Source organism: Hemicordylus capensis, chromosome 1 (assembly GCF_027244095.1).
Source record: "Hemicordylus capensis ecotype Gifberg chromosome 1, rHemCap1.1.pri, whole genome shotgun sequence".
Classification (NCBI taxonomy): Eukaryota; Metazoa; Chordata; class Lepidosauria; order Squamata; family Cordylidae; genus Hemicordylus; species Hemicordylus capensis.
Window position 1 is genome coordinate 452,382,324 of NC_069657.1, and position 143,151 is coordinate 452,525,474.

Sequence of the window (143,151 nt, forward strand, 5' to 3'; positions counted from 1 at the left end):
CTCCGCGGCAGCACACGAGCAAAACGCCGAGGTTAACAGAGCACTCGCTTCGTTAACCTCGGCTAAGGGGAGGGGGAATTAGCGAGGTTTGCTACCGGGAGCCTCATGGCTCTCGTTGAAGCACACAACCTCCAGAAAGTGAGCATTAATCACATCCATGTTTGTGTTCTTTCATTTTCTGTTGTGTGAGGGAAGCTTCTCCGGTCTGCCTGGCAGTAGAATACATCTTGGTAGCTATCTCCAGGTGGATGGCAACCACGCCCACCACCCCCAGAATGTGCAGAGGTTGTCCTGTACCTGGACATTTGAAGTAGGAAAAGTCTCGATCCAGGTCCCTCACTAGTTCCCTGTAACAGGGTATTTTCCGGCTGTGGCTAACTACAACACCCATCATCCCCAGCTGCAAATGGCCTTTGCTGAGGATGATAGGAGATGTAGTCAACAACTGGGAATCCCTGCTGCAGGGAACACTGGCCCTTACCTTCTGTGCAACCCTTTGCCCAGCCGTTTAGCGAGCCAGACAAGTAAATAACTTGGAGACAGGCTGACAAGAATCAAGTATATGCTGATGGGAACTGAGCTGTCGGTGACTGACCAGGAGAAGGATCTTGGGGTTGTGGTTGACAGCTTGTTGAAAGTGTTGACTCAATGTGTGGCAGCTGTGAAAAAAGGCCAGTTCCATGCTAGGGATCATTAGGAAGGGGGTTGAAAATAAAACTGCTCATATTATAATGCCCTTATACAAAACTAGGGTGCGGCCACACCTGGAGTACTGCGTACAATTCTGGTCACCACATCTAAAAAAGGATATTGTAGAGCTGGAAAAGGTGCAGAAGAGGGCAACCAAGATGATCATGGGCCTGGAGCACCTTTTTATGAGGCAAGGCTACAACACCTGGGGCTTTTTAGTTTAGAAAAAAGACGACTGCGGGGAGACATGATAGAGGTCTATAAAATCATGCATGGAGTGGAGAAAGTGGAGAGAGAGAAATTCTTCTCCCTCTCACATAATACTAGAACCAGGGGTCATCCCATGAAATGGATTGCCAGGAAATTTAGGACCAGCAAACAGAAGTACTTTTTCAAACAACGCATAATCCACTTGTGGAATTCTCTTCCACAAGATGTGGTGACAGCCAACAACCTGGATGGCTTTAAGAGGGGCTTGGATGACTTCATGGAGGAGAGGTCTATCAATGGCTACTGGTCAGAGGGCTATAGGCCACCACCAGCCTCCAAGGCAGGATGCCTCTGAGTACCAGTTGCAGGGGAGTAACAGCAGGAGGGAGGGCATGCCCTCAACTCCTGCCTGTGGCTTCCAGCAGCATCTGGTGGGCCACTATGTGAAACAGGATGCTGGACTAGATGGGCCTTCTTGGGCCTGATCCGGCAGGGCTGCTCTTGTGTTCTAAGACAGGCAGTGACCTGCCAATGCAGTCAAAGCGGCCTCAGGGCAGGGAGTGTTCAAAGTAGTGGCTGTGCAGGCTTGATGGGGAGGGAGGATGGGGAGGAATTTCTCCTCCCCTCCCTGCAGTGCAGCCCTCACAGACATATTTCTGGCAGAGAGCCGTGCTTTTGCAGGGAGGGGAGAAAAGCAAAAATTGGCCCCCAAGCTCCCTCCCTGAGGGAGAGGTTGCCGACTCTGATGGATCCTGTTCTTGGAAATTTGTTTCCCACATAATTCCAACCACCACCACCCCACAAAATTCCCCCCCCCCAGTATCAAACCGTTTGAATCTCCAAGTTCGCTTTCAGTCATCACCTGAACATAGGAACATAGGAAGCTGCGTTCTACTGAGCCCTTGGTCCTTCTAGCTCAGTATTGTCTACATAGACTGGCAGCGGCTTCTCCAAGGTTGCAGGCAGGAGTCTCTCTCAGCCCTATCATGGAGATGCTGCCAGGGAGGGAACTTGGAACCTTCTGCATGCAAGCATGCAGATGCTCTTCCCAGAGTGGCCCCATCCCTTGAGGGGAATATTTTAAATGCTAACATATGTAGTCTCCCATTCAAATACAAACCAGGGTGGACCCTGCTTAGCAAAGGGGACAATTCATGCTTGCTACCAAAAGACCAGTCACCTTAAGTAGTGCAGTGGGGAAATGCTTGACTAACATGCAGAAAGTTCCTGGTCCAAATCCCTGATGGTATGTTCCCAGACTATGGGAACACCTCTATTGGTCAGCAGTGATATAGGAAGATGCTGAAAGGCATCATCTCATACTGCACAGGAGGAGGCAATGGGAAACCCCTCCTGTATTCTACCAAAGACAACCACAGGGCTCTGTGGGCGCCAAGAGTTGACACCGACTCAACAGCAAACTTTACATTTAGGACCTAGTCTAAGCCCCCTTTCGTCAGGAGAACTCAAGATACACCTCTGCCTTACACTGGCGCAACTGTGCCCTATGCTAGTGCAATGCTACACCTGTATACAGACAGGCTGTCATGGGCGGGTTTCTGTGTGGACACATTTGTGCAGGGGAAATGCTTGACTAACAAGCAGAAGGTTCCTGGCTCAAATCCCTGCTGCTACTATACGGGACAGCAGCGCTATAGGAAGATGCTGAAAGGCATCATCTCATACTGTGTGGGAGGAGGCAATGGGAAACCCCTCCTCTATTCTACCAAAGAAAACCACAGGGCTCTGTCTGTGGTCGCCAGGAGTCAAAATTGACTTGATGGCACAATTTATCTTTTACCTCCAGGCCAGACTCACAGTCTGAGCAACTTGGAGTGGAATAGCCCCTTGCCTGGACTCACCCTCATAAGAGCATAAGAACAGCCCTGCTGGATCAGGCCCAAGGAAGCCCATCTAGTGCAGGATCCTGTTTCACACAGTGACCCACCAGATGGACCACTGGAAGCCACAGGCAGGAGTTGAGGTCATGCCCTCCCTCCTGCTGTTACTCCCCTGCAACTGGGACTCAGAGGCATCCTGCCTTTGAGACTGGAGGTGGCCCACAGCCCTCCGACTAGTAGCCATCAATAGACTTCTCCTCCATGAAATGATCCAAACCCCTCTTAAAGCCATCCAGGTTGTTGGCTGTCACCACATCTCGTGGCAGAGAGTTCCACAAGTGGATCACGCATTGTGTGAAATAGTACTTCCGTTTCTTGGTCCTAGACCTCCTGGCAATCAATTTCATGGAGTGGCCCCTGGTTCTGGTGTTGTGTGAGAGGGAAAAGAATTTCTCTCTCTCCACTCTCTCCACTCCATGCATGATTTTATAGACCTCTGTCATGTCTCCCCGCAGTCGTCTTTTTTCTAAACTAAAAAGCCCCAGTTGTTGTAGTCTTGCCTCATAAGAAAGGTGCCCCAGGCCCCTGATCATCTTGGTTGCCCTCTTCTACACCTTCTCCAGTTCAACAATTTCATTTTTCCATCTGCTTTGTTGTTGCACCTCACCATTCCCGGGGCAGTTGACTCCAGCCCCACCCTGAGTACACCTCCTGCCACTGGCCCTTACCCAGTACACAACCCTGGTTACTCTACCTGGCTCTGTCCCTTTCCTCTTTGGCAATTCCTCTGCAGCCTGCCCTGTTCATATCCAAAGCATGACAAAGAGATGAAGAAAGGAGGCTGCCATCTTCCCTCCAGTGCCATTTCAGTGCCTTGGAATGAAATAACATTCTGAGCAAAAATTAATGCCTGGGGGTGGGGATTCTGGGTTTTAAAAATGACGGGCATTGGGAAGCAGCTGCTGAAACGGGCTCTTTCCCTGGTGGCAGCAAAAATAGTGTTCTAAAAAAGCACAAGATGAAAGAAACAGCATGGTGAAATGAATGTGATTTTAATGAATGAATAATGTAATGAATGAAGTAAAGATGGAAATGAAGGGGGGGAAGAAAATCAACAAAATTTCTTGCACACCCCGATAATTAATAGCTGGGTTAAAAAACAAAATGTAGGCAATGCAACCCATTGAAACAAATCCCTCCCTTTATTCAAGCCACTCAGTCTTATTAGGTTTGATGACTGTTTTCCAGTATCTCACATAATCATCAGTATGTATAAAAAACCATTTTGGAAGTTCATGGATTCATGACACAATGCACAGGCTAAGATGATGACAGGTTGTGCTGGATAACTGCTGGAGAGCCAGAAGGTGGCCCCATCACTTTTAAAAACCAGGGGCTGTGCCAGTACTGTTACCACATTTCTCCCCATTCACAACCATTAATTCAGGGGTTCTCAAATATGGGTCCTCAGATGCTGGATTACAACTCCCAGCATCATCCCCACTCCAGTGTGGCTGGTGGGGATGATGAGGACAGTCGCCCAGCAACATCTGGAGATCCCCTGCACTAGACCCTTCCAACAGAGTGTGCACAAAGCAGTCAGGGCTAAATGAACTCCTTGGTGAAAAGCTAGAACTACACCCGTCAGCTCCTTGGTGTGGAAGAGGAAGTGGATGGAGGGCGGGACAGGATCCAGTTCCCTCGCATCCCCTGCTGACGGGTAGGATTTAAGCTTCAAACAAACAATGCAGGGCTGCCAGTCTGCAGCTCCCACTGCTAAACTAGGGAGAGGAGCTGATTGCCTAGCACCAGCTTGAGTGTGCAAGACCCTGTCCAGCCAGGGATAGCCTCCAGCTGGATGGGGCCAAATGTGGTTCCAGATCTGAGCTCCCTCCTTCTGATATCCCCAAAGGGATTACCACCACCCTCTTTCTCCCTGGCATGCTCATCACCCTTTCGTGCTTCTCGCATGGCTGCTGCACTAATCCTGATCCTTCCTAACACGATTTCCCCTTGAATTTCTCTTGCTCCTTCAAATCATCGTCCGGAATCATGCCTGTCTTTTCATTTTAAAGTCTCAGGGCAACCTGGTTCTCCGTCTTGCTCCTTTCTGCTTGCTTTTGCTTCCTTTTCTGTTCTCCCATCTGAGCTTTGGGAGCTGGCTCTGCTATTTTTACATATATAATCATGAGCTAGGAAATGTCCTGTTGGATTTTGGATTCACTTTCAACATCATTACTAATCATTACCGTTGTGGTGGTGGTGGTTGTTTCAGATGTAAAGACCACCCTGTCCCCACAAGCCCAGGGCAGATAAGAAACAGTGCTATGTGATAATAAGTTTTATTATTTATTATTTTATTATTTAGAAGTTTGTCCCCATGGAGATCCTGTAAAGAGTGTGTGCAGCGGGAAAGGAGAAGGAAAGGGAAGGAATGAAATTGTGTTGTTTCTTAATAAAGTTATCAGCGAAATATAGGAAGGACATAGGAAGGTGCCTTCTACCAAGTTAGACCATTGGTCCACCGAGCTCAGTATTGTCTGTGTAGACAATACTACAGACTGGCAGCAGCTTCTGAATATCTTTACAGTGCTCCCACGTAGTCTCCCATTCAAATGCAACCAGGGCAAACCCTGCTTAGCAAAGGGAACAATTCATGCTTGCTACCACAAGACCAGCTCTCCTTATGGACCTTATGGACCTTTTGTATCTACTTCTATTGTGCAAATGTTTTGTACCTGCTTCTCTTGTAAACATGTAAAAACTGAGCTGGTCTTGTGGTAGCAAGCATGACTTGTCCCCTTAGCTAAGCAGGGTCCACCCTGGTCGCATATGAAAGGGAGACTAGAAGTGTGAGCACTGTCAGATATTCCCCTCAGGGGATGGAGCCGCTCTGGGAAGAGCAGAAGGTTCCAAGTTCCCTCCCTGGCAGCATCTCCAAGATGGGGCTGAGAGAGAGACTCCTGCCTGCAACCTTGGAGAAGCCACTGCCAGTCTGTGAAGACAATACTTAGCTAGATGGACCAATGGTCTGACTCAGTATATGGCAGCTTCCTATGTTCCTATGTACAGGAGAAGCAGATACAAAACAAACAGCTTCCACTGGGAGTGGTCCTAAGAATGGAAGAGCATATACTTGCATGCAGAAGGTCCCAGGTTCAATCTCCAAGTAAAACACGCATATTCCACAGTCCAAAGAGTTCATGGGATGAGCTGCAGTGGTTGTGCTAGATCAGGTCTGGCCGGGAGGCCTAGCTTCCAACCTCCATTCCGCTACAACGCTTACAAGGCGATCTTGGGCCAGTCACTCTCATCATCTGAACTGACCTCAACATTGTTCTTGTGCGGGTAGAATGGGGGAAGAGAACTAGGCAGGACTGGGAGCAAAAGTTCACTAGAGATGATCTTAGTGTTCAGGCAGATTCAAATGGGAGGAGGCTATCCTAAAGGTACCCTGGCCCCAAACTGTTGCAGGGGTCTCAAACTTATGTCCCCCTCCTCCTCGCCAGCCATAGAGGCCATTGTGGCTGTTGATGATGGGAGTTCTAGTTCAAGAACATCTGGGGATCCAAGTCTGAGAACCACGGTCCTCATGCTTTCAGAGTAGGCTGCCTTTAGGACTGCCTCCTCCCATTTAAACCTTTCCTGGACACTAACGTTTTCTAGTGGGTATTTGCTCACCTTAAGTGGCATAGTGGGGAAATGCTTGACTAACAAGCAGAAGGTTGCTGGTTCAAATCCCCACTGGTATGTTTCCCAGACTATATCAGGCAGCAGCGATATAGGAAGATGCTGAAAGGCATCATCTCACACTGCGCGTGAGGAGGCAATGGGAAACCCCTTCTGTACTCTACCAAAGACAACCACAGGGCTCTGTGGGCGCCCGAAGTTGAAATCCACTTGAGGGCACACTTTACCTTTATTTGTTCCCAACAGAGATGTGTTTGCTGGTGATCCAGGACTGGGCATTCTCAGTGTTAGAGATTAGATTGTGGAACACCCTGTTTTTGATCAGGTGAAAGCCTTTCTTTTTAAAATTTCTTTTATTATTATTATTATTTATTTATTTATTTATTCAATTTTTATACTGGCCTTCCAAAAACGACTCAGGGCAGTTTACACAGAGAAATAATACATAAATAAGATGGATCCCTTTACCCAAAGGGCTCACAATCTAAAAAGAAACATAAGACAGACACCAGCAACAGTCACTGGAGGTCCTGTGCTAGGGGTGGATAGGGCTAGTTACTCTCCCCCTGCTCAATAAAGAGAATCACCACGTTAAAAGGTGCCTCTTTGCCAAGTTAGCAGGGCCTTTGGCAACAAGCTTTTTCGCTTGTTCATTTTGCTGCTGTTTAACTATATTGGGTGATGCACTTTATTACTGTTTTAAATAATTTTTTGTCTTATTCTATTTTATGCCTTGCTTTTACCTTGCACGCCACTTCGGGAAAAGTTAAAGCAATTTAACAGGTCAAGATAAAGCAGGGACAAAAGCAACAGGTAAGACTAAGGCCCACAGTGGGAATGCAATGATGGGAGGAAAGTGTTTCTTTCACATACAGCACATGATTAATCTATGGAACTGGCTGTTGTTCTGGCCCAGGCCACACATATTGGACCAGAACTCGTAGCCCAGCAGGCCAGGCTGAGGCCTGTGTGTCTTTGCCAGCAATTCCATTCAGAGAAACACTGATACAAGGCCTCACTCAACTCCGAGTGAAATGATTAACTCCTAGGAGACAAGCTGGAAGCTAATCCCTTACTTCCTCTGACAGAAGGCTTATCAGGTTGATGTCACCTATATTGTTCTGCCTTAGTCAAACGTGTTGATTAACTAGCCTCAAACATGTACCCCTTGGCTGTTATCTTAAACATTCTCCTTTTAGTATCACACACTAAGTAGATGTACACAAGAAGATATTTAATTGTTGTCTCGCACATAGCTTAGCTTCTTCCTTCTTAAAGAACTCCTTTTGACCTTCTAACACTCTTTGGAGCAAGAGACTCCAGGAGCCTGCCTCTTAGGCAAAGACAGACCAACAACTTAAGAAATGCAGGTATTTGGAGAACATAAGAACGTAAGAACAGCCCTGCTGGATCAGGCCCAAGGAAGCCCATCTAGTCCAGCATCCTGTTTTGCACAGTGGCCCACCAGATGCCGTTGGAAGCCACAGGCAGGAGTTGAGGGCATACCCTCTCTCCTGCTGTTACTCCTCTGCAACTGGTACTCAGAGGCATCCTGCCTTGGAGGCTGGAGGTGGCGCACAGCCCTCCGAGGAGCAAACTGCTTCCTAACAACAAAAAGATAGTATGTAGAGGAGGATGCTCTGAACTGGTCTAACAAAGAAACAGTTTGGTCATGAGAGGGAAGTTTTATAAGAGTGACTGACACTTTGGAGATCCAGGACTGAGATTGCTATCTTAGAAGAACTCCTAGTGCAGGTCTATAGGAGCCAACTGCTATAGAAAGGGGTCTCTGGACATGGCAAGTTAGCAAGCTTTGCCAACCAGCATATCTGTGCTCAAGAGCGATCCCAGAGTTTGCTGTTCAAGCCGTGGGGCTAGAGCAGGAATTCTTTCCATGGACAGGGACCGTCTGTGACCTCTGGTGTGAATGAGAAATCAAGACTACCCAGCCATGGTGCTCGCTTTCTCTCTCTCTCTCTGCCTTGCTCTGAGCATCCACCACCAGCCTGCCTGACTGCTTGAAGCCTGCATTGCTCCCAAGCCCCAACAACGAACAAGTCCTTGGAAGCCTTCTTCGTGAACCTGGCGAGATGCTTATTCGATGCACGGCTCAGCCTGTTCCTCCATTCATTCCTCCCTACTAATCACTAGGGATGTGCACAAACCTGTTCAGATGCCCTTTTATGGACTTCCAAACAGGTTCATACCCTGGGGCTGGTTCAAAGTTCTAAGCCGCTGCTGGTGTGACTTTAAGGGTGTGGGGGGGTGCACTCACCCCTCCTGCCCCTTCCCCACCCACCCCCCACCCCACCGGTGCTCCTTCTTGGTAAAAACCTTCTGGGCGGCAGCATACATCCCTACCACCCCTTCCCCACCCTCGACCAGAAGTGGCCAGAAGTACCGGGTGTGCGTGCGCATACTTCCGGCCAACGACGGGGAAGGAGCAGCTGGGAAGTATGCTGCCACCCCAAAGGTTTTTACCAAGAAGGAGTGCTGGTGGGGAGAAAGCGGTGGGAGGGGTGAGTGCACCCTCCCCTTTAAAATCGCACCCCCGCCAGCTTCGAACCACAAATCCACAGTTCCATGCACATCCCTACTAATAACTGCCATCCCTATCCTAAGCCCTCCCTTCTTTCTTCTCTCTCTATTTCTCTCTAAATGTTTTATTAGGATTAGGATGTTTTTATTAGGATTTATTAGGCAGCTGTAATTATTAATTGCACACACATGTGATCACTACATCTTGAATCGGAAACATGTTTCATTTGGATGACCTGTTTGAATTTTATCCTGATGAGCAACTTTCTATAATAAAGCCCGTTGAACTTTCTGAGTGTGTCTTCCTCGATCTCTGCTTGCATGTCCAGATCCTACATGGTCACCATCTCCAAGAACCAATTCAGTTTGGGTATGATGTGACTTTGCCTGTTTCCCTCTGAGCATATACAGAGTGCGAAACCAGGTGTAGCTCACAACACTGTCACTGGATGCGTTGATGGCAACTAGCTGATATGTATATTTATTTATTGTTACATCTCTACACTGTCTTTCATTAAAACAGTCTCGAGGCGGTTCACACAAAAGTTATAAGACTACAAAAATTACATAATTAAAATATCAGCCAAAATATAAAAATACAGATCGGATTAAAAAATTAAAGCAAGCGCAACATAACCATAAAGATACAAAGAAGCAGCAATATGAACATTTTATATGGCTTTAAAGGAGTTGAAATATTTAAATGTAAAGGAAATTGGTGGAGGTGAGGTCTATTAATAGTTATAGTCACGATGGCTATGTAAAACTGCCATGCTCAGAGAGATGAATACCACTGAATACAGGTTGCAGATGAAGATGAATATTGAACAGCTGGAGATAAATACTGGCTACCTGAATATTACCCCTGCTAACTGGGCAAAGAGGCACCTTTTTAACATGGTGATTCTCTTTATTAAGCAGGGGGAGAGTAACTGGCCCTATCCATCCCCAGCACAGCACCCCTCCAGTGACTGTTGCTGGTGTCTATCTTGTGTTTCTTTTTAGATTGTGAGCCCTTTGAGGACAGGGATCCATCTTATTTATTTTCTGGAGGAGAGTCATTTCATCCCTCCCTTGTGTACCATCTCCCCAATATAAATCCTTAACTGCTGCTTGCCCCGTTGAGGAAAACATACAGACGTACACGGAGTTGTCCTCATGCTCACCGGGAACCTATTATAGGGCTGGCTAGCTGCTGAATCATAAGCCCTGTCCATGGGTCATGCTCCTTATGGGGGGCATGGCCCCTGCTAACTGAGCAGAGAAACACCTTTTAAAAGTGGTGATTCTCTTATATTTAGCAGGGGGAGAGTAACTGGCCCTATCCACCCCCAGCACAGGACCTCCAGTGACTGTTGCTGGTGTCTATCATACATTCCTTTTAGACTGTGAGCCCTTTGGGGACAGGGAGCCCATCTTATTTATTTATTGTTTCTCTATGTAAACGGCTTTGGAAACTTTTGTTGAAAAGCAGTATATAAATAAATAAATAAATAAATAAATATTTTTTGTTGTTGTTGCTTCTTGATTGGCAACTATGAGCATCAGGATGCTTGACGGGATGGACCTTCTGATCCAGCAGGGTTCTTCTTGTTCTAATTTCAGTTGTACAGCATGATGTGTTTAGAAAACCAAAGAAACTCCATGTTTGCCCAGAATACCTCATTTTAACTTTAACCCCAGCCCAACTCAGGGACATCACTGCCTCTCATGATCAACGTCATTATCTCTCTCCACTAAATTGTATCTATGAAACTTGGTTCTCACAAGGTTCTCACTGTTTTTCGCTGACACTTAAGAAAACAGGATTTAACCAAATAAGGAGTAATCACCAGATGAACAATGAATCATTCGCATGCGTACTAGATACTTAGACCACCATTTTATTGTCACGTATACTGTGTCTAGGGTGTCATCATTATTCAGATTGTTTGTATAAATGTAAGATGCACCTATAACCAAACTGTAATTGGTTTGAGAGCATAAGCCCATTGATTACCTATTGCTAAACTGCAGTAGCAATAAAGCCTCTAAATGATTCCCACTGAGTCTGTTTGATTGACCCAGGGACGAACCATGTTCACATCAGCAGGGTCAACAGGTAAAGCTAACGCCTGGCATGGAGATGTGGTGGCAGTATTCTCTCCAAGGCGTGTGCATGTGTGCCCACACACAAGTTTTTAAATGTCTGCTCAGCTGATTTTAGATCACACTCAGGATGAATCAGGAAAGGGCCCAATTTGAATGTGTGCACGCTGCCTTGATACTGCTGCTGCCCAGAACAAAACTCATTCCGCACACAGAGGTTAAAAAACAAAAAACAAATAGTGGGAACACTGGTGCTGGTGGGTTTGTCCTGTTGAATTTGAGCCCATTCTGCAGTTATTTCAAAACACGAGGCCAAAACCAAACAAGTTGGCAAGTCCAAAAACATAAGAAGTCAAGCTGAAGGGAAGATAGCCAGCGGCTCCCAAGCCCCCAAACCCCTCCAAAGGGGGGGGGGGGCTTTCCTTTTTCAAAGGAAAGGCCTTCATGGAGGCTTGGCAGCTGGTGCTGGACTACAACTCCCATCATTCACTGCCAACCTCCATTGCGTATAGGGATGATGGAAGTTGTACTCCAAGGAGAGCCTCAGGTTGCCCGCCCCTGATCTAGCCCAAATGCTGCGGCCGTCTTCGCTACTGCCTGCTTGATTCTGAGAGGGGAATCCCCCCGCACAGTCTCTTCCCCTTCGCCCACCCCCACATGTGCGCCTTCCCCCTCACTCATTGGCATGAACGCCGGGCCTCCCTGAGCGCTTCCTCGCCTTAATTATTAATCAGGCTCCCTTTTGGACACCTACGAACGGCGCCGTGCTTCAAGTAGGGCCCCCCAGAATGGCAGCGCCAAACGTCATCGCGAGGTCAGTCGGAGAGGAAAGCCCCCGTCTCCAAGATGGCGATGTTGGCGGAACGTGAGTGTGTGAAGCCGGGTGGGGCTGAGCGGGGAGGCAGCCCCGCGAGGCCCCGGTGGGGATGAGGGTGGGCGGTGCCACCAGGGAGCCGCACGGCGCCCGCCCAGCCACCACCAGGCCCTCCAGGTTGAAGTAGGGGCGCTCCTCTATCGCCCCTCCCTGACCTGAGTCTGGGATAGGCTTGGCAAGAGTAGCTCCCCCTCTCACAGGGATTTCTAGCTGTTGTGGACTACAACTCCCAGCATGCATCCCCAGCTGCAATGGCCTATGGCTGGGGGTGATGGGAGTTGTAGTCGGCGTCATCTGGGAATCTCTGTTAGAGATGCAACCCCCTGCTAACTGGGCAAAGAGGCGCCTTTTTAACGTGGTGATTCCCTTTATTGAGCAGGGGGAGAGCAGTTGGCCCTCTCCATCCCTAGCACAGCATCCCTCCAGTGACTGTTGCTGGTGTCTGTCTTATGTTTCTTTTTAGATTGTTAGCCCTTTGAGGACAGGGCAGCATCTTATTTATTTATGTATTTATTATTTCTGTCTGTAAACCACTTTAGAAGCTTTTGTTGAAAAGCAGTATATCAATATTTGTTGTTGCTCCTGACTCACCAGCAAGGTAGGAATGCCACGGCCCTCTCCCCACAGCCGCTCGCTGCTGCCACCCCACCACCAGCCCTGTATATCACCCTTGTGGGAAAGGCAGGACACAAGAGTGGAGAGTCAATGGTTGATTGATTAATGATGATAATGATAATAATAATAGTGATGATGATTGATTAATGAAGAGTCCTACTTGAAACTGGAATTTGCCAAGTGGTGTAGAGCTTCGCTGGACCAAGGGTCTGGCTCAGTATAAGGCAGATTCACATGTTGTTGGGCCCCAGTAAGAAGGAAAGCACTTCCTTTGTGGGTGATGCAGGAGAAGAACGTCTTCACCCAAATAACATGAAGGAAAATCCCATACTGTGTTCCTGCTAAACAATGGGTATGATTAGTTTGAGTGTTTGGAATGGGTGAGGTTAGCAATATGCTTTTCCCTCTGTTCTGAGGAGCAGGTTCCATACTTTGCCTCCATATTCCCAGATTGTCAGGAGATTGTAAGAGATGAAAGGGGAGACAGAGCTGCTGAGAAGGTGCTTTGCTGTGCTGCTGTTGGACTGTTCAACACTTATAATTATCTAATAATTATTAGTTCAACACTAATAATCATCAAGGGATTATTGCAGTTTTTTCTTAGTGTTTACTGTGATGTATTGATGTAAAATGCTTTTTAAGAAAAGTGGAACAAAACTACTGGCAAATCAGAATAGGGCAGGGGAGCAGAGAAAGCATGAGAATGAATGGCACCATTGATGCTCAAGGAGACATGATGATCACTCGTTCTCACCTAGGAGAGGAGAGCTGGTCTTGTGGTAGCAAGCTAAGTAGGGTCTGCCCTGGTTGCATATGAAAGGGAGACTAGAAGTGTGTGCACTGTCAGATATTTCCCTCAGGGGATGGGGCCGCTCTGGGAAGAGCAGAAGGTTTCAGGTGCCCTCCCTGGCAACATCTCCAAGATAGGGCTGAGAGAGATTCCTGCCTGTAACCTTGGAGAAGCCGTTGCCAGTCTGTGAAGACAATACTGAGCTAGATGGACCGTTGGTCTGACTCAGTATATGACAGCTTCCTATGTTCCCTCACTCCCCACATACACATGCAGAGTTCAGACTATAGGACTGAAGGGGCACTAGAAACTATTGTGAGAGAGAGAAGTGATATTCTGCTAGGCATTCTCTTCCTCTCCCCCCCACCCCACCAACACTCTGATACTGCTAAAACTCTGGGTCGCCTGAAAAAGGCGATTGGCATCAGAACTGCCGTGCTGCATCAGGCCCAAGGAGGCCCATCCAGTCCAGCATCCTGTTCCACACAGTGGCCCACCAGATGCCTCTGAGAAGTCCCCAGGCAAGAGGGATGTGCATGTCCTCTCTCCTGCTGTTGCTCCCCTGCAACTGGTATTGAGAGGCATCTTGCCTCTGAGGCTGGAGATGGCCCACAGCCATCAGACTAGCAGCCATTAATAATATAAGAACAGCCCTGCTGGATCAGGCCTCTGCACGCACGCACGCGCACACACATATGCATGCAGACTTCAGATTATGGGACTGCAGGGCACTAGAAACCATCATGAGAGGGAGAAGTGGTATGCTAGGTAGACCAAGACTTGCATATTCACTTCAGTGTATAAAGCTGCCTTGGAGTCAGACCGCTGTTCAGTCTGGATCAGTATAGCCTGATGAGTGGTGGCTCTGCAGGCCCTCAGGTGGGGCCAACTCTTTCCCAGCTCTACTGCAGCCTGAACTCCTTTGAGCAGAGGCTCCACCACTGATTGGTGGTGGTGGTGGTGGTGGTCCTGTGCCTCTGGCTTCTTCAAACCACTTTGCTTTTCCACTTGTGGAGTTGGGAGCAAAGTTATTCCCAGTCAAGTTCTCCAGTTCCTATCCCAGTGCCTTTGTTTAAGCAATCCTCAGGAGGAGGATATTCTGTAGATGTCCTTAGAGAAACAAGTGATGGTTTCTGGGGAAACTTTACTTTCCAACGATGTAAACTTAAATCAGGCTTCGCTCCCTCTTGTAGCACGTCGCAAGCAGAAATGGTCTGTGGATCCCCGGAACAGTGCTTGGAGTAAGGATGAATCAAAATTTGGGCAGAAGATGCTGGAAAAGATGGGATGGTCAAAAGGCAAGGTAATCTGCATAGCATAAAGTTCACTTCCCAGAACGGGAGCGTGTGCAAGGAAAAGGGAGCTGTTGTATCATAGGGAGAGGATGTTGCCATCTTTCCTGACAGAACTGTCGCTGTCTGCTGCAAAGGGTTGATTTAAATCACTTCACAGAAGGACTCAATTTTAATTATTCAAATCACTAGTCAGGAAGATTGTAGTTAATCATTTTCTAGTAAAAGTACATTATTGTCTAATAGAACCTTAACACATATTCAGGGATAGATGTGGGTGTCGGGGTTTCCTCCCCTCCTCCCTGAGACAGGGAGGTGTGCCCGGCAAGCTGGTAGAGTGCCGAGAGAAACCGGGGGCTCCAGACTCCAGGACAGCCCCCGCGGCTATTACCTCTCAGAAGCCAAAGAGGATTCAGGGAGATGTGCAACAGCTGCTAGGGGATGGGCAGGTGTCGCCCAAGAGGCTGCAGATTGGTGAAGAGGGACTAGCCAGGATAGCAGCTCCACAGCTGCAAGCAGCTGGAGGCATGATAAGGCAGGGGTTGGAGTTGGGGAATGAGCCCCCTTTGGAGGCCAGGGGCTGGGTGTCCAGGACATGTGCCTGGCCAGGGAAGACGGAGCCAGCCGAAAGCGGGGAGGAGTGTCCGGGATGCAAGGCTTTATTTAAGGCAGAGACTGCCAAGGATGGGCAGATCAGTCAGGAAGGGGTTTGTGGGCCTGACAGTCTCCTGGAGAGGAGCTCGGGCTTTTGGCTCCCACTGATAGGGGAAGGAGGGGTGTGAATCAACTTCCTCCCTTCCCCAACTCTGAGGCAACGCTTGTGCCTATAATTCACTGCGAGAGAGCAGAAAGGGCACTTGGGAGAATTCCTCTTCCCAAAAGCCAGACAGTGGTTTTCATTTTTAGAAGGTAGGTACACGCTATAATAGGTGCACACATCTTATAACGCTGATTCTTTCTTCAATGGAAAAATATCTTAATACAGAAATACAACTATAAGGCATAATGCTGTTTCACTTGGGCAACCAGGCCTTGCATTTCTTTGTTGCACTGTTTGCATTTCACGCACATGCCTGTCTTAGCCACAGGTACAGGAACTTTATTAAAATATTCCCAAATGGTGTCTCTTTTACAGCCTGCTGATAGGCGTAAAAGGCCATGATAAGCGTTTCCCTTCTATAATGGAGAATACACTTGGAAAGGGTTAGCTCTGGACTGTATTAATATGTTCTGTTCACTTCTATTTTTACTTTCTATTTCCCTCCCCTATCCCTTGTATTTATTTCCAGACTCCTCCTTTCTCAGATCTGCTGCATCCCCCAAATCCTCTATTCATTCATTGGCCTTCTTTATCCCCATTCAAATGTACATTTGTACATGTGTTTGTGTGAATGACTACACTTGTGTTTATTTTAAAAGTGAACATGGATACAGGCCCTTCAAATTAGGGATGTGCCTGGAACTGTTCCAGAGGCGGCGGCAGTGTTCCCCTAAGGGCGGGGGAGGGTGCACTCACCCCTCCCGCTGCATTTCCCCCACCGGCACTCTGTTGTTTTAAAGCCCCTTGGGGTGGCAGCATTCTTCCCTACCGCCCTGTTGCCCTCATCGGCCGGAAGTGGCTGGAAGTATCGGGTGCGCAGTTTTTGCTGAGATGATAGAGAAGAGAGACTATATTTCTGCAGTGTTGTAAAGTGAAAAGTGAATTATCTGGAAATGGACTGAATGTGGTGAGCAAAGGAAAGAGGGAGAAGTTGAGAGAGAGAGAGAGCCAGGGTCTTGTGCCTGTTCAACAGGATGGCTGGTGGTGATGTCAGTGGAGACAGATCATGTTCAAGGAGAGGGAGGCTCGGGAGGAAAGCTGAGAAGTTTAGCATAAGGAAATAGCAGAGAGGCACTTGAGGGTGCAGGGCTGACTGGCTGGAGAAAGTTTTGATGTAGAATTGCTGACTCTTCCAGTTCTGGTTCATTCTTTCGATGTGTAAATAAAATCGGAGGCTGTGGCTAGAATACCCATAAATTACTACTTCATGCAAGCAGGAAACTGTTTTGGGGGAGTTAAAACTCCTGCTAGAAGAGCCTGAGAGAGCAGCCCCTGGATCTTCTTTCTTAAAGGTGGGCTATGATGTCGTTTTGGCTGCAACAGTATTGGGTCAAGATGAATTCTGCAACTTGCGGCAGCTGCCCAGTAGTTTCTCCTGCCACTTGACAGCTCGCTTTCTGTTTCTGCCAGGGGCTTGGGGCTCAAGAACAAGGGAACACTGAGCACATCAAAGTCCACGTGAAGACCAACACCCTGGGCTTAGGAGCCGCTGTCAACCAGGAGGTAAGTGGGACAGGTGGAAGTGAGAGCCAGAGCCGACTGTTCAGGCTTGCAGGTCAAACTGTTAAATTCCAAATGTTGAAAGCAGCAGCAGCAGTAGTAATTCAGTAGTGGAAAGCGAATCGCAGCAGCCTCAGGCCAACATGAAGCCTCTTCCAAAACCTGGGTTTGGGCTGTGTGCCTGACAGCATACAGTACTGTGTGGGGATGTGATGGGACTCTTGGAACTGGAGGCTACACACATCAGGTGCTGCTGCTGCTGCAAATGCCCTGCTCTTTGTGGGATTCATTTGCATCAGTCTGGGTTTGAAATCTCTCTCTTGCTCGCCATTGAATTGCTTCTGATTTTAGCAGTGAAGCACCAATTCTATTCAGAGGTCCCACCAGCTGAGGTGGAGGAAGCTGGACATTGGTGCCAGGTAAGGGGGAACTGGATGGTGTCAGCACCAGGTTCGGAGGCAACGTCCATCGGAGCCAACTGCTGATGCCACCCCGTTTCCTCCTTGTCTTCCAGGTGGCCATGTGCTGTCTCATGGGGTTGGTGTGGCTGCTGCTTGCTGCCATAAGCAGACAGCCTGTGTTTATTACCCCTGCTTAAGTTAGCAGTTACCCCTGCTAAGTTAGCAAAGAGGCACATTTTAACTAGGGGTGTGCACAGAACCGCGGAGCTGCCGCCCCGACTACTAAAGAGAATACGCGCACCGGAGGGGGGAAAGTGGCGGGAGGGGTAAGTGAACCCTGAACCGCCCATGTCCGGACTGGTCCGGAGGCCTGTAGAATGGCCTCCGAACCGGTCTGGGCACATCACTACTTTTAACGTGGTGATTCTCTTTATTTAGCAGGGGGAGAGTAACTGGCTCTATTCACCCCCAGCACAGTATCTCCAGTGACTCTTGCTGGTGTCTATCTTATGTTTCTTTTTAGATTGTGAGTCCTTTGGGGACAGGGATCCATTTTATTTATTTATTATTTCTGTGTAAACTGCCCTGAGCCATTTTTGGAAGGGCGGTATAGAAATTGAATTAATAATAATAATAATATATGGATACGAATATGACAGATATTTATATACTGCTTTTCAACAAAAGTTGCCAAAGTGGTTTAGATAGATAAATAAAAATGGCTCCCTGTCCCCAAAGGGCTCACAATCTAAAAAAGAAACATAAGATAAACACCAGCAACAGCCATGCCGTGCTGGGGTTTGATGGGGCCAGTTGCTCTCCCCCTGCTCAAGAAAAAGAATCACCAGTTTTAAAAGGTGCCTCTTTTGTTCAGTTAGCAGGGCCCCGAGTCTCCCTTCCAGCACTGGGAGCTGGAAGAAACAGACAGAGGCCGATGAATCGGGATAAATGTGCTCTGCCTGCCTAAGACAGGAAGCAATGGTCTGGAGAGGACAGCTGGTCTGGTGGTAGCAAGCATGACTTGTCCCCTTAGCTAAGCAGGGTCTGCCCTGGTTGCATATGAATGGGAGACTAGAAGTGTCAGCACTGCAAGATATTCCCCTCAGGGGATGGAGCCGCTCTGGGAAGAGCAGAAGGTTCCAAGTTCCCTCCCTGGCAGCATCTCCAAGAGAGGGCTGAGAGAGACTCCTGCCTGCAACCTTGGAGAAGCCACTGCCAGTCTATGTGTAGACAATACTGAGCTAGATAGACCAATGGTCTGACTCAGTATAGGGCAGTTTCCTGTGTTCCTGAGCCCACGCAATGTCCAGAAGGTCAGTGAGCAGATGGGCAGCTTCTGAGCCATCATCCGATGACCCTGCCGCCCTTCTTCTCCCACACCTTCTGGGTGTCATGTGCTCTCTCCTGAGGCCGGTGTGAGCAGGAACACACCGCTTGTACCCAACAAAATTGGGAGTGATAAGGCTGGTAGATGATGTGCAGGGTGCCCACTGTTGCTGCCGTGGGACCCTTACTGCCTGAGGCCATTGCCTCACCTTGCTTTATGGGAGAGCCACTCCAAGCTACTGACACACTACCCAGGGTAGCATGTCGGAAGCAGTGTTCCCTCTAACAGGGATTCCCAGATGTTGACTGCAACTCCCAGAATCCCCAGCTGCAATGGCTTTGGCTTGGGGATTCTGGGAGTTGTAGTCCACAACATCTGGGAATCCCTGTTAGAGGGAACACTGGTCAGGAGGAGGAGCAGAATGCAAAATGGCGTGAGGCAGTCTTAACGCCCTTTTCCCGTCATACTACCCCGTAGCCTGGAAACACTAGCAGAATGTGGCAGCTCAGTTCTCAAATGGGATGTCCAAATAACTTCATCGGCTCCCAGTGTGATTCCAGACAAAATGAAGGTGCTGGTTTTAACCTTTAAAGCCCCTAAGCAGCTGGGGACCTGGGTCTTTGCCCTCTCCTCTATGAACCTGCCTCGAATTTAAGGTTTGTAGGAGAGGGCCTACCTACTTCGGCAGCTGGAGAGTGAGCCGTCTCCGTGGTGGCTTGCTGCTCATGTGAGGCTTTCCCCAGGCAGGCTTGACTGGCACCGTCACCTTTACGATCCAAATGGCAGCTGGAGATTTATTTATTTTTGCTCTCCAAGGCTTTTGGCGAGTGCCTGGTGGCTGCTGTGATTGGCAAAGCATGGCACATTGATCATGACATAAGCCCAGGGTTCTTGAACGTGGATGCCCAGATGTTGTTGGACTAAAGCGCACCCCCTCCCAGCCACAGTGGCCAAAAGAACAACTGGGGGCCCAAGGATAGGAACCCTGGGGTAAGCTGAGGCTGCTGTAGAACAAGCCTGCACAGCCTAAGGCCCAGGGGGCCGGATCCAGCCAGCGTGGGCTTTTTTGCTGGCCCCCAGGAAGGAATATCCTGGAGCAACAACATCAGGAGCCCTGTAGAGCTCTTGGGCTGTCCTGTTGGCCAGCAGGAGCAGCTCAGTGTAGTTGGCCACTTGGGTCCAAATGGGTCTGGTCCCTGGCCAGAGCCTGCTGACACCGTCTGTCTTGCCCCTGGTCTCCCCCCCGCCCCAACTCCAGCTCTCTGCCCCCTCACTTCCGTTAATATTTTTAATAATTAATTTTAATGTCGTGATTAATGTGCTGAAAATTGACCTTGGCCCCCGCACGCCAGGACAAGGTTGTTTCTGGGCCCGCAGGGGCATTTGAGTTGTGCACCCTTGCTGTCGAATAACACACTAAAGAGAATAGTGTGCTTTATGGGGTGGGGGCTGCCTTTGAAGATGGATCAGAAGCCTGCTAGTGCAGAATGCAGGGCCCTGCCTCTTGACAGATGTGGACCGATTCTTTCAATATATTGCCTGTTTTGAAGCATCGGCACTTTTCGGCAGTTCCTTTCCAAGCTCAGTTCTGAATGCTGGCATTTGTCTTTAATGCCCTAAATGACTTGGGTCTTGGTTATTGCAATAAGTGTTTCCTCCCCTATCTGTCTTCCCCACTGTCAGCTGCAAAGTTTTTCTGCTGGGACTCTGCTCTGGCTTCCATCTGATGGGAAGATTAGCCTCCACCAAGAGCACAGCCTTTTCTGTGGTGGCCCCTGTGCTCTGTACTCCTTTCTGAGAGACCTTCCTGCTAGCCTTCTGAAGGCAGATTTTTTTTAATTTCAGTTGCCTTCTTCTATTTTTTGTTCTGCTGTATGGCTGCTTTTGGTCATTGTTGGTGTTTAATTATGTAACTTGTGTTTTTATATGTTCTAATGCTGTGAAATGGCTTTGAAAACTTCAAATTGTGGTGTGGAAATGCTCATAGTAAATAAAAATGCATGCTGTTGCAGGACAACTGGATTGCCCATCAGGATGACTTTAACCAGCTTCTGGCAGAACTGAATGATTGCCATGGACAAGACACCCCAGGTACTGGATTAAGGCTGGAAAGGGGGCTGGCAGTAATTTGTGTCTGGTGAATCCACCACTGAAAGCACTTGGCCATGGTGTGAATTTCTATCTCTTGGCCACATGAGGGCACCAATGCCACGTGAGAGGCAAGTGTGTGATTCTAAGATCTAAACCAGGGATTCTCAACATTAGGTCCCCAGATGTTATTGGACTTCAACTCCCATAATCCCCAGCCCCAGTGGCCTTTGGTTGGGGATTATGGGAGTTGAAGTCCCATAATAACATCTGCGGACCCAATGTTGAGAATTCCCTGATCTAAACAACAGCGAGCATAGAGACAAATGTAATAAGGCAGAGGAGAACTCTGATTCAGTCGTCCAACTGCTAGGCTGTTTGAAAGGAATGGTATATCCAATACACAGAAATCTGGTTTGGAACTTACAATCGACTGCCAAAATACTGACTACTAATTACTGGTGGAAGAACAAAGTACCGAGTCTCCATGAGTGATTTTGGGGGACATGGAACATGTCAATCGTGGCAAAACTGACTGAGTGTGTCAGGTTACACTTAATATGGACGCTAAAACTTATAAAGCTTTTGCATTGAAGTCAATGTTAGGTTTTGCTTTTTGTGATTGAATTTTTAAATTTATTTTTACATTTATGTCTCGCTTTTCCTTTGAGGGTTTCAGAGTGGTATACATGGTTATCTTTATCCTCACAACAACCCTGTGAGGTAGGTTAGGCTGAGAGAGACTTGACTGACCCAGAGTCACCCAGTGAGTTTCATGGTTGAATGGGGATTTGAACTCAGGTCTTCCTGGTCCTAGTCCAACGCTCTAGCCACTACACTATGCTGGCAAACTTCTGGAGACCCAAAGTTGGGAACGCCTATTCTAAATAATTAAACTAAACAATTGGCGTGAATGCACTAAAATTTTAATAAATGTTAGCAGATTTTATTTGATTCTTATGTATATATTTTTATGGCACCATCTTTGTCCATAGTCCCTTACACAATACCAGAGAATGGGTCTTTGCCCCAAGGGGCTTACAGTCTAGAAAATTGACACAAGGGGGAACTGCAGAGGAAAGGGAGGTAAATAGAGGCAGGGAGAAACTGGGCAAGAAGGAGCAATGACTGCAGGCACATGGCTTAGGTTTCAATCCTACTCATCTTTACAAGAGAGTAAGTCCCATTGAGCTCAGTGTTAGGGATGTGTGAGCCATATTGAATCAAAGTTGTCCGAACTGGTTCAGGGATATATTTGTAAAGGGGAATCGCGCAAGGATTCCCCTTTACAAGTATATCCCTGTACACAAACCAGCTTGGCCCAGTTTGATGGCCGGACCCGATCCAACCCAGTTTGACGGGATACGGGGCTGGGCCAGTTCAAGTTCGGTCCGGATTTGAACCGAACCAGCCAAACCAGTTCCGTGCATATCCTTACTCAGTGGAACATCACAGTGATGCTGCATAGGTTTGGGCAATTGATTACAGTAGGATATCAGGGTTGTGCCAAAGGATCAGAAACCAGCCTAGCCTTATGGAACTGAGAGGAACAACTCCAGCATTTCTCTCAGACCACATGTTGTGCTCATGTTTCAGAGGCTCCATCCGGGGAGGGGGAAAGAAAGTTTAGCCTTGAGGAGAAATCGAAGACTTCTCGGAAACGGGTTCACTATGTGAAATTTGCCAAAGGTAAGTTGGGAGGCTGCTGAATCAAAGCCAAAACAAGTTGTTCTGTTAAGAACTAATCTGCCTAGTTTTGTTTCACTTTCCCTACAACTGGACTAAATTTGGTTCAGATTGGTTAGGCAGTTCACAAGTTAGCCCACTTGCACCTCAAACCTTCATGCATCTGCCATCTTGGATTGGGGTGGATGACATCATTACAAACTACGCCGTTGAGGTGTCCCTATGTGTCCTTACAACCGTACCAATTTGGTTCATATTGGTCCACGCGTTGTGAAGTTGATAGGGGAGGATAGAGACACACGGCATGCCGGGTGATCTCATAAGCCTACTGGAAAGTAGGCTAACTAGATCTGCAGAGTAGCTTCTCGGGTGCTGCAGTTCCCATCATCACCTAGGTGGGAAGCAGCAGCCACGTTTACTGTTCACAATGGTGTATAACTCCAGTAGCATGCTGGGTGTCCTACAGGGCATAGGAGTGGCAACCTCCCTGCCCAGAGAGATTACAGTCTATGTTAAATGGGGTGGAGGGACTAGTGAGCGGGAGAGGGGGAGGTTAAAGTGGAAACTGAGGTGCTCTATGCTTCACAACTCTGCAAGTACTACCATGCTGAGCACAAGAAGAGTCTGGACAGATTAGGCCCAAGGAGGCCCATCTAGTCCAACATCCTGTTTCTCCCACTAGCTGGCCAGGTACCTCTGGGAAGCCCACAGGCATGAGGGGAAGGCGTGCCCCCTCTCCTGCCATTGCTCCCCTGCAGCTGGGATTCAGAGGCATCCCAGGTAGCATGAAGGTCTTCATTCTGCAGGTAGCATGAAGCCATCGAGACTAGTAGCAGTTGGTAGACTTGCCCTCCATCTGTCTAACCTCCTTTTAAAGTCATCCAAGCTGGAGGCCATCCTGTGACAGTGAATTCTGTAGACTAATAATGGGCTATATGAAGAAGTACTTCCTTCTGTCATCCTGAATTTCCTGCCAGGCAGTTTCATTGCATGACCCCTCGTTCTAGTGTTGTTTGTGTGAGAGAAGAAAGCTTCTCTTTATCCATTCTCTCTGCAGTTCTGTAAACCTCTATCATGTCTCCCCTCACTCTCCTATTTTCTAAATGAAGAAGCCCCAGATGATGTAGCCTTGCCTCACAAGCAAGGTGCTCTAGACCCCTCATCATTTTGGTTTCCCTCTTCCGCACCTTTTGCAGTTCTATAAAGTCCTTTTTTGTAAAAGAGTGTTTTGTAAAGAAGACTAAACTAATGACAATGTGTACAGCAACCAGCCTCAGAGCTGATAATGAAGACGTTGAAGTGGTCTGCCATTTAGGATTGGCCATCAACAGTAAAGGATCCAGCAATCAAGAAACACGCTGCAGACAAGCTCTTGGTAGGGTTGCAATGAAAGCCTAGGAGAGGATATTTAGATGCCATGACGTGTCTATATCTACAAAGATGAGAATTGTTTGGACAATGGTTTCCCCTGTGACACTCTATGGACTTTGAGGAAGCAAGATAGAAAAAGCATTGATGCTTTTGAACTTGGGTGCTGGAGAAGACTTTTAGGGAGACCATGGATAGCCAGGAAAACAAACAAATGGATCATAGAACAAATCAATCCAGAATTTTCACTCAAGGCACAAATGACCAGGCTCAAACTATCCTACTTTGGACACGTGATGCAAAGACCCAGCTCCATTGAGAAGTCCATAATGCTGGGGAAAGTCGAAGGAAAAAGAAGAGGACGACCAGCAGCAAGGTGGATGGACTCAATGACGACAACAATGAATGCACCACTGAGAGACCTGAAAGGCCAAGATGAAGACCGATCACCCTGGAGAGAATCTATGTGGTCGCTAAGACTCAACACTGACTTGGCGGCACTTAATCAGTCAAAGTCTTTTTTGAGATATGGTGACCAGAACTGTAAAGAGTATTCCAGAAGCGGCCACACCATAGATTTGCTCAGGGGCATTATAACATTAGCAGTTTCATTATCAGTTCTCTGTCCCTAGCATAGAACATGCCCTTTTCAACGCTGCCACACACTGAGTCGATGTTCTGATTGAGCTATCCACCACAACCCCAAGTTCCCTTTCCTGGTCAGTCACCAGCTTCTCAGCTCTCCCTTCAGAAAATGAGTTTCTAGCCCTCAACCCTGAGAAGACAGACTTGCAAGTTGATTGTGGCCTGTCCTTCCTCCATGTATTGCCCAGGATTTCCAGTTGTTGTGGAGGGAAATATGAGGTGCTAGGCAGAAGCCCTGCTCACTCCTGGCCCCTTTTTATGGCTAACAGAAACAGAATAAATGAGGTAAAAGAAGAGTGTATGTGTTCAGAAGTGCTTAATTCCACGGTGTGGTTGCTGCTGTTTTCCTGGTGTAAGCACCAAGCAAGCACTGCCCTAGTCACTTTTGGCACAAGCACAACTGCTTGTTTCTTTCTCTAGGAAAAGACCTCTCTTCCCGCAGCGAAGATGACCTGTCCTGCATTTTTGGGAAACGCCAGAAGACCCAGAAAACTCAGGTGTGTAATTCTTTTGATGTTTTCCTCTCTGGGAGGATTGCGGCGAGGGGCCCGAGCTGTGCTGGTTCCTGCCAAGAACGGTCTTAAGTGGCATTTGTGTATAAAATCTGCCTTGGGGCTCCCACACGTAATCTGTTTGCAGTTGCACTGGAGAGAAGACTGGGATTTGTGCTTCACGGACCTTAGAAGTGCAGTGCAACTGCATGGACAGCCCCCGACCTCTCCCAGTGTCAAGCTTAAAGCTGTAGAGGGGAGCAGGGGAATAGGGATGTGCATGGAACTGGTCCATGCACTCCTGGGAAGGCGCAGGGGTGGTGAACATGCACGCGCATCAGCCATGTGTGTGGCGACACTGAATGGGGCTGCGAACAGGAATGCTCAGTCATGCTGTTTAGGAGAGCACCAGTGTGAGGAAAACAGCAGGGCAGGGATGGGCAGGTCGGAAACACCTTCCCTGTCCCTTAATGCCCCCCCCCCCGTCCTGATTGGATCCTGCAGAGCTCTTCTGTGTGAACGAAGCCCTCTGATAGGGATGCATCTGGAATCATTCACGTGGAATCATTCACTTGGGACAGCTGTAGAGTGGCAAATGTATTGGTGAGGAGGGGCAAGGCATATACTTCCTTACTAAAGTCGATGTTAGGCAGTGCAAAAGAGAGAGGCTTTTGTTATTTAACTCCCACCCAACCCAGACTGTAAAACATTTTTAACCCAGCCTCAAATGTTAACTTGACTATACTTCTTCTCTGATGGGTGGGTTAGCAGAAGGGGTGGTGGGAGGTGTTTCTGGAGGCATGCTTGCTGCCCCTTGGAGCCATCCGTGTCCTGTCAGTGGCTGCTTGTGGATCGTTCAGAGTCTGATGGGGCTGCCTCAGGTCTGTCAGGTAGGATAGGACCATAGGAAGCTGTCTTCTACCGCGTCAGGCATCAATACCATCTAGCTCAGTATTGTCTACCCAGACTGGCAGCGGCTCCTCCAAGGCTGCAGGCAGGAATCTCTCCCAGCCCTATCTTGGAGATGCTGCCAGGGAGGGAACTTGAAACCTGAGATGCTCTTCCCAGAGCGGCCCCATCATCCCCTGAGGGGAGTGTGCTCATATGTAGACTCGCGTTCAAATGCAAACCAGGGTAGACACTGCTTTGCGAAGGGGACAGCTCATGCTTGCTATCAGAAGACCAGCTCGCTTCCCCAAGTTGCTAGGTCATCAGGAGCAGTCAGCCTCTCTGTTCGGGAGCCTTGAAGGCCAGGTGCTTGCCATTCCTGATGGCCGGACATCTCCAGCAGCTTCAGTTCTTTGGAAGCTTGGCATTAAGCAAAGTGCCTGGTTTTGAAATCCTGGAGTGTGTCACTGTCTGTCATGCTGGAGAGAGCACGGAAATGCTGGACGAGAGCTGGCTGGTATCTCTTCCTGTCCAGATAGGAAGAGTCCTGGTGTCCATCAGGTCCTGGGCTTCTGCTATCAGTCACAGGGCCTGCTTTCTGCTGGAACCACAGCCATATGTGCCCAGGTGCATCAGGCGAGGAACAGCTTGTGCCTCTGTCTCCTTGCCCAGTTCCATGGCTGTCTGGCAAGTGTCTCTCCTCCTGAGCATTGTTCCCATCCCAGCTCCGTGTCAAGAGTCGGCCGTGCCTGGGGATTGTTTCTCCCCTTCTCCTTTCCTTCTCCAGCAGCTGCTTGGCTGGCTATATAATACCCCAAACTCCCGGAATCTCTTTCCAGCTCCAGTGAGACGCTTGTCACAATTTACCCGAAGCAGCGATGCTTTCTTTAGAAAGTTGGGCAGAGAGGCCTGCAGACCCAGAAGGCAGGGGAAGGCCAGCTCTCCCTCCTGCCCGAAGCAGACATCTACCCCATGGACCGCCTGCTATGCTGTTAGTCACGAGGCTGTTGCTCTCCTGTCCGCTGATGGAGAAGAGCCTTACGCAGCAGCAGCAAATGCTTCCTGGGTAGAGAGCTCACCGGCTCAGTGGGCGTGAGGGGCGGTGGAGAGATGTGCCTCCTGAAAGGTCCCCTTGAGAGGTGGCCTTGGTGCTGGTCCCTTGGCCTTTCCGGCTCTGAGAGGGTGGATTTGGGATGGGGCTGTTCAAAAGGGGTAGCCCAAACCGGGGTCAGGACAAATGACAGGCCACGTGAGCTGGACCAGAGAAGCTGTCTCCCACTCAGTCGGAGCAGTGGTCCACATCAGCCTGGATGGTCTGTCCTAACTGGCAGTGACTGCTTTCCAGAGTTGGATGGGGTCTTTCCCTGCCATTTCTAAGGGTGCCAGGGATTGAATCGGGGGCCTTGTGTATACCAAGCAGGTACTCTGCCTCTGAGCTGTGGCCCCCAAATTTAAAACTGGTTGCATACTACAAAATAAAAGAAGATGTCTTAAACACATATGTGTTGCACAGGCCACTGGGACCTCTTCCATCCTTATCAAAGGGAGTGCTTAAACACTCCCCCCCCCATTTTATGTAATGGCATTGGTGTTAGAATTGGGATGGGTCCATAACTCGGTGCTAGAGCACCTGCTCTGCACACAGAGCATCTCAGGTTTAATCCCTGGTGGCATCTCCAGATAGGCCTGGGAAAGATTCCTGCCTGAAACCTCAGAGAGTCTCTGCCAGCCATTCAAATGGGAGACAACATGTGTGAGCACTGTAAGAAATGCCCCTCAGGTGATGGGGCCACTCTGGAAAGAGCACTTGCATGCAGAAGGTTCCCGGTTCCCTCCCTGGCAGAATCTCCAGATGCCAGGGCAAGACTCCTGCCTGGAACCTTGGCGAGCCTCTGCCAGTCAGTGTAGGCAGTATTTAGCTAGGTAGACCCATGCCCTGACTCAGTATGTGGCAGCTTCCTATGTAATGAGCCAAACTGGTGACTTTCTGGTCTGGGTGCTAGTTTCCTTTAGTGGTAAGATTTGTAGCATGGTGGAAGAGTTTTGTCCCAGCGTTCTTTGCTCTCATCAGCCCATGTCTGGTCATTCTATCATATGCCTATGTGTGAGTGATCACACTCACTCACTGTCCTAGCCGTTTTGATAAGCCTTGCAGAAGACATCCATAGAACCAAAAGCGTGCGTGTGTGTGTGTGTGTGTGTGTGTACTTTGGATGTTTTGATAAAAACATTTGACAGACAGAAGTTGTTTTTTTACCCTGCCTTTCCGTCTCTCAATAAGATTCCCAGGACAGTTTCCGAATTAAAACAGAATGCAAAACATCATAAAACATTAATCCAAATTACTCACAATAAAACAGGACAAGAAATAACATTAAATTAAGAGAAACAATTCCAATCTCATCCTGGAACACTGCCTCCTGAGATTCGTAATGCCCCCTTCTTTCTGTCCTTTAAGAAGCTCCTTTGCCAGGCTTTTAGTTTTTAACGTGTCTGTGTGTGTGTCTGTGTGTGTCTGTGTGTAGGTGTAGGGTGGGGCTGGGCTGGGCAGGTTCTTGTTCTCCCCCCCCCCCCCCGCTCTTCTCTTGTTGTCTTTGTTGTTGTTTTAACTTATGTAAACCACCTTGAGTCTAAGGAAGTCAGGCGGTCAATACATTTGCTAAATAAATAAAATAAATAAATCCTAGTGCTGATTCCCTGGAACACTGACCCTAAGAGCTCCTCCTTCAAACACCCTTTAGGGCTATCGAACCTGCGCTCTGGATCTCCACAGCCCTGTCAGTCTTCTGTTCCTGCATCCCAGGAGTGCAGAGTTAAAACCAGCCAAGCCACGTGGGCTCTCCAGATGCATTGCAAACGCCCCCCCCCCCTCCACACACACAGACACTCCTTGCAGCACAGCTACCAGCAAAGGTTGGGCTCTTCCTGGCTGCTGGTAATAAGCTCCAAACAAGCCTTTGTGTGCCTTGATTTCTAAAAGATATATAGTTTTTAAAAATCAAAACAATGGCCGTCTGTCTGAACCTGCTTAAATTGGAATCGGCGGCATTTTTCTCGAGGAGACAATGAAGCGATTGAAAATATTGATTGGGCATTAGACCACTCTCCAGAGACCTCTGGCAAGGAGGTCTCTGCTTCAGGGACCAGAATCTTCTTGGGTTCAGGATGGGGAATTAGTTATGGGGCTCCCTCTGCCCCCTGTCTCTCCTTTAAATCTTAGGAGGCGGAAAAACAAATTCCATTAGTTCCTATCTGGCTGAACTTCCTTGAACCTCCGTTCGTTCTCTGTCGTGCGCGCGCACGCTCTTGCTCCCTGTATATATAAATATATAAATTTCTACTTGGTGTTTCCTTCCTCCACCCAGCTGTATTTCCTGACAAGGCCTTATCACTGGCAAAAGTGTTCCTGAAGGAGACCTAGGATTTGGGAATGGACTATAGCTTAGGAGCTGACTCACGCAGTTCTGGGATCACCTCGCCGGCGAGGGAGGCACACATCCACAGGAACACTTTAAAATATGAAGTCACCATTCTGACACATTAGCAAACTTGTGTGTGTTGTTTTTTTTTTAAGTGCCTTCTTACTTACTATAGGACGGCTTTATTTACTACTTTTCGAGCAGCTGGTTGATGGCAGGCATCTCTCTCCTAGAAAAGTAACATCTTTGCAGCCTGCATTCTCAGGCAGTCACTTCCTTTGTTTAGTCACGCTGGGTGACCATCTTTCTGGCTGCTCTTCTCATCATAAAGCAACTTCCTGGTTACGAACACATTTTTCTTCCTCAAGTTTCCTTTCCTGACTCTCATTCCCTGGTGATTATTGGAGGGGTTGAGCAGGGCCAGTTTGCCACTGAGAACTGTGTGTTCAGTTTCTGCCGTCACTTACTCACCCTTGGGCGTGAGCACTAGAAAGTCGCTACTGCTACCCGCCCCACCCTCCCACCCGTTCTTCTAGTGCGGGAGATCCCAAGAACTGTGATCCCGTTCTTTGCTCAGAGGCAAAATGTCAGGACTTGGCCAAATGCAGCAATGAGCTGTGGGTGCCAGGGCTGGCTGGAGGTCTGATTTCTGCCCAAGTAGAGCCAAGGGCCAGATGATGTGGTTGATGCCAATCCAGTGCTCAGGCTCCTGACCAGGCCGATGCGTTCGTCAGCGTCTAGGGCTGAGGAGCTAGCTTAGAGGTCAGGGCCTGATGGCCCTGGATTGGCCAAGGGACATCAGTGGACTGTTCCTGACAGGCTGGATCCGAGCTTGGTCTGCTAAGATTGCTGAGTGACCAGAGTGCTGATCGCAGCAGAGCCAGCTTGTAGAGGCCCTGGTTTTAGACAGACAAGATGTGATTTTAAAAAACAACTCCTCTGCAATCCACTCCATTCTTATTAAGTTGGTTGTTCTGGAAGGTTAACATGGCTGGGGATGATGGGAGTTGTAGTCTGACATCATCTGGAGACCCAAGGTTGTGAATCCTGCATTAGAGGGCCTGACCCAGAGGAACTGAATATGCTGAAGTTGGCGAAGAGGGTGACCCCAGATGTCTGGTGCAGGGGAGAGACGAAGGGAAAGGGTTTCCATCCAAGGCTAGGAGTGAGAGCGGGCAGCAAGAAACCTGGAAGAGATTGTGTGAGAACCTTGCTAAAATTAGCTCTGCCGATTTGTTGCGCTTCCAAACCTGAACGAAAGCCTTTTGTTTGCATGTCACCCAGTACGTGGATTTGGGTTTATTAACGCAGTGAGAGTATGCTGCAGTCACAGGAAGAAAGTAAGCGCCTAATGAATATGTTTGTATATTCTTTTAGCTGTTCACACCACAATGAAATGTTTGACTATATATAGGATGGCTGGGTGGGGGGCGGGTATTGCTAGGCATAGTAGAAGTCCCCCATCCTGCAGTTTGCAACAGCTAATGGAATGGAGCTGTAGTTGCAGAATATAATTGCGTTCGATTTTGCCTGGTACAAACACATTTGTTCCATTTCATTTCTACGATGGCTATGAAGTGCAACAGATTGCAGGGCATCTAGCGGATGGGAGTGGGACTTCCTTTATGCCCAGCAAGACAGTTTTCTCCTCCTCTCTGCCTTTTCAAAAATTATAGGTTACAGGGGGGCGGGGGGGTTGACAGAGGTGTATAAAACTATACACGACATGGATCAGGTGCATAGAGGAGCTTTTCTCTCCATCTCATAATATTAGGCCATCTTGTAATATTAGCTTAGGCCCTGGGTATTTAAGAGAATGTCTTCTTCGCAATGAGCCCCACCACCTGTTAAGATCATCTGGAGGGGTTTGCCTGCGGGCCTTCTCCGTTGCTGCCCCTGGATTTTGGAATGCGCTCCCTGTTGAAATAAGAGCCTCCTCATTTCTGGCCACTTATAAAAAGGCACTGAAGACACATTTATTCAGCCAGGCTTTTAATTAGATTTATATTACTATTTCTTGTGTTGCTGACTGGTTTGTTTTATCCAGACATCGAGTCCTTCCCCAAGGACCTGGGATGGCTGAATTTTATTATTGGATGGCTGTTGTTATAGATATCGTCGCAGAATATAGGCTGTTCCCAGTAAAGTTGCTTTTTGTAATTGGCTGATGGTGATTTCTGTGGCCCCTATGGTGTTGAGGTGCTCTTCAAGGTCTTTTGGAATTGGACCCAGGGTGCCAATTACCACTGGGATTATTTTGGTCTTTTTCTGCCACAGCCTTTCCATTTCAATTTGTAGGTCTTTGTATTTTGTTGTTTTTTCTATTTCTTTTTCTTCTATTCTGCTATCCCCTCGTATTGCTATGTCGATTATTTTAACTTGTTTTTCTTTCTTCTTGACTACAGTTATATCTGGTGTATTGTGTGGCAGATGTTTGTCTGTTTGTAGTCGGAAGTCCCATAATATTTTTGCATCTTTATTTTCTACAACATTTTCAGTTTTATGGTCCCACCAATCTTTGGCTACAGGTAGCTTGTATTTTTTGCAGATGTTCCAGTGTATCATCCCTGATATCTTCTTGTTGTTGTTGTTATTATTTAACATATTTTTATACCGCCCAAAACCTACATCTCTGCGCGGTTTACAACCAGATAAAAACAAAGATAAAGCGTTAGTTAAAAACAAAATTTAAAACAAAGCAATTTAAAAACCATTTTTAAAACGATATTCTAAAAACAACATTAAAACAATTAAACAATATCAGTTAAAAGCCTGGTTGAACAGATGTGTCTTTAAAGACTTTTTAAAAATTGTCAGAGATGGGGAGGCTCTTTATTTCACTAGGAAGCGCATTCCAAAGCCTCGGGGCAGCAACGGAGAAGGCCCGTCCCTGAGTAGCCGCCAGACGAGCCAGTGGCAAAAGCAGGCGGTGGGGTTCATGACGAAGACGTTCTCTTCAATCCCCAGGGCCCAAGCTGTTTAGGGTCCTAAAATATTAAAATATTATATTTTTTAATATTTTTAATATTGGGTTTTCCATGTTTTCCATTATTTTAATTGTAAACCGCCCAGAGATGCAAGTTTTGGGCGGTATAGAAATATTTTAAATAAATAAAATAAATAAAATATAATTGGAACCTGGGATCATCCATTGAAGCTCAATGCTGGGAGATTCAGGACAGGCAGAAGGAAGTACTTCTTGACACAACATGTAACTAAACTATGGAACTTGCTGCCACTGGATGTGGTGGCAGCAAATTCACGGAAGCTATCAGTGGCTACTAGCCATTGTACAGGGTAGGCGGGATGCCCCTGAACACCAGGTGTCAGGAAACACCAGAAGGATGGGCCAACCTGCTTGCACACTTCCCAGACACACCTGGCGGGCCACTGTGTGAGGCAGGATGCTGGACTAAATGGACCTTTGGCCTGATCCAGCAGGGCTGTTCTTATCCCACTTGGAAAAGTTCTGTTGGGACTCAAAAGCTTGCCTACTCCTTCATGGCTTTTATTGGTTTATGATCCTATCAAAGCTATTGCTTTTTAGTATCCCTCCTGGGGAGTTTGACCATTGTAATTCCTTGTGAACTTCACTGTTGGTCTAAAAGAGTTCTACCCTGCTCTTCTCTGAAGTTTCAGGGTGGCTGACATCAGTAAGTAAAACAATTATATCTGTTTAATATTGTACCTAAAGTACTAGAATTGTGTCTAATAGGGCTGAGTCCCATTGAATCCTGGCTCCGATTAAGCTCTGATATTCCTTTAGATGAGGGAGGAGAAACCGTTGTAAGAGCAATAATGTAGTTAGGATGAGGTGATCAGAGCACCTACTCTAGGCCCAACTTGTGTCAGAGTGCAGTGAGCATCAAAGAGAATAAAAATGCCAGTGTTTTCTTTCTACATTGAATAATTAAGGGTGTTTTGCACCATGGAAGAACCATGTATAAGCTTGCTTCAGAGGCTTAGTGAGGGCAGCAGGCCAGACAGAAAGTGTTCATTGGGTATCAGTCATGAAGGCTCTATGGCGCTTCCATCTTCAGAGGTAACCCTCTAACTTGGCAATGAGGCACCTTTGAACATGGTGATTCTCTTTATTTAGCAGGGGGAGTAAGTGGCCCTCTCCACCCCCAGCACAGTACCTCCAGTGACTGTTGCTGGTGTCTTTCTTACGTTTCTTTTTAGATTGTGAGCCCTTTGGGGACAGGGATCCATCTTTCTTATTTATTTATTCATTTATTTATTTATTTATTTATTTTCTCTGTGTAAACCGCCCTGAAACATTTTTGGAAGGGCGGTATAGAAATTGAATGAATGAATATAAATAAATAACAGTAAATAAATACATGGGTCACTGAATCCCAGCTGCACCCTCTTGCCTACTTGGCCTGCTTAATGGCTCCCCAGAAGCATTGGTCGGCCACCGTGGGACGTAGGATGCTGGACTAGAATTACAGAACATTAGCACCGGAAGGGACCATGAAGTTTTCTAATCTGACCTCCTGCTCCATGCAGGGATCTTCAGTACCAGGGGTTCCCAACCTGTGGTCATCCAGATGCTCCTGAACTGCTTTGGGCAGTCGGCTTTTCTGCCTAAGACTTCTTGAGCAGGAGCAGTCTATCTGAGCCGTGGTGCATGGAATTTCAGTAGCACTGCCCTTCAGTGTGGTAGTTCAGCAACATCTGGAAGACCACAGGTTGGGAACTCCCTGCGCTATAGCATCCCTGACTGTTGGCTGTCCGACTATTTGAAAGCCTACCGCTGAAGGACAGCCTACTGCTTCATGAGGCGGGCTGTTCCAGTGTCAAGCAGCTCATGATACAAAGTTCTCCCTAATGCTTAGCCTAAATCCACTTCCTTCCAGTATCAACCCATTGGTTCTAAATCCTGCCCTCAGGAGCGGCAGACAATTCTGCTCCTTCTTCTGTGGATCTTTGGACTGATCCCGCAGGGCTCCTCTCACCTCCTCACGTTTCAGCCTCTTATTGGCTCCTTGCCTGCACTGCCGCACATTCCACTGATGTGGGAGAAGAAAATGCAAGACGCTTGGCTTTGGAGCGCCTCCGCCTGTGAGCTTTTCTGCCCAGGGCTTCCTGAGCAGGAGCAGTCTATCTGCCCTGTGGAGCTTGGAATTTCAGCAGCAGCCGTGCCCTTCAGAATCCACCACTAGGCTTACTTCTTCCTAGCATTGATTTTGGGGGCAGAATTGGGACCCTACCCAGGGCGCATGGCTCTGCTTTAAGGGATTCCTGATTAAAGGAAGGCCTGCCAGCTGTTATCACTTCTCTCTGGTAATCAAGGGAGGATAAATGCATTAGTTTGCAGAAACAAGTCCAGGGCCATCTTAAGCGGCTGAGGGTTTTTTCCCTCCCGCCCCGCCCGCCTTCATCAGTGAAGAATCTTCCCTCTAAGCCCTGCATTCCTTGGGGGTTTTGTTAGGGACCAACTCCAAACCGAAAGAGGGGGAAGTTTGGGTTTGATTTATCATCTCGCCTCCCGGTTTGGTCACTTCGATGGGCTAAAAGAGCCGAGTTGGCTTTAATGTGTCGCCATTAGAGACCAAACATTAGCTGGGATAACCCATCATGCCTCACAGTGAAAAATGTCCCCTGATTGGCTAATTAATCAGTCAAAGGGGAATGACACGGCTCTTCGGCTTGAGGGACTCCGCCACGGAGGTAAACAGCCGCCGTGATAAATGGTTTCCCCACCAATTCATATATCAAGCAAACTTAGTCATTTTTTTTAACCGTACTTGGGCTGAAAGCTGGATAACTGGGTTTTTCACTGTTTCTCTTTCCCTCACCAGCTTCCATTCGTCTCTTACTCTTTTTTCAGCGTTGCCATCTCTGCTTTTTTTAATGGTGTGGAAAACCACAAAGGGAAGCAGTCGGAGGCGGCCATCGGCTTGTCACAGGAGGCGATGGCCCTTGGCCGTTGTGGCTAGGGATGATGGGAGTTGTAGTCCAAGAAACATCTGGGGACCCGAGCTTGAGAACCCCTGCCATAATGGACCTCCAGGGCTGGGTTTGGGTCTCAGAACTTGCTTCCAGTGCATTGCTCAGTCCTAGTTGCACTAGAGCACGGTCTCTGAGCATGGGCAGAGTGCATCCTTTTACCACCAAGTAACGACAAGCAACCCACAGGGGAAAGCAGCAGGGCTCCCAAGCTTGTGTAGGAGACGCTCTTACTGGCCTGGGCGGTTAGGCAAGTTGATTGAAAAGAGGGCTATAGAATCACGGTTGCTAAATGGAGCTTCCCTATCCAGAGGCAGTGCCAGCTTCTGGAGACAACCACAGGGGAAAGACTGCTGCTTCCCATGCCTGGCTTGTGGGCTTCTCGGAAGCGCCAGACTGGCTGCTGGGACCCAGCATGCAGATATACACTGAGCCATATATCAGCTGGAGCCGTCGGTCAGGGGTGAAGTGCATCCTTGGTCCCTACTCTCTTGGGAAAGACCCCACTCCGCGTGCGACCCTGAAAAGCCACTGGCAATCAGAGCAGAACAGTGCTAGGCTGGATGGAGCAAAGGTCTGACTCTTCCTCCTTCCTTTTGCTGCTGCTACTACTACTACTTAGTAATAGTAATAATTAGTACTTGGTAGAAAGCAGCTTCATGGTTCCAAATGTGCAGCTGGAGGGGAGTGACTAGAGGTAGCAAGCAGGACTTGTCCCCTTAGCTAAGCAGGGTCCTCCCTGGTTGCATAAGAATGGGAGACTAGAAGTGTCAGCACTGCAAGATATTCCCTTCAGGGGATGGAGCCGCTCTGGGAAGAGCAGAAGGTTCCAAGTTCCCTCCCTGGCAGCATCTCCAAGAGAGGGCTGAGAGAGATTCCTGCCTGCAACCTTGGAGAAGCCGCTGCCAGTCTGTGAAGACAATACTGAGCTTGATGGACCAATGGTCTGACTCAGTATAGGGCAGCTTCCTATGTTCCTGTGGTTCCAGGGTGCCCTCTGGTTTCTTGGAGGGTGACAGAGGAGGAGAGCTGGTCTGGTGGTAGCGAGCATGAATTGTCCCCTTGGCTAAGCAGGGTCCATCCTGGTTTGTATTTGGATGGGAGTCTGCATGTGGGAGCACGGTAAGATATTCCCCTCAGGGCAGGGGTGCACAATTCAAATGCCCCAGTGGGCCGGAGCCAGACATCACATGGTGTGCAGGGGCGGAGATCAGTTTTCAGCACGCTAAGCATTACGTTAAAATTGATTGTCAACGCTGTTAATGAAAGTGAGGGGGCAGAGGGATGGGGTCAGTGGGGGACATCTGCTCTCAAGCAGCCAGCTGCCTTGAGCTGCTGTTGCTAGTCAGAGGGACAGGCCGACAGGCTCTTCATAGCTCCTGCTGTTGCTGCAGGATAGACCTGTGGGCCAGCAAAAAGGTCCCCCTGGGCCTTCTGTTGTGCAGACCTGCCTTAGGGGGGAATCCGCTCTGGGAAGAGCGCCTGCCTGCTTGCATGCGGAAGGTTCCAAGTCCCCTCCCTGGCACCATCTCCAGAAAGGGCTGAGAGAGACTCCTGCCAGCAACCTTGGAGAAGCCACTGCCAGTCTGTGTAGACAATACTGAGCTAGATGGGCCAGTGGTCTGACTCAGTAGAAGGCAGCTTCATATGTTAGAACATAAGAACAGCCCTGCTGGATCAGGCCCAAGGAGGCCCATCTAGTCCAGCATCCTGTTTCACACAGTGACCCACCATGTTCCTAGGAGAGGCCCCACTGGCTTCGCAGCTGATTGCAAGAATGATGTGTATGCCCTGCAACTTGCCCCAGAATGCTTTGCCCATACAGGGACCTCATGGTGCAGACTCTGGAGTTCCAGGCAGAAAATGTTATGGGAAGGCCAGGCATTGGGTTCTGGGGGGCTAGACCCTGTTCTAGAAAGTTATCACTTGATGGGAGCAAATTCCATTCCAGTAGGCCAGATTGTTTGTGCTGGTGCATGTGCTTGGGGAAGGAAGGGATTTCTCATTGGATCTTTTCGTCTCCACTGGCTCAGGGCAGACAGCAAGCGCAGGAGTCAAGTGCTTGTGTAAATCGGCTGCTTATGAAGTGAAGTAGCAGCTCCACTTTTGACAGTTTGTACCTCATGCATCACTGGAGCCGTTGACTCCCTGACATGTATTTATTACAGCTAGGCTCCCCTGGCCAGTTCTCGTAGGCGGCAGGGTAATTTCCCCTCCTCCCTTCTGTTTTATTTTATTTTTATTTCTTGAAAGCCAGCCTGGCATGTTACACCAAACAAAAGTCAAAGGAATGTTGCACTGCTGAAAACTGCGGCGGCCTTTTCTCCGAGGGTGCAGAACGTGGCCTTCTGCTTATCGGTTGTTTTAATTAAATTGACATCTCCCGATTAAAGTCTGCAGCCCGTGGAGAATGGCGGGGATTTTTCTGATCTGGTGGGCTGTTGGCAGCTTTGGTACTTTGATCGTATGGCAGCCTTCAAGGAACGGTTGATACTGAAAATAGCTCCCATGCGGAGATAAAGGTCCAGTGGGGTGTAGTGGATGGATTTGGCCCTGGGTTGAAACCCCTGCTCAGCCATGGATATTGCTGGTGGCCCTGGTTCCTCGCTTCCTTTTCCCTCCCACACAGGGTTATTTGTGTGGTGTGTTTTTCCCCCCTATCCTGCTTCTTTTCTTAACATTGTGTACCAAAGCAGCTAATAGCAATCTCAATAAAGCAGCAAACAAAAACACCAGTAAGTAATTTGCCCTTAAATGCAAAAGCAGCCGGATCCAGCAATTAAAATATGCATATAGCACACTGTAAAATCAGCAGAGTTCAAATATCTTGTAAAGCTAGGTCTTCACCTGTTGCATGGCAGCACACAGCATAAGAGCTGGACCTTCCTTGCCGAGGGCATTCCACAGTGTTGGCCCCATGACGGAGAAAGCTTTGCTCCCAGTGGATGCCCACTGAGCCTCAGCCCCCCCTGTACACCTTCTTGGAGGAAGGCGGTGGGGGGGGCAGTACAAATGTGATAGTAAAGATGTGGTTGAGTAAGAAATACCTGACTGCAGCAGAGCTTGGTGACAAAATGGACTTTAAAAGTCCAGTAAAGTAGTCCTGACCAGGCACCTAAAGCTGAGCAGAGTTGTTTGCCGGGTGATCAGACATATGGAGTTGGAAGTCTTCCCCTGGAAATTTCCCCCATACTTTTATTTTCCCATCACAGTTTCAGTTCCTTAAAAATGCATAAAATACACAAGTATTTTCATTAAAATGCATAAAATACAATGTCTTCAATGCAATGTAAGGCAAGCTTGGCAATTCCAAAGTTGTAATTAATGTTTCTCAGGTGATTATTCCAAGGAAGTGGGTGAGAGAGTACATATGTTTCATTAATTTGTAAACACAAAGATAACAAAAATAAAAGGCTGACCTTTTATTTTACTTTTTTAATGAAATAACATGCCAGATCAGATCACAGTCTATTTAGGTAGGGCATCTGGAAAAATTGCATAGTAACGTTTTTCTGACAATTTTATGCAAATGATTTTTTAAAATGGATTTGTTTCCCAGAAAATCTTCCCATTCAAAAATTTCCAAGAACCCCACGTCCTGTCTGAGGAGAGGGTTCACTCATTGGAGCCCCATCACAAGGAAGGTCCCTCTCCCTTTTGCAAAGAATTGCAAAGGCAGGGGCACTTGGAACAAGGACAGCCCTTTCATGAGGCATTCATGTTTTGGGAAATTATTGGCCCACCCGTGAGGCAGCAAGATGCACCCCCACTCCCCATTTTTTTTAATTTGGGGGAGGAAAATGTGCACAAGAGACGCCTGCATGTGTCGCCCTGCCTCAAGTGCACACAGTTAGGAACATAGGAAGCTGCCATATACGGAGTCAGACCATTGGTCTGTCTAGCTCAGTATTGTCTTCACAGACTGGCAGCGGCTTCTCCAAGGTTGCAGGCAGGAATCTCTCTCAGCCCTATCTTGGAGCTGCTGCCAGGGAGGGAACTTGGAACCTTCTGCTCCTCCCAGAGCGGCTCCATCATGCCCTAAGGGGAAGATCTTCCAGTGCTCACACTTCTAGTCTCCCCATTCATATGCAACCAGGGCGGGCCCTGCTTAGCTAAGGGGACCAGTCCTGCTTGCTACCACCAGACCAGCTCTCCTCCTCTTGAACCATCACTGGCCTGGAGAAGGGCCTCTTAAAAAGATCACCCAGGCAGCTTGACACAGGAGCAGGTAGCCCTTCTGATCTGGAGCAGGCAGATTTCAGGCTTGCAGGATTGGCCTTTTTCCTCAAACCCCAAGTTCCGCAGCCATGTGTTAAATAGTGGCTCAGGGCAGTGGACATGCACTTCGATTTAAGGCGTTGGGTGCCCATGCACAGCCCAGGAGATTGTCCGCAGTACCAGAGCTGAGCTCACAGTCCTTTTGTTTGTGTTTGTGTGCACATACACCCCCCCCCCCCGCCTTATGTTTTACTCCTGTTGTTTAATTGTTGGAGGTTGGAAACTCCTTGCCAATCTATGAGCCCCACTGCTTATTGAGATCACCTGGGGAGTTCCGTCTGCAGTTGCTATCAGCTACTCAGGGGTGGGCCTCCTCCATTGCCACCCTGAGGCTTTGGAACATAGGAAGCTGCCATATACTGAGTCAGACCTCTGGTCTCTCTAGCTCAGTATCGTCTTCACAGACTGGCAGCGGCTTCTCCAAGGTTGCAGGCAGAGATCTCTCTCAGCCCTATCTTGGAGATGCTGCCGGGGAGGGGACTTGGAACCTTCTGCTCTTCCCAGAGCGGCTCCATCCGCTGGGGGGGGGATATCTTGCTGTGCTCACACATCAAGTCTCTCTTTCATATGCAACCAGGGTGGACCCTGCTTAGCTAAGAGGACAAGTCATGCTTGCTACCACAAGACCAGCTCTCCTCCCCTGAAAGCGCTCCCTGCTGAAATAAGAGCCTCCCCATTTCTTTAAGAGGGCTGTTAAGATGCATTTATTCATCCAAACTTTTAGACTTGCAGAATTGATCATTATTTAATGTTTCCTATAGAACCTATTTATAGATAGGGTTGATTATTTCATATTGAATTGGCCGTTCTTAATGTTTTAACAAAATTAAAACTATTTTAAGTTGTCATCTGTGTTTTATTGTACAACGCCCAGATACGTGGGTTTGGGGCCATACATCCATCTTTTGCAGATCACCCAAAGATCCAACAGTGGGTCCCTGTCTTCTGGAAGCTGCTATGTTTATTGACCACTTTGGAGCAGAGGTTCTCCAGCTCAGGTCCCCAGATATTGCTGGACTACAGGTCCCATCATCCCCATCCACAGTGGCCCAATGTGATGTTGGGACCCCATCTGGAGGGCCCAAGGTGAAGAAGTTCTGCTTTAGCATATGCTCAGAGCTATGCCGACCCTGCTTGGTTAGCATGAGTGTTGCCACATTGGAGATGGGAAGCGGGAGGGAGAGAAAGACTCTGATTTCCCTAAGGCCATGCAGGGATCCTCAACGTTGGGCCCCCAGATGTTCTTGGACTTCAACTCCCATAATCCCCAGCCAAAGGCCACTGGGCCTGGGGATTATGGGAGTTGAAGTCCAAGGACATCTGGGGGCCCAACGTTGAGGATCCCTGATCTAGTGATTTCATTGCAGAGGCAAGATCCAAATCCAGGACTTCCCAACACATGTCTCACCCTCCCAGTCGCCATGCTACGCCACAGCTCTTGACCCTCTGCCCACAGCCTGTTGATTTCGAGTAAGTTGTCGGCACAAGCGAGGCGTTGCGCAAGTTCTGTGAGCGTCAAGTGGATCAATGCCTTTCTGTGCGTCAGGAGATCCGGGTGGCAGTGCAGCGTGAATGCCCCATAATTTATGGGCCCAGTCAAGCCTTTTTTCTTTTCCGCTCTCAAAATTGTTGCCCGGTATTACTTAAGGGGAGGGCACATTACTCTGTCTCTTGTCTAAATATTTGGAATGTGCAAAACATGCATCAGTCATTTGAGACACACACACACACACACCCAGCTCTTTCTTTTTTCTGCAGTCATTTTCGGGAGAGTTGCGTTCACCTTATCGCCCTGCACACACGCACACTCCCCTCGCCTTGGCACCAAGGAGCAGGCCTGCCCCGGATAAATGGGCTTTCTGTCCCATCAGAAGAACTCTGGGCCACTTTCCTCCTGGGCTGGGGCGGGGGCATGGCAGCCGGGGCAGTGGCACCCAGCCGGGCATTCTCTGCTGCCTACCTGCCTTGTCAGCCTGGATTTATGTTGTCATAGTTCGCTAGGGAGAGATAATAGGCACGGCTTTGATCTCGCAAACTGCTGGCTCGGGTTTGCATTGGCTAGCCTGTTTGGGAGCAAATACTTCTGGAAGGTGGAAGAGATAAATGGGTGCTGCAGCAGGCTGGACAGGTGATCAGGGTCAAGGGAGCCCCAGCTGGTGCCCTCGTAGCGGATCCAGAAAGCCTCTGCCCCAAGGTGATGTTGGACTACAACTCCCATTGTTCCCCGCCACAGTAGTCCAGCGTCATCTGCGGGCTCAAGCTGGAGAAACCTTGGCTCAAGCCAAAGACTCTGTGGAAGAGCAGGGCTGTGGCTAGAATATTGATGCTGTGTTTTTGAGAGCTTCTTGTTCGATAGGTCTATCCATGGTTAGTAGCTCTGTTGTGAGCTGCCCAGAGAACACTTTGTTATGGGGTGGCTAACAATAAAGTTTGTTATCTTCTGTGTGTGTGTTGGTGTGTACTGGTGTTGTTTCCCTCTTAGGCGTCCCCGTCGCTAATCCCGTGTGTGGCAGCTCATTCATCGTGAGAGTTTACAAGCAGCTGCCAGATCGCGATGAGAACGGGCGGGTGGGGGGACAGAAACTGCTGGCCAGGAGAAAAGCTAAGCAGGCAGCGGAGAAGGTGAGACAGCCTCCCTCTCCGGCCCACTTGTCCGGCCAAATACAAGGATGGCAGCAGCAGGCAGGAGAGAAAACGGCGGAGACAGGTGGGCGAAACTAGAGGCGCAGGTGTTCTGTGCCCAGCCCAGCTGCTTCTTGTTGTTAGCTGTGATGGCTAGAGGAATCCTCCCTGTTCAGAAGCAGTCTACCTCAGGATAGCTGCTGGGTAGCAGAGCAATGGGGAGGGCTGTAGCATTCGCGCCCTACTTTGGGCTCTCGGGAGGTGTCTTGCTGTCCACTGTTAGAAGCAGGATGCTGGAGCAGATGAAACTTTGATTCGGTTCAACAGGGGTCTTCCTGTGTTCTTCAGTCCTCTCTCTGGACCACTGTGTATCAGGCTGGCTTGCTGCTTTACTCCCTAAGAACTACCCAGCTGAATTAGAGCACAGTTCCATCTAATCCGGCTTTCTGTATCAAAAGCAACCAGCCAGTTGCTTTGGAAGCTCCCAAGCAAGGAATGAAAAAGAAGGAACCACCACCACCCCCGCCCCGCTGTTGCAGCATCTGGTTATCAGCGGTATACTGCCACTAAACATTGATTGATTAAGTGACATCAAGTCGGTGTCGACTCTTAGCGACCACATAGAGAGATTCTCTCCAGGATGATCTGTCTTCAACTTGGCCTTTAAGGTCTCTCAGTGGTGCATTCATTGCTGTCGTCATTGAGTCCATCCACCTTGCTGCTGGTTGTCCTCTCCTTCTCTTTCCTTCCACTTTCCCCAGCATTATGGAATTCTCAAGGGAGCTGGGTCTTCGCATAATGTGTCCAAAGTATGATAGTTTGAGCCTGGCCATTTGTGCCTTGAGTGAAAATTCTGGGTTGATTTGTTCTATGATGCATTTATTTGTTTTCCTGGCTGTCCATGGTCTCCTCAAAAGTCTTCTCCAACACCAAAGTGCAAAAGCATCAATACTTTTTCTATCTTGCTTCTTCAAAGTCCAACTTTTGCATCCAGCCACTGAACATGGAGGCTCCATTTTTAGTCACCACCGATCTATCTAGTACAGCCATGAATTCATCTCAAAAAAATTAAAGCCACCTGAGCAAGTAACCATGGGGGAAGTGGGCAGTGTGTGCATTATGATGGCAACACTAGCAGAAGACATGAGTCAAGTCCTCGGGCACCCAGAGCTAGAACCCAGGCCTCTCTCATGCACCCTTTCAGCTGCTGTTCTTTTCTTTAGGTAGCACCATCAGTGTGCATGGTACTTGACAGACTACAAGAGGACAGATTCCTCTCTCAAGAAGTTTACAGTCTCTGATTCATTACACAAGAGGAAAGGGGAGAAATGGGCGCAGGGCAAACTTGAAACAAAATGCATTTGTTTCCATTGCACTTACTGCTCTGCGATGAAGCCTTAGGAGGGGATTACAAAGCTGTGTTCATGGAAAAGGTGAGAACTGAAGGTACTTGAAGAGGTGACATCCCAGAGGGGTTCTGGGAGGTATTCTGTCATGAAGGGGCATCAAGGGAGGGAAGGGTGGAGTGGTCTGAGGGGCAGGAGACCAGCTGCAGGTGATGGAGTGGCGTGAGTGAAGGTTGTGGACAGGGACATGTTGGGATAGGAGAAATGGGGTAGAAAGAAAGCCATATAGGAACCACAAGCTTGTGCAAGACACAGGAACCCAGAGGACCGGTTTGAGGAAGGGCATCATATAGTCAAAGCAAAGGAAGAGAGAATTTTTTCAGCAGAGAGCTGGATAAGGTGAGAAGCAGTGGAAGACCAGAGAGGAGAAGGCAAGAGATGACCAGGGCACAAACCAGAGTTTTTGCCAAGGGAGCAGAGAAGAAGGCTGTACTACTACCGTGAACGTTTATCTACCACTTTTCAACCAAAGTTCTCAAATCAGTTTGCATTAGGAACATAGGAAGCTGCCTTACACCAAGTCAGTATACAGGTCTATCTAGCTCACTATGGTTTGCACAGACGGGCAGCGGCTTCTCCAAGGTTGCAGGCAGGAGTCTGCCTGCAAGGGGAATATCTCACAGTACTCACACATGTCGTCTCCCATTCAAATGCAAACCAGGGTGGACTGTGCTTAGCAAAGGGGACAATTGATGCTTGCTACCTCAAGACCAGCTCTGCTCCCACTGAAGAATAAATAATAAATGAATCAGGTGATTTCCTGTCCCCAAGGGGCTCACAATCTAAAATGAAATATAAGGTAAACACCAGCAACAACCACCGGAGAGATGGTGTGCTGGGGTTGGATAGGGCCAGTTGCTCTCCCCTTGCTAAAGGTAAGAGAACCACCATTATAAAGAGTGGCTCTTTGCTTTTTTGGAAGGGATTTTTTTTTTGTTATACTGTACAGGGAGAAGCGATAAGGGTGAATATGGAGGCAAACAAGAGAAAATAGCCCCAGACAGGCCCGCAGAACCGTGGTGATGCTGGCTGGGCAGCATCCAGATTAAGTCTGTCGTGACCACGGTCTGTTGATGTTCACGGGACTTAAGTTATCTGTATGACTAACTTGCCCCATTCCTTTAGTCATCTGACAAACTGATTGGGGTGTTGCCCACTGTCAGTGACTCAAAGAAAGAGTGAGGAGAGGAGGAGAGGTACCACTTGTAGCGCTTGCTAGTCCCAGGGGGCTGATCATACCTCTAGCAGGAGGCTGTTTTTAAATGTGCTGCTGTGTGCACTGTGTTTCGCACACAGCCGCACGGGCTTAGTCCAAGCATCAAGTTTGGAAAGAAAAACCAGATTCATGGAGAAGACCAAATGTGTGTGTTCCAGTACAGAAAGAAGACCAGGTGATCCAGGTGATTGCAAGAGGAATTTGGATGGAAATTTTTGAAAACTTGCTTTGTAATAAAAGTGTTGTAGAATTTTCACGGGCTGATGTGAGGTGATGGGTTTGCCATGGAAGCTGTTCTGCCCCTGGATTTTTAATTAACAGAGCTGGTCCACCCACTTCTTGTGCCAAGAGACAAGGATTGTTTATTGCCCTTCTCAAAGTACTACTTCAGAAGTCTTATTTCTCTGAGCTTTATTTTATTCTTGCATTTTCAACCCAATCAGTCTCTTAAATCTCAGAACGGGTCACACACATGTTTATATACGTTTAAAGCATATTCCATATTTTGGGAATAAAGCATATTCTGGAAATATTAAAGCATATTTTAAATATTTAAAGCAGACGAAAGTTTGGGCGGTATATAAATGTGATGAATGAACGAATGAATATAAACATAAATATTCTTTATAGAAAATGCAGGTCTGCAACGACGTTTGTCCATGTTCCTCTCCCATCCTGGTAAAAGCCGGCTTCAGTTCTGTTTTTCCCTCAGACAGTTGCCCAAGTTCTGGCTTTGGATCTCCTGAGGGTTGTGGGATTTCCGGCATTGAGGGGGAACCAGCCTTTTCTCTTGTTTCCCTTTTTGACCAAAGAGGTAAAGCATTTTGGGGTATGCCTTTTTGTTCTTACAGCTTTCATTTCAAAGCATTTTATCAGCAATTGACACAGTCACATATCGAAGTCAACTCAGAGTTCGATTAAATCAGAAATTTATTCCCCAAAGCCCAGTGAAGTTCCTAAACAGAGACCAACCAAATCTCTTGCTTGATACTGTTGATGTCAAAAACGTTGTGGCCATTCAGCCAAAAGAGCAGCGGTAAGAGGCACGTACTGCCCCCTCCCTGCTAGTTTCTCCCCCTGCAGCCATTCTCAGTCTACCTTGCAGCTCTTCGGAGATCATTGCTTGACTAGGCTCCAGCTGCTTCTGCATATGGAGAATGTCTCAGAATTTGGCTGGCTTCTCTTCGGAGCACTTTTCTTGGCGAGGGCTCCAAACCTTTCCTGTCCTGGTCTCTCTATCTAGAAGTAAACATACATGCACCAAACTGGTTGCAGATACTTGAATGCACAATGGATTCTGCATTCCTTCTCTTTTATAACTAACACAAGAATATTTTAATCTTAATTTTGAAGAGGCAGTATTTAGTATTGAAGAGGCTTTCATGTTTCCATGAAAGATTTGCTTGCCTTAATGCTTCAGCACTGAATAGAAAAACAGCTTCTGTTCATCTTTTGCTATTTATTTATTTATGCATTTGTATACCACATCAACTCATGTCTCCTGGCAGTTCACATAGTAAAACACAACATAGTTGACTTGTTCTCATGACCATATATCTCCTTATCATATGCAAGTACATAGGAAAAGCCCTGCTGGATCAGGCCCAAGAAGGCCCATCTAGTCCAACATCCTGTTTCACACAGTGGCCCACCAGATGCCTCTGGAAAGCCCACAAGCAAGAGGTGAGGGCATGCCCTCTCTCCTGCAGTTGCTCCCCTGCAACTGGTATTGAGAGGCATCTTGTCTGTGAGGCTGGAGGTGGCCTATAGCCCTCAGACTAGTAGCCATTGATAGACCTGTCCTCCATGAATTTATCTAAACCCCTCTTAAAGCCATCCATCCTGTTGGCTGTCACCACATCTTGTGGCAGAGATTTCCATAGGTTGATTATGCGGTGTGTGAAAAAGTTCTTTTTGTCAGTCCTAAATTTCTCGGCAATCAGATTCATGGGATGGCCCCTGGTTCTTATGTTAAGAGAGAAATTTTTCTCCCCATCACATAACTTTCTCCACACCATGCATGATTTTATAGACCTCTATCATGTCTCCCCGCAGTCGTCTTTTTTCTAAACTAAATAACTCCAGGTGTTGTAGCCTTGCCTTGTAAGGATGGTGTTCCAGGCCCCTGGTCGTCTTGGTTGTCCTCATCTGCACCATTTCCACTCCTACAATATCCTTTTTAAGACATGGTGACCAGAACTGTACACAGTACTACAAATGTGGCCGCACCAGAGTTTTGTATAAGGGCATTATAATATTAGCAGTTTTATTTTCATACCCCTTCCTAATGATTCCAAGCAAGGAATTGGCTTTTTTCACAGCTGCCACACACTGAGTCGACACTCTCAACAAGCTGTCCACCACGACCCCAAGATCTCTCTCTTGGTCAGTCACTGATAGCAAAGACTCCATCGGCGTATATGTGGAGTTGGGGTTATTGGCATCAATATGCATGACTTTACACTTGCTAATATTGAATCGAATTTGCCATTTTGTCGCCCCCTCCCACCGTTTGGAGAGATCTTTTTGGAGCTCCTCACAATCTGTTTTGGATTTCACTACCCTGAATAGTTTGGTGCCATCTCAAATTTGGCCACCTCGCGGCATACCCCTGCTTCTAGATCATTTATGAATACATTAAAGAGCATCAGTCCCAGTACAGATCCCTGAGGGACTCCACTTCTTACTTACTTACATCTAGAGAACTGTCCATTTATCCCTGTCCTCTGTTTCCAGTTTCCTGTCCTTCGGCCAGTTACCAATCCAGACATGAAGGTGTCCATTATCCTATGACTGCTAAGTTTACTCAAGAGTCTTTGATGAGATAGGAGGAGTTAGGAAACCTAGGCATGCCCTCAGCTCCTTCCTGTAGGCTTCCATGTCCACTGTGTGAAACAGGATGCTGGACTAGATGGGTCTTGGACCTGATCCAGCAGGACTATTCTTATGTCCTTAGGTAGAAAACCTTGGTAGGAGGAGGGGAAGTGGTCAGGTAGGAGCTTCATGCTGGGTAAGAGGAGAAGCCATTCTACCCAGCAGAAAACTCCCACATGATCACTCCCTCCCCGCTTTGTCCTGCCTAGGTTTTTGCTCACACACGATTAAAAATCAGGAACGCACACAGTTCCCAAAGCTGAGTAGGACGCTTTTCCTATCCAGTTAACCCTCGTAAGAATCAGCCTAGTGTATTTAAATTTGTATATTTCGGGGGTGGGGGTTTCAAACTTGCGTCTCCAAACGAGGACAAACAGCCTTTGTCTTTTGTTGGACAAAGGCCATTGTGGTGGGGTTCACTGTTCCCTCTAAGACGTGCATGCACTCTCTTTTTGGATGTCCGCTCAGTTCAGTTTAGATCCCGCTCAGGTTGAATCAGGAAGGCCCCATTCTGAATGCAGGTGCACGCACACTGCCTTGATACTGCCGCCCAGAACAAAACTCATTCCGCACAGAGATGAAAAAATATTAGAGGGACCACTGCTGGGGATGATGGGAGTTGTAGTCCCACACACTTGGCGTACAAGGATCTGAAGCATCAAACTACAAATTTGCTCACATTGAAGATACTGCCTATTTTTACAAGAAATAGTTTGAGATTTGCACTTGGATACTTGATAACCATTTTTTGAAACAGTATTCACCAGGTTTCTGTTGTGTTATAATGTTATGTGTTATAATGATGCATAGATATCATGAATTGTATCATAAAATGTTGTACTTGGTCAGATACTATTTATCATACTACTTGTTCTTCATTGGTGTTCTCATATATGATTATCTGTTATCCTGTATATGTGATTTATTGATCCAAGTACAGTTCTCTTACATTTTATTTCTCATATGTATTTTTGTTCTTAAGATCGTTGGTGTTTTTGTGTGTGTGTGATTTGGTTTGGGAGTTGTAGTCCAACTTCTGGGGACCCAAGTTTGAGAACCCCAGATATACACACATCTAAATACACTAGGATGACTCTCACATATGTTAATTGGGTATATATGGTCTGTGGACATTCTGTGACATCATGCTGTGCAGCCAGCGCTTAGTTGGGCTAGCAGGCAGACATTTATAAGACAGGCTGCTGCCTGCCTTATACATATACAGACTGATATGGATATTATGTGGTATAACTGCTATGCAGCTTGTGAACAAGCAATTTTACATACAGAAGGCCACCAACTTCAGCCTGCTTATTTGTAAGATGGGCAGCTGGTCAGTGTGCCAGCCAGCCTACCTAGCCATTGGTTGTGCTGCAGTAATGTCACAGAATGTCTTCAGATGGCTGTCTATCGAGCGATCGAGCACTCGTTCGTATTTTTATACCACCTGATATGTACATCTCTGTTCTGTCTTTTTGAGGGGAATATGGCAAACAGGTCTTGCAGCACCTTACAGGCATAGAAACAATGGAAAGAGGATGTGAGAAGAAATGGTAAAGGTGGGTGAAGGGGCTTGAGGCTGGAAGGAGGGTACAGTCAATGACCATTGCTAGGCTGAACCAGACTTTTGGTCCATCTTAGCAAGAACCCTAACAGGCGCTGATGCTCTCATATCTCAAGCTTAGGTATTCCCTAGTCCTACCAGCAGAGGTCCTTTTTGCTGAAGATGTTAAGGATTTCATCTGCAGCCTTCTTCATCCAAAGCATTTGCACTGCCGCTTGAGCTTTGGCTCTTACCAATTCATTTTTTAAGAAATCAGTGCAGAAAAGTGGAAATTTGGTTTGGCAGGGAGGAAAACCTCACATGTGATCTAGGTAGAGGAGAGGTTTTTTGGTTGCCAGGGGGCTTGTGAGATGGGTGGCCCTGGAAGCAAGAAAGCCGGAAGAGAGGAGGAGAAACAGGAAGGCCACCTCACATAAGGCTGAGGGTTAAAGGGGGATTTATGCAGCTGGGATGATCAGAGGCCTGGCGCTCCTTCCTTCCTTCCTTCCTTCCTTCCTTCCTTCCTTCCTTCCTTCCTTCCTTCCTTCCTTCCTAAAAAATCCTACTCTGGCTCTGCTCAGGGTGCCTCCCAACAAAGTTAAACAAGTTATGACCAGGCTAAAACTGTCCACAGCGGGGGAAAGACTTGACTAGCAAGCCAGAGGTTGCCAGTTCAAATCCCTGCTGGTATGTTCCCCAGACTATGGGAAACACCTCTATCGGGCAGCAGCGATATAGGAAGGTGCTGAAAGGCATCATCTCACACTGTGCAGGAAGAGGCAATGTAAAAACTCCTCCTGTATTCTACCAAAGACAACCACAGGGCTCTGTGGTTGCCAGAAATGGACACCCACTCGACAGCACAACTTTACCATTACCCATTGAAGACCATTAGCCAAAGGTCAGGGTGATTCTTTTAAACGGACATGTGAAAGCTGCACCATTTCTCACCAACAGCAAAAGAACATCTTCCTATATCGCTGCTGCCCAATATAGGTGGTTCCCGTAGTCTGGGAAACATACCAGACTCCAATACCTCCCCATAGCCATTGGGACCAGTGTGGATTTCACATCTTTGATGTACAAAATGACACATCTTGGGAAGGATGAGACACCTTTCCTCCTTTTTATTACAATAAGATTACAACAGTGTGTATAACATAATCAACTATAGCAATTATATACAGTATGTAAGTATAACTGAAAAGGAAAAGAGAAGAAAGGAAAAAGAAGAAATAAAAGAAAAGATCCCTTAAACATAACTTTAACATAAGATCCAACTTAACCTAAGAAAAAAGAAAGTGGTGAGACACCTTCTAACAAGGATATGTATTTTTGTTTGACAGAGATTTCTTTTTCTGCATGGCACTGATGTCTTAGTTGCTTTCGGCCATTTTAATGCTGTGAATTGTTTTCTTATGGATTTATTTTCTTTTGATCTATAATTGTTTGTAATCTTAATTTGTTTTGTTTTGTTTTTCTTAATGTTTGCTACTTTTATTGCGTATGTACAAAAGTAAGATAAAAGTAAAGGTGTTGTGAGCCCAAATGGTTTGCATTTGGGATTTTGTATATCATGAAAACAAAGTTGAATAAAATAAAAATGTTTCATCATCGAGAGCTAGCACGGAACTATTCCAAGAATGTTATTTATATGTCTTTTAAGGAAAAAAAATTAATTCAAAGTGGGATATACTTTTTTTTCTTTAAAAGACATATAACATTGAATTATTTAATTCAAAGTGGCTAGGGAACACAATAGAACTATTTTTATGTTGCATGGTGAAAGGTTAGTCAGTGGAGGTGTACAAAGTGGGAGCTTGAAAAATGAACAGAGGAGAGAAATAGGAGGTCTTGAGTCAGGGATCTTGGCTAAGAAGCTGTCCAAGATCTTTTAATTATTTTATTTAAAATATTTATACCTGCCTTTCAGTTCCAAAAGGGACCCCCGAGGGGATTTACAACAATCGGGTTAAAATAAAAGAACAGCAACCAACTCCTGCAGAATGCAGCAAAATAAAATAGATTTTGCAGTCCAACAAAAAATGCTAGCAAAGGCTTTACAGGGTCAGGAGTGTCACAAACTGGGTGCCACAGCTGAAGAGACCTGACCCCATTTCCTTACCAACTGCACTTCTGAGATAGAGGGATGTGAAGCAGAGCCTCTGTTGGTTACCTCGGTTCACAGGTAGATTCATGCAGGAGATGGCAGTCCCTTAAATGTTCTGGTCCAAAACTGTTCAGGGCTTTAACCATAAATGATCACTGGGGGCATTATTTGTTTGTTTGTTTGATTGATTGATTGATTGATATACCACCTTCCCAGAAATGCTCAGGAGTCAAGTGTGGGGCCTTGCCAGGGCGGAGGAGCAGGGCCTTCACCGCTCCCCCCCCACGCCGAATTTGGCAGTGTCCCTTCTTTTTTGCCTTCTTAAGGCTGCTCCAAGTGGGGTTCACCATTGAGGCTTGGTGTCTGCTTCCTGAAACTGTTTATTCTCTTTGTGAAATTAGATTTGGTGATGTTGTGGTTTCACTCTGTGGGATTTGTTAATTTAATAGGGTTTTATTGTTGTACCTTTATTGGCTGCCTTGAGCAAAGGAAGGGCTGAGGTTGATTTTTTATTTTTTTTTTAAGCAGCGCATGGAGAAATACTTTTGTTGCCAAGCTGGAAGAGATTCAGAGGAGAGATTTCAAGAATTGTTTTCCGTCTAAGTGGGATGCATAGAGAACAACTGGGGGCTGTATGCTTACAGTTTTCAAATATTGTAAGCTATCTCACAATTTTTGCAATTGCAAAAATCTCGGGAGGGGGAGAGATTTTTATTGGACAGCCTGTTTCCAGCCCTTTATTGGGGCGGGGGGTGTTCATTCGTTCGCGTGTGTTCCTTCCATGCTCTCTAGCTTCCCACTCATCCTGTACAGTCTTGTTACAATACTAGAACTTGGTACAGGGATTCCCAAACTTGGGACCCCAAATGTTGTTGGACTACAACTCCCATCTTCTCCAGAGAGCCAGCCACAGTGACTGGAAGCCTTTGGCCATTGTGGAACAAAGGACGCGGCCTCTTATGGAGTCGGACCATAGGTTCATCAAGCTCAGTATTGTCTACACCGGAGCTTCTCAGCGCCGGCGCTCCTGCAGATGGCCTACAACTCCCACAATCCCTGGCTATTGACCACCATGGCTGGGGATTATGGGAGTTGTGGTACAAAAACAGCTGGGTGTCCTAAGGTGAGCAGGCCTGGTCTATACTGACTGGCACCCACACGCCAAGGTTTCAGGCAGGAGTTTTTCGCAGCCCTGCCTGCAGGTGTCCAGGATTGACCTTGGGGGGCTTCTGCATACAATGCAGGAGCTCTGCCACTGAGCTGTGGCCCCATCCCCTAAGGGGAATACCTTGCAGCAGACTGTGTTGACATGTAGTCACCCATCCAAGTGCAAACCAGGCAAAATAGACCATTCATATTTGCTCCTGTAAAACCAGCTCTCCTTCCCTGTGTCAGGGGATGATGGGAGTTGTAGCCCAGCAACATCTGGGCTACAGATGTTTGAGAACCCCTGGAGTAGCAGGAGATTCAAGCCACTGGAGAAAGGGCTTCTTCACCTAACATAATGCACAGAATTCACTGCTGCAGGATATGGGGATGCTCGCTAGCTTAGGTGGCTTTAAGAGGGGGTTAGACACACTAATGGAGGAAGAGGAGGAGAGGTCTACCAAGAGCTGTAAGCCATGATAATTAAATGGGATATCCAGTTCAGCGACAACATTCCTCTGATTAAGTTTGCAGGGGGTGCAATTGCCGTTGTACCTTTCTGGTCAGCTTCCTGGAAGCCTGTGGTTGCTTCCACTGTGGGAAGTGGGATCCTGGCCTTTCTTGGCCTTCAGTCTGATCTCCTGCTTCACACCATGCCAGGCAAGGAAACATGGAATGAGAAAATGTGAGAATGTGTGTTAACTGAATTGTCATTGCTTGATTTGAATTGAGGAAAGTTGCCAGTGTGGGGGTGGAGGCTCTTATTTTTACAGCATGGACTTGTACATACTGTGCAGACGAAAGCGGCGTTCCAAGATCTGTGAGCGCTGGGTGCGGAAAGAGCTGCTAATTAAGCAAGTCAGTGAAATTGCTTAGTTTGCATAAGCATGCTTTACAAACCTTAATGAGGATGAGAAAGAGGTTGTAGGACTTATTGTATAAGGAAAGTCTGGTGGAGCTCTTTTAAGTAACGGAAGAGGGCGGGGGAGAATGAATCTTCTTTCTGGCATCCTAAATATTTGAACATGGTGGGAAGAGTTCTGAAACTGCCTTATTTATACAAAACGAGGCCAGTGGTCTGATCCCCCCTCTAGCCCAATCTTGTCTTCCCGGCATGGCAGAGGCGCCCCAGAGATGTCTTTCTCAGCCCTGCTCCTTGGAACCCCTTTAACAGGAAGCTCCAGGGACTGGACTTGGCAACTTCTTCATGCAAAGCATGTCCTCTGCCACTGAGCCCTGGCATCTTAGCCCCTCCCCTCAAACAAGTTTTCATAGAAGCAAGCAAGGTTGCGGTGGAGGAAAGTAGAGATGGAGGTGATCCATCTAGAGCTGCGAGGTTCAGTCAGTGAATTGGGTAGGTTAATAGGTTGAAAAACGTTGGGGGAACTCTTTTTAGTCAACCAGAAGCTTCTAAAACTATTAGGCCAGTTCTTTGATTAAACTTTGCAGCCTTTGTACTTATTCACAATACACATGATTGTGCCCCCCCCCCCCTTAGAGAGGAGAAAGGAAGAGTCACTCATATTGTGTCAGTCGGGGGTTCCCAACCTTGTGTCTGCTGTTGGATTACAGCTCAAAGGCCCCTGTGGCTGCAGAATCTTGCGAGTCCAACAACATCTGGGGACCTGAGGTTGAGAACCCTGGTTGCAAATCGCATCAGGCTGGTATTTTCTGTATGGTCAGCCAGCCCTGAGAAGGTGCTGCTCCTGTGGTCTGAGGCAAGCACTCTTCTAAGCCTGACTCTGCTCCCCGCCAATGTTCTCTCTGATTTTTTCCATCTCTGGGCGGAATGAGTTTTGTTCTGAGCGGCAGTATCGAGGCAGTGTGTGCGCATCTGCATTCAGGGAGGGGCCTTCCTGATTCAATCTGAGCAGGATCTAAAATTAACTGAGCAGACATCAAAAAACTTGTGAGCGTGTGCATGTGCACACACCTTAGAGGGAACACTGCTCCCCACCACACAAGATGTTCTAGTGAGCACTGATTTCCATGCTGGTGATAGACATGTAAGGGAGCAGAGCTGGTCTTGAGGTAGCAAGTATGCCTTATCGCCTTTGCTAAGCAGGGTCCATCCTAGTTTGCATTTGAATGGGAGACTCATTGAGTGTGAGCATGGTAAGATATTCCCCTCGGGGGATGGGGCTGCTCTGGGAAGAGCAGCTGCATGCTTGAATGCAGAAGGTCCCAAATGCCCTCCCTGGCATCTCGAAGATAGGGCTGAGAGAGATGCCTGCCTGCAGCCTTGGAGAAGCCGCTGCCAGTCTGTGTAGACAATACTGTGCTAGATGGACCCAGGGGCGGAGCCACCATTGGGCAAACGGGTCCAAAGAACCCAGGCCACCGCCCCTCAGGGTCCGTGCTCCCCACGTCTGACGTCAGAAGCGGGGGGGTGATTTCACTCCCAAATGGAGCCACGCGGCCCCCTTTGGGAGCGAAATCGGCCATGCTGCAAATGCCCCCCCGTGTCAAACGTCAGATGCGGGGCGTGGCTGAACACTCCCTGCATCTGACGTCAGACACAGGGGGGCTGGGGTGGAGGCCATGGCGGAGGCGCGCCTGGATGGACCAGTGCTCTGATTCAGTAGAAGGTGACCTCCTGTGTTTTACATGGGACAGCAGGATGGCGTGTTTCTGGCTTGGGGAGCAGAACGTGCCACTTGTGGGTTGCAGATGGGTTGTTTCAGGCCATTCGGAGACACTTTAAAGCCTCTCCCCTCTTCCTCCCCCCCCCTTTTTCTTTTCTTTTTTGGTTAACTTTTTACTGGTGTGGTTCTCCCTTCTCCACCCCCCACCCCCACCCCCCAGTGCTCAGCCGAGCTTTGCCTGCCTTGGTGTGGTGTCTGAACTGGAGAGAGTCGCCGGAAAAGCCGATAAGGCTCCCAGGACAGAACTCTTTGTGCTTATCTCGGCGGAGCACATGGCAGCTGAGAGTGCATCCTTTTCCTGTCTTAGGGTCGGGAGACGTAAACTGGCCATCTCCCGACAGCCGGGACTTCAAACGGGGGGCCGTAACGTCTGTGGGGCAGGAGCCTCCTTCTGCATGACTTCTGAGGCCAAAGAGGCAAAAGTGGGTCACTCCTTGTTTAGGAAGCTGGGGGCTTTTTGTTTTCTTTTCTTTTTTTCGTTCCTTGAAATTTGACGATAACGGCTGGGTCAATCCACGCCAGCTTGGGCATGTATATTTTATATTTTATTTTAAAGCAGTGTCACTTCAACACGTCCCTCAAGTTTGTTTGTTCCAGATGTTTCCCAGAAGGGAAAGTTAAAGGGGAAAGGGGCTTTTTGCTTCCTCTCCTCAGGTCAGGTTATATTTAAATCAGGCCCTGAGAAGGGAGTTTTGTGTTGAATTCCTGAAAGAGCCAGCCTGCGTTGAGGAAGGTTGGTTGGGCCGTTGTGGCTGGGAATGATGGGAATTGTAGTCCAACAACATCTGGGGACCCAAGGTTGAGAAGTCCTGGACCACAGGAGCACTCCAGCTGGTGGCTCCCTGTATGCAGGGAGGGAGAGTGTGTGTGTGTGTGTGTGTGTGTGTGTGTGTGTGTGTGTGTGTGTGTGTGTGTGTGTGTGGCTTTTTCTTTCTCATCGGGGAGTACTGAAACAGTCAGCACCCCCACCAGGCTTCTGAAGTGGTACAGTCCAGGAAAAGCTTTACCACCACGTTGGTCATTGGCTGCACTTTTGCTAACACAATTACAGCCACATTTGGGTTGTCGACTTCCCTGCATTTCAAAAACGTATCGCCAGAAGCCACCCGAAGAATTCCACGACCTCTTCTGGTTGAGAAGCACCACTTCTGTCGCGCTCCATGAATCCTGCTTTGCCCTGGAATAATGTATAGGCTGGTTGGGCCTAATTTGGCTTCCTTCTCAGAGGGCTGGGTCTTGGCTCGGGGGGCGAGGCACACAGGAGAAGCCTGAGGCTCTCCGAATGAGACCCGTATCGTCTGAATTGTCCCAGTCTTGACCCCTGCAACCTCCGACTCCCACTCTGAGCCTCTGACAAGGCCGAAAAGAGAAATGAAACCCCAGTCTGTCTGATTAGTGGTCTCCCTTTTGCCAGCCGTGGTGCCAGCTTCAGATCAATGAGGGGTTCTCTAACTTGGGTGCTAGGCGATGTCGGACTACAACTCCCATCGTCTCCTTTGGCCAGAGTGACTGGGGATGATGGGAGTTGTAGTCCAACAGCCCGGGACCCAAGCTTGAGAACCCCTGGCATAAATGCCTCCAACATGGAGAGTATTAAGAATGTGCATATTAAGCACGCTTATCCATTCTGGTATCTGTTTATTGCATTTTAGTCTTGCCTTCCGAGCTCAGGGTGGCATGCAGACGCTTCCTTTCCCCTTCACCATCACCGCCTTATCCTCACAACAGTTCTGAAAAGTAGCTTAGGCTGCGAGGTAGGACTGGCCCAGTGCTGCCCTCTGAGAGATGGGACCCCCTCTTGCTTTGGGATCCAGCTCTGGGCTTGCTCCAGCTCTTCTGACAGCACTATGCAAGCAGCTGTGTCCAGCACTGAATACCCATAAGGCAGGCAGCTGCTGTTTGGAGATCCTCAGCAGACACTTTTACCCCAGGCCCTCACGACACAGACATATGGCAGCAGTGTTCCAGGTCTGGAAAGAGAGGTGCTGGGATTCAGAGCACTTAGTATTATTATTTATTATTTTTCATTTATATCCCGCTCTTCCTCCAAGGAGCCCAGAGTGGTGTACTACATACTTAGGTTTCTCCTCACAACAACCCTGTGAAGTAGGTTAGGCCGAGAGAGAAGTGACTGGCCCAGAGTCACCCAGCAAGTCTCAGGAGGCTGAATGGGGATTTGAGCTTGGGTCTCCCCGGTCCTAATCCAGCACTCTAACCACTGCACCACACTGGCTCACAAAGAGAGAGAGCTGTGTGGTCTGCCTTTGAAGGACACCCTGCTCCTTAACCCTAAGTGTTGGGGGACAGGCTGCCATTGCTTAGTGGTGAGAGGCACTCTGTACATCCTCAGAGGGACTTTTCTTTACTACTTCATTATGTTGTTTAAAAGAAAAGCCGGGGGGTTACATGGGTGTAGCTAAAGGAGGTGTGGTGGGCCTCCGATCAGATCCAACAGGATTTGCAAGAGACTTCTCCCCCGCCCCACCTCTCCCCGCTTGCACCACTGCTGATTAGGGGTGAGCACAGAACTGTGTGGGGGCAGTTAGAAGGGCCCGGGCTTGGTCAGTACCTGGATGGGAGACCTCCTCCTAAAACCAGTAAAAACCTGGCCCAATCCAATTACCCACAACTCTCAAGACCAGGACAGAATTGTATGCTTTGTATCCAGTAGTACTTATTCAAATACTGACCTTAAAATACTGATATCAACTGATAAAATATTCCCAGACAAAACAAATAAAAGTTGAGATACAGTGTGCATTATCCAGTATTCAATGTGCAAAAAAGGCCTGAAGTTTGCTGATAAGTTGGCAAACCCTTATCGCTGGCCAAAGGTTAATCTGTTACTTGGATAAGAAATTATTTTGTGTATTTATTTATTGTTAGATTTTTATACCGCCTTTCATTAAAAGAATCCCGAGGCAGTTTACAAAATATTTAGAACAATATACAACTATTAAACAGTTAAACAATAAAAATGTTTAATTTTTAATATATGAACAAGAAATTCACAGAGCTTATATCACGAAACTTCAAGTCTCTTTTGCACATTGAATACTGGATCCCCTGCTAACTAGGCAATGAGGCACTTTAGAAATGGTGATTCTTTTTATTGAACAGCGGGAGAGCAACTGGCCCTATCTATCCCCAGAACAGCATCCCTCCAGTGGCTGTTGCTGGTGTCTATCTTATGTTTGTTCTTTTTAGACTGTGAGCCCTTTAGGGGACAGGGAACCACCTTCTCCTCCTCCTCTATGTAAACTGCTCTGAGAACTATTCATCGAAAGGGGGTATACAAAGAATAGTAGCGTGTTTGTAAGTAAGGATACTGTACACATTTATTCACCCAAGCTTTTTAATTTGAATTGTGGTTTTAAATTGTTTTAATCTTTTTAATTTTTGCTTTAATTTGTTGTAAACTGCCCAGAGACTCAAGTTTGAGGCAGTATACAAATATAATGAATAAATTAAATACATACATACTAAAGTCCTTCTCACAACCGGCTCTGCCCAGGTAGGGCATCCCTAACAGGGTAGAGCCAGTCATGATTGGTCCCAATCTCTGCGCTCAGTGGCCGGGTAGTCGGGGGTGGGGGTTACCTGGGCTAAGAGTGGTAGAGAAGGACGAGAGCACCAGTGTTCCCTGTAAGAGGGATACTCCCACAATCCCCAGCCAAAGGCCATTGCAGTTGAGGATGCTGGGAGCTGTAGTCCACAACATCTGGGAATCCTGTTAGTCATACCAGTGTTCCCTCTAAGAGAGATGCCCAAGCATTGTTGCTTACAACTCCCATAATCCCCAGCCAAAGGCCATTGCAGCTGAGGATGCTGGGAGTTGTAGTGAACAACATCTGGGAATTCCTGTTAGAGCAGGCCTGCTAAACCTAGGCCCCGCTGGCTGTTTTTGGATGACAACACCCATAATCCCCAGTCACAGTGGCCAATAGCCAGGGATTATGGGAGTTGTAGGCCAACATCTACAGGAGGGCCGCAGATGAGCAGCCCTGTGTTAGAGGGATCAGTGCCTCCTACCCCACTCCCCAATGTGTGAACACTCACACAGTGCTGCCTGCAGCCGGAGTGTTCACAAAGCCAGATGGCAAGAATGCCCAGCAGTGGGAGAATCCCCCAGTGCACCACGCTCCTGGTGCAGTGCATTGTGGGATGCCGGAGGACTTCCTCTGCTGCTTGCTGCCCCAGCGTGTGTGTGTGTGTGTGTGTGTGTGTGTGTGTGTGTGTGTGTGTGTGTGTGAGAGAGAGAGAGAGAGAGAGAGAGAGAGAGAGAGAGAGAGAGAGAGAGAGAGAGATCGTGTGGCGAGAAGAAAGACAGTTAAGCTGCTGCCTTCCCCACCAGCCCTCCCTGGGCCCCAGCAGATTCGGTCGTGTGAACAACCTTCATATCTCAAGGATGTTTTGTCATTGTATTTCTGGTGACCTTTTATCACTTGATATCAGTATTCTTCAAACCATTGTTTGAATAAATACTGCTGGATGCAAAGTATATAGTTCTGTCCTGGGAGACCACCTCAGACTAGTTGATCTCCTGGTGACTGGAAGTAGGTCAGCAAAGATTTCTGATCCCCAATAGATTTACAATAGGAAGTAAAATTATAATTTTTAATTTTAAGTGGCTCAGGGCTGGAGTGAGGTAATTGGCTCCAGCCCTGAGCCACTATTTTGCCTTATACCAACACAGATCCTTGGTCATCTAGTTCAGTATTGTCTACACAGACTTGGCATGAAGACAAGCCTCCAAGATTGCAGTCAGGAGTCTCTCTCAGCTCTATCTGGAGATGCTGCCAGGGAGGGAATCCGGGACCTAGATGCTCTTCCCAGAGCGGCCCCATCCCCTAAGGGGAATACCCTTCAGTGCTCACACATGTAGTCTCCCATTCAAATGCAAACCAAGGTGGACCCTGCTTAGCAAAGGGGGCAATTCATGCTTGTTACCACAAGACCGGCTCTCCACCCTGTATTCTTCTGTTTTTTATCTGGAGACACAAGGTTGGGAACCCCTGCCTCACAACAACCCTGTAAGTGAGGTCAGTTTTATTGGTGGAAACTGAGGGCCTTTCCTCAGGCCACTAGTGAGTTTTACGGGGCAGGGGGCTTGGAACCCCGACTGCCTGTTTCACAGCTCGGTCATGACGCTACTGTAGTTCTTGGCCAGTCATACATATGGAGCAACTGGATGCAATGCAAGCAAATACATGCACTTTTTCCATAATGCATTGTGAATATACAGTTTACATTTGACATGGCATTCTCTCATTCACTTCACTCACTCATTCACCACCCTACCTAAAGTGGCTCGGGGCAGTTAAAAATTAAAATCAAACATTAAAATCAAAAACACATAATAAAACAGTTAAAATCAGAAAAGTTTAAACCAGATTAAAACTCATGCAAATTAAAACTAGATATCATTAAAAGCCAGGCTAAATTAAACTACCCTAGCATTAAGGAATAAATTTTTATTCCTTAATGCTAGGGGGTGTGTGCAGTCCTTCTAATTTAGATTTCATATTTTTTCAAAATGCTGTAAGCCTTTCTGAACCTATGGGATAAAGCAGGATATAAAACTAACAAATAAATTATTAAAGCAGGATACAAACCTAACAAATAATAAATTTATCCCCAATCAGACCTCTGGGAAGAGCACCTCCCTGCTTGCATGCAGAAGGTTCCAAGTTCCCTCCCTGGCTGCAGCATCTCCAAGATAGGGCTGAGAGAGACTCCTGCCTGCAACCTGGGAGAAGCCGCTGCCAGTCTGGGTAGACCAGGCCTGCTAAACTTTGCTGCCCCCGCCCCCCAAGCTATTTTCGGACTACAACTCCCATAATCCCTAACTATTGGCTACTGTGGCTGGGGATTGTGGGAGTCGTGGGCCAACGTCTACAGGAGGGCCGAAGCTGAGCAGCCCTGGTGTAGACAGTACTGAGCTAGATAGACCAATGGTCTGATTCATATGTTCCTCCTTCCCAAAGGCCATAGGAATGTGTGGAATTTCTGAATGGAAGTTGGCCATTCTGAACTTCAGTGCATTCCATTTGGAAGGAACCAGGGCATTTCAGTGGGCATTACATGCCATTCATTTTAGTGCATTCCCTATTTGAGGATCTGCTTTCCATATAGAAGGTTTTAGGTTCCCTCCCTGGCAGCGTCTCCAAGATAGGCTAGGAGAGACTCCTGCCTGTAATCTTGGAGAAGCCGCTGCCAGTCTGTGAAGACAATACTGAGCTAGATGGACCAGTGGCGTGCGTGATTCAGAAGGCAGCTTCTAATGTCTCAAGATCATTGATCTACCCAGCCCAATGTATGTATGTTTGTTTGATTTATATACCACTTTTCATTAAAATAATCTCAAAGCAGTTTACAATATAATTAAAACAATGCTCAATTAAAATACAAAAGTACAGAAAATATAAATACAATATCTCTATTTAAAAATGTAATAACCCATTAAAAACAATAATACATTTTTTAAAAACACCAAAGCAGCAGCAAAACAATGAAGGTAAAATGTGCCTTCGAGTTGGTGGCGACTCGTGGCGACCAGAAAGCCCTGTGCTTGTCTTTGGTAGACTACAGGAGGGGTTGACCATTGCCGCCTCCCACGCAGTATGAGATGATGCCTTTCAGCATCTTTCTAGATCGTTGCTGCCTGATATAGGCATTCCCCATAGTCTTGGAAACATACCAGTGGGGATTTGAACCAGCAACCTCGGACTTGGTAGTCAAGCCATTTCTCCACTGTGCCATTAGGAAGCTAGCCAGGGTGAAGAGCCACATTTTTACTTTTCCCCTAAAAACTGTCATGGAGACTGAGGAGCAGATTCCAGCTGGGAGAGCATTCCAAAGCCTGGGGGCCATGACTGAGAAGGCCCTGTCCCGTGTGCTCGACAACCGAGCCTCTCTCACCGCTGGCACGCAGAGCAGAGCCCTCTCCAATGATCTCAAGTGGGCAGCAACCCTTGGGAGCAGGCGGTCCTTCAAATATCCGTGGCCCAAACTGTTAAGGGCTTTAAAGGTCAAAACCAGCACCTTGAATTGGACCCGGAAACAAATTGGTAGCCAGTGCAGCTCTTTTAGGATGGGTGTAATATGATCCCAGTGAGCAGCCCTTGGATAAAATTCTAGCTGCAGTCGCTGCAGTTTCCGAATATTCTTCAAGGGCAGCCCCACGTAGAGTGTGTTACAGTAGTCCAGGCGAGATGACAAGGGCATGGGTAACTGTGGCCAGATCTGCCTTCTTGAGAAAGGGACGCAGATGGTGCACTAGCCGAAGCTGTGCAAAAGCTCCTCTGGCCCCCGCCTCCACCAGAGTTTCCAAAAGCAGAGCCGGGTCCAGCAGTATACCCACTTGCTCTTTCAAGGGGAGTGCAACCCCATCCAGACCTGGTCAGATCCCTTGTTGGCTGGCCCAGCCACAGCCTCCCAGTGGGGATCTGGATCCGTCCTGCAGCATGAGATCCGTTTCCCGGGACGTGCCAGGAATCTCCTGCCTGCAGATGATGTTCTCTGCCTCTGAGCTACATGGCTTCCCGCTGAGGATTTTATAAGCAACTGGAAAGGTTTGGCATGGCATTCTTTCCCTGTGGGGGTTGGCATGCTATCTGTAGCAAAGCTGTCAGCGGTTCATCTTTTATAGGCTCGAGGTTTTATAGCCAGGGTTAGGACTGCAAGCCAGAGTTCAGTCGTTGCCTAGGGATGGCATCACCTCTGCTGTGGTGAGTGTCCCGTGGGAACTACGTGTCCCAGCATGCCTTTCTGCCTTGATCACAGGCAGGCGGCTTGGCTCAGATGGACTGCACTTTTTGTTGGGACCTGCCAGCTCCCCTGCCAAAGCCCCACCTCCATGTGAACTCCGCCAGAAGCCTCTGCTTCCTCTTGGCATCGAATCCCCACAGTTCTTTTCTGGGGGAAATTCAAAGCGCTTGCCCCATTGGAGATGGTTCAAGAACAGAATGTTACAGCTTCAGGTGCTTGTTGTTCATGTAGCTACTTGCTCTGTCCTGTGGAGTTGATCTGATACCAGATCTCAGGGTCAGCCAATGAAACTGGTTGCCAGGCAGTTCAGGGCAGGCAGAAGAGCATACCCCTTCACACAATGCATAATTAGCTTATGGAACTAGCTGCCACAAGATGCAGTCGTGCCCGCTGGCCTAGACGAAGGCTGTGAGATGAATTCCCTGAGGAGAGACCCATCAACAGCTAATCGGCATGATAGCAGTGCAGAACTCCCATGCACAGAGGCAGTCTACCTTTGAATACCAGGTGGCTAGGGCCAATACAGAGGGCTAGGGTGTTCATTACTTGTTTGTGGGCTTTCTAGAAAACAGGCCACTAGGTGGACCCTCGGTCATCTTACATTCTCAGCCCCAGCAGCCTGAGAGGCACAGTCTTTACCCAGAAGGGTTTTAAATAGCGCACAGCTTTCTGCTAAACACCCCACCCCTCAATTAAAAAAAAAAAAAAAACCCTATAGGGGAGAAAGGAGGTCTTTAGCTGCTTTCGTAACTGAAAGCATTTCTGCAGATGGCTCAGTTTTTCAAGCTGGTGAAGCACCTTCTCTCGCGTGGGACGTTGGAGATGTACCATCAGCCTTCTGTACCTGTATCTGCCAGTTTCAGGTCTGTTTCTGGAACTTTTCAAAGTCCACTAAGCCACGGGTACTCTAACTCGGGTCCCTAAATGTATCTGGACTACATATCCCATCACCCCCTGCTTTGGGACAGGGGGTGATGGGGGCTGTAGTCCAGCAACATCCAGGGTCCCAAGTTTCAGGACCCGTGCACTGAGCCCATTCATACGATGATTAGGACAGAGGCATACTGGAAGAGGTCACGCAGATTTCACATCGACAAATTTGGGTGGAAACTTGGGAGAAGACTTCTGTTTGAAGAACCATTTGGTACATGCTAGATCTCTGCAGGGGCTGTGGGGATTAGACGGAGAAGCTTTTTAGAGTATTCTTTTTCTCCCACGCAATCTGAAGTGATATAGTCCAAGGAGAACCATTCCTTGTGCATCTATTTAGCTTTCTTCCACCCCCGCCCCACCATCCCGGCTGGTGTCCTTGTAGGCTCAGGTGAGTGCCTAGGCCGGGGTGTGCCAACCTGAGGCTCTCCAGCTGCTGTTGGATCACAACCCCCATCATCCCTAGCTGCAGCATATGGAGCTGATGGGAGCTGTGGTCGGAGAACAGATGGAGCTTTAGCAGGCAGCAGACTTGACTGCGAGGCTTTGATGTGAGTTTGAAGCTGCCGGGGAAAACTGATGCCAAAAGTGGACTTTTTAACCCCAGATATAAATCGGGCTACCTTCTGACGTACAGTGAAAATCCCAGAATTGTGTGGGAAGTGCCCCCACCCCCGGATAGCTTGCAGGGACTTCAGGGGAAATCTGGCCAAAATGTGAACGCACCCGCTCCATTCCGGAGGAGATGCGGGCTAAACGCCAGACGTGGAAAACGTCCTAAAGAGCCTGAGGTTGGCCAACCCAGGTCTGGGTTTCCTACTGTGACAGCAAACTGCAGCTCAGCTTGAGAATTGTTCATAGTGACAAATGTATTTATTTAGCATATTTCTATACCGCCCAAAATGCACGTTCTCTGCCAGGTCCTTGGCAGCCGGGGCAGAGCCCTTGCAGTGAAAGCGAGGGCCACCTGGTGTCCAGTTCTCCTCCTGGGTCCTGGTGATGTTCTGCTTTGTGCCTTCTTTCCTCTTCACTGGCTGCTTCTGGAGGAGGCAAAGAAACACACAGGCTAGTGCCATAGGGGACGGGTGGCTACTTCAGCACAGCATCCCTCCAATTTCTTACAACTATCTTACAATCCGTCTCGGTTGATTTATAAAATGTGTTAATCAGGGATGCTTTCATGCAGTTTAATAGCTATTTGATCTGTTGGTTTTATCAGTCAGCCGATTAAAGGTTGCAGCCCTATTCATAACATTCTGTTCCACCTTTGACAACCACAGGTTACTTATGGACCTGCCTTCTCCTGAGCCAGACCATTGGTCCATCAAGCTGAGTATTGTCTACCCTGATTGGCAGCGGCTCACCAGGGTTTCAGGCGGGGGTTTTCCCAGCCCTACCTGGAGATGCTGCCAGAGAGTGAACCCAAGGCCTTCTGCAGGCAAAGCAGATTTTCTTCCCCAGCTACTGTGCTATGGGGAGAGATTAAGAGGCCACATGAATCGGCCTCCATTCCAGGCTTTTTGGAGCAAAGGCTTGGCCCTCCCCAGTTCCCACACCTTCCATGATGCTGTTCTGCTTCAAAAGGGGACCTGCTATGCAAGCAGGTTCCTGATATGCCGTGCCTGGGATTGACGCGTGAGCCCTGCCACCTTGGCAAGTGTGACAAAACAAGAAATGCCTGTTGTTGCTTCTGACCTGGGACAGACTGATTGGGCTATGTGGAGTCACGAATTACCCCCCTTCTCCGAGGTTACAAATCCAGATTCCGCTGCCGCTGCCGCCGCCTTCTTCCAAGGACTTCTGTTCTCTTTCCTCTGGAGACAGATCCTTTTGACACACAAATAAAAGATGCTGCTAAAAGATACGATTATTGAGGTTTTTAAACCACCCAATTTTTTAAAAAAATTAATAAATCCTTATTTCCCCCTTCTCTTAGAAGGTTGCAAGTAAAAGTTCCTATCCTGGCTCTTGCTTCCCCATTTCAAAAGCTGCCTGATGGTTTCCCCATCGTGCAGAAGCCAAGCCCTGCTCTTGTTGACACAGCTTCCTCCTGTAATCTCTGCTGGAATCCTTTTCCGTCTTCAGGGTTTTTCCAAGTGCACGATGCCATCATTTTTTCCAGCTTATCTCGGCAATCTGTTGTGCACTCTGTTCCCAACTCTCAATTTATGGTTAGCCCATTTGGGACCTTTAACGCATCTTAGTGCTTAAATAGGGGTGGGATTGGGGGTGGGGGGTTCTCACCCTGTTTGAATGAGGTGTGATGCTTTTCCTTTCCCCATTTCTTACTCTGTCAAGCCTGCCTTTAATTAATTAATTAATTTCTATACCGCCCTTCCAAAAATCGCTCAGGGCAGTTTATTTATTTATTTACTTACTTACTTACTTATTACATTTATAAACTGCCCCATCTAGAGGCTCTGGGCGGTGTACAACAACTTTTTAAAAAGTCATAAAACCCACAATTCAAACACAATGCACATTTGTTTTAATCTTATGCTGGTCGCTGACCAAAATAAAGAGATTGATTGAATATAAAAACAATTCAAAAACAATTTAAAACCAATTAAAATACTTTAAAAAAAACACAACACTTTACAAGCCTCGGAAGGCCAGGCCAAACAAATAGGTTTCTAGGGCTCTCTTAAAGGCTGACAGCGAGCCTAAACTGCGGATATCTGCCGGGAGTGCATTCCATAGACCAGGAGCAGCTACAGATCCCTGTCCCCAAAGGGCTCACCATCTAAAAAGAAACGTAAGACACACACCAGCAACAGTCACTGGAAGGGTGCTGTGCTGGGGGTGGATAGGGCCGGTTACTCTCCCCCTGCTAAATAAGCAGAATCACCATGTTAAAAGGTGTCTCTTGGCCAAGTTAGCAGGGGATGAAAGATGAAGGGAAACTATACATCTAGACATGTAATCTATAACCTTTTTTGAGCCAGTGGCCCACTGTTCTGGGAAACTTACTGGGATGCTGTGGCACCTATACAGGGGCGTAACAAGGCTGGAGTGGGCCCAGAGACAAAATTTTAAAATGGGTCCCTCGCTGATACACACAGACACTTCACAATATATAGTCATGTGACTTGCCTCTGGGGGGCCCCTTGAGGCGTGGGGGTTTTTGAGTGACAGTTTTTAGAACAGTGAAAATCTCCTTATTGGGCTGCGACCTTTCATTGGTTAGATCAATCAGTTTTAAATTAATCAGCTCAAAATGTGTGCTGCCAGTTGGACAGCAGGTTATTTACACACACACACACTTCTACTGCAAGTATTTGTAGGAGGAGATCTGGTCCGATGGTAGCGGATATGATTTGTCCTTGTTGCTAAGCGAGGTCTACCTTGGTTTGTATTTGTATGGGAGACTGCATGTGATCTCTGTAATATATGGGGCCGCAGCTCAGTGGAAAAGCATCTGAGGTCCCAGGTTCAACCCCTGGCAGCATCTCCAGGTAGGGCTGGGAGAGACACCTTCCTGCAATCTTGTAGATCCAGTACCAAGTATGCAGATGCTCTTCCCAGAGTTGCCGCATGTAGTCTCCCATTCAAATGCAAACCAGGGCAGACCCAGCTTAGCCAAGGGGACAATTCATGCTGGCTACCACAAAAGCAGCTCCTTTCCCTAGTCCAAGAACATCTGGGACTGAAGGTTGGGAACTCCTGTGCTCGTGGGAGATATTCCTCCTCCAGTGTTCAGGCTCTCTCCATCCCCCTGGTGCACCCACCACAATGTAGACCCCGTGGTTGCTGAGGATGGCAGTGCCTTTTTGGCTGCTCAGTGGGGTGTGCCTGCACCCAGAGTCGCAGATGCTGACTCTCTTTTGCTGGCGTCGCTGGGTATTTCAGCCATGGCTTTAACAGAAACACAAATCTCATTGACTGTTTGAGTAAGACGGGGTCCCCGAACTTGGGTCTCCAGATATCGTTGGACTACAGCTCCCATCATCCCAGCAGGGGATGATGAGAGTTGTAGTCCAGCAACATCTGGGGACCCAAGTTCAGGAGCCCCTAGGCTAAAGTATCTTTAACGCGAGTTGGGAGGAGAAGAGAAAACTTCTCTCTGCTTTTCCATACTGGAAAAGTATTTAGCATTCTTTTATATAAGTGCCTCCCTTGGTTCTCTCTCACCCACCCCCATTGTCTTTCCCTGAAGTAAAAGACCCCCGATTCTTTCCCCAGGGAAGGGGCAGCCACCCCCTGATTATTTTGGTTGCACTTTCCTGAGCTCTAAGGTAAGGTAAAGGGTGCCATCAAGTGGATTTTGACTCCTGTCGCCCACAGAGCCCTGTGGTTGTCTTTGGTAGAATACAGGAGGGGTTTCCCATTGCCTCCTCCCGCGCAGTATGAGATGATGCCTTTCAGCATCTGCCTATATTGCTGCTGCCCAATATAGTACCAGCGGGGATTCGAACCGGCAACCTTCTGCTTGTTAGTCAAGCATTTCCCCTCTGCGCAACTCTACTCCACCCTTTTTGATAGAGGGTGACCAGAACTGTACATAGTATTCTGCAGAGTCAGACTGTTGGTGCACCAAACTCAATCCTGTCTCTCCTGACTGGACAGAGGTCTAGTTTGTTGTTGTTGTTTCCCTCTGGGAAGATCCCTGATCTGAATCGGGGCCAACAGGGTGGCAAATCCTTTAATACCACACCGTTTTCCCACTGACGTTCCCCACTCCAGTGAACTTTGAAACTCAAAACTCCCAGACGCTCTGGGAAGAGCACCTGCCTGCTTGCATGCAGAAGCTTCCAAGTTCCCTCCCTGGCAACACCTCCAAGATAGGGCTGAGAGAGACTCCTGCCTTTAACCCTGGAGAAGCTGCTGCCAGTCTGTGCAGCCAATACTGAGCTATCTGGACCAAGGGTCTGACTCAGGATAAGGCAGCTTCCTATGTCTTTCCAAGCCCTACTACCCTGAAGTCTTTTTACCTGGAAATTGAAAGAATGAGGTCTTTCCCAGCACTGCTACCTTGAGGTCCTTTTACCCAGAAACTGCAGGGATTAAACCTGGCACCTTCTCCGTGGAGAGCACGTGGTCTGCTCCCTGAACGATCCCCCTTCCCGATACAGTTGGAGCTGCCTTCTGCCGTGTCAGGTGCTTGGTCCATCTAGTTAGTTGTCTGCTCTGGCTGGCAGCTGCTCTCCAGGATCTTGGGCAGAGGTCTTTCCTAGACCTGCCACTCGGGACCTTCTGCATACAAATCATGTATCCTGCCACTGAGCTGTAGCCTCTTTCCTATGGAGGGAGATCATACTTCAGTGCAGATCTTACAGCAATGAAAGATCTGAAAATGTTTGATAGGGGGAGGTATAAATAACAGGGGGAAGATCTCTTTGGTCTGTATCCCATGGGAGGAGAGCTGGTCTTGTTGTAGCAAGCATGAATTGTCCTCTTTGCTAAGCAGGGTCTGCTCTGGTTTACATTTGAATGGGAGACTTCATGTGTGAGCACTGTAAGATATTCCCCTTAGGACAGAGCTCCATAACTCCTGCCCTCCAGCTGTTTTTGGACTACAACTCCCATAATCCCCAGGCACAGTGATCAATAGTCCGGGCTCGATTTATTTATTTAACATATTTATATACCACCCAAAATGCAAGTCTTTGGGCAGTTTACAACAATACAATAAAAACAACAAATAAAAAGGTTAAAAGATTACCACAATTTAAAGTTTGAAACAAGGTTAACACTATTGAAAACCATCAAACTATTAAAACAGTATCTAATTAAAAGCCTGGGTGAACAAATGTGTCTTGAAGGCCTTTTCAAAAGTTGTAAGACTTTTGAACCCCATGCTAACTTGGCAAAGAGGCACCTTTTAACGTGGTGATTCTCTTTATTTAGCAAGGGGAGAGTAACTGGCCCTCTCCACCCCCAGCACAGTACTTCCAGTGACTGTTGCTGGTGTGTGTCTTATGTTTCTTTTTAGATTGTGAGCCCTTTGGGGACAGGGATCCCTCTTATTTATTTATTATTTCTCTGTGTAAACCACCCTGAGCCATTTTTGGAAGGGCGGTATAGAAATCAAATTATTAATAATAATAATAATAATAATAATAATAATAATAATAAGAAGAAGAAGAAGAAGAAGAAGAAGAAGAAGAAGAAGAAGAAGAAGAAGAAGAAGAAGAAGAAGAGATGGGGAGGCTCATTTTAGCAGGGAGTGTGTTTCAAAGCCTCGGGGCAGCAATGGAGAAGGCCCATCAGTGGCCTACGGGGGTTGTAGTTCAACATACTTTGGACACATTATGCAAAAACCCAGCTCCCTTGAGAAGTCCATGATGCTGGGGAAAATTGAAGGCAAGAGAAGAAGAGGATGGCCAGCAGCAAAGTGGATGGACTCGATTCCGACAGCAATGACTGCACCACTGAGAGACCTGAAAGGCCAAGTTGAGGACAGATCATCCTGGAGAGAATCGATCTATGTGGTTGCTAAGAGTCGACACTGACTTGACGGCACTCAGTCAATCAGGGCCGAAGCTGGGCAACCCTGCCTTGGGGGATAGGGCCGCTCTGGGAAGAGCATCTGTCTGCTTGCATAAAGAAGGTTCCACTTTCCCTCCCTGGCAGCATCTCCAAGATAGGGCTGAGATGAGAGACTCCTGCTTGCAACCTTGGAAAAGCTGCTGCCAGTCTGTGTAGACAATACTGAGCTAGATAGACCAAGGGTCTGACTCAGTAGAAGGCGGCTTCCTATGTTCCTGTGCTCCCCAGGACTTTCAGCTTAGCATCTGTCACTTTCACAGAAATTGCCTATGACATACATTTCCCTTGTTGCAATTAGGCTAAAGCTGGGCAATCCACTGGCAAGAGATTCTCCCCACTGACACTTGCACAACTGATCCTTAAGCAGGAGACTAGCTGGCTGGGCTTTTGGAGCAACACTGTTGCATATGAGTTACTCATCACGTTGGCGAGGAAGACCTTTTTCTTTTCCAGCCTTTCAAGCACTAGGCCATGCTTCGACTTGATCGGATTGGCATTGAGACCGAAAGGCAAAGAGATACTGGCATGGGAGAGGATTGGCTGTTAATCTTGCATTGTGAAGCAGTCGCTTGCCCCTAACATGATCCCACGTGTAGGTGTGTAGCCCTCGTCTTCACTACTTATTCTCATGGCCATGAAGAATACATTTTTTTAAAGTCTCATGTGAGCCAACGAGGCAAGTCCTAGATGAAGCTGCCTTGTATGACCTACTGCTGTGACTCTTCCTCCTTTGGGTCATCTGGCACCCCATCACAGCTTTGCTGTTGGGGGGAACTGGGTCATTTAACCACTTTTAGGACAGAGACATAGCAGAGTTACCTGCCTTCAAAGGAAGCATGCCCAGGGCAGTGGCGTATGGAGAAGCATATATGGTGGACACCTTGGTAAAGGGCTGATCTCTGGAACGTTCACAAAATGAAGCAGTAAAAGCTTCCGAAACTGCTAATTTGATCCTAGCAAATTACCCCAGTTCTAACAAAAGGGGCCCCATGGTATCGATCTTCTATATATATAATTCTCTAAGGCATTCCCATGGCTAATCCTATGTATGGCAGCTCTCGCGAGAGTTTGTGAGCAGAAGCACTGTGGTGATTGGGCGGTGGAAATTCCATATGCAGATAGGGAGGAGGAGTCTGTGAGAGCCGAAGCACCATTGTGATTGGGCAGTGGGGATTCCATATGCAGATAGGGAAGAGGAGTCTGTGGTAGTGTGGTGATTGGGCAGTGAGGATTCCATATGCAGATAAGGAGGAGGAGCCTGTGATGGTTAAGGTCAGTTGGAATGCAACTGTTACTGGTCAGAAGATGTTCTTGATTGAAGAGGAGAGGAATCTATCTATATATAAAATAATAAAAGGATCGTGGGCAGGGGTCTGCAAAGAGAGGGGCCGTGAGGGAGGAAAGAGCCCCTCAGGAGAAGGAGGCTGCCACTGTGTGGATTGGATGAGGAAACAAGATCTGTTAACTCAGGGAGGGAGAAAGAAAGAAAAAAGGGGAGGGGAAGAAAGACAGAGGGGAAGAGAGAAAGAAGGAAGGACGAGGGACAGGCCCAAGCCTGTCAGCGGCCTGAGGGGAACGAGCGGCCATGACGGCACCTATGGCAGCAAGGAAGGGCCCAGCCAACCACTGCTGCTGTTTGGGGCTACCAAAGCCATGGGTGGAGGCAGGCAGGCAAGGGGCGGGCCCGGGCCTGTCAGTGGCCTGAGCGAATGAGCAGCCATGGTGGTGGCAGCAGTGAGGAATGGTCCTATCTGCTACTGCTACTCCTGTGGAGAGGAGCAGGAGCGGGGCTCTGGTGAGGGTGGAGAGTTCTCCGAGGTGAGGGGGCTGCAGCTTGGCCAAGAGGCACCAGCAATGCTGCAGCTGCGACCAAGAGGGGTGAGGGGGATGGAAGCAACCAGATGGAGGAGGAGGAGGAGCAGGAGTGCAGCTCAGGTGAGGATGGAGAGCGAGGTGAGGGGGCTGTGGCAGGCAGTGAGGGGAACAATCAAGTACTAGCATGCAGATGCTCTGAGCTGGTTAAGCTAATATAAGAATAATCCTGATAGATTTTTATCTAAACTATGCATACGTTGCCAGTTTTACTGTGTTGGTTTTATAGCATAGTTTATAAAGCCACTCTGTTCATAAAAGGAACTTTACCCCATTGCCATATAAGAGACTACTTGCATTTTTGCAGTTAAAACTAAATTCCTCCTGGATTTAAATTTGATATTTCAACATGTACTGCTTGGTAGCATTAAGGAATGACTTCATGGTGAAATGGAATTACATGGCCAATAATGCATTCAATATATATTTGATCACATCTGTCCAATAATTCCTCATATATGCACAATCCCACCATATATGTCTTAATCATTATCATCTATGCTCCACCTTGGACATTTTGAACTACTCAATATATAGATCCTCTGTATCTTGTCGGGAGTCAAATAACATTGATATATCAATTTACAATGGCTTTCTTTAATATCCATCCGTGGGGAAGCAGTCTGACCAAATATAATAACAGATTTCCACTTTTCAGCAGGTTCTCCAGCTTTTTCTTCCTATTTTACCTTAGGCAAGTTCTCCATTTACAATTCAATCATGGCCTTATCTTTACAATTCAATCATGGCCTTATCTTTACAATTCAATCATGGTCTTATCAGTTCTGACCTCTTCGCAAGGTCCTGGAAGTCACTGGCTCATTTCCTGTTCTGCAGACTCTTCTTGACTCTTATGGCTGACATCACTGTCCAGAACCTATCAGCATTTAGACCAGGGGTGGGCAACCTTTGGTTCTCCAGCTGTTGCCTACAACTCCCATCCTCCCCAATTAAAATGTATTTTAATTGGAAGGAGGAAAGGTACCACCAAGTTCAGGAGGACTCCAGCTTGACTAACAAGTAGAGTCAGGGAAGCTATAAAAGGGAAGAAGACTTGCTTCAGAAAATGGAAGTCCTGCCCAAATGAAGAGAACAGAAAGGAACACAAATTCTGGCAAAAGAGATGCAAGGAAACAATAAGGGATGTAAAAAGAGAGTTTGAGAAACATATAGCTGGATGTGTCAAGAGGAATAACAGAAACGTTCAGTATATCAGAAGCAGAAAACTTGCCAGGGAGGCAGTTGGACCCTTGGATGATGAGGGCGTGAAAGGGATAATTGAGGATAAGGAGATTGTAGCGAATCTGAACGAGTACTTTGCATCTGAGCCAGCATAGTGTAGTGGTTAGAGTGCTGGACTAGGACCAGGGAGACCCAAGTTCAAATCCCCATTCAGCCATGAGACTTGCTGGGTGACTCTGGGCCAGTCGCTTCTCTCTCAGCCTGCCCTACTTCACAGGGTTGTTGTGAAAGAGAAACTCAAGTATGTAGTACACCACTCTGGGCTCCTTGGAGGAAGAGCGGGATATAAATGTAAAAATAAGAAAATAAATAAATAATCTGTCTTCATGGTAGAGGATACTGACCATATACCCTCTCGGGAACTGAGCTTCTCAGGCTTGGAAGCTGAAGAACTGCACCAGTTTGAGGTGATGAAAGAGGATGTTCTAAACTGTCTTAAAAAACTAAAAACTAACACATTTTCAGGGCCAGATGACATCTACTCAAGAGTTCTGAAGGAACTCAAATGTGAAATTGCTGATCTCCTAGCAAAAATATGTAACTTGTCCCTACAATCAGGCTCTGTACCAGAGTACTGGAAAGCAGCTAATATAACTCTAATTTTCAAAAAGGGATCCAGGAAAGGATCTAATTTTCAAAAAGGGATCCAGTTAGCTTAACATCTGTGCTGGGTAAATTGATGGAAAGCATACTTTAGGACAGCCCTGTACAACATAAGGCCCGGGGGCCAGATCGGGCCCGCGGGGACATTTTTGATGGCCCAGGTGTAGCCAGCAACAGCAGTAATTTCACTACAATATTCAGTGCACTGAAAATTGACTTTGGTCCCCACATACATCGTCATGGTTGTTTTTGGCCCACTGGGATGTTTGGGTTGTGCACCCCTGCTTTAGGACAACATTGTTAAATAGGCCTTGCTGAAGGAGAACCAGCGTGGCTTCCGCAAGGGCCAAACTTGCCTCACTAACCTTTTGGCGTTCTTTGAGAGTGTCAGCAGGCATGTGGAGAAAGGTGATCCCATTGACATAGTATGCTTGGACTTCCAGAAAGCTTTTGACAAAGTTCCGCACCAAAGGCTCATGGGATAAGGGACAGATTCATGTGAGGATTGGTAACTGGTGGAAGGGTAGGAATAAATGGACAGTTTTCACAATGGCGGGAGGTAGGAAGTGGGGTCCCTCAGGGATCGGTACTAGGAGCAGTGTTCTTTAACTTATTCATATATGATCTAGAAGTTGGGGTAAGCAGTGAGGTGGCCATATTTGTAGATGACACTAAACTGTTTAGGGTAGTGAAATCCAAAACAGATTGTTAGGGGATCCAAAAGGATCTCTCTGAACCAGGTGAGTGGGAGACAAAATGGCAAATGCAGTTCAATGTAAGCAAGTGCAAAGTGATGCCTATTGGGGCAAAAAAAAAATCCAACTTCACATATACGCTGATGGGGTCTGAGCTGTCAGCAGTTGACCAGAAGAGAGATCTTGGGGTCATGGTGGACAGCCCGTTGAACGTGTCGACTCAATGCATGGCAGCTGTGGAAAAGGCCAATTCAATACTAGGGATCATTAGGAGGGGGGTTGGAAATTAAAATGCTAATATAATTAGCATTTTAAATCTATGGTGTGACCACATTTGGAGCACTGCGTACAATTGTGGTCACTGTATCTTAAAAAGGACATTGTAGAACTGGAGAAGGTGCAGAAGAGGGCAACCAAGATAATCAGGGGCCTAGAGCACCTTCCTTATGAGGCAAGACTACAACACCTAGGGCTTTTTAGTTTAGAAAAAAGATGACTGCAGCAAGACATGATAGAGGTCTATAAAATCATGCATGGTGTGGACTCGGGGAAAAATTCTCCATCTCTCATAATACTAGAACCAGGAGTCATCCCATCAAATTGATTGCCAAGAAATTCAGGACCAACAAAAGGAAGTACTTCTTTACACAATGCATAATTAACTTATGGAATGCTCTGCCACAAGATGTGGTGACAGCCACCAATCTGGATGGCTTTAAGAAGGGCTTAGATAACTTCATGGAGGAGAGGTCTATCAATGGCTACTGGTCTGAGCGCTATAGACCTCTTCCAGCCTAAGAGACGATGCCGCTAAATACCAGTTGCAGGGGAGCAACAGCAGGAGAGAGGGCATGCCCTCCCCTCTTGCCTATGGGCTTCCCAGATCCTGTCATTGTGTGAGACAGGATCCTGAACTAGATGGGCTTTCTTGGGCCTGATCCAGCAGGGCTGTTCCTGTGAGAGCCGCTGCCGGTCAGAGTAGACAGAGCTCGTTGGAGCAATGTGACTCTGTATAAGGCAGCTTGCGATGTTCCTATAAGTAGCTGCTGCCCATCTTACACAGTTTCCATGGCTTCCTTGGGGCGCCTCTCATGCGTGGAGCAGGGGAGTGTTCCTGGCACCTGCCTGCATTTCCCCGTGATTGACGACCCTCCACAAGTGTCCCTGAAACTGAATGTGTGAGTTTGTTTTCGGCCTGACACTGCCTTTACCTGTCTCCATGCCCCACTGGCTCCGTGTGCAGCGGCCCGTGGTTATTAAAATTCCTCTTGATACAGGAGCTGCTGGCCCGCGTTCCTCTTTTCAGGCCTCACGGGTTTCTCTGAACTCCACCGTTCAGGCAGAGGGCAAGCCAGCGTGTGCGTCTCCTGTTGTCTCTAAGGCCATTAAGCCCCTGCATGTCTGCTTTAATATTCGCTCTCCATTCCTCCTTGAACTACACTCAGTTGAAGCAATTAAGGTGTCTCTAATGGAATTCACAAAAGTGGTATAAGAAAAAATACGTCTGAGTATTGTCTGTGTTGTAGTGGGTTGCACCCAGGTTGATTCTCCATGCCTTGGTGGTTGTCCCTGAGGTAATTGGCTGGAGTCCGGGTGAGTGGGATGGAGACATTCATCATTATGTAAAGTGTGGCGTCTGAACCGTTCTGCAGTTAGGAGCAAAAAAGAGAGGCAGGAACAGGTCGGGCTATTTTGCCTTCTGCCCCTCTCTCCCCCTACCAGTAGCTGCAGACCACGTTTAAAAGGTGCATCCCAGAATTCCTGTTTCTTCGTGGTACAACAGCACTCGTTCCTTTTTGGCTTTAAAAAAGAAAAGAAAAGCACTCCAAGAGGCTTTAAAAAAAGAAAACGCCATATTTAAAAAGTCACTTAAAATGCACAGCATAGATGGGACACAATCCAGCAAGGTTTAAGCACCTTGAGACCTAATTGGTTTCAATGGCAGCAGCCTACGCATGTGCTTAACTCTCTTCCACGAAAACCCCTGGAGTTTCAAAATGCTTAATTTTGCCTGGAGCACACCCACAATTAGAACAGGAAATAGACCAGCCAAGTTAAGGGGCATGGTGGGGGGGTGGGGGAGCATCAGTAAACTGGGGACACTCTCCCCCCCCCTCTCTTTCAGGGGCCTAGAACACCAGTTAGTATGTAAAGCCATTTGGATTATTGTAGAAAAGCTGGCCTTTGGCAGGCTCAAGGGACTGAAGACTCAGCAGTGCAAAGCTCACCTTTTAGAAAAATGATTTCTTGAGGCATTCCTAAGGAGAACATAGCCGGAGATGTTTAAGTGTCTCAAGGAACACTCCTGGAAGCTCAAGTGCAATGTTATTTTTGTTCCACTGGACTCTGGCCTTGGAGTGCTGGTCCACCCGGAAACCGTCTTCTTGCTGAGCTGCTGATCATGCCTGGCTGCATCGTCTCCTGCACTCCACACAGGTCTCCACACAGTAATTCCCAAACTACGTGTCAGGGCAGATTGTGGTGTGTGGGATATCCCTGCTAACTGAGCAAAGAGGCACCTTTTAAAAGTGGTGATTCTCTTTATTTTGCAGGGGGAGAGCAACTGGTTTTCAGTTGTGTTACATTTTCAGTTGTCAGCTGCTGTGAAGACTGCAGCCCATAAATGCTTACAAGTTACTTCATTATTTAACTTAAAGTTAGTTATAAGTTTATTCGGTCATTGACCAGCAAATTATTTAACTTAAATAAAGTCTCCTCTGAGCCTAAAGAACTTTTCCATAGAGGCTGCTTGCAATGTCCCTGCTTGATTCGCTGCTATAGCTTTGCCTCCTTCCAGCCAGCCTGTATGAAGAGCAAGGAATTTGGTTCTGCATCAGGTGTGATTGATACAGAGCTTCCCGCTTCCCGATACAAAGGCGTAGGGCTATCATATGCCCCCATTTTCTGAGAAATAAGACGTCCTCATTTCCACGAAAAAGAGGAATGTCCTTAAGTAAAGGCAAGCTATCCCAGGGTGTGATCAGAGGGCAGGTGATGCAGTCAGCTTGCTAAGCTAAGCAGGCTTGGGTCTGGTCAGTGCCTGGATGGGAGACTGGCATCCTGGGAACTCAGTGTACCTTGCCGCCTTGAATTCCACCACAGAAGAAAAGTAGGTGATCAATTCAAGAAATAATAAGCTGAAGGCGCAGGTCTTCTATGAAACGAAAGGCTGCTCTGTTAGTACAGGCCTGTGCCATTGTGATAGACCAAGCCAGATATAGCCCATCAGCCATCTATTCTGGCTTCTCAGGTGCTTGACAATCCCCACTATTTCTGCATTCCCAGATAGTTAGAGAGAGAGAGTGTGTTACCAAGCCAGCCTCCTCCCTGCAGGCCACCTTCCAGGGCTGATGCTCTGTGGTGTTCTTGGTGGGTCACAAGTTGTGCAGACTTGCCTTACGAGTTTCAAGAACAGCATGAGGCACAGAAATGTTTCCGTGTGTGTGTGTGTGTAAAAAGCCTTTTTCGAAGCTGTTTGCTCAGTTTATTGTCCGGTTCTCTGACCTGCTTCTTCCACCTTCACTTCACAGGTCAGTGCTGCCAATACAGACACTCGAGAGGAGGGGCTGGAAGAGGAGGATGACCCACCCAAGCAGATGGATGCTAGCAATACGGTGACCAGCACTCTTACTGTGCAGGAGTACTTTGCGAGGCGCATGGCAAAACTGAAGAAAGCCCAGAATGGGATGGACGTGAAGCCAGCTGGTTCTCCTCCGTCCTTGGCGGAGGAGTTGGAGTGTTTAGCAACTCGGCCGAAGAAGAAGAAATCTCAGAAGCATGTTGGAACTGAGAACGTCTGTGGAGGGCCAAAGATGAAATGCCCTGGGACACTTGGCTCACGTGAAGAAGAAGTGGATGAACTGGACACGCAGAAACGGAAGAAGAAGAAGAAGAAGAAATTGAAGTACGTGGAAATTGGTGGTAGTCTTAATTGTAATGGATCCCAACGTGGTGCTCAAGGGAGAGGAACATCCAATGGGGAAGTCGATGACCTAGAAGAGCCTAGTCCAAAGATAAAGAGCAAGAAAAAGAACAAAAATAAAGATACAGCTGAGGGCGATGAAGAAAGCACAAGGAGAAAGAAGAAGAAGAAACACTCCAGCTAACCCTGCTTCCTAGACTTTAGATATGAGCTGTATTGTTGATTTCTTGGGTTGTGCAAATGAATTATTCATGTATCCAAATGCACCCTAATTTGTAACATTTTTTAATGCAATCTGTGGAGTAATCTTGGAATTCATTTTTTAAAATTCCATTTGCCTGCTCTTGAGAAAGTCCAGTGACTTCTGCATTGCCAACAGCAAAACTGCAGAACTGCAGTTGGAGCCTTCCAGGTAGCAAGGGGGAAAGGCAGCAGCCTCACCCAGCCCTTGGACGTTCCTGGGGCATGAGAGAGCTTCTCATGCTAGGCATGAGCAGTGGTCCCTGTAACAGGGATTCCCAGGCGTTGCTGACTACACCTCCCAGCCTCCCCAGCTGCAGTGGCCATTGGCTGGGGACTATGGGAGTTGTTGTCAACAACATCTGGGAATCCCTGTTACAGGGAACACTGGCCATGAGTCTCTTTTGCACCAGATCACTGGCGTAAATGCAGGTTGTACATAAACCATTTCACCATCCCCATTTGCAGACTTTGCTAAGTGGGAGGGGACATTCCATCAATTTCCCATGGGGTGAAAGTGGGGCTTAGGGGGCAGTGGCATTGCTTCCCCTGAGAGCTGACTATGGCTTCCACCATTTTGTCTCCCTGAACGCCCCTCCAAAAATGCGACATCATAATGTAAAGTCTGTTCATGAGGCATCTTGGGTGAAGATGAAGCTTCCCTCTCTGGTGGTCACTGTTCCTTTCTCCTGAACCCTCTTCAGAGCCACATGTATATGTTGATGCAGTGTTGATTGGCGGGGGGTCGGGGCAGGGGGTGATGGGAAATAAAAAGGCTGGCTGCCAGCTGGTGCCACAGGACGGAGCCCTGGGGCTACTCTGCTGTAGAACAGGTCCTGAAAGGGTCACGGCTGTCCTTGGCCCCACAAACCCTCCCAAATTTTGGCCAAAAGGTCTCCCTTAAGAATGCTGGCTCCAGCCTTCATCACAAGTTTCACTCGAAGCCAGCCATGGAATTCCTGTTTCATCGCCAGTCCTTCAAGGCTTGGTGCATGCCAGGCACAACTCAGCTTTTGGACTCCGGGATTCCCTCTCCTGAAGTCTTTGCGCGGTTACCACAGAGAAACGGGGAATTGGATGCTTTGGTGTGGTCTCTGCATATCACACAAATGGGCTCTGCGCCTGTGCAGAGACCCCCCACTACTACTACTACTAAGATTTATATATTGCTTTTCAACAGAAGTTTCCAAAGTGGTTAAATAGAGAAATAAACAAGCAAATAAATAAGATGGCTCCCTGTCCCCAAAGAGCTCACAAAAGAAACATAAGATCGACACCAGCAACAGCCACTGGAGGGTTGCTGTGCTGGGGATGGAGAGGGCCAGTTGCTCTCCCCCTGCACAATCAATAAGGAGAGTCACCACTTTTAAAAGGTGCCCCTTTGCCCACATAGCAGGGATCTGTCCTTCCAAGCTTCGTAGTTCCCTCAAGGTTTTGGTGGGAACCTCGCCCCCCACTGTGGTACGCGGCGGTCTCTTCAGCCTTTCTTCCTTCGCCACATTGAAGACTTCAAGAACCGCTTTGAGCGTTTCTTAAAAATCTGGTTAAATTCCCTTTCTTTCGTTTCATTTGTCTCTCTCTTTATTCTCAGTTATGTCTCATCCTATCAATTTGCGTTTTAGGTTGCACCTCCATGCCCCATCTCCGCTTCCCCCTCTTTGGCCCTTTTCCCTCTCTCCCGAGCGGGGATCTGAGAAGGGATCACCATTGCCGCTTCAGCATATGGCTAGTAAAGCTGATTCTAAGAAGTGCCCTCGCTGTGGGGCCAAACTTCCTACAATTGATGGGCATAATTGTTTGTTTTGCTTGGGCGAGGCCCATGTTGTTGGCTCCTGCGGCCACTGTTTAAAATTTATCAAACAAGCTCGTAGGAACCGGCTTTGAAATGTTCTCAAGCCTCTATACCTCTCTCCTCTGTGTCAGTCCTGAGGGCTCCTTGACCAGCCAGATCTTTATCCCCACAAAAAGATGTCTCTCCTACTCCAGTACAAGCTTTGAGTTCAACTTCAGTGTCAGTACCATCACACTCAGTTTCCAGGTGTGTTGTGCCGGAGTTTTGCATGTTATAAGGCACACCGCCCACCACTCGGAATGTTTGACTGCCAGCCTTAGAATTTGCATTTTAATTTAAGAATTAAAAGAATGCAAAGGAAAATGCAAAGAAAGTAAAATGTTAGGAGAGAAGAGCTGGTCTGGTGGTAGGTAGCAAGCATGACTTGTCCCCTTAGCTAAGCAGGGTCCACCCTGGTTGCATATGAATGGGAGACTTGATGTGTGAGCACCGTATGATATTCCCCTCAGGGGATGGAGCTGCTCTGGGCAGAGCAGAAGGTTTCAAGTTCCCTCTCTGGCTTCTCCAAGAGAGGGCTGAGAGAGACTGCTGCCTGCAACCTTGGAGAAGCTGCTGCCAGTCTGTGAAGACAATACTGAGCTAGACAGACCAAGGGTCTGACTCAGTATATGGCAGCTTTCTATTTCCTTATTTAAGGTAAAGGATTTATTTTATTCCTCCTTTTCTATATTGCAGCCCAATGGTCACCTCCAAATTTTTGCCATACAATTACATCAGACCTCTAAGTTGATTTTCCTATTCCACCAAATTCCCTTCTCCCTGAAACTCTTGATCAAGAGAAGATCGATTTGCTGGGTGTGTCGGTACTGAACGAAGACATGCAGGGCTTCCTCCATGTTTTTTTTTAATCAGCACTGAAAATGTTACCAGGCTGACCCTTGTCTTCTCCTTAGATGCTGAAGCAGAGTTCTTTTCCCTTGACTCCCCTCAAATATTAGTGTAAAAGGTAGGCTTCCAAAAGTTGTGATCCACCAAGCTGAACACAGAGCACCAACCACATATGCCAGGCCACCAGGGGCTCAGTAAGCCAGCTGCTTTTGCTAATTGTCAGGGCTCCAGATAGGAAGGGGTTTGAGGGGGCAGGTTTAAGTATAATATATGGCGCTTGGTTTGGGGGTAGCTGTACCCAGCTCCCTGAGTAATTTGCTTTTTCTGTTCCCCCATGGCATTCTCCCACTCTTTGCAGGGCGGGTCCATTCGTGGTGCTGTGGAGGCAACAGCAGCCGAATCTCTCGGGTGAGCTGCTGCTCATGACAGGTTCACCCACATGAAGAAACTTAAAACAGCTTCTGCACAGCCTTTATGTAGATCCTGGTCTTGTGGTTCCACCACAACCTCTTCAGCATTCAGACTGACAAAAGGAAGTACTTTTTCACACAACGCATAATCCACTTGTGGGGTTTTCCGCCACAAGATGTGATGACAGCCAACAACTTGGATGCTTTTAAGAGGGGTTTAGATAAATTCATGGAGGAGAGGTCTATCAATGGCTACTAGTCTGAGGGCTACAGGCCACCTCCAGCCTCAGAGGCAGGATGCCTCTCAATATCAGTTACAGAGGATCAACAGCAGGAGAGAGGGCATGCCCTCAACTCCTGCCTGTGGGCTTCCCAGAATTCCCCACTGTGGGAAATAGGATGCTGGACTGGATGGGCCTTGGGGCTGATCCAGCAGGGATGGATCTTTGGAAAAGAAACATTTCACCCGTTCGAATGCAGGCTGAGATGGTGTCACAGCAGGAGAGATCAATGCCATGTTCTTTTTGGCCATAGCCAGCTGAGTCCTTCCCCAAACCAAAGCCAGCTCATACCAGGCCAGATCTTCTGCAGTGGGGCCAGTTTGCTTACCCTGTGATGCAGGCATCTTGAGCCTGGACAGCAGTTTGGGAGAAGAATGCCTGCACAGTCTTGACGCTCGGCTCTGTCTGTTGCAGGGGTTATTGGGGAATGACCCACATTTGTTGGGCATCAACATGGGTACCACTGGAGTGTCGCCAAGGCATAGGGCATCTCTAACAGAACCCCAAATAAATGGCACAGCAAAGATTTGATGGGGCGGGGGGCATAGATCTGCTCAGTTGTGGGTTTTGTAACATCTGCATTCCTCAGATTTTGTTGGCATACTTCAAAAGAGCATGGCGGCCTTGAGTACAGGCAATTAATTACTCCAGTGAAACAGTGAATTGCTGCCTATTAATGCATGACTCGAAAGATGCCCTGAGACCTTGATTGGCTGCTGTGGGTTTCATTCTCCCTTCCAGTCTTCAGAAAAATGAAATAAAGCTGGGGACAGAGGCCTTATATGAAGTGAAAGTGGTGTGTGTTGGCACAAGTTTTTCCCCTCCTCTGAGCTTTGATCTCTTACTGGTATCTGCAAAGGTTCACACGCAAAACATAATTATTTTAACAAAAGGGAATTCCAATCTCCTTGCGAAATCAGGTGAAAGGTTAACAAAGTAAATAGGTTAAATAAATTGGTGTTCATAAGAAACTGGTTGTTCGATTGGAAAGGCTTGGGGGCTCATTTTATTCCTAATAACTGCCAGTAGAATCTGTTTTTCACTTGGACGCACGCAGTCCCGTTTACTATAGGCCAGCATCTTTTAAGCAGCCAAAATGAACATTTGCATGGTTTGGGGACTTGCGTATTGGGGTCTCTGTTCCCAGTGAAGCAAAACAAACCTTATAACCATGAGAAAACTCCAATACAACCAATCAGAAAAGGCACGTCCCCATCTTGAACCTTACAGGCTACATTTCGACAGTGAAGAAGGCAACAGAAGGAAGGGATAAAGGCAGCCATGAATGCAGACATGCAAATGTGATTTGGCATTCTGGGTATGTGTATGTTTGGCAGATTTCTATACCACCCTGTGTGCAAATCTCTGGGCGGTTTACAATCTGAAACACAATTAAGAACGTAAGAACAGCCCCGCTGGATCAGGCCCAAGGCCCAGCTAGTCCAGCATCCTGTTTCCCACAGTGGCCCACCAGATACCTCTGGGGAGCCCAAAGGTAAGAGCTGAAGGCATGCCTTCTCTCCTGCTGTTGCTCCCCTGAAACTGGTATTGAGAGGCATCTTGCCTCTGAGGCTGGAGATGGCCCACAGCCATCAGACTAGTAGCTGTTGATAGACCTCTCCAATTAAAACATCAACCTGATTAAAAATTTAAAATATAGATAGAAATTCTAAAACTTGAAACTTTAAAACAATAAATTAAGAGCCTGATTAAACAGGTATGTTTCCAGATCCTTCTTTAAATCATCTAGAGACGGGGAGGCTATAATTCTTTTAGGAAGTGTGTTTACTTCCTGGCAACACTGGAAAAGGCCCAGTTTTGAGTCACCACCAACGAAGCCGGTGGCAACCACAATCGGAGTAGGACTGTCATCAAAGAAATCTTAGTTGTGCTTTATTTGATTAATGTGTTACTTCAGTGTTTCTCAGACTTGGGACAACTCCAGTTGTCCTCCACTATGGCCAAGGATAGGAACATAGGCAGCTGCCATATACTGAGTCAGACCATTGGTCCATCTAGCTCAGTATTGTCTTCACAGACTGGCAGCGGCTTCTCCCAGGTTGCAGGCAGGAATCTCTCTCAGCCCTATCTTGGAGATGCTGCCAGGGAGGGAACTTGCAACCTTCTGCTCTTCCCAGAGCGGCTCCATCCCCTGAGGGGAATATCTTGCAGTGCTCACACACCAAGTCTCCCATTCATATGCAACCAGGACAGACCCTGCTTAGCTATGGGGACAAGTCATGCTTGCTACCACAAGACCAGCTCTCCTCTCCTCCTCCTCTCCTAGGATGATGAGAGTTGTAGTCCAATAACATCTGGGGGCCCAGGTTTGGGCTGGTTCAGATGAACACAACTCTGCACACACAAAAACGGCTACACTGAGAGTGTGTCCACCCTGAAGTCACCAATGGACTTGTTTGGTTTGGGGGTACGTGTAAAGGGGTGATTCAGATGAACACCCCTCACACAGTTAAAAGATGCATCGAGAGCACAGATTGTTTTTAAATCTGGTTTTTAAAAACTGCCCAATTAACCGGAGCATCTTTTTAGTTCACAAAAAGAGGGTGTTTTAATTAATTATTTACCAATTGACTGATTCAGGCCTCAATCCTGTAAGCCCTACTGAGCACAGTGCATTTAGCTTCTGAGTAAATATGCATAAAATTGTGATGTGTTGTGTGAAGGACTTTCTTTTGTCTGTCAGCTGAGTGATCCTTATCTCTACTATTACAGGAGAGAAACTTTTCTCTATCTATTTGTAAAGTCAAACTTCCCAACAACCTACAGATAACAAGTTTTTCATACACAATTCTGCCACTGAAATTAGCTGAATGCACAATGAAAATTTAAATAATACTTTTGTAGTTCTTTGAAGAAATTCTGAATTAATCATCATGTTTTAGCAGTTCTCAACAATAACTCCCAAATGACATCATGCCCTAGAAAAGCAGATCTTTCTTAGATTCAAATTTACTGTAATCAGAGACTTTTTAAAAATTATTTTAAACTTTGTAGACCATCTAGAAAAGTAGATATCAGGTGGTATAAAAATATGATTAGATAGATTGATGGATAGATAGATAGATAATTTAAATTTAAATTTACCATATATGATCACTATACAATAAACGGAATAATGTTTGAAGTTGAAATCCTACAAATTTGAAACTGTCCTTTTACTTACCTTTTGCAAGCACATTAATAAGAACATAAGAACAGCCCTGCTGGATCAGGCCCAAGGCCCACCTAATCCAGCATCCTGTTTCACACAGTGGCCCACCAGATGCCTCTGAGAAGTCCACAGGCAGGAGTTGAGGGCATGCCCTCTCTCCTATTGTGACTCCCCTGCAACTGGTACTCAGAGGCATCCTGCCTTTGAGGCTTGAGGTGGCCTGTAGCCCTCAGACTAGTAGTAGCCGTTGATAGACCTCTCCTCCATGAAGTTATCCAAACCCCTCTTAAAGCCATCCAGGTTGTTGGCTGTCACCACATCTTGTGGCAGAGAATTCCACAAGTTGATTATGCATTGTGAAAAAGTACTTCCGTTTGCTGGTCCTAAGCTTCCTGGCAATCAATTTCATGGAGTGACCCCTGGTTCTAGTGTTGTGTGAGAGGGAAAAGAATCTCTCTCTCTCCACTTTCTCCATGCCATGCATGATTTTATAGACCTCTATCATGTCTCCCTGCAGTCGTCTTTTTCTAAACTAAATAGCCCCAGGTGTTGTAGTCTTGCCTCATAAAAAAGGTGCCCTAAGCCCCTGATCATCTTGGTTGCCCTCTTCTGTACCTTCTCCAGTTCTACAATGTCCTTTTTTAGATGTGGTGACCAGAATTGTACACAGTACTCCCAAGTGTGGTCGCACCATAGTTTTGTATAAGGGCATTATAATATTAGCCGTTTTATTTTCAGTCCCCTTTCTAATGATCCCTAGCATGGAATTGGCCTTTTTCACAGCTGCCGCACATTGAGTCAACACTTTCAATGAGCTGTCAACCACAACCCCAAGATCCCTCTCCTGGTCCGTCACCGACAGCTCGGGTCCCATCGTATACTTGAAGTTTGGGTTTTTCATCCCAATGTGCATCACTTTACACTTGCCAACATTGAACCACATTTGCCACTTTGTTGCCCACTCCCCCAGTTTGGAGAGATCCTTTTGGAGCTCTCCCTTTGGAGCTCCTCATAATCCGTTTTGGATTTCACTACCCGAAAGAGTTTGGTATCATCTGCAAATTTGGCCACATCGCTGCTTACCCCTGCTTCTAGATCATTTATGAATCAATTAAAAAGCACCGGTCCCAGTACAGATCCCTGGGAGACCCCACTTCTTACTTCCCTCCATTGTGAAAACTCTCAATTTATACCTACCCTCTGTTTCCTGTCTTTCAACCAGTTAGCATTCCACACATGTACTTGTCCCCTTATCCCATGACCGCTAAGTTTCCTCAGGAGTCTTTGATGAGGAACTTTGTTAAAAGCTTTTTGGAAGTCCAGGTATACTATGTCAACTGGATCACCTTGATCCACAAACTTGTTGACACTCTCAAAGAACTCCGAAATGTTGGTCAGGCAAGATTTACCTTTGCAGAAGCCATGCTGGCTCACTCCCAGCAGGGCCTGTTCTTCTAGGTCCTTTATAATTTTATCCTTGAGGATAAAGGATAAAGGCTTTCCATCAATTTGCCTGAAATGGATGTTAGGCTAACCAGCCTGTAATTTCCCATATCACCCCTGGATCCCTCTTTGAAAATCGGTGTTACATTTGCTACTCTCCAGTCCTCTGGTACAGAGCCCAATTTCAAGGATAAGTTATATATTTTAGCAAGGAGGTCGGCAATTTCACATTTGAGTTCTTTGAGGACTCTTGGATGGATGCCATCCAGCCCTGGTGATTTGTTAGTTTTCAGTTTTTCCAGACAGTTTAGAACATCATCTCTTGTCACTTCTATCTGACTCAGTTCTTTAGCCTCCATCCCTAAAAAGCCTGATTCAGGAACAGGTATATGCTCAGTATCCTCTGCTGTGAACGTAAAAAAACTCATTTAGCTTCTCTGCAACCTCCATATCCTCCTTAATGATCCCTTTCACTCCATCATTGTCTAATGGTCCAACTATCTCCCTGGCAGGTTTCCTGCTTCTGATGTATTTAAAGAAGTTTTTGTTATTCCCCTTGATGCTTTTAGCTAAATGTTCCTCAAACTCTCTTTTTGCCTCCCTTATTTTCACCTTGCATTTCTTTTGCCAGAGTTTGTGTTCCTTTCTGTTCTCTTCATTTGGGCAGGCCTTCCAATTTTTGAAAGAAGTTTTCTTCCCTTTTATGGCTTTCTTGACTTTACCTGTTAGCCATGCTGGCATCCTCCTGGGCTTAGTGATACCTCTCCTCCTTTGGGGTATACAGTCTAACTGGGCTTCTAGTATTGTGGTTTTGAGTAAACTCTATGCACTCTGAAGCGAAGTGACTCTCCTGATTTTCGTTTTCAGCTTTCTTTTCACCATAGTCCTCATTTGTGAGAAGTTTCCTCTTCTGAAATTCAAAGTGTCTGTGTTAGACTTCCTTGGTGATTCTCTCCCCACATATATGCTGAATTTGATGGCACTATGGTCACTGTTCCCTAAAGGGTCGATGACACTGACGTCACGTACCAGGTCCTGGGTGCCACTCAGGATTAAGTCCAAGGTCGCCTTCTCTCTGGTCGGTTCCAAGACCAACTGTTCTAGGGCACAGTCATTCAACGTATCTAGAAATCTGACCTCTTTGTCCTGACTTGAATGTGAATTTACCCAGTCTATGTGTGAGTAATTGAAGTCACCCATGATTACAGCCCTGCCTCTCCTTGACACCTCCCTGATTTCCTGCTGCAACTCCCAGTCACTGTCAGCATTTTGATCCAGAGGGTGATAGCACATCCCCAGTAGCACGTTCCCTTTCAGGCCTTGTATTGTGACCCACAGGGTTTCTGTGGAGGACTCTGGTCCTCCTGGGTTTTCTAGCTTGTTAGATTCTATCCCTTCTTTAACATACAGTGCTACCCCTCCTCCAAGGCGCCCCTCCCTGTCCTTTCTATAGAGTTTATATCCAGGGAGAGCAGTGTCCCACTGGTTCTTACAGTTCCACCAGGTCTATTCCATATATTTAATTTCTTAAACTAGACGTCTGAAAACTTTGTCAGGTCAGTGACAGGTCTCACCTACTAGTCATTTCATCAATCTCTGTCATGTCCCCGAGCCTTGAGTCATACTTTTTTTTCTCTCAGCTAAACATCCTCAAGTCCTTTGTCCCCTTACTTCTTTGGGAAGATTAGTCTTCTTCAAAAGACTAATCTTTGATCTGAAGATTAGGGTTGCCCTAATCCTCACAAGAAGCACAAGAAGGTTGCAATCTAAGTTAGTTATCTAAGAGTTATCTAAGAAAGCACCTTCTTCTACATGATCCCCACTGCAGGTTAAGGTTATCTGAGGAGGTCCATCTCCAGTTGCCACAGGTACATCTGGTGGAGACTCAGAGGTGGGCCTTCTCTGTAGCTGTTCTTGGGCTGTGGAATGCACTCCCGGCAGAAATTCGTAATTTGAGGTCATTACTGTCCTTCAGGAGAGCCCTTAAAACCGATCTGTTTGGCCTGGCCTTCCAGGGTTTTAAATGATTGCCTAACTGTGTTGCCCTGATTTTCAGGGTTTTTAGCTGTTTAATTGGTTTTATTGTGTTTTAATAGTTTGATTTTAATTGTTAACTTGTTTTAATTGTTTTTACTGTGCTGTAAACTGCCCTGAGCCATTTTGGAAGGGCGAAATATAAATCAAATGAATGAATGAATTAAATAAATAAATAATCTACAGGTTGACTGTGTGGAGACACCATGGGGAGAGAGGAGGAGAGATGGGAGCAGCCAGAATCACACAGGGCGGCAGTCAGCTGGTGTGCTGGCACATATTTTGGGTTTGTTTCAGTTGTGGAGGAGGAACATTAATTTATTCTTATTTATTTATTTAACATATTTTTATACTGCCCAAAACGCTAGTTATCTGGGCGGTTTAAAAGACAATATAAACAACCAATAAAGAGATTAACATATTTCAGCAATTAAAATTTAAAAAGTTAAAACTATTAAAACACAATTAAAACAATATCTAATTAAAAGCCTGGGTGAACAAATGCGTCTTGACTGCCCTTTTATTTATTTATTATTTATTAATTCAATTTCTATACCGCCGTTCCAAAAATCGCTCAGGGCGGTTCACACAGAGAAATAATAAATAAATAAGATATGATGGATCCCTGTCCTGAAAGGGCTCATAATCTAAAAAGAAACATAAGATAGACACCAGCAACAGTCACTGGAAGGGTGCTGTGCTGGGGGTGGATAGGGCCAGTTATTCTCCCCCAGAATCACCATGTTAGAAGATGCCTCTTGGCCAAGTTAGCAGGGGATGAAAGATGAAGGGAAACTATACATTCATTTAAGATGAAGGGAAACTATACATTTAGACTGGGATGCTGTGGCACCTATACCATTTATAGAATTACTGCCCAGTTCTTTTTGTCTTACTAGCAGGCAGTCCAGAAGGCTGTGCCTCTGATCATGTGCAGAGTGTCCCCTTATCCTTGCGTCACCACAGCCAGCCCTTATGCTTCTGAGAGTCGGGAATCGCACGTCCAGGCTTCTTGAATGCCATCCTCTGTCTTTTTCCAAATCAAGGATTGCTGAATGCATTTTTGTCTTTCTCTCATTCGGAGTCATTTAGCATATTGTACAAAGAAGACTAATCTTTTAAAAGCTTTTAAGAGCCTCCCCATCTCTTTCAACTTTTATTTCAGCAGGAAGTGTGTTCCAAAGCCTCGGGGCAGCAATGGAGAAGGCCCGTCCCTGAGTAGCCACCAGCCGGTGGCAACTGCAGACGAACCTCTCCAGATGATCTCAATGGGTGGTGTGGCTCATAGCAAAGAAGACACTCTCTTAAAGACCCACGGGTTGATTTCACACATGCTACTTGAAGTGCTTTGTAGCCTCTTGTCTATAGTCAGTGTAAGGCGAGCAGTTTTAGCTCTCAGTGAGTAGTGTCATCTATTTCATTTATTTTTATTTTATTTATTATTTAACACATTTGTATACCGACCAAAACGCAAGTCTCTGAGTGGTTTGCAACAAAACGAAAACATTTAAACGTTTAAACTTTTAAAGACATACATAGTTATTCCTCGGAGGCTATGACTGAACTTAGTTATCAAAAGGGAGTCTGAGCCCTACCTAGGGCTGCCTTTGTATGTAGTTCCTAGCAATGCCTCTGGGAGCTTGATTAACATGTTGTTAGGATGCCTTGCCCTTCTTCAGGGATCAGTTGCCACGTGTGGTCTAGAACATAGGAAGCTGCCATATACTGAGTCAGACCCTTGGTCCATTGAGCTCAGTATTGTCTTCACAGACTGGCAGCGGCTTCTCTAAAGTTTCAGAGACCAGTTGCCATGCTGCAGCAGCTGGCATGTCTTTGAAACAGTGGATAGGATAAGTGTACGGGAGTTCTCAAACGGGGGTCCCCAGATGTTGTTGGACTACAACTCCCATCACCCCCAACCTCTAGTTGTGGCTGAGGAAGATGGGAGTTGTACTCCCGCAACATCTGGGGAGCCTCTGTTGGAGAACCCTCGGTGCAGGACAATCGTTTTCCTTCAATCTGCCGCCGAAAGCACAAATGCACATCTGGTTTGTAATGCTGTGCAGGACAGGCGGTTGTAGAATATAGGAGCCATTCCCATCGGGGCTCGCCCAGGGACTCAAACTGGCCACCCCCACTGCAGGCAAAGAGCACAGCCGCCACGGGCAGGTGAGAAAGAGCCACCCACGGTGTGTGCCGGTGATGCAAGGAGGCCTTGAGCACTGATGCTTGGTCCGATGGTAGGAGCATTACAAGCATGAGCCTGTTTTCAGAAGGGTTGGAGCATCCGAAAGCAGCCGAGCTAAATGTTCTCAAACCCGAGTCCCCAGATGATGATGATGGCTGACAACTCTCTTCAGTCTCAACGGCCCTTGGCCAATGATGAAGGGTGATGGTCTGGGGACCCAAGTCTGAGAATCCCAAAGGACCATATGTTTGTATTTTGTTTCCCCTAAGGGCATAAAACATTTATCCCTTCTATTTTTTCTTCTCTCATCCCCTGCTCCCCTTCCTTTTCACCCTCTGTGCCTCTTCCTCCCACACACTGCCAGCATTAACTGTAAGCTCACTGGGGCAGGGACCTCTTTGTCTTATGTTACTTTGCATTGAGGTGAATGGTTTCCTGCAACGCACCTGATGAAACTGAAAGTCGGGAAAGTTAGAACTGACAAGGGGAAGTATTTTTTCCACACAGTGCATAATTACTCTATGGAATTCCTTGCCATGGGATGTGGTGATGGCCACCAGCTTGGATGGCTTTAAAAGGGGCTTAGACAGATTCATGGAGGACAGGTCTATCAATGGCTACTAGTCTGGTGGCCGTGGGCCACCTCTATCCGCAGAAGCAAGATGTCTCTGAATACCAGTTGCAGGGGAGCAACAGCAGGAGAGAGGACATGCCTTCATCTCTCTTGTCTGTGGTCTTCTCAGAGGCATCTGGTGGGCCATTGTGCGAAACAGGATGCTGGACTAGATGGGCCTCCTTGGGCCTGATCCAGCAGGGCTGTTCTTATGCAAGACATGGTCTGTCCTTAATTATACCAAGGATTATGTCTATTGCTTACATGAAAAACTAATTTAGAGACTATTGGGATTGTCTGTACACACATGAGAGGGGATTTAAAAGGGCCGGACACAGCAGGTGATTTATCGAGGTATGTGTCACCTAAGCCGGCCTGCAGAGTTCAGAGGGAAGCTGGCCTGGAACAAGGATGTGTAAGTGAGTGGTGGCTATTCAGCATGGTGCAAGTCACACTCTGCATATGCTCAGAGTCATTGTTTCAGGTCCTGGAGGGGAGGGCTGCCCCTGAAGGTTTTAGGGCTGAGTCTCAGGTAGTCTCCACTCCAGCTCCAGCCAAGCCGAGGGACTAGGAAAGCTGGGAGAAGAGGGAAGGGGTTCTTTTGAAAGGCATGTTCAATGGGTAGAGTCTTCTCATGTCTAGGTCCCCATGTCCAACACCTTTGGTTGGAGGGAGAACATAGGAACATAGGAAGCGGCCATATACTGAGTCAGACCATTGGTCCATCTGGCTCAATATTGTCTACACTGACTGGCAGCAGCTTCTTCAAGGATGCAGGAAGGAATCTCTCCCAGCTCTATCTTGGAGATGCTGCCAGGGAGGGAACTTGGAACCATCTGCTCTTCCCAGAGCGGCTCCATCCCCTCAGGGGAAGATCTTACAGAGCTCACACTTCTAGTCTCCCATTCATATATAGCCAGGGTGGACCCTGCTTAGCTAAGGGGACCAGTCATGCTTGCTACCACAAGACCAGCTCTAGGGAAATGTGAAATAACTTTTCTATACTATAAAAGATGGAGAGACTCAGAAATGGCGCATGTGTATTCCCCACACCTTCCCATCAGCCCAAGAGGAAGAAGTTCTCAGCATTATTTTCCCCTCACCCCCCACCCCATGGAGGGGGTGCTGAGAGAATTGGGGGGGGGGATCCTAGAGCAGCAGTGCTTCATTTCTCTTAAAAGAGAGCCTGGTATTGCCACCTCCAATGTGAAACCCTTTCCCCAAATCCCTGCCGGTTACAGAGATGCACTCTGTGCTTTCACAGAGGCATTGTCCTCTCTTCCCACTTGATCTGTCTGTGTTAGGGATGGAACCAGGGCATTGAAAAAAAGATGCACTCTGTCCTCGCTCAGAAGCACTGCCATCTCTTCATGCTTGGTATGTTCTAGCAATGGCCTCAGACACCCAAACCAGATGCACTCTCAGAGGCACGGGCATCGTGCCACTCTTGATACGTTCTAGCGATGCCCCCACGTGCCAAAGCCAGGCACACTCTGCACTTTCTCAGGAGCGCTGCCATCCAGACACTTCACGTGTTCTTGGGTGAACCTGGAAAACAAACAAACGCACGCACTCTGCACTTCCTCAGGAGCACGGTCACCACCGCGCCCCCCGCCCGCCTCCAGGGCTGGAGGGCACGAACTTTCTCTCCTCCTGCGTCCGCCCCTCGCGCTCTGGCGGGGGCGGGAGCGCGCAAGGCGGAGCCGGCCCGGAGCTGATAAGTAGCGCGCGGCCGGGCCGCGGGAGCCGAGCGGAGTGTGGTGGCGCGGAGGGGCCAAGCAGCCGAGGCGGCGGCGGCGCTACGTGCAGCGAGGGCGGCCGGCCAGCCAGCAGGTTCGAGTCCCGAGCGAGCCCCGACGGCGGCGGCAGCGGCAAGCATGGCTTCCTTGCTGGGCTCCTTCGCGTGGACGGAGAGGCTGGAGGGCGCCGCGGCGCTGGAGCTGCCCGAGGGCGCCGCGACGGGCGGGCGGCCCGAGAAGGGCCCGGCGGGGGCCCCGGAGAGCCGCATCCGCCGCCCCATGAACGCCTTCATGGTGTGGGCCAAGGACGAGAGGAAGCGCCTGGCCGCCCAGAACCCGGACCTGCACAACGCCGAGCTCAGCAAGATGCTGGGTGAGTCAGCCGCGCCGCCGCCGCGCACTTTGCGCCCCTTCCCCGCCCCTCTCGGGCTCCATCGGAGCTCTCCCGACCCGGCGCGGCTCTTTCCCCCGAAGCTGCCGCTCAGATCTAGCGAGTCGGAGACACCGCCCGGCTCTCTGCGTATTTGCTCGGGGGGGAAAGTGCCCTGGACTTCGGTGGGGCTTCCTCCTGAGTAAATATGCCTAGGGCATGTAGCCTTTTTCCTTTTTCCTTTTTAAAAAGCAAGCAAACAGGGGCCCGATCCAGCTACAAGGCAGCGCTTTTGATGCCGGTTGTTGCAAGAGGTCCCGTGGAATCTCTCGTTCTGCCGTCTCTCCCGTTGAAATGAATTAGAAGTAGTTAAGCACATGCTTAAACTCCCCCGTTGGAATCGGGATATCGAGGATGGGCTTTCGCGGGATCGGGTCCCACTCCCAACCAAAACTCTCCAGTCCGGGACGACCCACCAGGGTTTCATTTCAGTTTGAACTTTCTTTTCCTTTCTCTTGCTCCCCCCCAGTTTAAATATACTTGTCCTAATCGATGCCGCCCACTTTATTTATTCTTCTCTCTCTTTTTCGTTCCGCATTTTTGATCCTCTCATCCCATTCATCGACTTTTCCATAACTTTCCTTTCTTTCCCGGATTTGTCGAATAATCAAGTTTGTAACAACAGCGACGATTAAAGAAGTCCTGTAAAAGTGACATCTTGAAAACTTCTTTGTCACTGTATTTCAGAGGTGCAGGCAGGACGTAAGTGCTAAAAGGAGGTGTCTTTGAATAAGATGATGCCCCGATTCGAGTTGCGAAAAAGACCCACTGGGGGAGCGAGGCGACCCGTTCTCCCTAACCCATTGCGGGACAAGGCAAAAACTGCCCAAGTCGTTTTCTTAGCGGTGTTCCAAGACTTTTTAAAAGTAGCGGGAGATGCTTAGAAAGAAGGCTCGCTGGAGTAATTTGGGGACCACCTTGAAAATTAATGGAAGCTGCAATACAAGTTTAAATGTTCTTTCCAAAGTAGGAGCAACAAACCAACAGTAACAAGGGAGGACCCCATAAATTTAGAAAATAGGCTCAGGATGTTTGTTCCGAATCGAGGAAATTAAGACACCACTTGATTTAAGACCCTTTTAAGGAGCAAGGGAGCCCTTCTTAATACTTTGGTTTGGCTGTTGAATTTCGGCCTTGCGCTATCAGCAACCCTATGTGCATTTGTGGGAGTGTTCTCCCCTGAACACAGCGGGGTTTACTTCTGAGTAAACACGCAGAAAGTTGCGCTTTGAGGAGGATTTGGCCAGGGGTTTTTTAAGAAGAAAAAGCAAAAGGGGAGTTAAAATCACTTGAACTTGAAAATGTGCCCAAGTTGAAACGGTTTCTAAAATGCAATTTTCTCATAGTCATTTAAGTTTGATCTCCAGACATTTATTGGGGCATTGGGCACTTTATAGGGCAACATTTCATGTAGTGGTTTCTTATATTTAGCAGGGGGTTAGCTTGCTGTATAAACTGCTTAGTGAGCTGTCTTGCTGAAAATCAGTGTATGTAATCTTAATAACAATAATTTGCACATTAATATCTACTTATTTATGATCTTTCTTACTAGCTGCATTCTCTTCAAAAGTTGCCTGAATCAAGTTTTAAAGAATTTTTTGAAGTGAAAAAGTAAGGACAGTAATATTCAAAGTCAGGATAAAATAAAGACATTCAGTATTTTATCAGTATAACAGCAAGGCTATTTAATAGCTTTCTAATAATTATATAGCTTTCCATTGGGGAGCATATATTTAATATGCTCCCTACTAAAATAAGGGCATCTCCTTCTCTCTTTTTTTTCAGGAAGAACCTCAAGGCTCTCCTGTTTTCGTAGGCTTTTAATTAGAATTAATTTTAACAATTTTAAAACTTGTTTTAATATCTATTTAATTCTATTATTTTTATTATGCATTTTGTAACTTTTAAATATTTTTGTACACTGCCTAGAGATGTACATATCAGGCGGTATAGAAATCTGATAGATGGATAGATAGAGGCATCATATTAGCTGCATTCCTTTTTACACTTACCTTAAAGGAAGCCCTGTTAAACACAGTGAGACTTACTTCTGAGTAAACATAGGATTGCACCCTTAGTGAGATGCTCTGATCATAAAGCCGCTATAACAACCACCTTTTTATTTACTCGAATTAACTTATTATGGGAAAAGGGATTTTTTCCTTTCCAATCAAAATGACTCTTACAATAAAGGGATTTTTAAAAACTGGAATCAGTTAAAGCAGGACTAGGTCTGGCCATTCATAGTTATCTCAGTTTGTTTTCAACCTCTATTTTTTAATACCTTAATATTTTGCATCTCAGTCTTGCCTTTTGAGGGTGCAATCCTGTGCAGGGTTGCAGACAGACAGAGGGCAAAACTGAGAAGCAGCTCCCCTCCTCACCTGAATTTGGAGGCGGGAAAAACACTTTAAGGAGGGGCAAAAGTGTAAGAGATGCTTTATTAGGGTTGGCAGAGGGAGTTGTTAAATGGGGAGAGAACTCCTCAAATGCTTAAGGGAGATCTCCACCACATCCGATGCTGGCTTTTCTGGAAATAAACTCCGCACAAGTTCCGGAACACAGTAAGACTTACTTCTGAGTAAATGTCCTAAACGTGCTTAGGATTGTGCAGCACACCACCCTTATTCAAAGAAGAGTATTTTCTTTGAAGCAAATTACAATGCAGGTCTTATTTCTAATGGGTTTCAAGGAGGCCAATTTGGATTGCATTTAAATGTGTGCTCCTGCCTGCTCCTAACCCTTGTTTACTCGGAAGTAAGCCCTGCAAATTTCAAGGAGATGAACTTCCAAGAGGGATTGCATCCATAAACTAGGGAGCAGGAAAGAAAACTTGCTGAATGTCCAGGTCCACTGACCGGTCTTTTTCTCTCCATTAAGTTCTGCCTTTTTCTTAGAACTCAGAGTAAGACACACACATTTTTCCCCCACTGTGATCCTAATTCTTATAAACCCTCTCCCCTTCCTCATCTCTTCTCTGAACTGACTGAAAAGGCTGTCCTCCTAGAGCAATGATCAGCCCGTGATCATTTGTTGCCCTCTTCTAAATCTTTTCTACCTCTACAGTACCCTTTTTGAGATCAGAACTGTCTTCCAAATGTGGCCGCACCAACACCACAGATGTGTATCATGGTGTTACAATATTAGCTGTTTTATTTTTCTAATTTTTCTAATTATACCTATATATATTATTTATTTATTCAATTTCTATATCACCCTTCCAAAAATGGCTCAGAGAAATAATAAATAAATCAGATGGATCCCTGTCCCCAAAGGGCTCACAATCTAAAAAGAAATCTAAGATAGACACCAACAGTCACTGGAGGTGACCCCTAGCATGGAATTTACTTTTTTCACTCCCACTGCACACTGAGTTTTTTCACTCAGTCAAAACCTTATAGTATTTTTCCTAATTAGTCACTATGAGCTCAGACCCCAACAGTATACACGCAAAGCCCCAGTGTGCGTAAATTGCACAGAATCTCGTTTGTTGCCCATTCGCCTAGGTTGGTGAGATCCTTTGGAGCTCTCTGACATCTCCTTGGGATTTCACCATCCTGAATATCTTGATATAATTTGTGGTAACCTCACAGTTCACCGCTCCCTAGAGCAGCACACTCTCTTGGACAGGATCAGGCCCAGATAACCATCTCTGTGTCTGAAGGAAATGTCTTTCTGCTGTTGGCATGAACATTTTGGAATGCTGAGCCACAAACACACAAACACATCCTGGAACCTATGGCTAGAAGGTCTATGCTGCTGATAAATGATGCATGCTAGGTGTTACTTAATCAGCATATTCTGGAAAAGTAGCTCTGTTAATCAGAGAAGATGGGAAAGAGATAAAGGGGAACTGTGTACTTACAACGCTGTGATTAGATTTGGAAAATGAAGGGGGGTCAGTCTTATTTTTGTCCCAGAAATTCAAAGATTGAGGAAGGAGGGCTGGGCCCCCCTGGTGGGGGCCGGGTGGGGCGGGAGAGGCTGCTGCTGCCACCTTTTTTTTTCTCCTGGCAGGAATACTGTAACACAACTTGGGTGCAAAACAAGTAAACATTCCAAAGCTGCATCCCCTGTTCCTGCCATCTCTCCATGCCCAGAAAAGCTGCACGGGTTGGATGTCTACCTGCCAAACAGCACTAAAATACAGTCATCCTGGGGAGGGGGGATGGTTACAAATCTATGGGGGGGGACAAGAAAAAGGTTGGGACCTCATAGCTTCATCTGTTTCCTTTCTAAGAGTTAATTATGTTGGTATCTCACTTCTGGTTCAGTGCTGAAGTAAGGAGGCTGGGGATTATTTATTATCACTCCTATAACTGATGATAATATTTATTATTCGTAGTGGTAGTTCTATTTTTATCCTGCCCTGCTTCCAAGAAGCTCAGAGCAACAGACATGCTCCCCACTCCCATTTTGTCCTCACAAGAACCTTGCGAGGTAGGCTAAGCTGACAGAGAGTGACTAGTCGATATTCAGCCAATGAGCTTCGTGGCTGAGTGGGGTTGGATCTTACCGGTCTTAGTCCAAGACTCTGAACCAGGGTTCTCAGCCTTGTGTCCTCAGATGTTGTTGGACTACAGCCTCCATCACCATCACTTGTAGTCCTCCAGCACTGGTGGGAACCAAGGCTGAGAATCCCTGCTCTAACCTTTATGCTGCTCTGACTCCCTGATTACAGTAATAGTTGATGATATTATTTTAAAATGTGCCAGCAGAACTTTGTTTTTCTAAGAGTGTCCCTCAGAATCAAAGTTCTCAACTAGCATTTGCTATTTTTCGCATGTGAAGCGGCCGTCGCAAATTCCAGCTGGATATCTAGTTCTGGGGTTCTTAATTGCCGCCTCTCAGCCAAATGGTTTAAATAAGTTTGCATGTTCCTGGAAACGCCTCCTGATAGGTACCCCAAGGTCATGAAAGGATTTATGAGAACCGACTTAATTTAAGACCCAGTCCTTGCTCATTGCTGAAAGGGAAGGGGAGATAACGCTTCCTTTGGCAATCCTGAGCACATCAACACTCCAGGAAGAAAGTGTCCATCATGTGCAGGCCCATTGAATCCAATTGCTCTTGCTAATTAAATTGGCTTTAAATGATAAGTCATCATTCTACTACTGCACTCTTTGGTGGGGTGGGGGTCCCCTTGCTATGCCACATTCCAACTTTGGGAATGTTTGTTTTATTTATTTTATTTAACACATTTTTATACCGCCCAAAATGTATGTTTAGATTACCCAGGAGCCTCAATCTGCCATTCCTTTGTCCTGTCCTGTGTGTTTATGTCCCTGGAATGCCCTCCCAACTCCATCTATTGGATGCACAGAGTCATAGGAAGCCTTTGCAAGTCGTTTCCTTGGCCTCCAGCTTGCCTGGTTTGAGTCAAGTGCCCAGTTTTCTCAAGGAGGCATACAGATTGTTCCTGCATTCTCAGTTTGTACTTAACACCCGGGCTTATCTGCCTGTCTGTCACTCTGTGCTGAACTCCACGCCTGTCTGTCTTGAGAACAGGGATGTCGCAATTTCACTGGCTGTGAACTCAACTTGGACGTTTCCCCCTCCCTTTGAAATTGTGCCTATCCATACTTGAGTTTCAAAATGAGCTGTTGGGTGATAGGAAAAGCAGGCATGTTTAGGACCTTTCTAGCACAATCCTGTGCATGGCTACAGGTTACTCGGAAGTAAGTCACCATGAGCTCTCCCAGGGAAGCGTGTTTGCACAGCAGCCCAAAATGCAACCATGAGTTTTCTGGGTTGCACGTTAACATATATCTTCAAAGTGCATTTTAAATAAATAAAATAAAATAAAATAAAAAAGTTTATTGGCTTACTATGAAGATAAACCCTTTGGATCTTTTTAGAATAGAAACAAAGTGGGGATAAGATCATAATAAAGATAAAGGTTTTTTTTTTTTTTTTAATGCATGGTTTAGAGAGAGTAGACGAGGAGAAATATATTTCTGATACTGTATTTGCCTGAATCCAAGACCAGCCCCCTCCCCCATCCAGTTCTTTGCTGTTAGAAATTGGGATGGGGTGGTGTCCTCTTTTTTTCAGGTAAATACAGTTATAACCTATATTTAAGCTCTGTTTTTTAAGGGGGCCATCTTAAATTCAGAGTCGTCTTCTATTTGGGTAAATTTGATATATTTTTAAATGTATAGGTTTTGTAGGATTCTGTATGTATGCTTGAAGGAAACATTTAATATGTTTTTAAAATATATATATACACAGTCTCTGAGTTTCATCTCCATTTTGTCAGGAGTGTTCAGAATGCCATACAACGTTACGTTCAAATTAAAGAGATGATACTCTTTAATCATCTGATGAGGTGGGTCATAAAGAGAGATTCTTCTTCTTCTGTATGATCCGCATTGCAGGTTGAGAGGTCATTCAGAGAAGTCCATCTCCGGTTACCACTGGCGTGTCTTGTGGTGGCTCGGAACCGGGCCTTCTCTGTAGCTGCTCCTGGCCTGTGGAACACACTCCCAACAGATATCCATAGTCTGGGGTCATTGTTGGCCTTCAAGAGAACCCTAAAGGTTTACTTGTTTGACCAGACCTCCCAAGGTTTTAAAATTGCTTTTAAGTATTTTTAATTGGCTTTAAATGGCTCTGAGTTGTTTTTAGATTTGTTTTTATTATTGTTTTAATCTGTTTGTAGTGTTTTACCTGTTGTGCACCTCCCAGAGCCTTTGGATGGGGCGGTATAGAAATGTAATAAATAAATACAAACCTGAGGTCACTCTACAGGGTTGATTAGCAGATAGTTCAGGATAAAGAAGGAAGCAGTTCTTCACCCAGTACAAGATTAGCTTTTGGAATTCATTGCCACAAGATATACGATGACAAATATTTATATACCGCTTTTCAACAAAAAGTTCCCAAAGCAGGATGGATGGATAGATAAAATGAATAAAAAGACAGAATGATGGCTGTTAGTTTGAGCGATGTTTGGAAAGGACTGGTGGAGAAATACAAGGATTACAGGTCTTCTCAGATGGCTATTAATGAGGACAGCTAAATCGAGCTTCCATAATCAAAGTATAAATTGAGACAGCTAAATTGAGCTTCCATAATCAAAATATACCTGGGATGTTGGATGCTGGGGACAAACAACAAGGACAGGTCTTTATCTCCAGGCCTTGCTTGAGAGCTTTCTGGAAGTGTTTAGCTGGGTTGGACCAGTCCATCATTCTCTGACTTAAATCTCCAGATGGTAGACTACAACTCCCATCATCTACCACCATGGTGGTCAATGGGAGTTGTAGTCCAACAACATCTGGTGACCCAAAGCCTGTGGATGAGGTTGGTCCTTGGTCTGAGCCATTTGGGTTCTTCAAATGAGCCCATATTGCCAAACTCTTATTGCAGCGTATCTAGATCACGTCTCATGTGTAATCTCAAACCGCTGCTAACTTGGCAAAGAGGCACCTTTTAACGTGGTGGTGATTCTCTTTATTGAGCAGGGGGAGAGTAACTGGCCCTATCCACCCCCCAGCACAGTACCCCTCCAGTGATTCTTGCTGGTGTCTATCTTGTGTTTCTTTTTAGATTGTGAGCCCTTTGGGGACAGGGTTCCATCTGATTTATTTATTATTTCTCTGTGTAAACCGCCCTGAGCCATTTTTGGAAGGGCGGTCTAGAAATCGAATAAATAAAATCATCATCATCATCATCTTTCCCATTTTTTAATTTTGCTCTTTTGCACAACGTTCTGATGACTGGAGCCTTTGTAGGCAGGGAAATGGGAGAGTTATTGAACTACAACTCCTATCATCCCCAGCCCCAAAGTGTCTGGGGATGATGGGAGTTGTAGTTCAACAGCAGCTGAAGGGCCAAGTTTGCCCACCACAGCCCTGCTATAGGGCCACGTAGTGAAAATGAGCACAGTTCTCCCAGGTCCGAGAGGCAATGAGCACCTTCAATGGAGCACCTCATTCAAGCTAATATGCTTAAAAAAAAAAAAAAGGAGCCATGATGTCCCTGAAACAGTGAGGTGGTGGGGGAGGACTTTAACCCCCCCACACACTGCAGAGCCAATCTGGATTGGGACCTCACGGCTGTTCTTGCCCGTGGGAGGGCAGCTCATTTTGACGGCAGTGGGTGCTCTGTTCCAGAGGCAAAAGTGTCTGGTTCATTTGGCTGCTAGTATCCTGTGAACTCTTGTGTAATATCCTGTGTGCTGGGTTCCCTTGGGCACCCAATCCAGTGGAAAGTTCTTCTCCACAATCCCCATTTATTTCCGCGGGGTTTGTACAGCAGCAGGTCCTGCATTGTGCACAAAGAACTGAACTGTTCTTGTCTGGGAAGGTATATTGCACCAGTGTTTCTACATGGTGCTTTATTGAATAATATAAGGTGAAGGAGAGGCAGGGCTCTGCCCCAAGGACTTTACAATCTAAATTTCAACGCTGAATAGAGACAATGTTTCTTATTCTTATCATTCCATTTATTTCTATACCACTTTTACAAATATGATGATCAAAGCAGCATACGGTATATGCGGGGGGTGGGGGGGGGATACATTGGCTGACACACAGACTAAATTGTGAGTAGTCCCATTGAAATAAATGGGACCAGTTAGTCATCACTAATCTGTCTTGTTAATTTCAATGGGAGTCTTGATGAGTCTGGATATCAGCCAGTGAATAATCACCCAGCACTGGTTGACAGGGTGAGGGAAATGACTCAGAGTAGTCCCATTGAAGTTAAAAGAACAATTTAGGTGTTGCTTAACTTGTCCTTTTAATTTTGATGAGACTACTTTGAGTGATTTACTAAATCGTGGCAACCATTATTATTTCTTAAGCTCATAAAAGCAGCATGTTATTAGCAGGGTGCCTAGCTTTAACCAATATATTAAAAGAATAAAAAAGCAATCCTATAGATACAACCTTAAGGGCAACTGACATCATCACTAAGACCAGCATCAAATACTTTGGAAGCAGCAGATAATTAAGCAGCCGAGATCAAGCACTTGATCTCGTGCTTGAACTTCTATATTGCCCAAACTTTCATCTCTGGTGGTTAACATAAAACAATTAAAACAAAAAAGGTAAAAGATTTATATGATCTGAAGAGAGACCAGAGTATGTAAAAAGTTAAAACAATTCAACAATTTACAATCAATCATAAAATCAAAACAGATAATTTTAATTTCCTTTTGATCTTTGTAACTTTCTATTAATATTATCTCATTGGGATCAACTGCTTGAGTAGTCAAAGCATTTATTAGCTCATTGGATTTTATATATAAACAGTATATATGAAAGTATACTAAATAGCAGTAGAAAACAAAACAAAACCCAGAAGTCTCCATGATTAACTTCCTTCCACATTATCTTGATCACTTTTATTTCTCTCTCTCTCTTTCTTTCTTTCTTTCATTTTCAATTAGAAAAAGTTTGGGAGATGCCCACAATGGAGTTGAGGAGGCTGCACTGGATTCTTGTGCAATTAAAAAACAAAAAGCATAGAATAAACCCTGAAATGCAAGAAGCCTGGCTTTGTCAGATCAGGGTGGAGAGTCCACAGCCGTGGCTTCCTGGCTAAAAGAGCCCAGACCCTGGTGCCCACCAGTTGGATGTCGTCCTGTCCAGTGGACCAGGGTGGGAGCGGTGCTGTTTCTGAAGCTGACCTTAGGGCTGGGGCAGTTTTGTAGGACAGCTGAAGGTGATTTTTAAGCTGATAGGAAAGGGGTAACTGACAAAGGGAGGGGAGGAGTGGAGAGAGGCAGAAGGTGAGCCAGAGAGGTTAACATGAGTAAATGCAATTTGGTCCCAGTTCAGCCCATGTTAGCGGATTGCGATGACCCGCCAGACAGTCCCAGCTGTGCCGTATCAGAGAGACATGTCCGTCCTTATCGTTGCAGGCAAGGCGTGGAAGGCCCTCACCCCGTCCCAGAAGAGGCCCTACGTGGAAGAGGCAGAAAGGCTGAGGGTCCAGCACATGCAAGACTATCCCAACTACAAGTACCGGCCCAGGAGGAAGAAGCAAGTCAAGCGGATCTGCAAGCGGGTGGATCCAGGCTTCCTGCTGGGTAACTTCACCCGGGATCGGGACCCCATGCCAGAGAAGAGGGCGTGCAGAAGGGCAGTGGGAGAGGATGACAGGCCAGCTGACTACTCGCCCTCTTCCATGCTGCCCAGCCTCAGGCAATACCGGGAGACCCAGGGCAACAACGCTGGCGCCCCCGTAGACACGTACCCCTACGGCCTGCCCACCCCACCAGAGATGTCTCCCTTGGATGTGATAGACCCTGAGCAGAGCTTCTTCTCCTCCTCTTGCTCTGAAGACCCCCACCATCCCCACATGCCTGGAGCTGCCTACTCTCTGGACTACTCCACCAGCCCTCTGCCGTGCAGTGGCCCACTGGGCCACCTGCCAGCCTCTCAAGCAGGCTCCTCCATCCTCCCAGCTCCCTCTGGCTGCCCGCCACCTCCCCCCTCAGCCAATTATTACGCCCCAGCCTTCCACCCGTCCATCCCGCCCTCCAACCTCCACTCCCACCTTGGCCAGCTCTCTCCTCCCCCTGAGCATCAGAACTTTGATAGCCTGGAGCACTTGAGCCAAGAAGAGCTTCTGGAGGAAATGGACCGCAATGAGTTTGACCAGTATCTCAACGCTCCTGGACACTCGGAGCCCAGCGGACTCATAATTAATGGACACCTCCAGGTGTCTCAGACCGTAGACGGCTCACACTCCTCCGAGAACAGCCTCATCTCCGTCCTAGCAGATGCTACGGCTACTTACTACAATAATTACAGCATTTCATAGGCCCTAGAGCTGAGCTTGGCCGCATGGACCTATGGCGGAAGGACTCTACCATTTTATGGGACGGACATTCCGTTGGATATCTCCAGCTTCTTTACCCCTGCACCTCAGGGTTGCCCTGCCTGAACTGAAATAGCTTTGGGGTTTACTCTCTACTGGTAATTATTCTAATTTATCAGATGTTTTCCCCCATCTAAATCTTAGGTATCTGACTTCAAAGGGGTTGCAAAGGACAGACGGACATATTTTGATTGACGGAGCATTTTGTCAGGCTGCCTTCTAAGAAGAGCACAAAAACTCTTCCTTCAAATTGAAGGGGGCCTAGTTCATGTTTCACTCGTGGAGGTGGCACAGGAAATCAGTGGAACGTCTCTACCTCTTGCATGCTTCATTGTCTTCCGATTAGAAATGAGCAGTTGCCTCTCCATGAAATTGCAGCCCAACAGCCCACATCTAGACTTGAGCTGTTTGCTTCTCGCCTTCAGTGGGCCAGACCATAATCCTTTCATTCCGGTAGCAGCTGAGGAAGAATGGGCACATGGATCTGTTCCGCCCACTGAGGCTGAGAGATGATCAGGAAAGCTGCAATTATCTTCCCCCTCCTTGCCCTCAAATGCAGCTCCTTGGCCAAAGATGCCCTTGGGTGTCACTCCCCGGGCACTTCTCCTAGGCCATTTTCTGCATCCGATGCTATGTTTTTAGAGCACTTTAGAGCGGGAGTCCTCAAACTTGGGTCCACAGCAGTGTTCCCTGTAACACGAATTTCCAGGTGTTGACTAAACTCTCATCATCTCCCCAGCCCAAGACCATGGGAGTTAAGAACATAAGAACAGCCCTGCTGGGTCAGGCCCAAGGCCCATCTAGTCCAGCATCCTGTTCCACACAGTGGCCCACCAGATGCCTCTGAGAAGCCCACAGGCAAGAAGTGAGGGCATGCCCTCTCTCTTGCTCCCCTGCAACTGGTATTTAGAGGCATCTTGCCTCTGAGGCTGGAGGTGGCCTATAGCCCTAGGACTAGTAGCCATTGATCGACCTCTCCTCCATAAATTTGTCCAAGCCCCTTTTAAAGCTATCCAAACTAGTGGCCATCACCCCATCCTATGGCAGAGAATCCCAAAGGTTAATTATGTGTCTTCCTTTTGTCAGTCCTGTATTTCCCTGTGTTGTAGTCAACAACATCTGCAACTCTCTCTTACAGAGAACATTAGTCCCTAGTGTTATTGCACTACAACCCCCATCAGCCACCAGGCATTGTGGCTGGGGGTTGACTGGAACTGTAGTACGACATCTGGGGAGCCAAGTTTGAGAACTCCTGCCCTGGGGGACCTTGTTAAAACGACACTCTCCATGCTAATGAGACTTGTGCTGGAAATTTCTGCCATGGATTTTGCCCCAGTATTTTTGGCTGACACTCTTTTGCAATCCTCTTTCTCCAGGGCTTTTGCAGGAAGCTTGTCCCAGCTGAGCCCAGAACATAGTTGTTAAATGCCATAATTCTATTATGACCACAATGCAATCCAGGAGTGGCTGTCCCTAATGAGTCAGGGGGGCACCAAAGGAGGCAGCTTAGGTTGTTCCTCTCTCTTCGGTGGTGCCTGCAGGCTGGCCATTCACCAGGTAGAGCTGCATGGTTAATCACGCAGCTCTACCTGACAAATGGCCAACTTGCAAGCCACGTGGCTCTCGGGTAGGGTGGGGGAGAGAGAGAAGCAGCTTGAGCCGCCTCCTTTGACATCCTTCTAGCTCATTGGGATACCACTAATGGTATTGTCATATGTGCCCAGAGACATTGCTTATCCATAGTTGTTCAACAGATTACTAGCACCTGAGCTTTGTTGTTGCTCTTCATGTTTCTACATGGCAAGATCTGTTTCCAGAGTGGGGGGAGCTAGCGAAATAACAGCCTTTCTAGATGTAACATTTTTATAAAGCGTCTTACCCTGGTTCACTCCTTTTTAAAGAATTAAAATTGGTTGTTGCTCTTGGTTGCCTTGAGAATGAATCTCCCAGTTTTTTCCCCCTGAAGGCTGAGTGCCTTATAGTTTATTTGATTTTTTACAAATATCCTGCACAAAAAATGATGGACAAACACTGGCCATCAGATCTTTTCTACTTCCTACAGATATAGCTTCCACAGTATTAGCAATGCATACGATTATTTGCTGAGGGGTTAACAATCTCTTAACTGGACATAATGCCAATGAAGTTCTGGGAGACATGCACTAACCTGTGCGCTCACTGCAACCATTTTGGATTTTTTTTTACCCCCATGCCTCTGGGGTGTGTGTGATGTTGAGCATTATGCACCAAGTACTACTTCATATGCTTTTGTGTCTCAAAGACCCACTTGAGGGCCTTCCGGCAGGTAATCTTAGCAGTGGAAAAAGAAGGAAGAGATTCGGGCTCCTAAGATCAAAACCTGAGACTCGATTCACAAGCAACGTGAAATGCTCTAAGCACCAAAACAGCTGAGTCATGGGAGATGCCTAACCGTATCGCTCAAAGTTCTGATTTTAACTTAAAAGTAGCAGCAGCCTGAGGAACTGGATGAAGGCAGTGGTGCTTGTGAGGAGAGATGAGAGAAAACATGGATCGCTGTGTGGTTTTCTAAATCGCTCCCGCAGAGAAAGCACCCCAAGTTCCTGTGTGTGTTCTGCTTTGGGAGAAAGCAGCTTTGAGGGTCAGGCCAGGGAAATGGTGGAGGAGAAAGTTAACACCGCCTTCCCCATTGATGCTGCCTTAATCCAGTGTTCCTCCCACTGCAGTGGTTTCTAAACTGGAATTTTAGAAGATCGTGGGAGAACTTGGTTCTGTGTTCTTCTTTGCAGCCACAAAGTACACTTGCAAAGAAAACAGGTCTGTGTTCCAGGTCCGTGGTGAATGCACCTGTGTGAGACATTTCCCTGAGGTGTGCATACAAGACGCTTCCTTGTCGTCTTCAAATGTGTGTGTGGCTTAAACACGTGTAGAGCTCTCTTCGGGTTCTTTTGTCAGCAATGTGCAAATCAAGGATCATCGCTGTCTAGGCAACTTGTGCCAGTAGTTTCTGTATGGCAGCCACTCCAAATATCTTGTCATTCTCCAGATAAAGATCTCGTCCAGTGATCCAGAGGTTTTAATCATTGCCTGTTTACTCTTTTGCAATCTTCTGGCATCAGTGGGACTACGCCAGGGCCAGTGAGTTTATTTACTACCCACTCCTAAAACTTGCTGCACAAGTGTGTGTGCATTCAGGGCAGAGTGTATCAACGGTTGCTTAGCCCAGCATAGCAACTGGTTATTAGAACTGGTGGTTCTGTGGCATCTAGTGATGGGCTCTGTGCAAGATTGGAGCTCCAGCTCAAGACTGCAGAACAGGGGTTCTCAGACTTGGGTCCCCAGATGCTGTTGGACTACAAGTTTGAGAACCGTTCGCTTAGAAGAAGCCATCCTGCTTGGCCTGGATCTTTTTTCCTAGTCTCTTATGTGCATGGTCTGCTTGTGGTTCCGCTGTGCAAAGAGGGGATTCACACTGCATATGCTCAGAGATACTCTTGGCATGTTCTAGGGCTGAGCTAAGTTCAGTTTAAATCCTGAAGTACCTGGGTTATATGAACTCTTATAAGTTGTCCTTGCTCCATTTTTTATCTTTTGAAGGCAGATATGTTAATGTTTAGAAAGTCACCTTTTCCGTTCTTGAACATTTTTACCTGCATTGACACTGTATATAGATTTCAGAATGTGTACCCCTCACATCTTGTATTGTGAAGAGTTTTCTTGTATTGAGAGACATTTACTGTTTCTCCCCCCTCCCCGATCAGCTATTTAACTGAGTTAATCTTAATGTAATGGTTAGTTAGTTGGTTTGTATGTATGATTCTGGTTTTTTCCCCCCCTTCTAATTTTGTTCCTGTGTGGTTAATCTACGAACAATGCTTTTATATCTTAAATAAATAAATAAATAAATAAATCCAACCTCACAAAACATCAAGCTAAAACTTTCCATTTTATTTTGTGTTCTTCAATGCATTTTTGCATAAATGTAGATAATTGCATTTGGCATACAACATTTAATTTAAATACATGTTTGTATGAAGATCATCAGTCTTTTTACATAGACTCTGGTTTGTGATGCTTTTATTTTCACACACTTGTCTCTTTCATTTTTTTTAAAAGAACATGTCTATGACTTATAGCTGGTTAAGTGGAATTTCAGTTTAAAGCAGATATTAAGCAGAATTGATAGCAGCAAATGGAACCTCCATATCTAAAGGCAGCATAGCTCTGAATACTTGATGATGGGGAACAAATAAGATGGGGAGGCCCATGTCCTGTATTCCCCACTTGTGGGCTTCTGAGAGGTATTTGGGTGGAAGCTGGATGTTGGGCTAGCTAGATGGACTTCTGATCCAATCAAGCCGGACTCGTCAAGTGTTCTCAAATGGCCACAACCCGGGTTTGTGCGCACACACACACACACACGCACACACCCCGTTCCATATACATAGAACTGGTTCCCAAATGTGGGTCCCCAGCTGTTGGACTACAACTCCCATTATCCCCTGCCACAAGTGCTTTTGACACAGGTGGCAAAGGATGATGGGAGTTGTCATCCAACAATGTCTGCGGACCCCAGTTTGAGAACCCCCCACTCTAGAATGTTTCTCTCAGACCACAGGTCAAATTCAGGTCTTTGACTATCCCAGATCATGCACAACAGTTGATGCAATGGAATGAAGAACACCTTTCAATGTCGACTAGCAGCCCTGACAGTTCCTTCTAACAGGGAGTCCCAGATGTTGTTGACTACGGCTCCCATAATTCCCAGCCAAAGGCCATCACAGCTGGGGAGGCTGGGAGTTGTATTTGTCAACATCTGGGATTTCCAGTTCGAGGGAATGCTGTGTCTGTCCTTATACCAGATTCCTGTATGGCGGCAAGCGCAGATGGCAGTGTGCCCACATCATGTTTAAGGAGTCTCTGATCAGTTGAGTAGTCTCCCCAAATATTAGAGTGCCATGTTAGAAGCTCATTAAAATGGACCTCTGGGGTGGGGCTGATATCAAAGGTCAATCATCATGCCTTCAGAAAGGTCTACTGCTAATCCCAGAGACCACCTAGAACCCTAGACCTTTATCCTCACAACAATGGTGTAAAGCTGGGTTGAAAGAGAGTGGCCGAATAACTGAATATGATGAATATGTGTGGAAAGGGGCCTTGGAGGTCCAGCCTCCAGCTCGGCACTGGAAACTGCTACAGGATCCCTGGCAGATGGCTAGCTGGTCTTTGTCTGAAAGTCTCCAGGGAAGAGGAGCCCAGCACTTCATGAGTCAGACTGTTCCACTGTCTAACAGCTGGGAAATTTCTCCATGTTTAGCCTTAATCTGCTTCCTTGTAGTTTCAGCTCATTGGTTCTAATCCTGCCCTCAGGATCAACAGAGAGCAAGTTTGCTTCTCCTCCTACGTGATAGCCCTTGAGTGCTAGCCCGACTTGGAAGCCAAGTAGGCTTGTCCATTGCCTGGACATCTACTGACCTGACCAATCTTTTGCCCTCTTGCAAAAACTGAAGGGGTGGGGGGAGATCCAGCCAAGCAACATTACAGTCGAAGTTTGCGCTCTTGTAGCATCGCATGCACTAAGGTGTTGTGCATGAGACACATTTTTGCTCTTTCTGGAAAGAAGACTCCCCTGACCTAAGAGCAGTGCATTTCCACTGTATAGTCCATCAGATGCTAGGAGTTCTGTGCACTATGGGTGTGCACCCATTCACAAACAATGCTGTCATGATGGGATCTGCACCATAACAATGAGTGGAGGGGGTTGGTGCCATTTTGCATGCATTGGGCATGTTGTGTTGGCTTCCTGGACAAGACGTCCTTTCCAACAGGGAGACACTTGGCGTATGAGCAGTGGCACTTTCCGTTCCATTAATGCCCAGGATAGTTACATTGGATGAGTCATTTCTGTGCCGTCGGCAGGAAAATTGCTGCCGTCCACATGACACAACATACCTGGAGTCACACCCCTGCTACCTGCACTAACTAAATTGGAAAGACACATTCTCCTTGGTTCTCCATGGCTGAAGTGAGGACTCCAGGCCATGTTGTTGACTTGAATATCAACAAGATGGACTAGCATCCTTATTTCACTCATGTGATGAGGTAGAGGGATCTGAAGAGGCAGCTAGTAAGCAAAGTCATCCTCCATCACACCAAAGGTTCATCTTGTCCAGAAATCTTGCTTCCTGAAATGGTCATCCCAATGTCTTCAAGCAGGGCATTAATGCAAAACCCTTCTCTTGCTCCCCAGCAACTGCTAGTCAGTGGTGCACTGCCTCTGATCATGGAGGTTCCATCACAGCTAATGCCCATTGGTGGATAACCCACCTGATCCCCATTTGTCTTACCCCCATTTCAGTTCATCTCATGCCCTATTCACATGTTATGCTGAACACTCATACAATTGGTGTACAGTTTGCAAGTATAGTTATTCACATGTTGCTTGAACGCAGGCACAACAATGCACTGCCTATCTGTACGCTGTGTTTCAGGGGGCCTCTGCTCTGGTGCACTCTGAAAATCAGTGCAGCTGTAGTTATTCACACAAAAGCATGCACAGGTGCACAGACATCTGAATGCAGGGACAGCATAACGCAGGGGTTCTCCAGCTTGGCCCCCCAGATGTTGCCGGATTCCAAATCCCATCATCCTCAGCCCCAATGGCCTTTGGTAGTCCAACAACATCCAACAACAACATCTGGGGACCCAAGCTGGGAAACCCCTGACAATGTTTGGAGAGGGTTTTGGCTAGTGCCACATTGTGTGGTTGTGAATTCCTTACATAAGAAGCATTGTGTGAAGAAGTACTTGCTTTCTCTGTCCCTGCCATTCAGGTTAAATAGATGACTCTAAATTCAGGGGTGTGTGTGTGTGTGTGTGTGTGTGTGTGTGTGTGTGTGTGTGTGTGTGTGAGAGAGAGAGAGAGAGAGAGAGAGAGTCTATGCACTTTCTCCACACTATGCCTAATACCTTATGAGGCAAGGCAAGAGTCAATCCCAGACACCTGCAATTACAAGCCTATTTTGCATCCTAGGGTCGGCATGGAAAGACAAAATTGCTTGGTGCTAATGAATGCCCTGCTTCCCAGGGCATTCTTCAATCAATCAATCAAGAAGTTCTAAGAACACAGGAAATTGCCTTCTACTGAGTCAGACCATCGGTTCATCTAGCTCAGCATTGTCTACACAGACTGGCAGTGGCTTCTCCAAGGTTGCAGGCAGGAGTCTCTTCCAACCCTATCTTGGAGATGCTATCAGGGAGGGAACTTGGAACCTTTTGCATGCAAGCGGGCAGGTGGTCTTCTCAGAGTGGCCCAATTCTCCCAGGGGTATAACTGACAGTGCTCACACATGTAGTCTCCCATTCAAATGCAAACCAGGGAAGACCCCGCTTAGCAAAGGGACAGTTCATGCTTACTACCACAAGCCTTAAGTGGCAGATTGACAACTGCAGCTCAGTCTTTGTGGTGGCACCGAAGCGCAGCTTTTAATAAAGCAATTGCATGCAATGGAGCATTGCGTCAAATAACTCTATGTTGAAATGTCCCACTCAAAGCATTTCAGGCAGCAACAGGGATGACATACCAAGAAGGCTGCCAGTCTTCTTGTGATCTCCGGGCAAATCGGAACTGCAGCCTGGAACCCGTTTCCTGGTTGTCCCCTCTCCTCAGGGGACCCTTGGAACCGTAGTTCTGTGGGCAGTGGTGGTGGTGGACTTGGTTTTTGTCACGCAGGGCTTCTTCCCATTGCTGGATTCCCAGATGTTGATGGACTGCAACTCTGAAGGTGGTTGTGGCTGAGGAGGGGACAATGGGACAACATCTGGGCACCCACAGCTGGGAAGTCCTGCTCTAACAGAGAAGTCTCGGCACCAGCAATGAACTACGATTCCCAGGATTCTTTGGCAGAAGCCATGACAGCTCAACTGAGATAAGACTGATGTATGTTCATAGTGCTGCTATCCCCTTTAAGGGTGTTGTAGTGATCAGCCTCCCCGCCCCCTAAATAGTTAACCAGGAGTGAACCGTATCTTGACTGAAAGGCTGGTGAACTCCAGGGCTCTGGAAATCAGCACACCAGGTGGGTGGGACCTAGAGAGTTGTTGCCAGAAGGAAGGGAGTTCTTTGTATGAGAAGAATCTAGGCTGGTGGTGCTCAGGAGGACATGTGGCCATGGAGGTTGGCTACAGGAGAATAGCCCTGCAAATATTTGAAAGAATGGAGGGCAGGAAGCTTGAATTCTCAACAGGATTTGGTGAGTTCAGGGGAAAAGGAAACCAAGGCTATTGCTTTCAGAAGTTTAGGGCAGAAGAAAGTGGTTTAGTTTGCATTAGAAGTTATATTTCTTTGGTGGTTTTTGTTGTTGTTGTTGTTGTTTTTGCATATTCTTGATACTGTTCTATTGTTGTTTACCTGTAAGGTAATTAAAATAAGAAACACTAGCCTACTCCCATCTTACCTAGGGTGTTGCAAAAGACTCTATAAATATTTAAGTGTGCATAAAGACATCCTATTTTTGTAACTTACTAAGTACTTTTAACTGAATATAAAAGCTGAGAAAGCCTCAGACAGAAGCAGTCTGTAGTAATTAAATAAAACTGTTTTTTAGTTCTTTTCTTTTTACAAGACTCTCCAAATTGGTTTTTAACTCAGGAAAAATCAGGGGGGGGGAGTTCTCCTCAGATGTTGTTGGACTACCGAAGGCCATTGGGGCTGAGGATGATGGGAGTTGTAGTCCAGCAACATCTGGGGAGCCAAGCTGGAGAACCCCTGCATTATGCTGTCCCTGCATTTGGACATCTATACACCTGTGCATGCTTTCGTGTGAATAACTACAGCTGCACTGATTTTCAGAGTGCACCAGAGCATAGGCCCCCTGAAATGCAGGGTTCAGGTAGACAGTGCATTGCTGTTCCTGCGTCCATGTAATATGTGAATAACTATACTTGCGAAGTGTACACCAATTGAACAGATAATAGCCAACAGGGATAGCAAACAGGGTATTGGAGTTTTGTGGGAAGTGTGTGTGGGAGCCTAAAACAAGTCCCTGTGATCACAAGGAACCCGGTGGAGAAGAGAAGGTAAGTACAAATCCCTTCCTCATATAAGTACTGATCCCTCCCTCATATTCCCGAGAAAGGCTGTTTGGACAGTTAAATAGCTGACCATTACAGCTGAGACCTGTTCTTCTAATAATCTATCTCTAAATACTGTAAACAGCCAACAAAACCAGTTATGAAGATAGAAAGCCAGCAGGGGAGGGGGCACTTCCCAGTGTATTGCACAGAGTGTTAGATGCATGACTGTCTGCTCCATGGGCAGAATTCATGGGTGTGTGCTTGGTGCAAGGAGCTCCTGGCTCTCAGGGAACAAGTTCATTCCCTCGAGACCAAGGTGGCGGATCTGGAGAAGCTCAGAGAGACAGAGAGGCATGTGGATGAGACCTTCAGGGACGTGTTAGAGGCATCTCACTCCAGGGCTGTTAGCTGCTCTGCTGTCAGGGAGAATGAAGGTCTTGGAGAAGGAGTACATTGGTCTGAGGAAGAGGGAAATGCTCTTTAGAAGGGACCCCTTCCATGGAAGATGAGCCGATATCCTCTCGCACAGGGGATACTCCTCCAGGGGGTGGGGTCCTCCTTGTAGTGGGTGATTCGATCATTAGAGGTATAGAGAGATGGGTTGGTGGCACGCGTGTTGACCGCATGGTGACTTGCCTGCCTGGTGTGAAGGTTGCAGATATCACACAGTGTCTAGATAGACTGTTAGGCAGTGCTGGGGAGGAGACAGGTGTCGTGGTGCATGTCGGCACCAACGATGTGGGGAAATGTAGTCGGGCAGTCCTGGAAGCCAAATGTAGGCTGATAGGTAGCGTATTGAAGTCTAGGACCCCCAAGGTAGCATTCTCAGAAATGCTACCTGTTCCACACACAGGTACAGTGAGACAGGCAGAGCTGAGGGGTTTCAATGCGTGGATGAGACGTTGGTGCCGGGAGGAGGGGTTTAGATTTGTTAGGCACTGGGACACATTTTGGGGCAAGCAAGGCCTGTACAAAAGCGACAGGCTGCACTTGAACCAAGATGGAACCAGACTGCTGGCGCTTAAAATCAAAAAGGTTGCACAGCAGCTTTTAAAATGACACCTGGGGAACAGCCGATGGGAGCTGGGCAGTATCCTGTTTGGCAAAAGCCATCCTTTAAAGTGTGAGGCTGCAAAGAATTCAGATAAAACAGAAAGGGACAGAGCAGAACCGCATGAGAAGATCAAACAGAGATGAAAGGAGTATACTGAAAATCTGTACAGCAGGGATGTCAACATCCAAGATACTTGCAAGAACCTCTAGTACGAGAAGATGAAGTTAGATCAGCACTCCAGTCATTACCAAGTTGGAAGGCTACAGGAATCGATGGTATAGCTACAGAAATATGGCAGGTTTTAAAGCTGGATCCCTTCTTGAAAATTGGAGTCACATTGGCTACTTTCCAGTGCTCTGGTACAAGTTATATATTTTTGCTAGAGATCCAACAGTCAAGAAATACACCACAGACTAGCATTTGCTAGGGTTGCAATGAAGGCCTTGGAAAGGATATTTAAATGTTGTGACGTGTCTATACCTACAAAGATTCAAATCATTCGGACAATGGTTTTCTTTGTGACACTCTATGGATGCGAAAGCTGGACTTTGAAGAAGTGAGGCAGAAAAAGTATTGATGATTTTGAACTTTGGTGCTGGAGAAGATTTTTGAGGATACCGTGGACACTGACAGCCAGGAAAACAAACAAATGGATCATAGAACAAATCAATCTAGGATTTTCACTCGAGGCACAAATGAGCAGGCTCAAACTATCATACTTCAGACACATTATGTGAAAACCCAGCTCCCTTGAGAAGTCCATAATGCTGGGAAAAGCTGAAGGAAAGAGAAGAAGAGGATGACCAGCATCAAGGTGGATGAACTCAACCACAACAATAAATGTGACACTGAGAGACCTTAAAGGCCAAGTTGAAGACAGATTCTTTCTAGGATGACCTATCTGTGTGGTCGCTTAGAGTTGTCTCTGACATAATCAATCAATCACACTTTGGATAGGAAATCTATTGGCTACATAATGAATAGGTAGCAGGAGAGAGAGAGAGATTTCCATCTGCTAAGAGGAAAGGAAGGGAATCTGACTCTCACAGGAAATACCTGAGGAGTCCAATCACGGGTCATAGAGTAGAGACAGGTAGAACAGCTTGGGAGACCCTGACTCACTATCTCTACTCCCAGTGCCCCAAGTGGTCATTAGGATAGTTGGTGCAAAAGGTCGATGCACTGGAACTCCATCTCCAACATTAACTTTCCGGGCAGCTGACTGGCTAAACTGAAGACCGGCTCTCAGCCCATCTCCAGCTAAGAGCCCCTAATGTTCCGCAGCCCAGACATCCATCTGGAGGATAGTTGGGGCTAACACCATCCCTGATGTGGGGCCAGCATCAGGGGGTGTGGCCAGTAGGGTTGCCAACATTGCGCTGGCTGAAATCGGGACACCAAGGGGGGCATCTAGGGGTGGGACTTCTCTTGGCCCTAGGTGACAGCCGCCGGGCGTGCTTACCTGGTGGTGGTTACCTTGCTGTGGGGCAGCAGAGTAGGGACAGCGGCGAGAGCTCCGTCCGCCTCCCAAACGATGTGAAGTCTGTGCAGAGTGTGCACAGAGGCCGGAAATTGGCCCGATCTGCCTCATTTGGGAGGAAGGTGGGTCCGGATAAAGGGCTCTTTTGCCACCTTCTCTCCGAGTCTCACCTGCTTCCAGCATGCCTGTCACCAGTGTGCCCGTCCCAAGCCCCTGACTTCACATAGTTTGGAAGGTGGGAGGAGCTCTTGCCGCCATCTTTGCTCTGCCGCCACGCAGTGGCAGCTTTAAAAGGGGTGTTGTTTTTTACAGTCAAAAAGCAGGAGAAATTGAGTCTTGAATGGGATGAGCAACAAGAGAGCCCGCGTGGTGTAGTGGTTAGAGTGCTGGACTAGGACCGGGAGACCCGAGTTCAAATCCCCATTCAGCCATGAGACTTGCTGGGTGACTCTGGGCCTGTCACTTCTCTCTCAGCCTAGCCTACTTCACAGGGTTGTTGTGAGGAGAAACCTAAGTATATAGTTCACCGCTCTGGGCTCCTTGGAGGAAGAGCGGGATATGAAATATAATAATAATAATTTTCCCACAGGAAGTTGGGACATCCTGCACAATGCAGCACAGTTGAGAGCCCTAGTGGCCAGTGTCTCCTTGGGTATGCATTGCTTGAATTGGCACAGGCTAGAAAGGACCATAGAGGCCTTTAGCTCCGTTCAGTGCAGGAAACCTCCACGGCAGTCCTGAGAGATGGCCATCCAGGCTCCTCTTGAAAAGCAGAGCCCTCCGGGTCCCATCTAAGCCCAAGACCCTAACTGCTACAACCCCCTGACTCAAGGTAGACCAAGGATTGTTATCCTTTTTGCATATACAGAACCCTCCAGATCCTCTAGCATTACCCATGGACTCACACCCCATCTATATCTATATCTATATCTATATCTATATCTATATCTATATCTATATCTATATCTATATCTATATCTATATCTATATCTATATATTTCATTAAGCCTACAGAGAAGCTGCAAGCGGTCTGCCCGACTTCAGTGGGATCCCAGATCTAGAGAAGGAGAACACAAAACAGCAGCAGATGATGAGGTAGCTCTGAGCCCTTGTCATGGATATCCCTGGGAAAGCCTGAGAACAGCGGAAGAGCCTGTGATACTGATGTCTCTTGTCCACAGAGTCCACAGTGAAAGTATAATCAAAATGCCCCACCCCAAAAAGGTGCACCATACTCAATTATAAATGACATTTTTGGGGAGCTACCTTTAATTTGCTCCCTAAATGCCTGCCTGGAAGCAGTAATGGGCTGGATGAGGGAGAATAAACTGAATCTGAATCCAGATAAGATGGAGGTACTTATTGTGCTGGGTCAGAACTAGAGACGATTTTGACCTACCTGTTCTAGATGGGGGTCACACTTCCTCAAAAGGAACAGGTTTACAGTCTGGGAGTACTTCTAGATTCACACCTCTCCCTGGTTTCTCAGGCTGAGGCAGTGGCCAGGGGTGCTTTCTATCAGCTCCGGCCGATACACCAGCTGCGCCCGTTTCTCGAGATCAATGACCTCAAAACTGTGGTACATCTGTTGGTAACCGCCAGACTTGACTTCTGTAATGCGCTCTACGTGGGGCTGCCTTTGTACATAGTCTGGAAACTTCAGTTGGTTCAGAACGCGACAGCCAGGTTGGTCTCTGGGTCATTTTGGAGAGACCACATTACACCTCTGCTGATGGAGTTACACTGGCTGCCTATAGGTGTCTGGGCAAAATACAAAGTTCTAGTTATAACTTATAAAGCCCTAAACGGCTTAGGCCCTGGGTATTTAAGAGAGCATCTTCTTCGCTATGAGCCCCACAGCCCATTGAGGTCATCTAAGGAAGTCCATCTCCAGTTACCACCAACTTGTTTGGTGGCTACAGAGAGGCGGGTCTTCTCAGTCGCTGTCCCGAGATTGTGGAATGTGCTCCCGGCTGAGATACGATCCTCCCCATCTCTGGCAATTTTCAAAAAACACCTGAAAACCCATTTTTTCACCCAAGCTTTCTCAGCTTCCTAAAAATATGTTTGGGTTTTAATTTCCCGTTTATGTTTAAATTTTTAAATTGTTTTTAAGTTTTTTGTATATGTTTTTAACTGTTTTTATGCTATTGTTAACCCCCCAGAGATGAAAGTTTGGGGCGGTGTACAAATTTGATTTAATTAATTAATTAAATATTTCCATGGACCTCCAGGATTCTACTGACTTACTGCTGCTGTTTATATACTACTTTTTAACGGGGCTGGAGGGGGGGAGGAATCTCAAAGTGGTGGTTTGGAGGAGGAGGAAGAGGAGAGGGGAGAGGGGACCTCCAAAGGGCTCACAATCTAAAAAGAAACACAAGGTAGACATCAGCAACAGCTATTAGTGGGATGCTGTGCTGGGGCTGGATAGGGCTGGTTGCTCTCTCCCTGCGAAAGAGAAGAGAACCACCAGGAGGTTACTCACACTTGGCTTCAGGCTTCAGAGTAAATGTTGAGTGAAGCCACTTCGAAGTAGACTCCTGGCATTGAGGGAGGCAGCCCCTCCCCTCTGTTCTGGGGTTTTGTTTTTGCAAGTAGCAGAAGAAAGAGTTCCCTGCAGAGATAGATCTGCATTTCTGAAGAGACCATGCCTCTTATCATGCTAATGATACTACAGTCAGCGCCTCTCCCCGTTTGCTCTGGTGTTTTCAGAAAAAGTAGCTAAAAACCAGCATTTTAAAAATCTGGAAATACCTCAAGATAAGCTAGAATTTGCATCACAAAGCCCGACCTGTGTGTGGGGTGGGTCCAAGGATCTCTACGGGAGTTTGGGGTAGGTTTGGCTGGTGTGTAAACGCACACGCTCTCTCCTGAAGGAGAGAACATAGGAACCTGCCATATACTGAGTCAGATTATTGGTCTATCTAGCTCAGTATTGTCTTCACAGACTGGCAGTGGCTTCTCCAAGGTTGCAGGCAGGAGTCTCTCTCTCAGCCTTATCTTGGAGATGCTGCCAGGGAGGGAACTTGGGACCTTCTTCTCTTCCCAGAGCGGCTCCATCCCCTGAGGGGAATATCTTGCAGTGCTCACACATCAGGTCTCCCATTCATATGCCACCAGGGTGGACCCTGCTTAGCTATGGGGACAAGTCATGCTTGCTACCACAAGACCAGCTCTCCTCAACTCTAGTCTCCTTTTCAACCCTCCTCGGCTGTGGAATGCATTCCCGGCGGAAATTCATAATCTGAGATCATTACTGTCCTTCAGGAGAGCCCTTCCAGGCTTTTAAATGACTAAATCCGACAGATTACGACACAGAGCACATTTAAATATCTATGTTCTGGCTATACGTTCAGCAAAGAAGTGTTTCTTTTCTGCCTGTATTGCTTCTGCAGGCTTTCGTCCGGCGGAGCTATTCAGGGTTGTGAGGGGTCTAGAAGGGCCCCCTACTCCCCTGAATCCATCTTTGGAACCATCAGTTGCCCACTGTGATGCTTTTAATGAGTTTTTTGTGGACAAAGTCTCTCGTATTCGGGTCGATTTAGACTCCACAGTTATCGCAGTGTCAGATGCAGAGGTATCCAGCAACTCCTCTTGTGTGGTTAGACTGGATCAATTTCAGTTTGTGACTCCTGAGGATGTGGACAAGCTGCTCGGAACGGTACGTTCTACCACCTGTCTGCTTGATCCTTGCCCGACGTGGCTTATACTATCTGGCAAGGGGGTTGTTGTGGAGAGCCTGGTGGCAATTATAAATGCCTCTCTGAGGGAGGGCAGGATGCCTCCTTGTTTAAAGGAGGCAATTATTAGACCTATTCTTAAGAAGCCTGCCTTGGACCCCTCAGAGTTTAATAGCTACAGGCCTATCTCCAACCTCCCATGGTTGGGCAAGGTGATTGAGAGAGTGGTGGCCTCCCAGCTTCAGGCGGTCTTGGAGGAAACTGATTATCTAGACCCATTTCAAACTGGTTTTCGGGCAGGCTATGGGGTGGAGACTGCCTTGGTCGGCCTGATGGATGATCTCCAATTGGGAATGGACAGAGGAAGTGTGACTCTGTTGGTCCTTTTGGATCTCTCAGCGGCTTTCGATACTATCGACCATAGTATCCTTCTGGAACGTCTGAGAGCGTTGGGGGTGGGAGGCACTGCTTTGCTGTGGTTCCGCTCCTACCTTTCTGGCAGATTCCAAATGGTGTCGCTTGGAGACTGTTGCTCTTCAAAATCTGAGCTTTTATATGGAGTCCCTCAGGGCTCCATATTGTCTCCAATGCTCTTTAATATCTACATGAAACCGTTGGGAGAGATCATCCGGAGATTTGGTGCTGGGTGTTATCAGTATGCTGATGACACCCAAATCTATTTCTCCATGTCAACATCATCAGGAGAAGGCATATCCTCCCTGAATGCCTGCTTGGAAGCAGTAATGGGATGGATGAGGGATAACAAACTGAGACTGAATCCAGACAAGACGGAGGTACTCATTGTGCGCGGTCGTCACTCGGGAAGCGATATTGATCTACCTGTTCTAGATGGGGTCACACTTCCTCAGAAGGAACAGGTACGCAGTCTGGGAGTGCTTCTGGATCCACACCTCTCCCTGGTTTCCCAGGTTGAGGCAGTGGCCAGAAGCGCTTTCTATCAGCTTTGGTTGATACGCCAGCTGCGTCCGTTTCTTGAAGTTCATGATCTCAAAACAGTAGTACACTTGCTGGTAACCTCCAGACTTGATTACTGCAATGCGCTCTATGTGGGGCTGCCTTTGTACGTAGTCCGGAAACTACAATTAGTACAAAATGCGGCAGCCAGGTTGGTCTCCGGGTCATCTCGAAGAGACCATATTACTCCTATATTACAGGAGTTGCACTGGCTGCCGATAGGTTTCCGGGCAAAATACAAAGTGCTGGTTATAACCTATAAAGCCCTAAACAGCTTAGGCCCACGGTATTTAAGAGAGCGTCTTCTTCTGCATGATCCCCATCGTCCACTACGTTCATCAGGGGAGGCTCGTCTGTGGCTACCTTCGTGTCGTTTGGTGGCCACCCAGGGACGGGCCTTCTCTGTTGTCGCCCCGAGACTTTGGAATGCACTTCCCGTGAGAATAAGAGTCTCCCCATCTCTAGTGGCTTTTAAAAGGGATTTAAAGACTCATCTTTTTACCCAAGCTTTTTAACTTTTTAGCTTTTTAACTTTTTAACTTTAAAAATTTTAAACTTTTGATTGTTTATTATTTGTTTTAAATTGTTTTTAGTATTTGTTGTTGTGAACCGCCCTGAGACCTTGGGTTGGGGCGGTATAGAAATGTGTTAAATAAAAATATAAATAAATAAATAAATGTTTTAAATTTTTTAAATTGTTGCCCTCATTTCCAGGACTTTTAGCGGTTTAATTGTTTTTATTGTGTTTTAATAGTTTGGTTTTAATTGTTAACTTGTTTTAATTGTGCTGTAAACCGCCCTGAGCCATTTTTGGAAGGGCGGTATAGAAATCGAGTTGAATGAATGAAATGCAAGCAGGGCAGAGCCTGCTTAGCTAAGGGGACAAGTCATGCTTGCTACCCCAAGACCAGCTCTCCTCTCCTTGAAATTCTAGTGAGTGGTAAGGGAAAAGCAGTCTCTTTGCTTCATTTTGTATTGTTGACCCTACCATGAGACAAAGCAAAGTGGGTTTAGGGTGTCCCTAAAAGCCGCCGGGAAGGAGGCCAGCACATCTGACCCATGGGGCTCAATCCACCAGGAAGTCTTCCTCCACGACCAGTGGTTGCTGGTTCAAGAGCACTGGGAAGTAGGTGATCTATCACAGGGGTGGCCAACTGACAGCTGCCGTTGGACTACACATCCCATCATCCCCCGCCACAGTTGCAGCTGGGGATGATGGGAGTTGTATCCCAGCAATGGCAGTGGAGAGCCTCCAGCTAGTTACTTTAATCTGTTCTCTTTATATCTCAACCCAAGCCCTTCAGCCTCCAACCAACCAAAGGTTGTTGCGCAAATTGTTATGTTAGTAATCATGAGACATCATGACATCATCCTTCCCGGATAACCTCTGGAACTCTGCCCATGTGCGAGCGAGTGAGTCTCCCTAGAAGATCATTTCCTTGAAGCCGAAGAAACAGGTGGTGGTTTTTTCTTGATCGCCAAGCCAGATATTTTATGAAGATAAAAATCCATCAGCCAAGAAAGGAAACGTGGGAAGAGAGTTGCTGCTTCACTTTCCTGCAGCCTTCGGCTTTGCTTGCATGAACTTAGCGATGAGTTTACTTGTCGTCTTAGTTCACTTGCAAAAGAGCAAAGGGGCTGCAAAGCTCTGTGAGGAGCTGAGATTTCTTGCAAAATGCTTTGTTTTGGTCTCCTGGGTGCTTTGCAGATTAGACCCTGCAACAGGATCATGGTGTATCACCAAAGTGTGCTTCCACACTTCCTGTATTGTGACACCACAGTCGCTACGCTGACTGCAGGGTGCCGTTCACATTTCTGATGCCTTGTTTCGGATTTAATTGCTGCGATTTATTGCTATAATCTTGTATGTCTGGTTAAAAAGGTTGCTGTATTTTCCGGTTGTTAGTTATCATGAGACTGCTCCCCCTGCTGGGCGCCTTGCTATTTATGTTTTGAATGCGATTTGCCCGGATCGAAGCATTTTGCCACTGTTGAGCGAGTAACCTGGAAAGCGCCTTAGAGCAGGGTTTACCAACCTTGGGTCCCCAGATGTTGTTGGACTACAACTCCCATAATCCCCCATCAAAACTGTAGTCCAGAAATATCTGGAGCGTCAAGGTTGAGTATGCCTGCCTTAGTGAGAGACAACTAACAGCCCTAGAATCTTTACTACTACTACAACTACCACCTCCACCACCACCATTACTACACAAATTAATACAATATTTATATACCGCTTTTCAACAAAGGTTCTTGAAGCAGTTTACATATTTCATTTTTCATTTTTACATTTATATCCCACTCTTCCTCCAAGGAGCCTGGAGCAGTGCCTACAGTTCTGTTTATCCTCACAACCACCCTGTGAGGTAGGTTAGGTTGAGAGAGAAGTGATTGGTCCTTAGTCACTCGGTGAGTTTCATGACTGAATGAGGATTTGAACTCGGGTCTTCCCGGTCCTAATCCAAAACGCCTATCAATCTTCTATTTGTTGCCCTAGGCAAGAAAATATAAATGTAAAGGCCTCTTTAGCCATCTTTCTGCTCAGTAATACAGGAAACTGCTACAACATCCCTCATAGCTTCTGTGTGGAAACCTCAAAAGGGAGGAAAGTCCATCACTGCATGAGGCAGGCTGTTCCGCTGGCCAGCAGCTCTGAGAGTCAGAACATTCCTCCTGATGTCCAGAGCAGGTTAGCCCTTGGTCGATGTTTCCAGCCCTTCAAAGTTTGCTCATTTCAAAATAGGGTTAATTCAGTTGAAATTTAGGGACTGGACTTATGGGGCTTGCTAGAGAGAGAAAGGTTGGGCGGGGGGACAATTAGACAAGTTTACTGCTGGTGCCAGGGCCAGACCTAGGGCTAGGAACATAAGAACATAGGAAAGCTGCCTTCTACCGAGTCAGACCACTGGTCCGTCTAGCTCAGTATTGTCTACACGGACTGGCAGCGGCTTCTCCAAGGTTGCAGGCAGGAGTCTCTCCCAGCCCTATCCTGGAGATACTGTCAGGGAGGGAACTTGGAACCTTCTGCATGAAGCAGGCAGGGGCTCTTCCCAGAGTGGCTCCATCCACTAAGGGGAATATTCCACAGTGCTTACATGTAGTCCCCCTTTCAAATGCAAACCAGGGCAGAACCTACTTAGCAAATTTATCTATTCTATTCTATTCTATTTTTATACTGCCCTTCCAAAATGGCTCTGGGCGGTTTACAGATAAAACAAAACAGTTAAAATCAATCAACAATTAAAACAAAGATTTTAAAATACCATTTTAAAAAAACAGTTAAGCAATAAAATTCCATGCTTGCTACCACAAGACCAGCTCTCCACTGTTCTTGGTGCCCTAGGTGGAGTTTGACTTTGGTGTGTCTCCCCCCAACCCCCTGCCCCCAGATGATAAATGTGGAGTCCCAGCTTTAACTTGAGCCCTGCAGGTGCTCATTCACTGGGAGAAGAGTGTGTTTGGGAATAGAAAGAGAGCAAAGCAGAGCAAGGTGAGGTTGGCTTTGCTCGCTCACTCTTTCTCCCACCCTGTATTTCTCCCCCCCCCCACTTCCCTTCCAGGGCGGAGAACGAATGGGCACTCCCAGAGAGTCAGACATGACCATGCTTGCTTGCAGCAGGAAATGGAGGCATGTCGCACCCCCCAAGAACCACTGGCCTAGACCAAGGATGCTCAGTGTTGGGTCCCCAGATGTTATTGGACTTCAACTCCCATAATCCCCAGCCAAAGGCCACTGGGGCAGGGGGTCATGGGAGTTGAAGTCCAATAACATCTGGAGACCCAACATCGAGAACCCCTGTCCGAGACAACTGCCTAGGTCTGCCTATTGGACGAGCCGGACCTGGGTGATGCTCAGCGAAATCAGAACACCAGCTTTCCAACACAGGAGGTGGATAGGCCAGCTTTAAAATTGGGTGGGTGGGTGACCCCCCCCCACAGAGTGGGAGGCTTGGCATTTCTGGGCCTGCAAGGAAACTTGGAAGACAAAGGCAGCTGCGAAACGTTCTCCCAGCTCTGATCTGTTGGGGGAGGGAGGGGAGAATCAGTTTCCCAGAGCCTAGGCAGGCTCCCGCTGTCTTGAGGAGGAGGACCAAGGCACGCTTTTCCTGCTAGATCCTGCCGCTGGAGGTGGCTTTTGCTACAGAGACTCCAAAGAGGATGTGTCCGGCCCTGTTTCCTGCCTGATAACAGTAGACGGCCCCTCCAGCCGGATGTTATGAGTCCTGGCGCTACCTTTATGTTTCAAGCAAAGGGCTGAAGAAAAATCACGCACTGTTTATACTTCAGGAAAAATAACTTCTCTCTCTCTCTCTCTCTCTCTCTAGTTCTTCTTCCCCATGTACACACTTCCACGCCTCTCCTGTGACTCACACACCCACGATGTGCAAAATGCGATGGCTGACAGCCAGACTAAATTACTCCTGAGTAGTCCTACTGAAATTGAGTGGTCCTTTAGAGTAACTCATGAGTAGTACAATTGAGTAACTTAGTCTGACTGTCAGCCAATATCCCAGAACAAACTTTACAGATCGGAAGACATTGGCTGACATGATGAGCAAAATTACTCAAAGTAGTCCCATTGAAAATAAAAGGACAAATTAGGCAAAGCCTAATTTTCAATAGGACTACTCTGAGTAATTTTCCGGATCATGTCAGCCACCCAAATGAATAAAGTAAAGTTGTGCAGTTGAGTCGGTGTCGACTCCTGGTGGCCACAGAGCCCTGTAGTTTTCTTTGGTAGAATGCAGGAGCGGTTTACCATTGCCATATCCCATGCAGTATGAGATGATGCCTTTCAGCATCTTCCTATATCGCTGCTGCTTAATATAGGTTTTTCCCATTGGGACACATACCAGCAGGGATTCGAGCTGGCAACCTCATGCTTGATAATCAAGTCATTTCCCCACTGTGCCATTAGGTGGCCTACCCAACTGGAAAGTGTACAACAATTCTAAAGCTGGTTTCTTTCTTTCTTTCTTTCTTTCTTTCTTTCTTTCTTTCTTTCTTTCTTTCTTTCTTTCTTTCTTTCTTCTCTCCCTTCCCCTCTTTCTTTCTTTCCTAGTCTCAAGATCAGATCTTCTGTATCGTTCAAAATACACGTATGTTACTTCTGGGCAAAGTTACTCAGACGATGGGAAATCACACCAGAAGGAGCCCTGCTGAATCAGACCAAAGTTCCATCGGATCCTACATCCTGTTTCCAAACAGTGGCCAACCAAACGCCTGAAAGAAGCATCCATGTAGTAGAGCATGACAGCAAAATGCCCCTTCTCACTTATTACTTAGAAATCAGTCTCAGAAGCTCAACGAACCGGGGTGGGGGTGGGGGGAGCCAAAGGAGGCACAGCAGCTTCTGCCAACGTATTGGCAGCCACTGTAGTTCTTTTAATAGAGAACTAATATGGTCTCTAGCCACCTAATGGCACAGGAGGGAAATGACTTGACTATCAAGCCAGAGATTGCCAGTTCGCATCCCTGCTGGTCTGTATCCCAGACATATAGGAAACACCTATATTGGGCAGCAGCGATATAGGAAGATGCTGAAAGGCATCATCTCATGCTGTGCAGGAGATGGCAATGGTCAACCCCTCCTGTATTCTACCAAGGACGACCACAGGGCTCTGTGGGTGCCAGGAGTCGAAATTGACTTGATGGCACACTTTACCTTTGATATGGTCTCTGATATGGAGACCAGCCTGGCTGCTGCTATGTACAAAGGCAGCCCAAGGTAGAGTGCATTGCAGTAGTCAAGTCTGGATGTTACCAGCACATGCTGGTAATTAGATTTCTAGTTTTAAAGTTTTAAAATTAATTAGATTTCTAGTTTTAAAATTTTTAATACTGGGTTTTAAATGTTTTAAATGATTTTAAATGATTTTAATTGTTAATTGATTTGATGTTTTAAATAATTTTAATTGTAAAACGCCCAGAGACACAAGTTTTGGGTGGTATGGAAATATTTTAAATAAACAAACAAGTAAATGAGCACCACTGTTTTAAGATAAGCACTGTTTATCTCCAGAAATGGCGGCAGCTGGTGAATCAGCTGAAGCAGATAGAAAGCATATATGTATATTTGAAACCTGAGACCCCCCACCCCCCACCTCCACCAAGCAACCTGCCTGATACTTAAGGGTAAGCCAAATTGTCATAATGTGAAGAAGATCTCAAGTTTAAACATTACCTTAATGATGTCTCTGGACTTCCCAGAGGCATCTGGTGGACCACTGTGGGAAGGTGGACTAAGGTGTGCTGAGAACAGGGCCCTTCTTACCCACTCATATACCCACTCAAATGACCACCCAGTGCTGCTCTGATGGTGGCGGGGCCTGGAGCATGGCCTCCCTGCAAGGCCTGAGGGGACTGACAGGCACATGCAGGAGGAGAGGGACTTTTCAGTGCCCCAGCTGCAAACTGTTAGAGCTTTACATGTGGGTACTCAGTGGCCGCTCCAGACCTCTGAGGTTTCGGAGGCATGGTGCAAAATGGTCACCCCCCACTGTGCACAACCTCCATGGCCGTCCAGAGGAGGCAAGAGGAGGCAGTTCCACCCCCTGCCCAGATTGAGCCAGTTCCCATTGAATTCAGTGCAGCATACTCCCACGGCAGGGGGTACTGGATTGCTGGCTTTTGCACACACCTCCTCCCGGGAAATAGTCCTGTGGACACCCCTGGTTCTCCACTCCTCTTTCCCCACTTTTAAACAACTGGGACAGAAGGGCCACTTGTCACCCCAGTGCTGTCCCAATAATTGGCCCTCTTGGGCAACCACCTCACCTTGCCCCACAGAAGGGCAGCCCCTAGTGATAAACAGCATTTTAAACTGGGATCCAAGGTAGACACGGAGCCTGTGGAAACCACACAGAGTTGGCTACGCAGCTTCCCCTTTACGACCTTTCAAGTGGCGTTGTCCTTGCCAGACAGGTATAGCCCTCTTTGGTGTGGGTGTTGCGGCAGCATCTTAGGACATCAGCTGGGACCTGGGATGCGGGAATGGCAGTGCGTGCTGCTTGCTGGCAAGAATTTTTGCCAAGAAGGCAAGACAAAGTCTAACAACTTCGTCTCATCCAGCAACCCACTGAAGTTCTCATACAAAGCAGCATAGTCTAAATCAGGGATTCTCAACGTTGGGTCCTCAGGTGTTATTGGACTTCAGCTCCCATAATCCCTAGCCCCAGTGGCCTTTGGTTGGGGATCATGGGAGTTGAAGTCCAAAAACATCTGGGGAGGGACCCAACGTTGAGAATCCCTGTTCTAAATCATTGTTTCTCAACGTTTTTGGAGCCATGCACCAGTACATTCTTCGTGCGCCGTTTCCCAGACCAGCAGTTAGTAAAGTGGTCCCCCCCCGCCTTGCCGCCACCCCCCAGGCACTCCCCCAAAACAATTTCAGGCTTGTGGGGGCCGCCTCTGGGAGCTCTCCGGAGCTCATTAAATTCCAGGCAGCCCTTGTTTGAGGAAGCAAAATGAACATTATCCAGCAGTGAGGGCAGCCTGCCTAGAAATGAGCTCCGGAGAGCTTGCCTTGGCTCAGTGGACCCTGGGCCCCGCCCCTTTTGCACATGATGACATGCACAAAGGGGGTGGGGCCCAGGATCCATGGAGCGCAGGTGAGTTCTCCAGGGCTCATTTCTAGGCAAGCAGCCCTCACTGCTGGATAACATTCATTCTTTGAAATGAATGTTATCCAGCAGTGAGGGCTGCCTGCCTAGAAATGAGCTCCAGAGAGCTCCTGCCAGTGACAACCCCCGCCGGCCCGAAATTGTTTTTTGGGGGGTTAAATTCCTCATGGACCGGTACTCGATGCCTCGCGGACCGGCACCGGTCCGCAGACCGGCGGTTGAGAAACACTGATCTTAATCACTTAACACAGGCAAACAATTAACCAGTAAGGCATAACTAATGTGATGTATCTTTGTGCTGTGAATGTAATACACATTGGTAGAAGACAAGGATTCTAGTAAGGAGAACAAACTGGGCTTTCTCAGTGGTGGTGCCCTGCTTTTGAAATTCCCTCCCCATAGAAGTTTACCTGGCAACATCATGGTATCCTTTTTGGCACCAGGTGGAATCATTTTTATTTGCTCAGACCTTTTAGTTTAAAGTGAGTGTTATGCTGGAATTTTAATTGTTTCTCTGCCCTGTTTTTATGCTTGGAACATGTTATCATCTTAAACTGCATTTTCTTGGCTGTTGTTCTGAGCACTTTGGCTGAAGAGCAGCTAACAAATATGATAACTAATTGAATAGCTTTCATCAGTACTTTGTTAAATTGATTTTTTAAAAAAAACCTTTGTAGGGGACTAAAAAGCCTTTCCTGATTAATCATGCAACACATTTTTTTTTAAAAAAAGAAGTATTTTAAAAAAATAAAAGTTCTTTAAAAAACAACTGTAAATGGCAGGTGCCATCTTAGAAAAAGCACCCCCTATTAATTCATTCATTCTTACTCAGGAGGGAATGCCTCTCCCTATGATAATCGCAAGTGGCAGGTCCCAACTTAGAAGAGGCACTCCCCCTTTACTCTTATGCTTTAAGGAATTCCTCTTCTTATAATAACTGCAAATGGCAGGCCCCATCTTAGAAGACATCCTCCCTTCATTCTTTTACTGGAGAGAATGCCTCTTTTTATAACGGCAAGTGAGAAGCACCATATTAAAAGAGGCATTCCCCCTTCACTCTCATGGAAGAAACACATCTTCTAAAATGGCAGCTGCTGAAATATATGCTCCACCAAAAGGGATGAGTACCCTGTAACCAGAGGTGCACCTAAGTAATTTTGGAGCCTGGACCTAAAGGCCTTTGGAGGCCGCCCTCCCCTGCAAAATCAGCATGCTTGGCCAGGCGACCACACCACCACAGACTAAGACAGACTAAAGAGGATTGGGGGCGGGGGCCAGGGCCCTGGACTTTGGCCCGGAAGTCCAGGGGTAAGAGCACCTCTGCCTGTAACTACCTTCGTTAGTGTAGGGTTGCTGTGAGGAAACCATTTTGTTTGACGAGCCCCCTAAAGCAGGGGCTTCTTTCGTCTTGCATATCTCCACCATGCTGCTCTTCCCCCAACTTGGCCTTTCCTTTGATTTCTAGAAAGTTCTAGGGCCTGCCGCACACACGGCATCTTTCTTCCCCGAGAGCCTTGGAGCCAGCAGGAAGCCAGTCACTTTGCTGTGGTCTCAGGAAGGAAACGTCGGATCTACTTAGATGATGGGGACGAGCCCAAAGTGTGACTGATCCTCCCAGAAGACTCCAGGGGGAGAAGAGCAGGCCTCCAACAAGGACGGCCGAGAAGCCGAAAAGCAACGGGCAGGCCTCCGAATCTGACCTACTTTCCTGTTTGACTCACGGATGAAAGGGCACAAGATGGGAGCCTCTGGAGGGAGGCCTGAGTGGAAGGGAGAGGCCCGATGCCATCTTGACAAGTGCTGACTTTTACCCAAAATATCTGCCTTTTGTGTTTGCTTCAAATCACATTATTTGCTCTCAAACAGTGCGGGCCGTGCCAATTTTATTCTGTTTATTTATTCGGATTTTAAAACTCTCTCCCTGAAGGATCAGGTCTGAGTGACAGCACATAAGGACAATTTGCCTGATCCAGTCAAGTTGATTCGTGTATGTCAGCAGGATTATGCACCTGTATCAATTGAGGAGGTAGCCGAAGGGTGGCCAACCCGAGGCTCGCCAGCTATTGTTGGACTACAACTCCCATCATCCCCTGCTGCAATGAACGGGAGCTGTAGTCCAACAGTAGCTGGCGGGCCTCAGGTGGGCCACTCCATCCTGCTTTGGGTGAGATGTGTGTCCTGAGTTGAATAGACATCTTCAGCCGTGTCCTTGTGCAACTAGAGCTGATTCAAGGCTAAAGGCTGCTATCTAGCACAAGGCACTAGAATCACAACACTAGAACCAGAGGTCATCCCATGAAACTGAAGGCCAGGAAATGTAGGACCCACAAAAGGAAGTACTTTTTCACATAGCGACAGCATGGAATTCAACTAAATTCTCTACCACGGGATCTGGTGATGGCCACCAGCTTGGATGGCTCTAAAAGGGGCTTAGACAGATTCTGGAGGACAGGTCTGTCAGTGGCTGCTAATCTAAGGGCTATAGGCCACCCTCAACCTCAGAGGCAAGATGCTTCTGAATCCCAGCTGCAGGGGAGCCATAGCAGGAGAGAGGGCATGCCTTCATCTGTCTTGTCTGTGGTCTTCTCAGAGACATCTGGTGGGCCACTTGGTGAAACAGGATGGTGGACTAGATGGGCCTTGGGCCTGATCCAGCAGGGCTGCTCTTATGTAGGTCTGCTGATTTAAGAATTGTCTCGGCCAGGGGTTCTCGGTCTTGGGTCCTCAGATGTTGCTGGACGACACCCCCTTTCATCCCCAGCCACAATGACGGACACACACTATATGCATATATAAAAAAAGCAGCATGGGTTAGGAGGAAGATGGTGATTTCACTTTATTAGGAGATGCTGTTACTGGGCATCAGGAAAAGATACAGAAAGCTCCTTGTGAACCCCTTAAACCATCCTTTACAGGATGTCAATGCATCCCAGCGCGGAACAGGAATCATTTGCTTTCCCTCTGATTTCAGAGCTAGCAATGCTTACTGGTCTCAAACATGAGCACTTATTAGCTTTGGATTTATTCCTTGGTAGATCTCCGTTGCCTGGAACCAAAAACTTGGGCTTATTTCTCACAACCGGCTGTACCACTTCAGGGCTAAACGGCCTCCTGGGTCAGGGCTGTACCACTTCAGGCCATAGACAGGGGGTTATTTGATCAAATGCTTCTCTATTCAAGACCAGCTCCTCTGCATGTAGAAAACTAGCTCATCAAGGCGATGATGAAACTGTATGTAGAAAACTAGCTCATCAACTAGCTCATCAAGGCGAGTTAGAACCCTCTCTTTTGAAATGTTAGTTTTCTGTGTGCAAGGATCTTTTTTATGGAGGCAGATTCAATCACACAACTCTCCCTCTGTGGCTTGAAGTGGTACAGCCCACACACAGGCTGACTAGTCACTGAGAATCACCCTTAAGACACAACGATAGGAAGGCTATAAGGACCAGGAAAGAAAATGCATTCAAGAAGTAAGCATGGCTGCTTTGCTCTAAGGCAGGGGTAGACCACCTGGGTTCTCCAGCTCTTGCTGAACTACAACTCCCATCATCCACAGTGGCAATAAACTTCAGCTGGGGATGATGGGAGAGATAGTTCAGCAACAGCTGGAGAGCCAAGGTGGCTTAACGCTGCTCTAAGGGATGCTCAAGTTAACCTCAGAGTAAGGTAATCCTCACGATGTGACTACTTCTTCTTCTTCTTCTTCCCCTTCTCCTTTGATTCCTTGGATTTCTCCTGATTTGCCTTGAGGGCTTTGCTCATTCTCCTTCCTTCGGGAATGGGTGGCAGTGGGTTAGGGGCGGGTGGGTTGAGCGTGAGGGCTTTCTTCTGGAGCTTCAGCTGCAAGATTTCAAAGGTAGTCTGGATCTCATTCTGGAGGATGTCACTCAGATTCTGGATCTGGGCCTTAATTGCTTCTCTGACGAGAGACGAGAGAGTCTGAAAAACAAATATTGTCTACATTGGTTTCTGCCTATCCACATCCACAGGGCTGGGCTGGTGTGTGTGTGGGGGGGGCCCTCAAATTTCCCATGCTCTAGTTCTTCTTGGACCATTACCCAGAGTCCTTCCTTCTCCAGGGTGCTTTCCAGATTAGAACCTGCAATGGGGTCACGACGAATCTTGGAAGTGTTCTTCCACACTTCCTGTGTTGTGACCTTGCAGTCCCTACGCTGACAGCTGGGTGCTGTTCACATTTCCAATGCCTTGTTTCGAATTTAATTGCTGCAATTTATTGCTATAATGTTGTCCGTCCAGTGTAAAAAAGTTGCTGTTTTTTTGGGTTGTTAGCTTTCGTGAGACTGTTCCCCCTGCTGATTTACAGAAGGGAGCAGAGATGGGAGAAAAGTCCTAGAGCATGGTCTAAGGACACACAAAACAGCCTCTTTGATGAAGCTAAGCAGGTCTTGGTGTGGACAGTGACTGGATGAGAGACCCACATATGCCATCTTTTGGGATGGGGATGTCACTCAGTGGCAGCATCTGCTTTGCATGCAGAAGGTCTCATGTTCAATCCCTGGCAGCATCTCCAGGTAGGGCTGGGAAAGACTCCTGCTTGAAGCTTGGATAAGCTGCTGCCAGACAATACTGAAGCAGACGGACCAAAAGTCTGACTCTGTATAAGGCAGCTTTTTAAGCTAAGTTTGGGGGGTGACGAATCACACCGGCAAATAAGGCAGGAGAGTAAGAATTGACCTGGACAGTCCAGGAATCAGAGGCCCTGTCCAGGATGTAGGAAATGTGTCATCCTAGATACGAAAATTCCAGGAATTTGAGCAGGAAGATTGCTTTATCAGACTTTACCCATTATTCTGGGGCTTCTCTCTGGGCATTGTAGCTACATGGTGCCCATGTTTAAAAGCCCCACATTCTTACCCTTCCTTTGGCCCCAGTGCTGCTCATTGGCTAAGGTAGCTCAATACATGGCTCAGTAAATGCCTTCTCCTCCTTTCCAGACCCTCACTAGAGTTAGCAGGGATCATAGGGGGGAGGGTGCCAAATAGCAGGGGTGGAGCCACCATTGGGCAAACGGGTTCAAAGAACCCAGGTCACCGCCAATCAGGGGCCACGCCTCGTGGCCCCAACATGCCCCCTGCATCTGACATCAGATGCGGGAGGTGTTATTTCACTCCCAAATGAGGCCGTGCGGCCCCGTTTGGGAATGAAATCAGCCCGCACATTGGCAGCGCGGGCTGGAGCTATTCTTCTTGCCTTTAAAGGCGGGGACAGCCTCTCCTGGTCTCGCTGCCAATGTAATGGGGCTGTTCTCCCTTCAAAATGGAGCTGTGCAGCCCTGTTTGGGAGGGAGATTGGCCCGCACTGCATTGGCAGCGTAGCTGGAACAGCTCTCCGTGCCTTTAGAAAGAGTTGCTCCGGCCTGAGCTGTCCAATGTAGCAGAGGCCGATCTGCCTTCCAAACGGGGCTGCATGGCCCCATTTGGGAGACCACATTCCCAGGTCTGATGTCAAACACAGGGGCATGGCTAGCCGGGCCCCTGCGTCTGATGTCAGGTGTGGGGGCTGGGCTAGGGGCCGTGGAGGCTGAACACGGGCTGCTGTCAGCCTCGCTCCACGGCTTCCAAATAGAGAAGGAAAATATTAAGGCATTCCAAGTCCAACTGTATTTAAACGACAGTCATTTTATAAACTGTACTGAAACAAAGTGAAAGTTCAATATTGCTTTCATTTCTCACCTACACTTGTGCTACTGTCATATATTTTTCTGCATATTTGATTGCATTTATTGAGGTGAAACACTCCCAACACTCTCCTCTGCAAAGAAAGCTATAGGGGGAAGTGCGTGAAACAGTCACCAAGCTTCACTACCAAACACACTTTCCAATCCTGGTAGGAAAAAATAAGGTTTTTAAATCCTGCCCCACACTTTGCATGGCTGTGTCTGGGGATTCTCTCTGATGAACATGGCAACCTTAAACAAAGCAGCTTCTCCTATCCTTGCACCTGGTATTCAAGCTGGATCTCTCCACCCCTGCTTTATCATATCCTCCAACATCTTTCCCGTGAAAATAAGGGACTTGCCTGTGAATGTGTAGGGGGCATGGCCAGGCATCCTGGGCATACAAGTCTGACTCCAAACAGGTCGTAAATGGAAAGCAGATCACAGAGTGCATGCAGAGCACATAATTCCGGATTCCCAAAGCAGAGGAGCTAAGCCCATATACCCTTCAATATTTGGCAGAGGGAAATAGGAACACACTTGTAACAACCAGTTCTCCTAACAAGAATGACTGCCCAAGCCCCTCAGGCATCATTACCCACTGCTGAAGCCTAGGCTCCACAAGCCAGATGCTGTGCGCTTCAGAGTGACCCAATGCATCTGCTCACCCACCTGGAGACTGAATTTCTAGAGACTCTGAGGAGGGAGCTGAATCCTGACAACTCCAGTGACTCGCATGAACAATACTGAACAACTCATCCTCAAGAGGCAAAAATAGGGATGCCCTCCTCTGCTTCCTCCCTTATTTGCTGCTGGGCTGATAATGAGAAGGGGGAGGCAGTGGAAGAGGAAATGAGCAAAAGGAGTTAGTGGACTGTAGACACTCTGTATATGTTCTACAATACACTGATTCCCTTTCTTCATTTCTTCTTCCACTGCCTCTCCCTTCTCATTAGCCCAGTGGCAAGTGAGGGAGGAGACAGTGAAGAGAAGGAGGTAGAGGAGATCAGGAAAGAATTTTGCTGAGTGGTGAATGTAGCACTGCTTGGCAAAGAGCTGCTTAAAAGGCAGGGGCAGTGGCAGGGTGCAAGCGGGGAGCATCTTGACTCCCTCCTGGTGCACCCCAAATACTGAATTTACCTGAATCTAAAACTAGTCCCCTCCCTCCCCCAAGGTCCTTCATGCTAGAAATCAGGGGTTGTCTTGAATCCAGAGTCATAACCTGTGATTTTTAAGGGGGTTATCTTAAATTCAGACTCTTCTTCTATTCACGTAAATACAGTAGAGAGAGCGAGAGAGTGACTGGGTTTTATATGTGGCACATTAACAACCAAGCTAGGAGCCACCATCCGGTCTCTTCTGGCCCTCAGCCCACTGATGCTTGCAAAAAAAATTTCTCAGTTACTAGCTTTGCACACGTTTGCCCTCTGTGCCTTCTTTGAAGCAAGGGTGTGGCTTGGGAACAGAGCTTCAGGCTGAGAAGAAGGCTGGGGAGGAAACGGTGGCAGTGTTTGGGCCGCCAGTTCCTCCATGTGGGTCAGGGTGCAGCCAGCACAGTGTGTACACGTGTGATACCTGCCAAAAGGGGCCCTCCGGAGGCTGTAACTGGCCTCCAGCCTATCTCCCAAGAGGAAACTGACAGGATGTTGAGGGCCCTGAAAGTGGCCGGGCAAAAGATTCAGGACTGGCAGAGTCCTGGGAAGGCCCAGGGACAGCACTGCCCACCTGTGTACAGGATGGTAGGTTAAACACCCCACTACCTGCCTCAAGAGGATTCACATCCCTGCTTCCTGCCCAAGTTCAAAAGGTGATGTGTTCTGCTTTCACTTGAACTCACCCACTGCGGCTGGCAGCAGGATGGGAGGCACACGTGGAGGCATTAATGGCCCATTAATTCCACTCAATAGATGGGCTGACGATTAAAAAAACACCTCAGCGTTTCATGACATTCCCCAAACAATTTGCTCCCAGGCAGAGAAGAACCAGCGAAGCAAGCTCAAGCAGGTGTGATAAACCCGTCACAGCTTGATTATGCAAATCGAGGCTGGGGTGTTGGAGGAGGCAGCCAAAAGCATTACCCTGAGACACTGCTGAACTGAAGAACGAGAAGTGAGAGGCCCAAAACCTGCAAGAGTACTGCATTAAAAAAGGGCACCGATTGTGAAGAGTTTGCAGGAGGAGGGAGGGGGAAGCTCTGTTCAGTATCTGCAGAAGCCGTTGGGGGGCACAAATCCCTTTGAGCCCAAAGCAGGGCACCAAACGGCACCCTGTGCTTCCCTTCATCAAGTGGTTGATTTTGTGCATGCACCTGCTACACTCACTCATCTCTTCCTCCTTCTTCTCCTTTGTGGAGACAATAGCCTCTGCTGCACACCTCTTCCTCTGCTTCCTCCTTTCTTTGCTACTGGGCTGATAATGAGAAGGGGGAGTAAGCCAAAAAGAAAGTGAGAAAAGGGAATTGGTGTACTGTAGAGGCTCAATAGAGGGTCTATGGTACACTCATTCCCTTTTCTCATTTCCTCTTCCGCTTCCTCTCCCTCCTTATCAGCCCAGCAGCCAACGAGAGGGTAGGCAGCAGTGAAGGGGGGGGGGAGTTCAGGAGGAAGGAAGAGGCTCTTTGCCAAGTGGTGACTGTGCCACCACTCGGCAAAGAGATGGCTGGATGGCTGGGGAACAGCTGAGGGACACAGGTGAGTCGGTGGCAGGGTCATCATCCTGCTCTACTGGCACTGTGATAATTTGCTGCTCGAAGCCATTGGCTCACCCTGCCTCATGGAAGGACTGCCCCTGCATAGAAGAGTACTTATCAAGGCCACCCCACTTCTTTGTATCCAGAGAGCAGTTGGTGGAGTACCTGTGAATACTCCACCCATGCCCAGTCCCCTCCAGTTTTTAAGTAAAACTTGACTGGGCTAGGAGGCTGTGATTGCACCAGATTGCATCCTTGTGCGGGGGCATGTTCAACAGCAGAGAACATCCTCCCCTTCCATTTTTGTGTGTGACACGGTCAAATTTTTCGAGGAGGGAGCCCACTGCTGGCAGCCTGCCATTTGCCCCTGCTCACTCTGGGCCTGCTGAGCTGCCCTCATGAGCCATCCAGCTTCTGGTTGCTGGCTGATAACACATAATGACAGGCCAGCTGGGACTGTGGCAGTGGTGGTGCTCCTGGGCTGGTGGCGGGGCCCCGTGGCAGCCTCATGGAGAAGAGGGACCCCCAGCGGCCCTTGTTCCAGGCATGCCGCCACATAGTTATAGTTCCATCCCTGGGCTGCACTCTGCAGGGCAAGGTCTGGGCACGGAGATCTTCATGACAAAAAGGATGCTCCCACTAGAAGGTTGAAATTGGTTTGTGGTCTGCATCTTCCTTGCAAGCTACAGTAGGCCTAGGTTATGAGATAGGGCTGAGAGAGATTCCTGCCTGCAACCTTGGAGAAGCTGCAGTTGCCAGTCTGTGTAGACAATACTGAGCGAGATGGACCAAGGGTCTGACTTGGTATATGGCAGCTTCCTCTGTTCCTATTTGATGGCAAAGGAGGGAAATCCTTCCTTCCTTCCTTCCTTCCTTCATCTTCCCTCCTGCCCTTCCAAGTTAGAGTTCCACAGGACTATTGAACTAGGTGGCCACCCAGACAGAAACAGCCATTCTGGGACCGCCATTTTAGTGTAGTTGTGCTGTAGGTCTTTCGCAGCTGGGGGCCCTGTACCAATTCTGCTTTTGGCATTTGGCAGCTTCTGCTTTGCCCGTCTTGGGTGATTGCTACACATATTGCAATCCAGGAGAGAAGAAAGAGGCGAAGCTCGAATAGTACAGAGGGGTCAAGCTTTCATAATATGGAGATGATAATGCTCACTTATTTTAGGAACATAGGACGCTGCCTTGAACTGAGCCAGACCACTGGTCCATCTAGCACTGTATTGTCTACACTGACTGGCAGCGGCTTCTCCTAGGCTGCAGGCAGGAGTCTCTCCCAGCCCTACTTGGAGATGCTGCCAGGGAGGGAACTTGGGACCTTCCACATGCAAGCAGGCAGGTGCTCTTCCCGTGAGCTATGGCCCCATCCCCTCAGGGGAATATCTTACAGTGCTCACACATGTAGTCTCCCATCCAAATGGAAACCAAGGTGGACCCTGCTTAGCAAAGGGGAGAATTCATGCTTGCCACCACCAGACCAGCTCTCCTCCCCATGTTTGTTCACCCCATGCAACAGGATCCACCCAATGATTGCATTCCAAATCTGCCTACAAATTGGCTAATGTGAGTGTACAAATAGCCACTACAGAAGCAAAGTTCTGATTTGCTGGGGGTGGGGAGTAAGTTCCAGAGTGGAAATCAAGTAGGGGGAAAGGCTGAATCTCTCCTCACTGTTCATCGTGCTCTTGAGCTGGATCAGTTCCCCCCTGCCCCTGATGTTTGAAGGTGAATGGTCCACTTCCAGTCCACTTCCTCATTCAGCAATTCAAGGCTTGACCATTGATAGCCTTCAAGAGAACCCTCAGGACCCATTTTCTTAGTCTAAACTTTGTTGATTTTTAAACCGTTTAAATTGCTTTAAATCCTTTTAATTGTGTATACGGTCGTCCCACATCAATCATGGTTTTCCCAACTGCGGATTTGAGTATCCACGACTGGGAAATTGTGACCGCCCTCAACAACCGTAACCCGAGTATCCGCAGTTTGGTGATTTTTTAAAAAAATGGCTTTGGGGTCAATTCTGGGGGTCAAGGGGTCATTTCCAGGGGCCAGGGGGTGATTGGGGGGGTTGAGGTAATTTCTGAGACTTGGGGGGGGTCATTTCTGGGGGGACAGGGGGCGATTATTTTTTTACTGGTTTTGGCTGTCTTTTTGCAACCTTGATTCCCCTTAACCTTTGTTGGCCATTCCCTTCAGTGACTCCCCAACTGCAAATTCGCCAACCGTGAGGTTTTCCAGGAACAGAACCCTCGCAGTTGGTGAGGGATAACTGCATTATAATTTGTTAGTCCATTTGTTTTTATTGGCTGTAAACCACCTAGGGCTATTGGATTGGGCGGTATAAAAATAATAATAAAACAAACCAACAAATAAATAAATAAGTGCATACATCAGGCGGTATATAAATATGACCAATCAATCTTCTAAAGGAATATTTTCTATAGTGTTTGTGTGTGTTGCTTGTATAGCACTTTTAAGTACTTAAAGTACATCATCTGCATTTAACCTATTAAACAATTTTTTTGGGGGGGGAGTAAAGACCATGTCTTGTGGTAGCAAGCATACTTGCTGAGCAGGGTCTGCCTTGGTTAACGTTTATATGGGAGATTCCATGTGTGAGCACTGTAAGATATTCCCTTTAGGGGATGGGGCCGCTCTGGGAAGAGCATCTAGGTTCCAAGTTCCCTCCCTGGCAGCATCTCCAAGATAGGGTTGAGAGAGATTCCTGCCTGCAGCCTTGGAGAAGCCGCTGCCAGTCTGTGTAGACAATACTGAGCTAGATGGACCTATGGTCTGACTCAGTATATGGCAGCTTCTTATGTTCCTATATTCCTATGAGAGCTGTAAGATCTTCCCCTTAGGGGATGGGGATGCTCTGGGAAGAGCACCTGCATGCTTGCATGGAGAAGGTTCGAAGTTCCCTTCCAGGCGGCATCTCCAAGATAGGGCCCAGAGAGACTCCTGCCTGCAACCTTGGAGAAGCCACTGCCAGTCTGTGTAGACAATGCTGAGCTAGATGGTCCAAAGGTCTGACTCAGTATAAGGCAGCTTTGTATATTCCTATGTCCCTAAAATAAGTCAGCATTCTTATCCCCATATTGCAGATGGGAAAGACTGAGGCTGGGAGGCAGTAACATGCCAAAGGCCATGCAATGAGTTTGTGGCAGAGATGAGATTCAACCCAGGGCCTTGCTGGTCTGTACTCCCGTCTCTTCACCACTACACTACTGCAGGTGTCTTTGCGTGGGTGACTCCCTTGCATCACCTCTTTGCCAAGAGCCTCCATATGCCGTGAGACATCACCGTACACTCTCTGCAGCACCTGTTCTCTCTCACGCTGCAAGGTTTTCCGGATCAGCACCATGTTGGCCCGCTTTTGGTCCTCCGCCGCGGAGAGGGCGGCCAGCTGCTCCTGGTACTTCCAGGCTCCGATTTCGGTGCCCTCCCTCAGTGGGAGCGGCTGTGGGGGAGCGCAGACCTCCAGGCTGGCAAATCTTTGGTGGTGGTTCCTCTCCTGGGTCAGGGTGAACTGGTAGAGCCAGTATTGCTTGATGAGTGTGTTGTGGAAGTAATCATAGATGGCGCACAGCTGGAAAGGGGGCAGCTTCACTGGAAAGGCAGAGAGCTTCCCCTGGAGGATGTTGATGACCTCCGGAATGGGCACACCTGGGGCAAGAGGGGAAGGGGGAGACATATTAGAGGTGTGTTATAAGAAACCGGCTCATTCACATGACCGCGGGGGCAGGGTAGGAGGTAGGAGAGGCCTGCACAATCCCAATGGGCAGTTGTGTGAACTCCAAACATTCAGGGAGAAGGCAGGGAGTGTGGCCGTGTGCAAAGTAGCCACTGGGTAGGATGAGCATGCCCTACCCAGATTCCATACCCAGCATTTGGGGGATGGAAGAACCCCTGCTAACTGGGCCAAGAGGCACCTTCTCAAGGTGGTGATTCTCTTTATTGAGCAGGGGGAGAGTAACAGGCCCCATCCACCCCCAGCACAGGACCTCCAGTGACTGTTGCTGGTGTCTGTCTTGTGTTTCTTTTTAGATTGTGAGCCCTTTGGGGAAAGAGAGCCATTGTGTGTGTGTGTGTGTGTGTGTGTGTGTGTGTGTGTGTGTGTGTGTGTGTGTGTAAACTGCCCTGAGCCATTTTTGGAAGGGCGTTACAGAAATTGAATTAATAATGATTATAATAATAATAATTATTATTATTTTACCAAGGCAGGAGGAAAAGCTGTCCTACCCATCGCCAACTTGCACACAATCACGTTCTAGGGCTGTGCCCAAATCGTTTCAGGCAGCTGCAGTGGGCGGGGGGAAGGAGAGTGGTAGCTTTAAGAATGAGGCACGCAGGCCCTTCCCTCCTCCTCTGCCGCCCCACTGGTGTGCCGGTCACGGCTCCGTCCTTCCCAAAAGGCCGTGCATGGCTGGTGGCGGTCATTCCTGTGGTCAGCAACACCCTGCTGACCATGCAAACGGACGCTGCTCATGCACAGTGGCCATGTGTGTGCCACCGAGACGCAGCCACACGGGGCCTTTTGGGAAGGACAGCACTGCGGCCGGAACATCGGCGGGAGGGCAGAGGAGCAGGTAAGGACCTGTGTGCCTCATTCTTAAAGCTACCCACTCGGCCCCCGCCAAAATGTTTCAGATGCGGCTGCCCAAATCATTTCAGTGCCCCTCTAATGAGGCGCAAGCATGAGGCGCAAGCATTTGGGCACATCCCTATCTCACTCCCACCCCCGCCTCCTCCCTTAATGTTTGGTGTTCAGGCAACTGCCAATCGGAAGCATGCCAGGGTCTCCTACCCAGACCGAGAGCTTCTCTTACCCGGCTGGCAGTTGTGCTCTTCCTTCAGAGGTTTTCAACAGCCTCTTTGGGGTCCCCAGTCAAATCTCTCGAAAAGGCAAAATCCTAATAATACAGCTGCATTAATGTCCATAGAACTTGACAAAGAAAAAGAGCACAGGTCCCTGCCCCAAGGAGCTTACAATCTAAAATCATTGCTTCTACTGCTACTACCAATCTGCCTCTTCTGGATGGGGTCACACTTCCCCAGAAGGAACAGGTATGCAGTCTGGGGGTGCTTCTGGATCTGAACCTCTCCCTGGTGCCCAGGTTGAGGCAGTGGCCAGAGGTGTCTTTTATCAACTTCGGCTGATACGCCAGGTGCATTCGTTTCTCGAGATAAATGACCTCAGAACAGTAGTACATATGCTGGTAACCTGCAGACTTGACTACTGCAATGCACTCTATGTGGGGCTGCCTCTGTACATAGTCCGAAAACTGCAGGTCAGAATGCGGCGGCCAGATTGGTCTCTGGGTCATCTCGGAGAGACCATATCACTCCTATCTTAAAAGATCTACACTGGTTGCCGATAAGTTTCCAGGCAGAGTACAAGGTTTTGGTTATAACCTATAAAGCCCTGAACAGCTTGGGCCCTGGGTATTTAAGAGAGCGCCTTCTTCGCTGTGAACCACACCCCACATTGAGATCATCTGGAGAGGTCTGTCTGCAGTTGCCACCGGCTCGTCTGCTGGCTACTCGGGGATGGGCCTTTTCCGTTGCTGCCCCGAGGCCTTGGAACACGCTCCCTGCTGAAATAAGAGCCTCCCCATCTCTGACAACTTTTAAAAGGGCAGTCAAGATGTATTTGTTCACCCAGACTTTTAGATAAGATATTGTTTTGTGTTTTAATAGTTTGAACTATTTATGCTGGATCCATCCCTGTCCCAAGAGCTCACAATCAAAAAAAGAAACATAAGACAGCCACTGGAGGGATGCTGTGCTGGGGCTGGATAGGGCCAGTTGCTCTCCCCCTGCTCAATAAAGAGAATCGCCACTTTAAAAAGGTGCAAGCTTCTTTGCACCTTTGCAGAAATTACAACTTCCTGCAGCCTTGCTTGATGTAGCCGGTGATCCAACGTAGGCCAATGTAGTCGCACCCTAACCCCTCAGGCCATTGCCTGCTATCATCATGATGATTATGACTGGCCAGGCTGGTGTGCTGTGCGACGGTGGTGTTGCCCGTCAGACGGCAGCACTGTGCACATGACAGGCGGCACTGGGAGTGTTGCGCAAGCTGGAAGTCGCGCAACTACTCAAAACGGCGTGCTTCCAGTTGTGCAGTGCTACATCCACTGAAAACAGCCGTGTGGAAGTGGAAGGGGGAGCCACTTTCACATCCCTTGCTGCTAAATACCTTTCCGCTTGCAGGAATATGTTCGGGGTTGAAAGAGCTACAGTGGCTACTGATAATAGGGCAAAATACA

General features: G+C 47.4%; 3 protein-coding genes and 1 pseudogene across 12 annotated transcripts in view; 2 read left to right on the forward strand and 2 right to left on the reverse strand.

Moving 5' to 3' along the window:
* Nucleotides 1–11,855: 11,855 nt before the first annotated feature.
* Nucleotides 11,856–78,873, forward strand: PINX1 (PIN2 (TERF1) interacting telomerase inhibitor 1). 2 transcript variants are annotated; one of them, XM_053248864.1, is made up of 7 exons: nt 11,856–11,922; nt 14,530–14,639; nt 16,859–16,951; nt 20,689–20,767; nt 22,361–22,453; nt 24,884–24,960; nt 78,188–78,873. In XM_053248864.1, exons 1-7 carry the CDS (start codon nt 11,904–11,906, stop codon nt 78,761–78,763), a joined length of 1,047 nt encoding a protein of 348 aa, XP_053104839.1. In that variant the 5' UTR covers nt 11,856–11,903; the 3' UTR covers nt 78,764–78,873. The 2 variants fall into 2 exon arrangements, with proteins under 2 accessions (XP_053104839.1, XP_053104846.1); XM_053248871.1 differs by lacking the exon at nt 11,856–11,922 and adding an exon at nt 12,770–12,898.
* On the reverse strand, nt 27,296–27,401 carry LOC128341391 (uncharacterized; annotated as a pseudogene).
* Nucleotides 78,874–93,385: 14,512 nt separating the features above from the next.
* The window catches only part of SOX7 (SRY-box transcription factor 7), a 161,577-nt gene continuing 111,811 nt past the window's right edge, over nt 93,386–143,151 (forward strand). The window contains exons 1-2 of one of the 2 annotated variants that reach the window (XM_053248848.1): nt 93,386–93,752; nt 103,681–108,548. In XM_053248848.1, the coding sequence (XP_053104823.1) occupies nt 93,518–93,752; nt 103,681–104,585 (1,140 nt within the window). In that variant the 5' untranslated portion in view covers nt 93,386–93,517 and the 3' untranslated portion in view covers nt 104,586–108,548. Of the gene's footprint in view, nt 93,753–103,680; nt 108,549–143,151 lie in introns of those variants that run through there. The other variant, XM_053248838.1, reaches the window with a different exon arrangement.
* The window catches only part of C1H8orf74 (chromosome 1 C8orf74 homolog), a 54,026-nt gene continuing 42,196 nt past the window's right edge, over nt 131,322–143,151 (reverse strand). For 7 of the 8 annotated variants that reach the window (XM_053248903.1, XM_053248925.1, XM_053248877.1 and 4 more), the window contains 2 exons: nt 140,145–140,545; nt 131,322–132,449 (listed from right to left, as the gene is read on the reverse strand). In XM_053248903.1, coding sequence (XP_053104878.1) covers nt 132,195–132,449; nt 140,145–140,545 — 656 coding nt within the window. In that variant the 3' untranslated portion in view covers nt 131,322–132,194. The remainder of the gene's footprint in view (nt 132,450–140,144; nt 140,546–143,151) is intronic. The other variant, XM_053248918.1, reaches the window with a different exon arrangement.

Excerpts from the sequence above, each read along its gene's own strand:
- PINX1 (XM_053248864.1), top strand. Across the intron at positions 14,640-16,858 it reads TGGGATGGTCAAAAGGCAAG|GGGCTTGGGGCTCAAGAACA; the intron begins GTAATCTGCATA and ends TGTTTCTGCCAG. Across the intron at positions 24,961-78,187 it reads AGAAGACCCAGAAAACTCAG|GTCAGTGCTGCCAATACAGA; the intron begins GTGTGTAATTCT and ends TTCACTTCACAG.